Source organism: Tetranychus urticae, chromosome 2 (genome assembly GCF_039701765.1).
Source record: "Tetranychus urticae isolate SD_2017Ah chromosome 2, NJAU_TeUrti_SD_1.0, whole genome shotgun sequence".
In the NCBI taxonomy this organism is placed as follows: Eukaryota; Metazoa; Arthropoda; class Arachnida; order Trombidiformes; family Tetranychidae; genus Tetranychus; species Tetranychus urticae.
Genome location: NC_142959.1, coordinates 3,672,786 through 3,806,151, shown reverse-complemented (window position 1 = coordinate 3,806,151; position 133,366 = coordinate 3,672,786). Strand labels below are relative to the sequence as shown.

The 133,366-nt window shown below is 31.4% G+C and overlaps 27 protein-coding genes, 3 long non-coding RNA genes and 1 pseudogene across 40 annotated transcripts; 16 read left to right on the top strand and 15 right to left on the bottom strand.

The window, feature by feature from the left end:
- Nucleotides 1-3,975: 3,975 nt before the first annotated feature.
- LOC107363814 (uncharacterized) lies at nucleotides 3,976-6,754 on the bottom strand. Its single transcript, XR_001568996.3, has 4 exons — nucleotides 6,619-6,754; nucleotides 6,362-6,526; nucleotides 6,006-6,263; nucleotides 3,976-5,450 (listed from the first exon to the last, which is right to left on the bottom strand). It is a non-coding gene; the product is annotated as an uncharacterized LOC107363814 (long non-coding RNA).
- Nucleotides 6,755-8,601: 1,847 nt separating this feature from the next.
- LOC107363497 (uncharacterized) lies at nucleotides 8,602-9,771 on the top strand. Its single transcript, XM_015930729.3, has 6 exons — nucleotides 8,602-8,815; nucleotides 8,897-8,941; nucleotides 9,005-9,046; nucleotides 9,208-9,228; nucleotides 9,300-9,362; nucleotides 9,483-9,771. Exons 1-6 carry the CDS (start codon nucleotides 8,732-8,734, stop codon nucleotides 9,591-9,593), a joined length of 366 nt encoding a protein of 121 aa, XP_015786215.1. The 5' UTR covers nucleotides 8,602-8,731; the 3' UTR covers nucleotides 9,594-9,771.
- Nucleotides 9,772-12,273: 2,502 nt separating this feature from the next.
- LOC107363810 (acylphosphatase-2) lies at nucleotides 12,274-14,637 on the top strand. Its single transcript, XM_015931078.3, has 4 exons — nucleotides 12,274-12,551; nucleotides 12,748-12,764; nucleotides 13,939-14,048; nucleotides 14,122-14,637. Exons 1-4 carry the CDS (start codon nucleotides 12,431-12,433, stop codon nucleotides 14,234-14,236), a joined length of 363 nt encoding a protein of 120 aa, XP_015786564.1. The 5' UTR covers nucleotides 12,274-12,430; the 3' UTR covers nucleotides 14,237-14,637.
- Nucleotides 14,638-16,521: 1,884 nt separating this feature from the next.
- On the top strand, nucleotides 16,522-17,923 carry LOC107363676 (uncharacterized). The gene is made up of 3 exons (XM_015930942.3): nucleotides 16,522-16,916; nucleotides 17,208-17,239; nucleotides 17,301-17,923. The coding sequence occupies exons 1-3, from the start codon at nucleotides 16,859-16,861 to the stop codon at nucleotides 17,709-17,711; spliced, it is 501 nt and encodes a 166-aa protein (XP_015786428.1). The 5' UTR covers nucleotides 16,522-16,858; the 3' UTR covers nucleotides 17,712-17,923.
- Nucleotides 17,914-26,520, bottom strand: LOC107363672 (myosin light chain kinase, smooth muscle). Of its 3 annotated transcripts, none has more exons than XM_015930935.3 (10): nucleotides 25,877-26,373; nucleotides 24,463-24,829; nucleotides 23,939-24,026; nucleotides 23,517-23,723; nucleotides 22,760-22,901; nucleotides 22,294-22,493; nucleotides 22,010-22,162; nucleotides 21,890-21,935; nucleotides 21,745-21,819; nucleotides 17,914-18,092 (listed from the first exon to the last, which is right to left on the bottom strand). In XM_015930935.3, the coding sequence occupies exons 2-10, from the start codon at nucleotides 24,497-24,499 to the stop codon at nucleotides 18,036-18,038; spliced, it is 1,005 nt and encodes a 334-aa protein (XP_015786421.1). In that variant the 5' UTR covers nucleotides 24,500-24,829; nucleotides 25,877-26,373; the 3' UTR covers nucleotides 17,914-18,035. The 3 variants fall into 3 exon arrangements, with proteins under 3 accessions (XP_015786421.1, XP_089123912.1, XP_015786422.1); XM_089267786.1 differs by lacking the exon at nucleotides 17,914-18,092 and adding an exon at nucleotides 19,941-20,490 and having other exon boundaries at nucleotides 25,877-26,087; XM_015930936.3 differs by lacking the exon at nucleotides 17,914-18,092 and adding an exon at nucleotides 20,552-21,298 and having other exon boundaries at nucleotides 25,877-26,520.
- Nucleotides 26,521-27,018: 498 nt separating this feature from the next.
- Atg5 (autophagy protein 5) lies at nucleotides 27,019-29,105 on the top strand. Its single transcript, XM_015930941.3, has 4 exons — nucleotides 27,019-27,231; nucleotides 27,327-27,460; nucleotides 27,649-27,727; nucleotides 27,797-29,105. Exons 1-4 carry the CDS (start codon nucleotides 27,121-27,123, stop codon nucleotides 28,316-28,318), a joined length of 846 nt encoding a protein of 281 aa, XP_015786427.1. The 5' UTR covers nucleotides 27,019-27,120; the 3' UTR covers nucleotides 28,319-29,105.
- Nucleotides 29,106-29,340: 235 nt separating this feature from the next.
- LOC107363674 (uncharacterized) lies at nucleotides 29,341-32,276 on the bottom strand. 2 transcript variants are annotated; one of them, XM_089267787.1, is made up of 5 exons: nucleotides 32,098-32,276; nucleotides 31,525-31,654; nucleotides 31,322-31,406; nucleotides 30,453-30,954; nucleotides 29,341-30,375 (listed from the first exon to the last, which is right to left on the bottom strand). In XM_089267787.1, exons 4-5 carry the CDS (start codon nucleotides 30,807-30,809, stop codon nucleotides 29,815-29,817), a joined length of 918 nt encoding a protein of 305 aa, XP_089123913.1. In that variant the 5' UTR covers nucleotides 30,810-30,954; nucleotides 31,322-31,406; nucleotides 31,525-31,654; nucleotides 32,098-32,276; the 3' UTR covers nucleotides 29,341-29,814. The 2 variants fall into 2 exon arrangements, with proteins under 2 accessions (XP_089123913.1, XP_015786424.1); XM_015930938.3 differs by lacking the exon at nucleotides 31,525-31,654 and having other exon boundaries at nucleotides 32,098-32,267.
- A 74-nt stretch (nucleotides 32,277-32,350) lies between these two features.
- LOC107363727 (BTB/POZ domain-containing protein inc) lies at nucleotides 32,351-33,602 on the top strand. The gene has a single exon (XM_089267789.1). It carries the CDS (start codon nucleotides 32,643-32,645, stop codon nucleotides 33,285-33,287), a length of 645 nt encoding a protein of 214 aa, XP_089123915.1. The 5' UTR covers nucleotides 32,351-32,642; the 3' UTR covers nucleotides 33,288-33,602.
- A 187-nt stretch (nucleotides 33,603-33,789) lies between these two features.
- mRpL38 (mitochondrial ribosomal protein L38) lies at nucleotides 33,790-35,851 on the bottom strand. The gene is made up of 2 exons (XM_015930997.3): nucleotides 35,280-35,851; nucleotides 33,790-35,216 (listed from the first exon to the last, which is right to left on the bottom strand). The coding sequence occupies exons 1-2, from the start codon at nucleotides 35,771-35,773 to the stop codon at nucleotides 33,905-33,907; spliced, it is 1,806 nt and encodes a 601-aa protein (XP_015786483.2). The 5' UTR covers nucleotides 35,774-35,851; the 3' UTR covers nucleotides 33,790-33,904.
- On the top strand, nucleotides 35,040-37,344 carry Ccm3 (programmed cell death protein 10 Ccm3). 3 transcript variants are annotated; one of them, XM_089267788.1, is made up of 6 exons: nucleotides 35,040-35,181; nucleotides 36,100-36,311; nucleotides 36,387-36,510; nucleotides 36,601-36,727; nucleotides 36,800-36,964; nucleotides 37,037-37,344. In XM_089267788.1, the coding sequence occupies exons 2-6, from the start codon at nucleotides 36,168-36,170 to the stop codon at nucleotides 37,128-37,130; spliced, it is 654 nt and encodes a 217-aa protein (XP_089123914.1). In that variant the 5' UTR covers nucleotides 35,040-35,181; nucleotides 36,100-36,167; the 3' UTR covers nucleotides 37,131-37,344. The 3 variants fall into 3 exon arrangements, with proteins under 3 accessions (XP_089123914.1, XP_025016913.2, XP_015786484.2); XM_025161145.2 differs by lacking the exon at nucleotides 35,040-35,181 and adding an exon at nucleotides 35,919-36,021; XM_015930998.2 differs by lacking the exon at nucleotides 35,040-35,181 and having other exon boundaries at nucleotides 35,919-36,311.
- Nucleotides 37,345-37,691: 347 nt separating this feature from the next.
- Nucleotides 37,692-39,196, top strand: LOC107363780 (LIM domain transcription factor LMO4-B). Its single transcript, XM_015931049.3, has 3 exons — nucleotides 37,692-37,868; nucleotides 38,117-38,290; nucleotides 38,444-39,196. Coding segments are annotated over exons 1-3 (588 nt in total). The 5' UTR covers nucleotides 37,692-37,866; the 3' UTR covers nucleotides 38,856-39,196.
- A 436-nt stretch (nucleotides 39,197-39,632) lies between these two features.
- LOC107363779 (mediator of RNA polymerase II transcription subunit 19) lies at nucleotides 39,633-40,823 on the bottom strand. The gene is made up of 4 exons (XM_015931048.3): nucleotides 40,492-40,823; nucleotides 40,253-40,412; nucleotides 40,079-40,175; nucleotides 39,633-40,001 (listed from the first exon to the last, which is right to left on the bottom strand). The coding sequence occupies exons 1-4, from the start codon at nucleotides 40,682-40,684 to the stop codon at nucleotides 39,747-39,749; spliced, it is 705 nt and encodes a 234-aa protein (XP_015786534.1). The 5' UTR covers nucleotides 40,685-40,823; the 3' UTR covers nucleotides 39,633-39,746.
- Nucleotides 40,824-42,465: 1,642 nt separating this feature from the next.
- Nucleotides 42,466-44,609, top strand: Ppox (protoporphyrinogen oxidase). Its single transcript, XM_015931044.3, has 5 exons — nucleotides 42,466-42,601; nucleotides 42,828-43,092; nucleotides 43,185-44,105; nucleotides 44,185-44,334; nucleotides 44,398-44,609. Exons 2-5 carry the CDS (start codon nucleotides 42,862-42,864, stop codon nucleotides 44,569-44,571), a joined length of 1,476 nt encoding a protein of 491 aa, XP_015786530.2. The 5' UTR covers nucleotides 42,466-42,601; nucleotides 42,828-42,861; the 3' UTR covers nucleotides 44,572-44,609.
- Nucleotides 44,610-45,961: 1,352 nt separating this feature from the next.
- Nucleotides 45,962-46,538, bottom strand: LOC149093719 (uncharacterized). Its single transcript, XR_016198859.1, has 2 exons — nucleotides 46,417-46,538; nucleotides 45,962-46,028 (listed from the first exon to the last, which is right to left on the bottom strand). It is a non-coding gene; the product is annotated as an uncharacterized LOC149093719 (long non-coding RNA).
- A 1,057-nt stretch (nucleotides 46,539-47,595) lies between these two features.
- Nucleotides 47,596-48,187, top strand: LOC149093718 (uncharacterized). Its single transcript, XR_016198858.1, has 2 exons — nucleotides 47,596-47,732; nucleotides 48,121-48,187. It is a non-coding gene; the product is annotated as an uncharacterized LOC149093718 (long non-coding RNA).
- Nucleotides 48,188-49,873: 1,686 nt separating this feature from the next.
- Nucleotides 49,874-55,621, top strand: LOC107363785 (sodium-dependent dopamine transporter-like). Of its 2 annotated transcripts, XM_015931055.3 has the most exons (13): nucleotides 49,874-50,946; nucleotides 51,190-51,426; nucleotides 51,539-51,677; nucleotides 52,953-53,091; nucleotides 53,160-53,238; nucleotides 53,333-53,492; nucleotides 53,586-53,823; nucleotides 54,054-54,182; nucleotides 54,262-54,361; nucleotides 54,420-54,520; nucleotides 54,592-54,766; nucleotides 54,829-54,877; nucleotides 54,944-55,427. In XM_015931055.3, exons 1-12 carry the CDS (start codon nucleotides 50,634-50,636, stop codon nucleotides 54,870-54,872), a joined length of 1,854 nt encoding a protein of 617 aa, XP_015786541.1. In that variant the 5' UTR covers nucleotides 49,874-50,633; the 3' UTR covers nucleotides 54,873-54,877; nucleotides 54,944-55,427. The 2 variants fall into 2 exon arrangements, with proteins under 2 accessions (XP_015786541.1, XP_089123911.1); XM_089267785.1 differs by having other exon boundaries at nucleotides 54,829-55,621.
- A 1,761-nt stretch (nucleotides 55,622-57,382) lies between these two features.
- On the top strand, nucleotides 57,383-60,880 carry IntS4 (integrator complex subunit 4). The gene is made up of 8 exons (XM_015931033.3): nucleotides 57,383-58,013; nucleotides 58,082-58,274; nucleotides 58,366-58,540; nucleotides 58,609-59,380; nucleotides 59,451-59,544; nucleotides 59,621-60,043; nucleotides 60,135-60,317; nucleotides 60,385-60,880. The coding sequence occupies exons 1-8, from the start codon at nucleotides 57,493-57,495 to the stop codon at nucleotides 60,715-60,717; spliced, it is 2,694 nt and encodes an 897-aa protein (XP_015786519.1). The 5' UTR covers nucleotides 57,383-57,492; the 3' UTR covers nucleotides 60,718-60,880.
- Nucleotides 60,881-61,802: 922 nt separating this feature from the next.
- LOC107363542 (transmembrane protease serine 9) lies at nucleotides 61,803-65,857 on the top strand. The gene is made up of 8 exons (XM_015930780.3): nucleotides 61,803-61,961; nucleotides 62,085-62,169; nucleotides 62,238-62,656; nucleotides 62,872-63,201; nucleotides 64,465-64,563; nucleotides 64,702-64,786; nucleotides 64,862-65,277; nucleotides 65,403-65,857. Exons 1-8 carry the CDS (start codon nucleotides 61,808-61,810, stop codon nucleotides 65,729-65,731), a joined length of 1,917 nt encoding a protein of 638 aa, XP_015786266.2. The 5' UTR covers nucleotides 61,803-61,807; the 3' UTR covers nucleotides 65,732-65,857.
- An 862-nt stretch (nucleotides 65,858-66,719) lies between these two features.
- Pdcd4 (Programmed cell death 4) lies at nucleotides 66,720-70,452 on the top strand. The gene is made up of 5 exons (XM_015930776.2): nucleotides 66,720-66,918; nucleotides 67,276-67,718; nucleotides 68,064-68,492; nucleotides 68,731-68,870; nucleotides 68,952-70,452. Exons 1-5 carry the CDS (start codon nucleotides 66,819-66,821, stop codon nucleotides 69,001-69,003), a joined length of 1,164 nt encoding a protein of 387 aa, XP_015786262.1. The 5' UTR covers nucleotides 66,720-66,818; the 3' UTR covers nucleotides 69,004-70,452.
- A 338-nt stretch (nucleotides 70,453-70,790) lies between these two features.
- On the bottom strand, nucleotides 70,791-72,349 carry qm (geranylgeranyl pyrophosphate synthase quemao). Its single transcript, XM_015930779.3, has 5 exons — nucleotides 72,068-72,349; nucleotides 71,943-72,011; nucleotides 71,585-71,876; nucleotides 71,183-71,497; nucleotides 70,791-71,123 (listed from the first exon to the last, which is right to left on the bottom strand). Exons 1-5 carry the CDS (start codon nucleotides 72,119-72,121, stop codon nucleotides 70,897-70,899), a joined length of 957 nt encoding a protein of 318 aa, XP_015786265.1. The 5' UTR covers nucleotides 72,122-72,349; the 3' UTR covers nucleotides 70,791-70,896.
- Nucleotides 72,350-74,334: 1,985 nt separating this feature from the next.
- Nucleotides 74,335-75,983, bottom strand: LOC149093717 (intracellular coagulation inhibitor 2-like). Its single transcript, XM_089267044.1, has 3 exons — nucleotides 75,624-75,983; nucleotides 75,092-75,532; nucleotides 74,335-75,010 (listed from the first exon to the last, which is right to left on the bottom strand). Exons 1-3 carry the CDS (start codon nucleotides 75,849-75,851, stop codon nucleotides 74,501-74,503), a joined length of 1,179 nt encoding a protein of 392 aa, XP_089123170.1. The 5' UTR covers nucleotides 75,852-75,983; the 3' UTR covers nucleotides 74,335-74,500.
- A 1,369-nt stretch (nucleotides 75,984-77,352) lies between these two features.
- LOC107370646 (iripin-8-like) lies at nucleotides 77,353-79,089 on the bottom strand. Its single transcript, XM_025162612.2, has 3 exons — nucleotides 78,648-79,089; nucleotides 78,111-78,554; nucleotides 77,353-78,043 (listed from the first exon to the last, which is right to left on the bottom strand). The coding sequence occupies exons 1-3, from the start codon at nucleotides 78,867-78,869 to the stop codon at nucleotides 77,534-77,536; spliced, it is 1,176 nt and encodes a 391-aa protein (XP_025018380.2). The 5' UTR covers nucleotides 78,870-79,089; the 3' UTR covers nucleotides 77,353-77,533.
- A 452-nt stretch (nucleotides 79,090-79,541) lies between these two features.
- Nucleotides 79,542-81,329, bottom strand: LOC107363537 (intracellular coagulation inhibitor 2-like; annotated as a pseudogene). The gene is made up of 3 exons (XR_016198886.1): nucleotides 80,996-81,329; nucleotides 80,242-80,905; nucleotides 79,542-80,154 (listed from the first exon to the last, which is right to left on the bottom strand). The product of XR_016198886.1 is annotated as an intracellular coagulation inhibitor 2-like (transcript).
- A 507-nt stretch (nucleotides 81,330-81,836) lies between these two features.
- On the bottom strand, nucleotides 81,837-83,375 carry LOC149093716 (intracellular coagulation inhibitor 3-like). Its single transcript, XM_089267862.1, has 3 exons — nucleotides 83,054-83,375; nucleotides 82,521-82,961; nucleotides 81,837-82,434 (listed from the first exon to the last, which is right to left on the bottom strand). Exons 1-3 carry the CDS (start codon nucleotides 83,279-83,281, stop codon nucleotides 81,937-81,939), a joined length of 1,167 nt encoding a protein of 388 aa, XP_089123988.1. The 5' UTR covers nucleotides 83,282-83,375; the 3' UTR covers nucleotides 81,837-81,936.
- A 1,275-nt stretch (nucleotides 83,376-84,650) lies between these two features.
- LOC112539820 (uncharacterized) lies at nucleotides 84,651-87,215 on the top strand. The gene is made up of 5 exons (XM_089267861.1): nucleotides 84,651-84,935; nucleotides 85,698-86,018; nucleotides 86,082-86,412; nucleotides 86,488-86,742; nucleotides 86,799-87,215. Exons 1-5 carry the CDS (start codon nucleotides 84,801-84,803, stop codon nucleotides 87,194-87,196), a joined length of 1,440 nt encoding a protein of 479 aa, XP_089123987.1. The 5' UTR covers nucleotides 84,651-84,800; the 3' UTR covers nucleotides 87,197-87,215.
- A 134-nt stretch (nucleotides 87,216-87,349) lies between these two features.
- On the bottom strand, nucleotides 87,350-88,934 carry LOC107363536 (iripin-8-like). Its single transcript, XM_015930773.3, has 3 exons — nucleotides 88,569-88,934; nucleotides 88,037-88,477; nucleotides 87,350-87,969 (listed from the first exon to the last, which is right to left on the bottom strand). Exons 1-3 carry the CDS (start codon nucleotides 88,788-88,790, stop codon nucleotides 87,457-87,459), a joined length of 1,176 nt encoding a protein of 391 aa, XP_015786259.2. The 5' UTR covers nucleotides 88,791-88,934; the 3' UTR covers nucleotides 87,350-87,456.
- A 516-nt stretch (nucleotides 88,935-89,450) lies between these two features.
- LOC107370645 (intracellular coagulation inhibitor 2-like) lies at nucleotides 89,451-90,994 on the bottom strand. The gene is made up of 3 exons (XM_025162610.2): nucleotides 90,682-90,994; nucleotides 90,149-90,589; nucleotides 89,451-90,061 (listed from the first exon to the last, which is right to left on the bottom strand). Exons 1-3 carry the CDS (start codon nucleotides 90,907-90,909, stop codon nucleotides 89,546-89,548), a joined length of 1,185 nt encoding a protein of 394 aa, XP_025018378.2. The 5' UTR covers nucleotides 90,910-90,994; the 3' UTR covers nucleotides 89,451-89,545.
- Nucleotides 90,995-92,433: 1,439 nt separating this feature from the next.
- On the bottom strand, nucleotides 92,434-97,187 carry LOC107363374 (uncharacterized). Its single transcript, XM_089268498.1, has 6 exons — nucleotides 96,921-97,187; nucleotides 96,376-96,816; nucleotides 95,803-96,310; nucleotides 93,720-93,988; nucleotides 93,103-93,627; nucleotides 92,434-93,015 (listed from the first exon to the last, which is right to left on the bottom strand). Exons 1-6 carry the CDS (start codon nucleotides 97,140-97,142, stop codon nucleotides 92,509-92,511), a joined length of 2,472 nt encoding a protein of 823 aa, XP_089124624.1. The 5' UTR covers nucleotides 97,143-97,187; the 3' UTR covers nucleotides 92,434-92,508.
- A 1,397-nt stretch (nucleotides 97,188-98,584) lies between these two features.
- Rab3GAP1 (RAB3 GTPase activating protein subunit 1) lies at nucleotides 98,585-133,033 on the bottom strand. Its single transcript, XM_015930856.3, has 9 exons — nucleotides 132,332-133,033; nucleotides 132,103-132,268; nucleotides 131,667-131,863; nucleotides 131,369-131,604; nucleotides 130,811-130,989; nucleotides 130,582-130,739; nucleotides 100,671-100,725; nucleotides 100,009-100,174; nucleotides 98,585-99,914 (listed from the first exon to the last, which is right to left on the bottom strand). The coding sequence occupies exons 1-9, from the start codon at nucleotides 132,883-132,885 to the stop codon at nucleotides 98,833-98,835; spliced, it is 2,793 nt and encodes a 930-aa protein (XP_015786342.1). The 5' UTR covers nucleotides 132,886-133,033; the 3' UTR covers nucleotides 98,585-98,832.
- Nucleotides 100,915-105,430, top strand: LOC107363612 (uncharacterized). Of its 2 annotated transcripts, none has more exons than XM_015930861.3 (2): nucleotides 100,915-102,006; nucleotides 104,262-105,430. In XM_015930861.3, the coding sequence occupies exon 2, from the start codon at nucleotides 104,313-104,315 to the stop codon at nucleotides 105,345-105,347; it is 1,035 nt and encodes a 344-aa protein (XP_015786347.2). In that variant the 5' UTR covers nucleotides 100,915-102,006; nucleotides 104,262-104,312; the 3' UTR covers nucleotides 105,348-105,430. The 2 variants fall into 2 exon arrangements, with proteins under 2 accessions (XP_015786347.2, XP_089123986.1); XM_089267860.1 differs by lacking the exon at nucleotides 100,915-102,006 and adding an exon at nucleotides 103,712-103,837.
- haf (leucine-rich repeat and fibronectin type-III domain-containing protein hattifattener) lies at nucleotides 109,867-117,166 on the top strand. 3 transcript variants are annotated; one of them, XM_015930860.3, is made up of 4 exons: nucleotides 109,949-111,408; nucleotides 113,757-113,919; nucleotides 114,789-116,198; nucleotides 116,298-117,166. In XM_015930860.3, exons 1-4 carry the CDS (start codon nucleotides 110,524-110,526, stop codon nucleotides 116,447-116,449), a joined length of 2,610 nt encoding a protein of 869 aa, XP_015786346.1. In that variant the 5' UTR covers nucleotides 109,949-110,523; the 3' UTR covers nucleotides 116,450-117,166. The 3 variants fall into 3 exon arrangements, with proteins under 3 accessions (XP_015786344.1, XP_015786346.1, XP_015786345.1); XM_015930859.3 differs by having other exon boundaries at nucleotides 110,374-111,408; nucleotides 114,789-116,204; XM_015930858.3 differs by having other exon boundaries at nucleotides 109,867-111,408; nucleotides 114,789-117,166.
- Nucleotides 133,034-133,366: the final 333 nt, after the last annotated feature.

The following is a 133,366-nucleotide window of genomic DNA, read 5'->3' as shown; positions in this document are numbered from 1 at the left end:
ACATCGACAACCATCTCGTCAACAATCGACAGCAATCACCATGCATCTCTAAGAGAAATTCTGTCAACATGGTAAGTGTTTACACCATGTTTCGGAATGCAATGACGTTAGAATTATAATTTAACTTTTCATTTTGACCGTAAATAGGAGTAAAGTTAAATAATGTTGAGATGATTTGGTGCTGAAAGTAATTAGGAAATTTCTTCGCAACTTGAGACCAACGAGTCAACACTTGAAGTACGTGTTGAGCTTCTGCTTGAGGACGCTACCTCTTCAGTTTCAATTTGGTTCATGATCGATGTGAATACGGTGATCCAGTTTTGAGCATCTTCCATGTTAAATGTCATAGGCGGCTTGAAATTCAAAACATTTCAGTACTTTCCTTCCGTACTCATTATTATTCGCTCATCTCGGAAATGACGGACAACCCATTCGGCAAGGTGATTTGCTGGTCGTTTGCTTGTTCTTTCACGAACTAATTCGACGCCAATGAAAAGTCCACAGCCACGCACATTACCAATGACTTGATACTTGTCAGCCAACTTTTCTAGTGATTCAATGAGAAAAGAACCAACATCGGCTGCACTTTTGAGAAGATTTTCCTTCTCAATCACATCAAGAACAGCGTTTGTGACAGCCATTGAACAAGGGCTACCTCCATACTACGATAGAATTAATAATTGTCAAAAAACGGCTTGGAACACATTGTAGCGAAAACAAGGTAACAAGGTTCAAATCCTTACTGTATTGAAGTATTCAGCTCTGAGAGCTGCAAAGCTTGCTGTTACTTCTGATGTTTGACGACACAAGCAACCGGATGACCATTACCAATAGGTTTTCCAAGAGTTACAATATCTGGAATAACATCATTATTTGAATGTTGGAAAGTCCACAGTGAGCTTCCGATGCGCCCAAAGCCAGCCTGAACTTCATCGGCTATACAGACGCCACCAGCTTTCGGGACTACAGCTAGTCTGCATTATTGGTTCCAAAACAGGAAAATAACGAATCAATACAATGTAATTTTTCATGTCAAATCAGCCAAAAAATGTCCTAATCAGGTAAATAACTTTTGATTAGGATTTGCTAATTTTCAAATTAAATAACAGTCTATTTCATTTCTTGGTGATACAAATTGTGAGCCATACCGTAATACAGTTTAATTTAATATTTTTGACAATTTGTTTTATGAATTGTTATTTGTAACTTTAGCATACAAGTAAATAGCGAAACAGGTTTTCACAATAATCATCAATAACCTCAGCATCAAGTTTAATCTTGAACTATCTTTTTCTTGAAACCATTCAGTATTTTGTCAATAAGCATCAATGATTAAAAATTTCATCTTCATTTTGTTAATTTGCTACTTTTACCGCCTTACATTGGAAATTAGTTATTACTTGATATAAAAATGAAGTGAACGTTAATCAACACGATAACAAGAAAAGGTTCACAATCGGATCAATGGTTATTCAATTGCTTCTTTAAAGCAATCAACTACTGTAAATCACTTTACTTGAAGCAAGTCCAACGCAATTTACCACTGGTAGACGTTTGTAATTTATTGACATTAATCAATCTCTGATTATCAATCGTCTCTCGTTTACCGTTACAATTATATTTTGTTTTAACTTACTGAATTGAACAGAAGTCAATGAATCTAATTTGAACACGAACCCGAGTGACCGGTATATACCGAGATTCAATGTTAATAGCCTTTAATTAGTAAAAGATGTTTACCTTGAAGCAATTTGATCAATTAAAGAGTCTCAGTTACTCTATTTTAAAGAGACATCACTGGTTATTATTATTGATTCCAAACGAGACACAATTTCATTGGATTCATCATTTACCTGCAACTATTACTCTGACCCAGAGTAATGATAATAACTGCTAATAATTTAAATACAAGTACTAGATTGTACCAAAATAATTATGCAAATTTTATTTCAATTGATTCTAGAGCAACAAGTATCTAACCAGTTACATCAGTCTATGGTCAGATTGTAATGGCCTTTACAACTGTCTAATTATTTTCCCTTAATGCTTCTCTAACTGTAACCATAATTAAACTTGATAGTAATATTTTACTAATAGCCAGCATCATAATATCATTGATAACAAGTTTACATTTTCTGCTCATTTCAATTGTAAACAGAATTTCGATACAAGAAATGCCCAGATTTTGATTTTAAACACATTCGTACCATTCCAGACTTTTCTGGTAAAACTTGAGAAACCTTTGTCCTCGACTTGACCATAAGATGAAATCTTTGCTTCTTTTCAAATCCGATTGTTTTGAAGACTGAAGTTCAATTACAAGATTTGTTTAGTCGGCAATTAGTTAGACTTAAGCCTTTTTCAACTTGAACCAGACCAACTTTGACACTTTGGGTTAGTGGTAACATTGGTCATCACCTTGATGGCAACTTTTTGGGTTATTTGTAAAAACTAGAGTAAAAAATAGATGTTTTGCTTTGGGTTGTTCAAATGGTGAGCAAAATGGATGATGAGGCTGTTTGGGATTGAAAGGAAATGGTAACAAGATGATGAGAGAAACGTTTCTCATCATCAAATTTTCCTCTTCAGTTCTCATCGACTTGTAAAAACATATGAAAGTGATTCCATCATTTGGTTTACAAATAACGACATGTTGATGTCAAGTTAATACTGACCAGAGCCTTTAAAGCCTTCAACATGTTGTAATGAAGCTGATAAAGGGAAAGTAAACAAGCAACAGTTGTGAGCAAGATGATGACGGAGAGGGATGCATGGGATGATTTGAAGATGAGTTGGAAAGCTATAATTTTGTTTCTTTTTTTTATCTGATCAACTGAAGTTACCTTTCAATGGATTCATGATTAGTCTGTATTTTTTGGCTTCATTTTTGCCTATTATTGTAGACTTTTTAATTTTATTTTTTTTTGAACAAAAAAACTCAATTCAAGATGGCAAATATGATGGTTAAGACAGTTTAATGAGATAAACTTAAATTTAAGGCGTAATTTCACTGAGAGTTTATTCAGTGAAAATTGTTCAAGCCTTTACAAGCAAGAAAAGGTTGCTTGCTTTTACTCACTACAATCAGTTAATCATAATCAGAATCAAAAGTGATTCATTTTTCAAGGTTACTTTTACATTCACAGTCTTCTTCATCTCCTCATCAACATCATCATCAGCATCAGTTTAATATTTTTACCCGATTCCTTTAAATAACTGGTAAAATTATTCACTTGGTTAGCCTTTTCATTTTTGTTTTGCCTAAGTCTATTCAATGCTCATTTTGATCAATCAGCAATCATTTTACTCTCGATTGTTTTAATGTTGATTAATCGGTAATCAAGATGAGTTAATAGCAAAGTAAGAGATGCACTTTAATAGTCTGATACTTGTTTTGTGTAGGTTTACGTAAAGTGTATAATTATCAATGTAAAACCTATGCTTTAACCGGTCATACATTTTAGTAACTTCATTATCAATTTATTATAAGTTTTATTAATAATAAGATATTGCTTTTAATAAACAACTTAGCTCATTCAAATTAGTTTGTCAGTTAATCATCTCGCAACAATTGTTTTGATCCGTACATTTGATTGTGACGAGTTGATTTTGTACAAATTTGTTAAACATTATGTTTCAATGGCTGTTTGGTTGAATGGTAAAGCCGGTCAAATTGATTGTCTTTCACCTGAAATGTGATTCTAATCAAGTATTTATACGCTTTTTGGGGATTTATTATTGATCAGTTGAATTAAATTGTTGTTGATTTGTTCAATAGTTAAGCTGTAAAGATTAACTGATTGTGTTGACGGGTTAAGAAGATGAGTATTGTAAGAGGATAAAAATAGTTGTATCGACTGTAAACAGTTAGAAAAATGGAGATAATTTTTGATGACTATGATGATTGTTGTGATGATTGTAATGGTCATAAACAATATTGTTACAGAATGAAAGGAATAAAGTAAGACTGGCATGAAAGGAACCATGAAAATGGATTATTATTATTTAATGATTGTATGAATATACAATTAAATTTGATGGATCATTGTAATTTACAAAATATCAAATGATACAGCAGAGAAGAGGCCTGAAAAAAAAGAGAAACATTCAACATCTATTTGAGAAGCATTAAATTGCATTAAGATTTAGTTCATTTGATTGATCAAATGAGTTGATATCAATGAGAAAAAAAAACAATTACTAAATGCTATAAATGTAAAATATTAGCCATGTAATCATTGACAATTAACCTGAAAATAATGGCTAAAATAGAGGTGAAGTGAGTCAAGTTTCTGGTTAAGATCAATGTGATCCAAGCTAAGATTACTTGAACTTTGTCTTCCTCTTTTTTTAGAGTTGTTTTTCTTTCTCCAATGTAAAATTTAGCCAAATTTTTGTCTTCCCAAACTGTAAACATGGCCCAGAAATAACCTACGACCTTTGGAAAGTCAGGTCATTGAAAGAAGGAAGAGCCAGAAGAAGAAGAAGAAGATCAAGATGAAGAAGAGCTGGAAAGAGAGGAAAGTAAACCTTTTCAAAAGTCAAGACCATTTATCAAGCTAACAGCTAATTCCTGATTTGACATTAAACCAATTTAAATTATTGTAATAAACTAATACATCTAACGGCTTCACGCGATTCCAGGTCATTCCGTCTGATTATTTTGGAAACATTTAACCCCAGGATTAACTATGGTTTGTTAGGTTTGGTATACTAGCTTTGTATCAATATGTTGAAACAGTGAAACATATTTAGCTTTGGGTTTACTTTGCTTTCTGTGTGTGTGTTAAAATGTACGTTATATTATATTTCTTGTTGACTCGACTTGTTGTTGATTTATATTTTAAAAATTCAAATGTACATTCAGACTGGCCTTGACTATAGATTCACAGGAATTTTGATTATTATCATCATCATTCCATGTTTGCTGAATCAACAACGCCAAAAAATCCTATGAACCTGGCTGAGTAAAAAGCTTGTCCACATTATCCCATCAAAAATCACTTAAATCTTTCCTCGATAAGATAGCTTCCAATGGAATTGGCAATTTGACTCAATGGTGTTATACCATAATCTGATGTCGAGATGATACCGGGATGAATGTGATAATCAGAAGTGTAATCCTTATTAAAGCTCCATTAATTGTACATTTATACTGGCTGTGGCAGTGACTAATGAATGCCCACACAAGTCCACGTTTAATGGCTTCAGAAAATTTCTCAATCCAAATGAAAGCAATGAAAGTTTCACATGTTCCGGCGTAATCCAGCTATTAAATCATCAGACTGGAATGTCGTGATTAAAAGTAAAGAGACTGATTTAAATGATAATTTGAGTCATTGTTGCTTATGCCAATCAATGGTTCCATTGCCAAGGTGGATTGATTTGAACGTAACATTGATTGTCCATCAATTATCAACCACAAGTGAAAGCAAGAAATGGGTTTGGTTCTGTAAAATGGAAAGTGAAAAAAGGTTCATTTCAATAAACATGTTAACATGGCGAGAAACTTATAGCTTAAAGAGATAAAGAGGCTCTTATTTAATAATTAGCTGGATTTAACTTTTACAGGCTCATAATAATTAAAATTTACATGTAATACATGTAATATTAATAATGAAACGCTTTAAATATTTGTGTGCTTCCAATGCACAAGACATTACTGTAAATGACTGGGCAGCAACAATAGCGTAAACAAAACAAGAGTAGGAAATTTTCCATGAAAATTGTCCAGTGAACAAAAAAACTATCCAATGATTAATCGCCGAGAAACCAGTTTTAAAAATCTCCAACAACAACCCATTAAGTCTGGTGAACATCAAAATTCAGGCTGTTTGTTTTCTGGTTCAATCCATTTTATAATAGAGTGTTGACTAAATTTCTTGCTCTCTAAATTAACCAGCCATTATTATTTGGTCAACATCTATCTCTCTAAGCCAAAATTCACATTCACCAATAAAGGCATACAACTTACCTTTTTTTCAATCATAATCATGTGTACTCACCTTGTTATCTTGCTTGTTCAATACAATTTGATTTCCACTTTTGTTTGATTCTCCATCGCTGCTTCATCTAAAAGGTACATTGAACCAGTAATTCCAAGCTAATCAAAAGCCTGGCTAGTCTTTAACATGGGTTGGTCTTCTAGGTTTTCATCAGCTTTTTTAGTTTCGCTTTACCCAAAGTAACCAGTTTTGTTTTTTTCGTTGGCTCCTTTCACTTTTCATCTTACATGTAATAACATTAAACCTGTTAACAAAGGGCTAATCAAAAAAGTAAAGGCTTAACTTGGACGACAATAGAAGAGTTGAGCTTTCTAATTTAGCCTCAAGCAGTTATCAAGGTTCTTTTTTTTGCTTACCTTATTATTAAGATTAAAAACCATGCTGGTTAATTTATACTCCGTAAAGTGTAAATGAATTATTTTGTTACTTGGTAATAAAATTGCATCTTATCCTAACTTGCACCTTGCTTTTTTAAGTAAAAAACAGCAATTTGTTTTTTTTGATTAAAATTTTACTCATCCCTATAAATATAAATGAAATAAAAACAATAGAAGATAAAGATTTAATTAAACGCTTAATCACATTGTTAACAAACAAGCTTTAAATTACTCACATTTAGCCGGTAATTTTAACTTCTAGATACACAGCATTGATTTGTATTAATATTGTTGAAAAAAGAGTTAATTAACGAAATAAACTTATTAAAATTAAAGTCACAATAAAAATCCAAAACAATTTTTGGAATGATTGTAGTGCCATCTAGCGCTTTTGCTTCTAACAAAATCTAGTAATCCTGAATTTTTAGTTTTAATTTTTGTTATTTTCAATGATAACTGATAAAACTATTCATAAATTTGTTCATTTTTTTAATCAATATAAAATATATCAATATGTTTATATACAATATTAAGTTAATAACAAGATTTCAAACTGTGGTACATCATTAATCCATCGGATCTAGAAGAAACGATAAATTAGGAAAATCTTTGAGAAAACAGTTCATGAAATCAAACCCTAGACTAAGTTTACACCTGAAATCAGATAACTCAGGTCAATCTCTTTTTAATTGTTCATTCCCGGGTTTGTAATAAAATTTGACAGTTCGGTTTTTTCGTTCACAGTTATGTACACAAAAATATCTAATTGAAGTAAAACGACCAAATCGCTATATCACGAGATCCAAGTCTTGAAAATAGATTTTCGATTTGTTAGTCGATAGAGCTATTCAAGAAATATATCTACACAAAATTTCAGCTCTCTATCATGACCAGGCCACGAGAAAGTATAAAAGAAATTTGACTTTGAAGCGCAATTGTAGCCAAACGCGAAATGCTACATAAGTTTTGGTTTCAATATCCTCTTCCATAAAATTAAGCTAATTTTTAATTCAACGAGGGTCGATTTTTCGTGGCACATACCCTTTCTCTTGGATAGCTATTTGTCTTACATTTATCAGTGGTATTACAATGAAATTTATTCAGAGGAGACATGTAAAGGAATATAACTGTAAGAGAAAATTTAAAAACAAAATCAAAAATTGCACATGAAATATCAATTCATACATCTCTAACATCATTTGAATCTTCCAATGATTTTCTTTTACTTTCGATACCAGTTTTCCTCCGTTCTGGTTCATGACTCTTGACTTTTCTCCATTCGCAATTATTCCTAGAGATTTTTCAGTTCTCTCAGTTCATGTTTATGTTTAGTCTGATGCCACTTTAAGTTCAATGGATTCGTTTGATGAAGTTTTTCAACATTAAACCGGCTTGTTAATTTTCGCACATTTGCTATCCATGACCTGAATGCAAATCAACATTTCCAAAAAAAACATGGTTCCTCTAATTGTTAACGTTTCAATAATTTGTTAAATGACAATTTCAAGGACAATTTAATAGACAATTGACAAATATTATTGGTAAACAATTGGAGCTACAAACTTCAACAATGACTACAAGCTGTCAACTTATCAGGCTAGATGTTGGATTCACGTCAATACAAGTATTAATGGTCATTTAATGTTCCGCAAATTGTTGATGTTATTATTGAGTAATTTAAAAATTACCTTGTAACTGATAATGGTGAGTATAATAAGGTTTTTATTAGCGTTAATAACAAGACGAAACTAACAATATACACAAAAAAAAAACAGAGAAATGGTTGAAACTGTTTTTTATTTCAAGCGGAAATACTGTACCAGTAGCTGAAGTGTCAGTTAAAAGACACGAGCAATGAAAGAAGTTAATTTTCATGGTGATTCAACCAGATAACCTGACATATTCAACATTAATTGTAATTTAAATGACAATCTCATTATCCATTTATAAAGCAAAATAATGAGCCCAACAATTATCATCAGCTTTTGGTATCTTCCAAATTTTCACTACATAACGATCCCATTACGTAAACAACGATTTACATGGGTGACCTTAAATAGATTTCAATTCTTTAGCAGATGGATTTTTTTGTTTAGTGAGACTTAAATTAAATTTCATTCCACCCATTCAATGTCATGTTCAAATACAATTTGTTGACAGCAATCAGAGTCAATCTAATCAGCTCATTATTTCATAACATTTTTCGTTACATTCAGTGACTTGCAGTGTTAGCGGCAACTCCAATCCTTTACCAGTGCTTATTGAGTCTACATTTGATGGACACTCTGTGAATATCCAATCGACCCATTGGAACCGTTTACGCCAACATTGACCATCTTTATCCTGACAATGTCTCAATTGGAATCTAAAAGTACTTTGGTTTCTGTTGTTATTTTTCTGTTGACAACATCTTCAGCTATTTTCCTTGCTCAAGTAAGTAATGTTTCAATGACTATATCAAAGGCATATTGATATTTGATTGAATTTTGATCCTTTATTCCTGTTTATTTTCAGAAATATATTCAATTGTGTGTTAAATCGGATCGACCAAGCATTCAGGTGAATCATAATCGTCAAATAATTATCAAAGTAAACTATTAATGTTTTCCTTTATTCTTTCAGTCCATGTGTGTCCTTTGTGATTACAAGCAGTTTCGGACCATGGTAAGTCTATTCGTTTTGCTCCTATGACGTGTTTCTGCACAATCAAGCACCGGAATTGATTGTGAGGATTTTCACTTTTAAGTCACTTTTGACTATGCGGTGCTTGATTGTGTGGAAACATGGTAACTGGTTCCTCTACTTATATTTTTATTTATTTACAGTCATATGTTTGTACCGGTCAGGTAATTATTGTAACATTTACTTTATGGATTATAACAATTATATTGATAAGTTTTTTCCATGCAAATATTAGTATGCAATACCGATGAATTCAACTCAGGAGCAAGCTTTTTGTTTGATCAGCACTTGTCTAAGAGTAAGTCAATTTTGAGTCAATTATGTATTGACATAAACAATAATTATTTGCAGTTTGATAAAAATTGAGTTTAGTTTTCAATTGCATTTTTAAAGCTGTGTTTATCTTATTTTTCAACAGCAAGTTCCCGGTCAACAAGGAGTCCCGGTTGGACGAAAAAGACGTGAACTTGAAGACGAGAGGAAACCAATTGCAACCTATGATATAATGATTGAAAGTGATGATTATTGATTTATATATAACTCTTAAATTGCTGGCAATTTCTCAGCCTGAGTAAACTCAATCCAGGGAAATGAACGATTGTTTTATCAAATATCGTTTTTTCGTTTATGTTTTTAACGTTATTTTATGTAACTCCTGAAATTAACTATAAATTCAATTTGAAAGTTAAAAATGAAAACATTTTCACAAACTGAATAGGAAAAATTATGCAACCCAGTTCATGGAATTAAACTCGCAAACTTTTTTTTGTAATATCGTCATTTTATGAAATTACCATTGTTCTTTGCATTTTATTCAGCTATTTGTAATTTTGGAAGCGTATTCAAAAACTTTTGAAATTGTAAAATCATTTTAATTAAAATCAAAAAATGTGGAAGGAAACGGAATTTTTGCGAAAACAATGTTTAATGAAATCAAAACTTCGACTAATTATTTCCCATTGAGAAGACAACTAAGGCCAATCTGCTTTAATTTCATTGATATTCCTTTCGAAGTAACATTTGATTGATCGTCCATATCTTTTACAATAATCTTGAACATAATCAGCAGCTCTTTGCGTGACTCCAGAACATTCACTAACACCAAGTAGCACTAAATTAGGTAAAATGTGAACCGATTGCTCGATATGTTCATCTTTAATGCTCTCAGTGTTCCGTAAAGCAAGGTGCTTGAGATTCGGATATTTCATAAGCAGCCTATTTAAATCATTCCAGTTGATTCTTTCAACGTCACAAAATCTATTACTAAATCTTGCAAACATTCGTGTTTTAATGTTTCATCAACAGCAAAGCGATCCACTTGCATAATAGTGGGGGCGCTTGTTAAATTTGGACATAAATGTATGAAATTGAAACCATAAAAAATCTTTGTCTCATCCGCGGAACACAGTCCGAGCTTTTCAAATACTGGAGCTTGTAACAAATTGAATCTGTCATTATTTTCAATAGACGTATTTAGTAATTCAAGATTTGGGAAATAATTTGCAAATATTTCAACATCCATAAGAGAATCCACAGGTTCAACGCACAGTTGTTTTATTTTGACACCATTTCGTACAATGTTTCGATCAATAAGAAAGCAGGATAGCAAGTTCATCACAATATATTTCTATTGGTTCATCAAGTGAATTAATTATTCCTTTCAACGATTTATGCTTTCTGACAAATGAAACAATATTTTCATATTTTACTTTCACACCGAATCGATCAGAAAATTCAGCAATTATTAAATTTGGAAAAATTTGCCTAGACAGGTGCCATCAATCTCATTTTCTTCTCGATAATAAACAAGATCCGATGAAAGATCATGATTTTCATAATCACAATCATACTCCAGCATATATTTAACTTTTTTAGTTCGCACAGGAATTAAATGCTGCATCTAGCACATACTGCAATGAAATTTATATTTAATCAAAATTTAGTGTTCATTCGCTCAATCATTACTCGATTGCCTTCAGATGACTTCAACATGACTCGATATCTGTAAAAATATTCAAATTCTGCGCCTCAACAATTAGATGGTTGTGAGTGATGTTATGATTACAGGATAACAAAAGATGTTGAAACTGTTGGTTAGGATGGTGAATTCAGCAAACTTAGGTTGAATCAAATAAAACAAAACACACGGTCAATATTCAGACCAAACAGACATGAAGTCAAAATATTCAATTTAAATGAGTTTATTCAAAAATTATGAAGAAGCAAAAACAGATTCAACTGAAGGTAAATTAACACCAATGAAGACAATACAAAAAAGATACAAAAACTAGTTTAGTTGTCTAAAACTGTCTCTTCATTGTCAAAAGCAATAAAACTTAAAAGTTCACACATTGGTGTGAAGTTTTTTCAATGTAAAAACTGGTCTTTCATTGTGAATGTTTGGTCTTTTCAATCGAAAATTACTAAATTATTGTTTCATTAGTTATTAATAAATTCAACTGTTGAAGGTTAATCTTAATTTCACTTAATCTTTCTACCAACTCTGACTGGAACTGAATCAATCCCATCTATTTATCTAGAGTACAATTCATTTACCAGATTAACTTACTGTAACTGTTTACACCAGATGGAATCTTATAATTCCAATGAACTCAATTAATGAAGGATTATTAAATGAAATATTGATAATCATTTGAATAATTTCCAACTAAATATCTCAACTTTGACTTTAATCAATGCCAATTTTTAGTTGAGTTTAGTTTTAAGCTCAGCTGTGAACCAGTTTTTTTCAAGACAATTTTTAGGTTGAATATTGACCAATCGTGCTAATCAATGGTTAATATGTGTTATCCAGGTAATAAAGCGCAATATATTTGATCTGAATTGTGTAACCATAAAAATTTGAAACGATTGAGCTTGATTAAATGACTTTTCAAACCTTTGCGCCAATTGCTGTACAAGACAATTGAGAGGTAACGTCTAAATAGACAGAGTTGTTGAAAGACTCTCTCCAGAAGAAACAAAAAAGTGTTGATCTAGTAAATATGAAAATGTGTGCCAATTACAATCTATTTTTAGTTAAATTAAGTAAACTCACTTGTAAGAGAGATGATCCTTCACTAAAAGCTACATTTTAATCATCATCTTCATCATCATGTATATCTAAGCAAAATCCTAATTCCGTTGTAACCTCCTCTTTACAAGATTGAAAAGTGATCAAGAATTTTTTGTTTCTTTTGTTATTCCTTTTTACTTCCTTTATGTTAGCCATTTACCAACAGTCACATATTTCGAGTAACAATCCTTTTGCTATTCAATTGTGACAATTTAACAAAGGTTCAACAGTTAATATCACACAATTACCATCACATACTGACCATAAACCTTTCAACAATCCCAAAGACAATGTATACATCAACAGCCATCTCTTCAGCCAGTACATATCATGTTTCCAGTATCAGTTCATCTTCACCAATCAACAGAGTTCTCGTTCAAATTGATTTTGAAGTTTTCGGAGACTTTTCAGGTAAAATATTATTCAATTGTCACCCGTGAAACACCTCAAAACCATCATCTTTCCATTAGCACCTCAAACTTATCAACAAAAATTTATTTTCTCTTCCTTCCTTTCACCTTCTCCTTAAATTGGGTTCACATGGATTATCGTTACTGGCTTTTTGTTTTAATCCAACATTTTGTCAATCAATCAAATGCATCAATAGGAGTATACTTCACCAAGGTATTTATATGATTAAATTTGATATTTTTTGCCTTTCAATAGCCTTATATTATCATTTCTTCAATCCCAACGATTCCAGTGTTTACACATCAAGCGCAGATATCATATTTAAATAGTGCTAACACATAGTGTTATTACCTGGTTAGCCTTTTTGCTTTCGCCTTTTGTTATTTTATAGTGAACGCTCGATTTATATTGTTGATTGTTGAATTAAACAGCTTCAATGCCCAAAACTGTAATATTAATTACCAAGCAAATGTTTTTGTCCTACTTGGATAAAGTCCATTGTAAATCTAAAAATGCTGCAAAGCAAGTAAAATGGAGCAAGAAGACTTTATTGTTTTGAAATTGTCAGCAGTTGAATAAGATGATCTATCACCTTAATTAACCTTCCATGGTATTTTTTAGTCTTAATGAATCTTTGTTGCTGAAACTTTCCTGAGACTGTTATTGTGCTTTTTCAAGGTGGCCTACTGAAATAAGATTACCAATGTAACAGTTATTACTCGAAGAAGCTTGAAGAACCAATTGGCAATCTGAAATCTTTTTATTTCAAGATCATCCTCATGTTTGATTGCTAGTTTGATTGTTTTGCTTGGCTTTTAAATTAATTGATCCCTCATTGACAGTGATGGTAGAAGTTGATCCAAGAATGAATTGGAATCAATTGAGTGATTTGTTTGTGTCAAAGTTGAACTTTTCATGGATAAACTTGAAGGAATTGTGATAAGTTGCAAATATTGGCTTAATTTTAACGCTTGCAAATCAAATTAATCTAAAAAATTGCTTACTCGTTAATTATTTTCTTGATGTTCCTCATGCTGCTCATGCTATGTTTGCATTCTGAGAAAATGATTACCACTTGTTTTTTTTCTTGTCATGACTCCAGGAAGTGTTTTTACTTGCTCTGTTGAAATAACCTTGTCCTCTAGATTGAGTTTCCCTGTAAATTTCAAGCATTCCATAGTCTTTATTTACACCTTTCAATGTTAGTCAACTAATGTTCACCTAATTTCACTCTGATTGACCATGCATCCCGAAAGAATGAAAAATCAGAGACAAAAAGAAACCGTTGAAATTATATTGAGAGCTGTTGAGCATTGAAATGATACTGCTTGTGATTATGATGTAAATCTTTAAAAATTTTCATTTAATCTATTTTTTTATTCCACAGTATGCCAAGGAAATGAGCGAAAAACTTGGCCTTAAAGGATGGGTCATGTTATCCCGACGAGGAACTGTAATTGGACAAATTCAGGGAGAAAAGGAGAAAATTGATGAAATGTAATTCCAAGTAACCTTATTTTGAAACGCTTATTCAAGTTAAAATTAACTGATTGTTTTGTTTCTGTCTTAGGGCTCTTTGGTTAAGACTTCAAGGAAGTCCAGGATCACGGATTGAACATGCAAATTTCACGAACTGGCAAATAATTGATTCCATTACTTATCGAAATTTCAGTATTCGTTTCTAATGATTTGGATTGAACGAATGATTGGTGGTCATCTGTATCTTCCAATCTCTAAACAATTTAATCCCAATCTTTAAGTTTTGGGAATGTTAATAAAAAAATGATCGCGAGATTCATTTTCAATTTTTAACCCAAAAATTGATGCAGATTCAAAATTGAGATTAAAAGACAATAAGTATATTCATGTTACAGTCGCCTTGAGACTCTACACTCAATTTTGCCAAATGTCTCTATTTAGCCCTGTTGAGTAAGGGTTAATTTTCATTTCAATTTCTTTGATTGTTAACTAGCTTAATCTAATTTCCTTTTGTAAAATATCAGTCAGAAGACTCATGAAATCAGTTTAATGTGAAATGATATTTCAGACTAAACCTTATCAAAATTAAACACGATTCAAATCTGTATGGTGAATGTTTGTTATTGATTGTTTGCTTGATCAATGCGTCAAGTGAAAATCTTCAGAGTTGAGAGTTGAATGCTTCAACATGAAGCTTGGTAGTTTATATGGACATTAATCACAGGCTATTGGGATGATGTAAGGATCGGCGATTATTTAGCTCAACCCTCGGATCGAGAAAAGGAAATCACAAAATGAAGTTCTCAATACATTTACTGTGGATGTAAGGCCTTACATTAGGCCTGAATATGACATTAGATTTCAATGATTTAAGTTTTTCGAGAGAAATAAATAACTGAATAATGTCTGCATTATTAGAACCATAGGCTGTAGCGACCAGGACTGAACTCAAATTTCTTTCCACGTTTAAAGACTCGAATTCCTGGGAAATCGATGAAAAAAAACGTCAATCAGAAAACAAAATACAATCGAAAATTGAACTTAGAGCCTTCGATCAAAGTAATTTTTTATGGTTCCAGCTCCCATCCCCTAAAAGTTCATCAGGTCACAACCCTTCACTCGAAAGTCAAAATTTCGACACTTTTTACTCATCTAACAAAAAAACACTTTTCTACAGTTGACCAGATTCTTTCAAAAAACTCATAACTAGGGACGTCAAAATCGGCGGTTAGATTTAGTTGTTTTCGGGGCCGAAATCGGCGGATAAAATGTACTTATTTCGGCAGTTTTCGGCGGTTAAAATTTTTATTATTTTCAACATAAGATTTATGAAAATTACATTTTTAACGATTGAATTGAATTGTATTATGCATTGTAATCATTTCTTCACCCATATTAGTTCGCAAATCACTAAGAATCTTACGATACAGAGAGAAACTTCTTTCAACATCAACTGAAGTCAAAGGTGCAAATTTTATTTTTCTTTTCATTTCAAATGGTAAACTGTCTGAGGTAAACTTGATCAAATCTGGATTTTTGCTCAATGAACTTTCAATTTTTTTCAAAGCTGATCCATATAATTTTGCCTTTGCTTCATTGACTATTTGAAGCTGTTCCAGCATGGTAAGATTGTGTGACTCAAGTTTTTTTATTGATACATTTAAAAATCGAAAATTTTCAAATTCTAATAATTGAGTTTCTAATAATGGGTTGGTTAACAATTTTTTGGTATTTTTAACAATTTTTGATTCTGAATTTAGATTCAAGATTATTTGTTTAATATCATCGAAATGATTTGTATAAAACTCAGTAGCTTTAAGAAATGTTCCCCATCTAGTTTTAATAACATCAATTGGCAATGAATTGCATTTTTCTCTGATTGATTTTCGGATATCAGATGAATAATTAATAATTCTTTTTGTGTTAGCAACTAATTCGTTGACAAGGTCAAAATCGTCTCTTATTTGTTCACAAACTCGGTGTAGAGAATGAGCTAAACATGATATGTGATTTAGATTTGGAAAAGTAAGTTTCAATGATTTGCAAGTTAAAATCATGTAAGGTGCTTGATCTGAAACGATTAAAAGTACTCGATCAAATTGAACTTGATCAGGCCAAAGTTTAGAACAAGCACGATGAAATGATTGCGCAACATTGCTTGAATTGGGAGCTTTATCTAAAAATTCCTGGTAAATTAATCTTGATTTAAATGGCTCACCATCTAATTTACCGACAAGTATATTAAGAACATTTCTTTTCATTCTGTCAGTTGTTTCGTCAATGATAAAAGCTACTGAGTTTTGTCCAATCTCATTACGAACGTTTTCGATACAATTATCATATAAATGTTTCAAAGGGTTATGAGTCATAACCCTTTACTCAAAAGACAATTTTACTTAAACTCCTAATCCAACAATAAACCTTAATAACCAGAAAAGTTTTTCCCCCAAACACAATGCTGCAGCATACGGATTTTACTTTTTTTCCCCACTCTGTTTAAGCGTGAATTTAGTTACCTGAGTTAGTCTCAGTAACCTGAATTTTGATTAAGCCCTGACTATTTTTCGGACAGGTAATTCAATTTGGGTTTCAGGCTGTGTAAAATTTTTCCTTAGAATCCTTTTAGTTTGGTTCCAATTTTTTAAACAAAGATTTTGACTTTTGTTTATTGTGTTTGTATTTTATTGATAAACGGATTGTCATTATTCATCACTGTCTTGTTAAGATTATTTTTTAAGTGAAATTTCGTTAAAATCGACTGTTTCGACGGGAAAAGTGGTGAAATATTGAAACAGCGAGACAATACCATACATTAGTCGAGATAATACATGATATTGGCCAAAATAATGGCGAAATATCGGAAAATAGACAAACAATTGGCGAATGGTAAATGTCCCTTTAATCTTAAAACCTTAAGGCTTTGAGCAAACTTAAACTGATTAACAGAAGAGTTAGACGCTGAGATGGCAGCTTTTTCGGAGAGTGTGTACAACTTTTAACAAAACTAGATATTTCAGCTCTGTTTTGTTCAGTAAGATATCATCGTATGTCAGAGTTAGGTTTGTGAAGCCTATTTCAAGTTCCACTTTTACAAAACGCAGCTAAAAACTTAGACTCAATTTTCATCATTTCCATTTCTTTTGTTTCTTTTTGCTTTATTTTCAAATCAAATTCCAGCGATGGGCAAATGGACTAGAAATATTAGACAGGTGAGTTTCGATTAGTTTTCGTCTTTTGTATTAGTGATTCTAATTTATCTTTGCTTCACAGATGGAGTATAAAAAAATCAAGTGGCCAGTGGAAGTGATCGCCAGGACAAAAATTGATGGCCAGTGGAAATATAAATTAAGAGCAACATGGTACGATGCTCCAGAGGTGGTTACCGATTGTGAGGATTCCTTGGATTTACCATTTGAAGTGCGAGATGAAACAGTAAAAACTATTGAGGAGCTTCATGAAATGTCCTCGGATGCAAGAATAAGGAAAAGAGGTGGAGTAGTTTACAAATGTCCGCTTTGTGGGAAAACATTCGCACCGGGGAGGAAAGATTGTGCTGAATCGCATTTGAATGGACGTCATAAAGGCGAAAAGCGTAAAGCATCATGTCCGGTGCGAAAAAAGGATCCAAATGATGATTGTAATGGTCCAACCGGATTAGATGTAGTCCCAGTCAATAAGTGAATATTTTTGATAGACAAAGCCATTTTAGTTGGATTCATGTGTTAATTAATGTAACAAAATTTTCTTTATGGACAAATCATGGCGTCTTTTTCAATTCACCACACGATCGTTCCTCAATTTTCAGAATTCTGTGACATGACAATATCTTCCAATATACAACTCTCCTCTTTTTTCAATAACCGAATAAATAAAAGCCATCAAATTTAAGAAAATTAATTTTTACTCAATTAATTTTATAAATATAATCATTATGAATAAATGATCGGAATCAGAATTCAATTTTTCATCCAAAGAGTCTCAACTGGTTAAATCTGATTGAATCCTTTATAATTTAAGTGTTGCTCCCATCCGTTTAAGAGCCAATATGGCATTAACAGCTTTCTGTAAATCAAAATTGAGAAAAGGTTTAATTAGTATTTTTTTCATTAGTTATGAAGACTGAATTTAAATCAAAATTTAGCAAAAATCGTTTAATAGAGTTTTATTAATCTGCTACAAAATTTAGAGCAACATGAAATTCCTAGCTTTTAACTGATAAAAATTGATATCAGCTACAGAATAAGAAAATTGTTTGGATTTTCAGTGAATTTACGAGTGTTGCTTATCATGAGGGTTCAAAATATTTACTTAACAGATTTTCGAAAATTTGGGTTCACTGGAAAATCGGAATAGACTAATCGGAATAGACTAATCGCAATATCACAGTAAATAACAACAAGACATCAAATGAATAATCAATCATTTCATTGGATTTTCATTCGAGAGCAAAAATAACAAACAATTTTGTTTATTTTTGTTCCTACAGATGATGGAAGATGCAATACAGAGGAGGAATCAATTCAATTGTTTTTGATGCAAATTTTTGTCGTCACCTTGCATGATACAATTAAGAGCGAATCAAAAGGCTTATCACAATGAAGACAAAAAATTCATGGTGAAGACAGAAAAATCGTCAAAAAGTCTCAATTTCATTTGGATTGAATCCAAAACCGATTAATTACCTTGTTACATTTCAATGTTTATTGTGACTTTTTTGGTGTTGTATTACAGCCAGTTGACATTGAAAAAATTCAAAGTCAAAATGAAAAATTCATGTCGTCCAGGATCTGCTAAGTTTTGTCAAATTGTATAAAGAACCAAACATTCAAAACATTCACGATTAAAATTCAACTAAAGCTGGATATTTCAATCAAAATAGTCTCAAAATCAGCAACTTTGATTGTGTCGATGAAGAGTTGCCTATTAATCATTGAATCTAACCTTAGAGATGTCATTTTTTCATCGTAATGGAATCACAAATATTGCAATTGGTTTCTGAATTGATTTTGATTGAAACTTTTGATTGAACTGTTAAATACAAACTACATCAAACTCATGTTTATATTTTTTGACAATTTGACGCATCAAAATCACCGTTTCTCTTCGAAAGCAAATCTGATTTTGACTTTAAATTTTCAGCCTTTCATCTTGATTATATTATTATCAGCATTATCATCGTTATAATAAACACTGAATGTGACTAAATATATCAGGATAAAGCATAGTAATTAATCAGCCTTGACTGTGAATTTAGTAAAGAGTGGAAAAGGAGAGTAAAAAAGAGTAGGAAAGAGTTGACTGAATAGAGTAACAAAGATTTCACTTATTACAAGAATCTGAGACATTCTTGAAGTTGATGAGGATGAGATTGTTGATGATCTTGGAGATAATGATAAATTGATGTTAGCAGGGTGGTCAAGGGCACCAGTTTTTGGCTTTTCCCTATCTTCATCTCTAAGTACACTTGGTCACAATTAGAGTTGGCAACGCTTAAAGCTTAATCAGCCTTTTGTTTGAGCTCAACACATTTGTATGTTTGTTTGCCTATTTTCATTGTTTGATTCTTATTTTTACATCAATTCACCAACAATATCAACCAGATATTGACTGCACACTGAAAAGTAAATGTTGAATATAAAAAGTTCAATGTTAAAATTTCCTCAGAGCACAGCTAATAGATGAGCGAAATTATGCATTCATCAGCAAATTGACTTTGATTAATTATTTAATTAACAGTCGATCTTCAGGGTTAATTGGGAAAGCTTGAAAAATTGGTGTTAATGGTAAGGTTGAAAGTAACAAATGAAAGGTTAACAACATCCATTGCTTGAAATTTCTAGTGATCAACTATTTCACACTGAAATATTCAGGGAAACATTCACTTTTAATTCAAGTTTAGACTCTAAAATTAGTGATTTAAAAAAATGAAAGACTATTTTTAATATTATTATGAATATAATTTAGGAGGGCGAAAAGGAGCGTAATTAATGGCAATGTACTAAACAAAAAATGTATTCAAAATAGTTAACGGTTGGCGTAATTTTCAACATAAAATGCTCATAATGTAACACTGAAAATGTCGTTGGCTTGATGTTTAAATGAGTACAATTTGATAATTGGTTGATGAAATAACTTCAAATATTCCCAAATGTTCAACAATGAATTGGCTCATTAGTTAACCGCTTTTCAAGTCCATCGGAGGAAAGATGATATCTCAGGAGTTTGACTCAATTATAACCAGATTGTTGCCTTGTCTAATTGGGTTGAAGGCAATTGGAAATACAATTTGGTGTGTAACGATGAAATAAATTGTTTCACATTGATTTCTGGTTTATTGGGTATGAGTTGTATCAAAATTAATTAACTAACAAATGAGTAGGTTGAAGTAAATTTGTGATTTACTTTGCACATCGTTGGCTCAAACAACCACCAGAAATCAACATGAACATTTGAGGCAACGCTGAAAAAATGAGTAAATAAAAAATAAAAGCAACGAAAAAAAAGACAATTAAAAATTTGGATTAAAGCCAATAACTAAATCTTTATTCGGATCAGTTGGTATTATTTGTATTTTCACTGTTGTTGTTGGTATACAATACAAAGGATAGGAATTAAGATCGTCATTTTGCCTGAGCCTGACTACAGTTATGGTTATTTATAATTTAAATGTAATTTTATAATTTACAATTTAACCTTTAAAATTGAACATAAAATTTCTGTTAATACAATCAATCGGATTAATAATTAACACACAACAATAAATGTACGGATAATGTTTGTTTGATCAAGTTTTCAACAATCAACATGCATACAAACAAACGAGCAAATGACAATGAAAATTGAATTTAAATCATTATCATGGTGATAATAATGATAACAATATATTTAAATAATACAACGAAATTTAACAGAAAACAAAAATAAAATTATACATATGTGAAAGTAACAATTATAATTATGATTCTTTGGATTGCGTTTCTCTTCAATTGCATCGTAATGTAAAAATCTGTGTTGATTTCAATTGTCATGATCATGGGCTGTTTATCTCATTTCATCATCTTCTTTTTGATCACGGGATGTTTTGTTTCCCAAAAAAGAAGATACAAAAAGCGATTTGGATGCTGTCTGGTTTAATTTGAATTTTTCTCGTAAACTTCATCTTCTCCTTGCAAATGTATTTTACAGTTTTGTTTAAAAAATAGCTCCATTTTCAAAACAATTTAATATTAATCGAGAAGATTTGTTCATAGAAATGTGAGTGGCCAAGACTGAAACAAATATATATACAACAAGCATCAGTTTATCAGTTAATAAAAGGCTTCGATGTTAATGTTAACTTGTGTTCGAGTTAGTTGGAAATAAGCAATCAGGAAAACACGAAATCTTCTAGTAATATCTAAATAAAGCCTGAAAATACAAAAACATGTATCTAATGGTATGATAAAGCACGCACAAGAACACTATTTCTTGTAACTACTAATCGGCATACAATGAAGATTCAATGATTGGCATAATATACAAAATTTTATTGTCTTTTCAATAATTGTTTGTATTTCCTAATCATCCTAAACGAACCTCACTAACAGTTTAAACGGCTGAAACTGAGCAATCTGTTATAATTATGATTATGATCGCAAAATATCATGTTTCCCTAAAGTTTTGTTGGCTCTTCAGGGTTTGAGTGGAAAGGTTATCAGGTAATTTCTCAACTCACCTGCCATCTCCTGCGAATGACAAATTTTTTGAGCTTTGATTTATCGAGAACAGCCATTGAACGACGTTTGGTAGACTATAAAATAAGATTATAAGAAAAAAGGAATTAGATCAAAATAATTAAATAGCTTTGTTATATAATTTACCTTTATCCAAGGATGGGTCAAACAATCAGTGGTTGTCATACGTTTCCTGAAGGTAATATTGACAAAGGCAATACGAAGGATTGATTAGTAAGAATTGAACGGTCAGAAAGAAATAATTACCTCATATCAGGTAAAAGAAGTTTACTAATAAAATCTTTGGCCTCCTCTGAAATAGCATCAAATGCTTCGTCATCGAAATCATATTTGGTGCTTGTTACGTTGGCCATAGTTTCAAGATCACTGTCCCCCATGAAAGGAGAAAGTCCTGATAAACTGTACGATTATAAAATAGAAATAAGATTGGAAATTAAAAATTTCTCATGAAAAACAAATCTAGACAAAGGTACTTTGTATCCTTGTTTTTGCACGTTGAGTTGAAATTATTTATTTACTAGTGAACTCACAGAATGTAACAAATTACTCCAACAGCCCATAAATCAGTTCCAAATCCAACTTCTTCATAATTAACGACTTCGGGTGCCACAAATTCAGGCGTTCCAAATAAGATTTGAAGTTTCTCTTTTGGATTATATTTTCGAGCCAAGCCAAAGTCAATCAATTTAATCCTGTTGCCGGTTCTACTTACACAGAGTATGTTTTCTGGCTTCAAAAGATGAAAAAAAGGTAAAAATATGAAATAAGTCAATCATGAACAACTCAATGAATCCTCAATGGTTCGTGAAATAGCAAAATCAGTAAAAAAGCAAGAATGACCGAGAATAAAACTGAATCGAAGCTTCGCTCAATGTTATCTTAATTTGTTGTATCTGTCTGGTAAAACACGTTATTTTTCATATTAATTGATCAAAATCGTAATGACTGATTTCAATATTACAATACTTGGTTAAGGTTACCTAAATGGATACAAACCTTCATGTCCAAATGGAGGATGTTTTTTGAATGAATATATTCCAAGCCCTCACAGATTTGCCGCATGAAAATGGAACAGGCTTTTTCAGTGAGAACAAAATCATCGCAGATAACTCGTTCAAAAAGTTCACCTCCTTCGATACTGTATTTTAAAAATTGTGGAAGAGAAAGAAGCAAAAAATAGAATGTTATTTTTCAAAATATCAATGACTATTTTGAGAAAATAATAAGACTCTTTATGAAGTAAAGCTAATGTTATAATGTAAATTTTCATTGGAAATTGAAATCTCCATGTAAAGATTCATGATCAATCTATTAATACTAGAGGTTCGTGCATTCTTAAATTTGTTTGATAATATTTTTGCTGAGTGATGGTTTGAAGTTAACGATAACTTAATGGGTCTCAACCTAAGAATGAGATCGAAATGGTAGTTATCCTTCACGGTTGAAGGTTGTTGGTTTGGCTTGGGTGAAAATTTGAGTGACAAATGTATTAATTTTTGCCATTCAATAAATCAATTTACAAAAGAAGCAAAAAATTGAAACAAACAAACAATTAACAAAAATACATGAACTTGGTCTTCAAATTATACCATGTTAAGCATAACTTGTATACATTGATGTAACATAAAAAGTAAAACTTTTCTGTTCATCCAATTTTCTATGGCAGTCAAAAATAACTTGAACCTCTGTGTTGAGCAATTAATTAAGCAAATTAATGGTAAATTTGAATACAAAATGAATAATTTAAACTTACAGTTCAAGGATTAAGCACATCTCAGAGGTACCATCATCAAAGGCATCGTACAATTGCAAGATCCTTGGGTGCTGTAATTGTCTCATTAAATCAACTTCTCTTTCAACAGCAAGTCGATCATCTTTACGATCGGTATTGATAAATTTAGCAGCAAATTGTCTTCCCGATTTCTTCTCAACACACTTATAAACAATACCGAATTTTCCCCTGAAAAATAATTGAAATTACGATAACAACAATTAAAAAAAAAACAATGAGAATAACCATAGCATTGGTCAAAACCAATGAGAATTGAGTAAAAAAGCGCAACTTTCTCAAGGCGCTTAAATTGAAATTCATAAAAGACATTCTTTTTTTGTTAATTTTGGATTAAATTCATTCATTAAAAATTTAAATCTATTAAACTAATCAATATAGCTTACCTTCCCAATTCCTCACCAAGTTTATAATCGCTTTTTGGGTCTTTCCGTTTAACGAATACATTTCTTGGTTCAAAAGCTAAATCATAACCTAAAAGATTGACGTGAGGGAAAAATTAAAACAATTGCTATCATATTGTATTTGATTGAAGCAGATATTAACATAATTATTGTAAATTATGTGATAAAATATTATAACAAAAACCAAAATTGATTGAGCTTTCAATCGCAAAGTTGCCATGAAAATGCAATTTCATTGTTGATTGTAACCCAAGTTGCTATGATTTTAACACAATCGAGTATCTAATTTTATTTCTTAACATGATTTTTTCAAATCAAGATATACTGTTATTTAAATATATTGTTTATGTTAACCATGATTTAGTGAAAGAGTCAAATAGAGATCAAATATTTGATAATCATTATATGAAACCATTTGCTTTAACATTCATTTAGCTACATCTAATTTTGGATTTGAAGGATACAATAAAAACTAGCAATCAAGGCTTGATCAAATTGTATCTTACCTTCTTCATCTGGATCGGCTTCACTTACGTATATCATGTTGTCATGAAAAATGGTTGATGAAAAATAATAAAATACAAAGTTAATTCAATTTTGACACGATTGATGCTCAAAACAAGTGGTGAAAAACATCCATTGGCTTGAAGTTGATAACTTTCTTGGCGAGTTTGGTGCTTTTATTGATGTTTATCATCTAACTGGCAATGTAAATTGTACTTGAAATATCAAAATGTTTAATTAAATGTTTCAATTAATCCAAATGGATAAACCAATTTCTGGTTTTCACTTGAAGTTGAGATGATCAACGATGAAAATGGTGACTTTTAATCATTTCACGACAATTTGTCTCAATGGTTGTTGAAATTAATTCTGAACATGGGAAGAGTTGAATTGTAAGTGAATAGATGATCCAAAATGGTTTTGGGTTGTAAGTTAATTTGTAGGTTGGTTTGGAAGTTGATTGTTTTATGGTTTAACAATTGGTGATAATGATTTATTGTGTTGTTGATGAGATGAGAAAATGAAATGATTAAATGAAGAAAGTAAAATAATGGTAAAGGAATAGCAATTTGCAGTTATTGGTGGCACAATATTCAATCATCAATACAAATGGGTGAAAGGAAGGGAAGAAAAGGAGAAAATTTGTAATATTGCTAATAGAGTTAATCAATTTGGGTTAATTATTTGGTCACATAAATCTTATTTTATCTCACTGAAGTACTGATCAAGATAAATTTCTGTGACTACAGTTAATAAATTATCCTTCAATGTTTTGGCAAACAAAAAGCTCGACTTGAAATGAGCCGAGGTAACCTTATTTTGAGAAGCACAAGAAAATATGAATTGTTAAAGCAAACAAAACAAACCATTACCATTCAATCAAAACAGCAGTTAATTAACATGGTTAATGTTATCCAATGGTATTTCAAAGGTTAGTCAATAGACAATCAGATCAATGTTTGGACTGATTGTGAAGAGGACATTATATGACTACTATTGTGACAACGAAACAAGGATTGAAGTCTTGTAGCTAAATCTTAACCCTGCCTCTACTTGCTATTTGGTATGTTTTACACAGAAAATTTGAATCAATTTGACTCAATTTCAATCAATCAGACAAATTAAGTCTTCATAGATGAGATTTTAATTTGGCAAAATAATTTGACACTTTCTGAGTTATCTTGAAATTACCCAAATCGCTTGAATATTTTGTAAAAAATGTTCAACTTTTACATTTTTTTCCCTAAAAACATTAATATTTTCTGTAATAGTCAACTTTTACACATCTGTTATCAACAAGTGTTTGCTAGGCTTGACAATTGAAACTGTCAATGTTGATGATTGATTCAAATTGATTCAAAATTGGTCAGGTTCCATAGGATGAAATAATTACTTGGTATCAATTTAATTACTCACATGGTGTTCAATTATCAACTTTGTAGGAAGGTTGACTTGAAAGGGAAGATATTGATGCCTATGGATAATTTCACTTGGTATAAGTTGTATGGTAATCGATATACAGAAGATTCAAGTTAAATTAAACACACCAAAATAAATAATTAATCCATATTATTGAAAGTGTTAATAGCGTCGATGAACCTAAACTTGTATCAAGAATGCAATGTTTACAAATGGTTAAAAGAAATACAAAAAAATCGCTGCAAAATGAACCAATGAAGATGTTTTTAGCATGCGTGTTTAAAAAGATTGCCCATGATTGCACATGATTATTCCAGTGATTCAATTGCGATGCCAGATTATTCAAGGAACAACTTTTGGTCTATCTTTTGTCACCATTAAGCTTAAGAAGTTCAGTGTAACTCTATTTCGGGATTATCATCCGGTTATAAATACTGTACTCTTCTCTATCACACCGGGAAAACAAACAAAACAACCAACACGGAGGATCAACAGCAACAAGTGGAAAGGCAAATTGCCAGCAACAATATCAACAATTGTGAATAATTATACGTTTATAGTTGATTTTTTAGCATTGTTCAACTTGTAAATCTGTTGTGTAAACTGGCTTGTGAAGAGTAAAATCATTATTTAGCTCAATGCAAATAATATGATCGATTACCGTAAACCAAGTTTCGTTATGCTTTTTAAATTGTTGCTTTGCTTAGCTATTTAACATTTGCATACCATGTCAATCAGTTTGAAAATAAAATTCCAAGTGTAAGCTGATTGTTTAATTTGAGGGTAAAAATTGACTCAAAAATCATCCGATTCAAACATTATGTTTGATAGCATAAAATGATCTGTATGCAAGTAAAGTCGGGAATAAGATTGAAATTATTATTTCCCGAGCCAAAGTTGAATTTTCTGATTGTACTAATTATGCACTCTATATAATAACATTTAGTACCTATTAAATTATTTTAAATTATCCGTAATCATTAATTTACTGAATATACTTTTCAATTTTATCAAAGACCTTCCTCATATTTTTTCTGGTTGAACTCTTTTAGACTTTCAAGGCTGTAACCAGATAATGTGAGCAGAAACGTAATTTATGAAGCTTCCCTAGTATATGGTCTCAACAACAACAAAAACAAAGTTGTGTATTTTGTGTTATGTTATTTTTTTATTCTAATCGCTTATTATTTGTAATTAATTTTTTGCTATTGTAAATTTTGATTTTATTTAACTTGTTCACCATGACAGAGGATAAGGAGCTTTTGCGAGAAATATGGTTTGCAAAGATACCTGTTTGCTTCCATCTTGCTTCTGAAGAAATTGTTAATTTTCAAAAACCTGATCCATATTATGTTCGTTTGTTGTTCTTTTAATCAATTTTATTCTTTATCTGGTCTACCAATTCAATTTACCTTTCATCTGTTCTGTTTCACTTCTTTTATTACAGTTAATGTGTCCAAGAATAACATACTTTCCCCTGGTACTGGATAAGGTTGTCAAATACTTTTCTAGGTTTGTTGACTCTTCAAAACAACAAGGTATAGACATTTGGATTGAATATGAAGGAAATCCAGTTAAATGGTAAATGCTTTATTTTTATAATTATTTCATCAATTCCTTATGCCTTTGTGTTTCTTAGTAACATTTGAACTTTAGGCCAATTGCAATATATAGATAAGAAACATGTACCGGAACACGGGGTTGATTTTTTGTTTACCTTTCTCAAAATTATTTCCATTGCTAACAAGGTTTTCTTTATCTCTAATTAGGCACTATCCAATTGGACTATCTTGGGATCTCATTTGTGATGAAGCTAGTCTGCCTTGGAATCTAATTATTCACTTTGATGTATGTATTTGGTATAGGGCTATTTGGATGCCGAAATAGTAACATTTTTCCTTTTCATTGTACCCACAGAATTTTCCAGATGACGAATTAGTGAGATGTAATAGTCGAGCGTTGGTACAATCAATGTTTATGTCTACAATAAAAGAGGCTGATGCATTAAAGCACAGAAGTCAAATAATTAGTGCGATGCAAAAGAAGGAGCATAATCAGTTATGGCATGGTTTACAGGAGGAAAAATTTGAGCAATTTTGGGCAGTTAATGTGAAACTGATGGAACATACTAATAATGAGCCTTTTCGCTGTATACCATTTCGCTTCTATCAACTTAATCAACCTTATATTCAAAGACTTTTTAAACCATTATCAGAGAATGGCACACCTAACACACTAGGGGATCTAGTGCGACAAGTATTTCCTAGCTCAATTGAGGATGACAATGAAAAACTTACTGTATTAACTCATGGAATTCAACCTCCTTTTGAAACCCCTATTCACTGGATGTCTGAGCATCTGAGTTATCCAGACAATTTTCTTCATCTGTGTGTTTTCCCAAGGAAATCTTGTTCCGGCACTAATCAAAAATCATCATAATTTGCATTATCAATAGTTAATTGATTTGTGCCATTCTTTCAATGACTCTCTTTGCATAATTTCTTCTTACCTCATTTTGAGCAAGACAAAATCGATCCATCAAGACACATGATCTCACCAATTAAGACATTTTTTCACACAAGAACTTACAGAGTAATTACAGGTATCTTAAATATGATTTTGGACAGTTTTTTACGCTCTAAATGTTACAATTTTGTTTTACCATGAAAACATTTAAATAACAAATAATTTTTGTAAAGTATTAAACAAGTTTCACAAGAAAAGGCTAGAAAAGAGTTTCATAAATATTTGCATTGGTCGATTGAATTGGTCGTTGGATCTCTCACTCAACAAGAATACGTGGCGTATCTGGGAACATGAAACATTTCTAAGATTGACCCAAGCTCTCGAATCTTTTACGAAATTTTTAGTACTATGGATAAATACGAGTACAAATGCATAATGTATAACCTCAATATAATCAACATTGGTATCACTTGAACATGGTCATCAAAATTAATCTATGGTAAAATCCATTGTTGGTGGTAAATTTGAATTCTTTAAATCAAATTGTATCATAACATTAAATCGAAGCTGGGAATCTTTACACTTAATATATTTTGCTGAAAGAACGAGAAGTCACTTCATGGAAACATTGGCATAGAAGAGGATCGTCTCTTCCAATATTTTAACTTATCATAACCTTCGCTCAAGTTGTTAATAATCAGATGAAAACAGCGATTTTAACGGATATATAAAACTGATTAAATAATCTTCGGAAACTAAATTATCAAAAATTCTGTCAATTCAGCTTGTGCGATGCGGTAAACCATTTCAGTTTTCAGTTATTTTTTCATTCTATAAAGTCATACAATTAACAAGTTTTTGTTCAACTATCTTTACATTATAATTTAACTCAAAATCTGAATTTGAATAAGTTCTCGGTGTTTGATGATAACAATCGAGGGATAGGTTAGCTATAAGTTTTGTTTAAAATGGATTGATTTATATGTATCAAAGAGAAGAACGTAATCTTTGTCACATTTAAATTTGAAATCTTGTACGCTGTGAAGTACAAAAGTTCAGAGAAAATGATAGGGAAAAGATACATGAGATATATTGAAGAATCAATATTGTTTACACATTAAATATTTAGTGTTAACATAAACTTTTTTGAAGAAAATTTTTAATCTAACATGATATATGACAACGATTAAAATGATGTGGACAGATCATTAAAATTTAAGACTATATAGAATCACATTTTTCAGGATTAAATGGTCTGTTGAGAAACGCCTCGGCGTTTCATGTTATCAATTAGAAATATCGAGTTTTATTAAAGTAGAATCAAATATTTTGAATATCAAATGAACATATTTGTCATGATAATCATTGCACGGGGAAAATTTTTGATTATACTTTCTGGCAGTGAATTATTAAAATGTATTGGCGATTCTTATGGTTTTTTTGGTAAGAGAATCATCAGCAGTTGTAACCTAATCCTTTTCTTTCTTATTGGCAGCTTGTCGATAAGTTTTCTTGGTCGTTTTAGCTTTCTTCTTTGGTTGAAATTCAGTGATAATAACCGTTACATTGTTCACTGTAACAGCTTGAGCCAAAAAGTTGGTTCGATCAATGTTTTTCAACTTCATTTTTGATTCCATTTTGGTAGATTTCACTGAATTCTCACGAGATTTAGTAGTTTTGGTTGAGTTGTTAGGCGAATGGTTTGTTGGTGAGCCATGTTGATGATGATTAGTGGGCGAAGATTGTTGATTATGATTGCTATGATTCGATGAAACATGAGAATGATGATTGTGATTATGTTGGTTAACACTTGGGCCAGCTTCATCTACTCCCTCGTCAGATTTATTACTAGATGATTTATAAGCTCCTTTACCACCCTTAATCCGTGTTTCTCTGGGTTCTTTGCCTTCACCTTTGGACTCTTTACCTTTGGCCTCGATCGTATGATCATCTTGAACTTCTTTTGGTTCCTTGAGTAAACTTTTGTTAGATTCTTTAGATTTTGACTCTCTGGTTTCTCTGCCATCAACCTGAAAATGGATGGGAAAAAACGGATAATAAAAAACGATTACTTATTGAGCTCAATATTTCAGCGGGAAAAATTTACCTTATCAGCATCTTTTGAACTATTGAAAGAATCACTTGAATCTTTCAAATCACAAAATGATTTATTTGATTTTAGAAGCTTTTGGTGGATTTGTATCTGCTGTTTTTTCACTTGTTGAGCAACCAAGTCGTGGTTATATCTTGGTTTCCTTGTACTGGTTCCTTTACAGACATCACACATTAAACATTTAAAAGCTTCCTGTGAATTACGATAAGTACAAACTGAACATTCCCAAGTATTGTCATCCTCAATCAGCATATCACCATCACTGTTACCACTTGAAGGAATGTTACATGCTTTTTTGCTTGGTTTATTTGATTTCTTTCCACGAAGATGGGCTCGTTCATGTTTATCCATAATAAACCGTAGATGAACCAAATGACTACTCTTAACCTCACACTTTCCTCCTTGTTCCTCTTTTCTTTTTCTTTTCTTTCAGCTTATCGGGAAATAAGCTTAACATACAGTCGATCCTTTGGGCTTCAAAAGATCAAAAAACAACCTAGAATGAGAGGAAACAAAGAAAAATTACAGCTCACAGTCATATCAATTATCCTGGTGGGATATTATCGAGATTACTCTGTTTAGTCTATGAAAACTAAGCATCTCGACAGCTAAAACAATTCGTAATCAATTTCATCTTCACTTATATCATTTAAGGTAGTTGAAATCACCAGAAGATTGTTAATTAACTCAATAATAAAATACAACAGTGGAACTATCGCCTATTTCTTCGTTTTACTATGAAATATAAAAAATTAGGGTCATAAAACCTGCGTGAGTAGTGAAAGTGAGGCAAAAAAGAGAAGTTTGAAGATGAAACAGAAAACAGAGAATAAGAGAAACTGAAATATAAAAGCATAACTTACCAAATAAAATTGAGAATCACACAAAATTACAGCCATTTCGAGAGAAGTTTAAGTTAAACATAACGAAAGTCCAGTTGGAACCAGGCTGACAAACATAGAAGATCAATGAACTTTTGTTATGTGATCTATTCCTAAATATCTCATATAACAGAGATTTTTTCTTGTTGCATTTGCGAATGCGTGTAACCGCATAAGTAACTTACTGAAAGCCAACTCGTAATGAACCATAACTTGAAAATCAAATTCACTCCAATCCAGTGAATTTAATACACTAATGAAGTTTATGTTTAACGCAAAAGGCTAAATTGAAACTTATCCTCTTGAACATAAACCCTTTTTAAAATCGATAGACATCGATATACAGTCGAGTCCCTGAAATTGTCCATCAGTTGTTTGAGGTCGAATGAGGCGCGACATTCAAAAGACACCAATAAAAATTACTAATCAAAACACAATTCAATTCATAATTATGGTTTTTTTTATTTATAAGAGATGGTGCTGATATCGAATGGACAGTTTTAGGAACCGACAATTTCAGGGACTCGACTGTATTAGTTAAAAGATATTTTCGATATCTGATGACATTTGATTGAAAAAGTTTGAAATTCTCGCTTCAATAAAATGTTACAATATATTGTTGGTCTATGAGATTTGTGTAATTTAGTGATCAATTAAACTAGAAGCTATAGTGAATCATAATCGTTACATTAATCCGTTCTGGTTGTTCAATGAAGCAAAATGTGCTAACAAATGGAAAGTTACATTTATCTTCTTACCTTTTCTTCAGCCATTTGTTAATCTTGTTTTATGATGATATTCAGCTCACCATTCAACCAGAATTTTCCATTAGCTTCTGATAATAATCACATTGTTTACAAGTTGAAAACTAAAGTAAATAATTAATTAAAACATACGATCATATTAAAAAGTTAAAAGGTGTAAAGTTAGATTCTATTGGCTAGTCAGTATCGGATATGGCAATAGCTGATATGGAATTACCAGTATCTGATATTTTTATTAATATTTTTTTTGTCAACAAACCAAGTTTATTTCTGGCTTTGATTTTTTCTTTATTTAATAAATTAAGGAACATTCAATGGAATTTAGATCAAGATTAAATAGATAATTTTTCAATTTATGTTGTTTCTTGTACTTTAAAAAATATCTTTTTACAGTTCGTTATTTATTGATAACCCACCGGAGAGGATTGCTTTTCGAGTTTTGTTTTCATTGTGTAGTCAAAAATCTTGACTCAAAATTGTTTTTTAAACCTTTGCCTTTTAATAATTTTAAGCTCATTAGATAATTTTTTATAAAAGAAATGTCTTCTGGAGAGGATAAACAAAGTATGATCACTTCTCCTGTCGATCAACAATATTCACTGAACAATAATTCTCTCAATAGCAACAACAAATGGGTTCGATTAAATGTTGGTGGATCTATTTTCATGACCACTCGATCTACTCTCTGTCGTGATCCTAAATCATTTTTATACAGGTTGTGTGATGAAGACCCGTCACTTGGAAGTGATAAGGATGAATCAGGAGCTTATCTCATTGATCGCGATCCTACTTATTTTGGTCCAATTTTAAATTTTCTCCGTCATGGGAAATTAATCATTAATAAGGATTTATCTGAAGAAGGTGTTTTAGAGGAAGCAGAATTTTACAATATAACTGATTTAATCAAAATATGCAAACAACGGATATCTGAGTCAAAGCAAAAAAGTGACCTGGAGAAACATGTCTACAGAGTTATCCAATGTGGAACTGAAGAGCTTACTCAAATGGTTTCAACCATGTCTGATGGTTGGAAATTTGAACAACTTATCCCAATACCTAATGGTTTCAGTTCTGGGGTCGAGTTTTTATGTGTTGTTTCAAGAGCATTTACGAATTCGATCAAAATGTTTGACGAGAACTCTGATCGAGCCAAAATGATTCAACAAAAAGCATCGAGGATGTAAATTTTGTACCTCAATCATCAAATTATTGGTTGAGCTAATTATTATCATCTATTTGTATATACATCTATATATATCTATATATATATGTATAAATTATTACTCAATTTTATATTGAAGTTGATTATCCTGGTTAAAAACTCATGTTTGTAATCAATCGCGATCAATTAGTCGTGATCAGTGCAAGTTTACTATGTGGTGGGTTGATATAAACCTGATAACATGAAAACGAAATTTTTAGCGAAATAAAAATTAACTCAATGACAGAGACTACACTGACAATGAATAAAATTTTAAGAAAGATTCAAAAAAATTTAATTTCACTGCTTATTCATTACTTTCACTCTATCATGACTTTTTACTACAGAATTTTACACTCGTTGTGCATTGAAAATAAAATTTTAGTAATATTAATTCTATATTGTATTGAAAATATCTAACCGAATAAATGTACGAATAGACGAATCAAAATATTAGTAGTCCAAAATGATAAACAACAATGAAGTGGCAATAAACCTTAGTTTTACTAAAGTAATATAAACTGTACTTGTGTTGTGATTGTCTTTGTCACAACTATCATTTTACAGTACATCAAAGTGCTACAAATATATTGAATATATTTACTTTTTACTTTCTACTTTTTCTAGTTCTTTCAAATCTCTTTGTGCTTCCTCTCTTCTCTGAGCTTTGATGTCATCGTCTTGAATACGCAAACTTGGTTGTTCATTTAAGGGAATAACCCATTTGCTTTCTCTGTGAGGTCTGCGGACACCATGACGCCATGGATATCTGCTAGGATATCGTAAAGCGGCTGCAAATGGCCAAATAGGATAATCGAGATCTTCATTGTTATTTAGAGGTCTAATAGCAGATACGTTTCGGAGATGTCTCCATCTTCCAAGTTTGTTACGTTTCTTCCAAATGTTGTTCCATGCCCAACTTGGTACAGCAAATCGCTCATTAGAACCAGGAACTCGAGGATGTATATTAGGGGGCAATTTGGGAGGATGAATAATAGTTTTATAATCAAATGGATCTATTTCTTTCAATCTTTCCAATATTGCTTCCTTATTCATCTCTTTTGGATCTCGATAAGCATCCAAATATATGTTAAAAGCAGCAGAAGATGGATATTTAGCTTGATCTGCGAGTTTTTCTTTAGGTTGGATATATTCATAAGTCGGTTCTCTCATGTTCAAAATATTGTAGAAAATGTCCCGACAAGATTCATCCCATGAAGATTGGAACCACGACAAACCAACGGGGGTTAATCCCTTGTCCAGTAAACTATTAAGATTGATAACCCGTTTTTTCAGTTCAACATCGTTAATCTCGGGTAGCTCTTTTGGTTCTTTTGATTGTAATAACATAAAAACATAACGATGATAACCAAAACCATTGAATGCATAAGGAGGTATGAAAGAGATAACTTCTTTATGTACAGTTGATCCATCAGATTGGTTATGAATGTTAGAAACCATCCAATGACAAACAGGATCGGATTTACCAAATTGAGAATCTAAATTTAATAATGCTAAAGTGTAAAAATTATTACTATCACCGAGCAGATTAATCCCATTTGGTAAGACTTTTTGGAAATCCTCAAATGATAATGTTTTTCCATTTAAAAGACTAGTATCAATGACAACATCTGGTTTAACTTTTGTATAAAAAGGTTTGATGTGATTTCCTCTATAAACTGGCGAGACAGTCAATTCTTCAGATTTACTATCTGTGTCAACAGCGAATTCAATGGTCATCGGTACAACTGGGTGAAAATATTTAACATCCAATAAATTAGGAGGATCCACTTTTCTGGAACCAGGACTGAATTTAACAAGTTCGTCTTCTGTCCAATCTCTTTCCATTTGGGGCCAGTAATCAACTTTTTTGTGAGGTAAAGTTTTATCAGCTATTCGTTCCAAATTGTTACTAACAAAGAAAAAGAAATACATTTAGTAAATTTAAAACAATTCTAAAAATATAGAAACATACCTGAATAAATGTTCATAAATAGCATAATGGTTGGCCAAATCAGTTATAGCACTTATACCTGATTTGCTGCGAAGATAAGCGTAGTTTAGAGCATCATAAGAGTAAGACAATTTGACTTGTTTTGTTTCCAGCATCTTCAAAAGTTCATCTTCAGTCAGATTAGCTTCAGAATCAATAATCGGGTTAGATCTCTGAGCTGCAGCAGCAGTAGCCTCACGCCTTTGCCGTCGAGAAACTGGGGCTAATGCTGGTATATCTAAACCGACGTTTACCATGTTAATACCTTTTTCATATTGATTTTTTTCTCTCAAAATCGATTCCAATGATGGGTAAAACACTTGATGAGACTTGTAGTAATTTGGAGGAAAGGGTAAACCAGGATTTTTGTACCAATAACGTAATCCTCTGGCTTGAAGAGAGAAAAAACAATTATCTTTCAAAATATTTAAAAGTCTGGTAGTTTTGGAACCAGATTCTATTAATCTTGGTAACATTTTTAATTATAAACAATAAACAATGCAAAAGTAAACAAAATTCAAAATGAATTCTAACAATCACATTGTGCTCATTTTTTGAGTCATATTTTTCTTGTGAATAACAGCTGGGCTATTTTCACAGCTTTCAGTTCAAGAGTAAAATTGATAAGATTTGAGATTTTTAATTTCAATCTCACAAAATCTGCTTAAACAAATCTAATCGTGTTTTAGTAATTGCTATTAGTTAAAGATCAAATTTTCTTCCGGTACATTTTAACCCATTTTTTACTATTGAAACTCTTTGGAACAACGACTTTTTGAATTCTTTTTTGTTGCTTAACCAGATTTGTTATTGAAATAAACCTATCAATATATGCCAACCGGTGGTGTAAATATATCCTCCTGATTTAATATGAATTCTGAAAATTCGATGTACCAAGAACGATCTTCCATTGCAGCTCATTTGGTTGTGCCTATCCTGATCAAACCGATACTTCAAAAGTTGGAGCGAGAAAGTGTTGATTGTGCTCATGCCATAAGAAGTGCCTTGATCAGGGTAAACATTTGTGGTCAATCTAATTGGTCATATGATTTAATTAAATCTGCATCTTTTCTTTGTTTTCTCATTCAGGCTGAGAATTCATCTCCTGGAATTCTGCTTGAATTAGTGAATGCTATGGTCAAGAAAGCTGATATCTCGGTAAATATTATTGAGTCCCTGTTAAGGCTTCAAGGGACCATTCCTGAATTTGATGGTTTGTAATCATCTATTTTTGTTTTTGTTTGATTTTTGATAAAACTAAGATAATTATAATGACAATACTTTTCATCATTCAATCTTACAGATTATTTTATTCGCCGTCGTGAAGAACCTTTCCAAGAATTGAATAAAAAATCAGTCATCTTAAGGAAAATTTTGTCTCGCATACCCGATGAAATTAATGACAGGCCAATCTTCCTTGCCACTATAAAGTAAATTCATTTTTTAATGTTAAAAATACAAATGTAATTTAATACCTATTTTTCATATCTCAATCATTATAGAGAAATTGCCAGTGCTATCAAGAAAATTATGGACTGTATCAATGGAATTTCTAGCTATACTTATGACATTTCTGACAAACAAGTATTAGACATTCGTAAACGTGAATTCATCAAATATTCCAAAAGATTTAGTACCACACTTAAAGAATTTTTCAAAGAAGGAGAGTAAGTATCATGTAAAAAAAACTTAAGAATGTTTTGAATTCTTTTAATCCTTATGTAATCCTTTTTTTACAGGTGCACAAGCGTTTACATCAGTGCAGCTCACCTCATTCATCAAACCAATCTTCTTCATATTACGGTCAAAGATAAATGCGATCATCTCCATTAATAATCTATGCAAAAACTGTCCAAAACTTTATTAGTTATTGTTAAAGTAAATACGTTATTTAAAATTTTAATACGAATATTTATATTCTATGCTAAAAAAAATTAAATGATTAGATCACTTTTTGATAAATCATATTTTTGTCGGAAATAATAGCTGAACTATTCTCATGGATTCTGAATGCAGAAATAAACCATTACATATTCAATCAGTTCAACTCTTTTCTCACAAACCTAATTATTCAGTGTATGTTTCAAGTTTCTGTTGATTATAATTTCGTCCACTTATCATCACAAGAAGCAGTAAAATACAATATTACTGTATTTCACGTATAACCCACGAAAATGATTGATCGAAATATAATAAAATCTTGATTTTACTGGCGAATGAAAATCAAAAAAGCGTTTAAGTTTGAAAAGCGATATTTGTATACTTCTTAGGAATAAAACTCATTGCAGCATTTCATTTTTAAACTTCCCTCTGTAACAAAAAATAACCGGTTATAATACCAGAACTGGTTACTGTTTTTCCCCCAACCAGCTAACCGGTTATCAGTAACCAGTCGTTACTGATAAAGTACTGGCCTTTTACTGTCTTAAGTTTTTTCTTTTTGTTCCTATATCTTCGTAATCCTTTCAGTTTCTCATGCTTCAATTTCGTCTATAATTTTCATCCCTCTCTCTTCCTCTTTCTCCGGTTCCCTCGTTTTGTGGTTTCTTTGATTCAGCAATTGATCAAAATGTAAGTTTATACTGTTTATCGTTGATGATATTGAAATATCTGTCATTGATATTTGGAGAACTGTCAACACTGATTACTTGGTTGCATTGTTTTCCCTCTGAAATATTTTGTTTTGTCCTATGCATTCCCATGTTGCCATTTCAGGTGTTATGCTGATTTTATTGTTGATGGTTTTATTTTTGTTTATGTGAAATTTGATGGTTTAATTTTTTTATCATTTTCTCTATTCTCTTTTTCATTTTTCTTAGGAGATTATGTAGCGGTTGCAGTAAACCAATTATTGACAAATACATGTGGCAAATTAAAAACGATGATCGATTTTTTCATTGGAACTGTTTGAAATGTCAATGTTGCCAAACTATTTTAAAAGATCTATGTCATGTTAAGGATGGATCTATTCTTTGCAAAGAGGATTACAATAGGTTATTATACTTCATTTTCTCCCTCTCTTGATTTTGTTATTGCTTCTTGTAGTTTGTATGTCAAAAAGCAACGTGTTTTAATGTTTCATGTCCTGTCAAGCAATCGTAATTCATTCAAATATTTTCAACTGTAATCTTTTTTCTATTCTTTAGACTCTGTGCACCTCGACAGTGCCATGGTTGTCGTAGTCCCATAGACAGTAATAAAGATTGGGTAATCAAGATACCGGCAGCTTCGAATAAACAATATCACAACACACCAACAAGTGGATCCTCATATGTTTTATACCACCTTAGATGCATCAGATGTTGTTATTGTTCTAAAGATCTCAACCCTGGGGATCGTTATATACTTAACAAGGCTAATCAAACGTTGGTCTGTACTTCATCAGCCTGTTTAAACCATCATAACTCAACAGTTTATTCTTCAGCCGTTTCATCTCCCTATGCATCATCCATGCCCCCTTCACCACTTCAACCTGCTCCTCCGCAACATCCTAAAATGTCTGTGCCAAGTGGAAGAGGAAGACGAGGTCGTGGTGGAGGAATGTACAAGAAGCAGTGATTTAGAAATGACGAAAAGAGAAACGTTTTTACTATTTTAAACTTAAAAGAGCGGAATCAAGACTTGACCCTTTGACATTACAATGCATGTTCAAGAGATTTATCATGTAAATAGCAACAGAGAATCAAATCTATCAATGGATTTACAACATTTTAATGCACTTAATTTTACAAAGAATCCCCGTTGAATTCTTTGAGTTTACTTATTACCATCAATTCAAAACTATTATTCAACATTTTTACACTTATTGTATTGAGAATTCATTTTTTCAGCTCAACATCGTTAATCTCGGGTAGCTCTTTTTGCTCTTTTGATTGTAATAAAAAAACATGACAATGCAATGCATGCATTATAAGTTAAAAAACTAATTTCTTCATGTACAGTTGATCAGCAAGACTGATTGTCAATTTTAGAAACCATCCAATTATAGTCAGAATCAGATAACAAGACAACAAAGTCAAACTTTAGTTAAAACTGAATTTACAACAAATCATTAAAATTAATGATTAATCTCACTTTTTGGAAATCTTCTAAACAGTTATGTCTTAGTTTGTATCAATTACTCTTATTTATGCATCATCGGACATCGAGGATTGGAACATGTTTTTTGCATCGTGGAGTACATCAGCAACGATTTTAATAGGTCGGATTCAATGTTCAATCAATATTGAGAATATTTTAGTATTGAATGAAATCATATCAATTTATTAAAAGTTTAATTTCCTCTGAGAATCGACAGAAATGCCTTTGATCAGTTTTATAAATGAGATTTAATCATGGAAGGAAAATATATTTCTTTTATTATATTATCGATGTGAAATGGAAATGATGAATGATCAATTTATTCGGACTTTAATCGTTTAATGGTCGCAAATAGCAGTGAAAATATTATCATGCATTAACAGATTCAGGTGAGTGTTTTGCTTTCTTCTTTTTCTTGTCCTTCTTTTTCTTTTTCCTTTCTTTATCGTCTTCGTGTTTCCTTTTATTTTTATGCTTCTTTTCATGCCCTCCAGTAGCAGAAGTTTCCGCTATTTCAATTTGAGACTCGTGGTTCGAGGTTTCCTCCGATTTATTTTTACTTTTCTTTGATTTGTGTTTCTTTTTTATAATTGGCTGATGCATAAGTCTAAATTGTTCAGGTAGCTATAACAAAAAGAAGAATAAGTTAATAACCAGAATGAATCAGTGAGGCATGTGCAAAATATGAGAAATACGCTTACAGGACCAGGATGAAGCCTAAACCCAGATAGTTGATTTTGAGCAAGAGGTATAATTTCTTTTCCTCCGATTGGTGGTTTTTCCATAAGACTCCTTAAACTATGAATGCGGAAAACGAAGATTAAATTAATATCAAAATGAGGCCAAAATTTCCAACCAAACATTGATAATATTACCTATCATTTGGAGTAGCAGGAACATCAATATTTCCGGGTAAATTTGGTAAAAATGCACTTAATTGGTCCTTGATTTTACGTCCACAACAGAATTTATTGTAAGAGTGTTCAAGATTATAATGTTTAATTAGATTTGTAGCACCAGTTAATTCACTTTCACCTGAATTTAAAGATAGAAATAAAATCATATAATAACTATATTTTTAACGGATTTTAAAGCTTTAAGAAAGCGTACTTACCTCCTGGCTCTTTCATCAAATAGAATGGCCCACTGTGCACAATTGTAGGTGTTTTTCCTAGTGAAATGGTTGTTTTTAAGGTACCCGTTGTGTCCTGTCTGCTATTAGTAACCAGCGGTGATCGACTACCTCTCGGACTTGATTTAGGAGAGTATTGTTCACCATTGGTCCTCCGAACAACCTCAGTAATCATTTTAAGTTGCGTAAATGATAAATATCTGTTGAAAATCAATCAACTGAGATAATAAAATTTACATAGATCTTAAATAACTTATTTTCTAATTTACAATTCAAATATAAATAAACAAAAACAAAATGATTTAGCTAGGTTAGTCACTTCTTTAAAGAATCATATGATGAACACTTAATCTTTTCATCAGACTTTAAAAAATTTAGGGACCGATCACTAAGCTCTTATCGTTCTTCCTTTTTAAAAAGCTTGACAGTTGACATTTGATAATTTATCGAGCAAAGCTACTCAAGTAATACACAGATACAAGGATGTATTAATGAATGTTTAAGCTATAATTAACTCTGATTTTTTAATAATTTTCCAGTAAAAAATTCTTTCAAGTTATCATAACTGAATACAATAATACCTGGACTTTTGCAAAAAAAGATTGACAGAGAAATAACGTTAAAGAATAATGTTAATGTTGCTTGAATGCTATACGGTAGAAAGTTATTTTAATATGTAATTTGATGAATTTTTAGTGTTATTCATTTTCTCTAACAAGAAGAATTAACTAAAATTACTTTTGTTCAAACAATTTGAATCTTTTTATTCAGCAACCAGATTTGTTGTGAATAGCAACTGGGCTATTTTCACAGCTTCTGGGTTTCCGAAAAGGACAAGTCTTGCGTATTGAATTTTTTTCAGTTCAAAATTTTCTCAACAAACCTAACTCTTTTAGTTTGTTTTTAATTTTAAAATTCATTTATCATCATTTGTTCAGTATTCATTTTAAGAAATAGTGATTTTGTGTTTTAATTCACGAGAATGACGATTGATCATTATAGCAGCCAGTCTACTAAGGACTATTTATTGGATCGCTTTTTAAGTTATGGCTTAGGAATTGGTGCTATTTTCCAATTTGTTTGTATTCTTGCTGTCATATTTTTAAGTTCTGGTGATTCGAAAGGTAAATCCAATTTAGAATACAGTTCAGAGGATGATATGAATAATGGATCACATCATCATAATGGCTCCAATCATCATTGCCAAGCAGGATCGAAGCACAACCATGGGCATGGACGAAGGAATCGCCATGAGAAGAAAAAGAGGAAATAGTTGACTAATCAAATTGTAATTTCTATTTTCCACGGTATTTCTGTAAATAAGGACTATTTAAGTCCTCCATGTGTAGTGCTTGGCCCTTTAAATGGATTTCGCCCCAATATGGCAGAATGGCAAATTTTTATGCTTTTTCACTAACATTTAATGAACTTGAATGCTGAGGGTTTGTGACAATTACAATGTTCTGATAGTACATATTTACATGTATTAAACACCAATCTGATTCATTATGATGACAGAAATAATGATTCTGCAATCTAGTCAATCCACAGTTCACCAGTTTCATCATGCACTAACTAATATGCTTAGTTAAGCCCTGTTACAACATTGAGGCATTCAAGAACTCAGATTATGATGTGAAACTCTTAATGTAATCTCTTTAAATTTACTCAAGTTATCTCGAATTACCTTTTTTGTAAATATAAACGATCACCTTAACATCTTGTAAGTTCATGTGAATTTTTTATACTCAATAAATGAATAACTTAAATTTACCCTGATTTTTGTTTTGAAATGAATATTTACCATAGTTTCCATAGATTCATGAACTATAAATTTAATTGTATTAAACATTTGATGAATATTAGTTAATATTACGGAGAGATTAAGGTTAATCAGATTACTATAATCTATTGGAAAAACATCCGTCAATCGCCTCAACTCAGCTGTTAAATTTCTTTGGAAGTTTAGACGTTTTCTTTATTTTCACAGCTAAAAACAGTATCGTTGTATGATTTTTATTTATAAATTTCGTTTTTATTTGAATTTTCGCGATCACTGGTGCCGTTCAAATCAATAATAAATCACTAAATCGTAAGTAATGTTTTCTTTCTAACCTTTAAGCATTTTATTTTGTCTTCAAGAGTAAAAATGTCTGATGAAATAATAGTCTTACAAATAGGCAGCATGTCTTGTCAGATGATTCCCAAAATATTATTATCAATCTTTTAATCGTAATCAAATTAACTTATGTTCGTTATTACAATTCATAACCTATAACTTTTAATTTCCCCAATTCAATATTCATCTCTTTTTCTAGGGTTTTCTTGTTTCCACGTGTCCATTCTGGTAAAATGAAGAAGATAGCCATTTTAGGTGGTGGAGTCTCTGGATTATCCTGTGCCCATTACCTTACAAAATTGGGAAAGAAATTGGGTCGATCTGATCGTATTATTCTTATAGAAGCATCAAGTGCTGTCGGTGGATGGTTAAAATCACATCAATTTGATGATGGGGTTGTTCACGAATTAGGGCCCAAAAGCATTCGCGCTTCAGGATTACCAGCTCATAACACACTTCTCATGGTTAGTTTCTGTTGAAAATAATAACAAATTAAATTGGTGCTGTGACAAAACTAAAATGTTTACTAGCTAATAAATCTATCATCTCTAATTAGGCTGAAGAATTAAACCTTGCACCGGAAATAATCAATGTGAAACACAGCGATGCTGCAGCGCGAAAGCGTTTGATTTGTATAGATGACCAACTACACACTTTACCTAATAGCTTAAAAAGTTTAATTTTCCGAACGCCGCCATTTTCGAAGCCACTGATCACAGCGCTTTATCAAGATTTTACGACTAAAAGACTACCAATCGGAGACGATGAAGATATAAGTGTTCATGATTTCATGTCATTAAGATTTGGTGAAGAAGTGGCAAAATATTTGGCAGGTCCGATGTGTCGAGGTATAGCTGCTGGTGATAGTAAAAAATTAAGCATTAAATCAATGTTTCCACCAATTTATCAAGCCGAACGTGAAAAAGGATCTGTGATTAAAGGAATGTTCAGTCCGAAAGCAATTCCTGCCTCAATAAGTGATGAGATTTCGAAAAGCTCGCTTTTATCTAAAGTAAAGTCAGAAAAATGGAGTATCTGGTCATTGAAGAATGGACTTCAGCAGTTGCCACAAAGACTTTATTCAAATTTAATTAAAGAGTCAAACATGGACATTCAGTTAGGTCATAAAGTTGATCATATTATGTTTAAAGATGATGGAAGTGCCGTCTTACATGTTTCCAATTCTACTTCAATCAAACCAATTTCAGTTGATTACATTTTCTCGGCCCTTCCAGCAGCCAACCTCGCAAAATGTATTTCAGCCAAAGCTTATCCAATTATCCACAAAACTCTAGGATCGGTCAAGTCCGTCAGTGTAGCAGTTGTTAATCTTGAATATTCAGGAACAGTTATCCCCAGAGACATGGGATTTGGATTTTTAACTCCTTCATATACTAATTCAGTCATATTAGGCATTGTTTTTGATTCATGTTGCTTTAAAGATCATGATGCTGCTAGAGATATAACACGATTAACGGTATGTACTTAAAAATTTTTTAGCTTTTGTCTCCTTCATATTTCTATAATCAAAGAAATGCTTTTGTTAAAATTTACAGGTAATGATGGGTGGCGAATGGTTTGAAGACCACTTTGGAGATCCTGTCAATGTTGACCAACAACTGATATTGAATGTAGCTAAAGATGCAGTCAAAAGACATTTAAAAGTTGATGCAGAACCAATTAGAACCTTAGCTAATATTCACAAGGTACGTTTATTGTTGAAAAGTTGAACAGTTTTAAAATTTATTTTCCATTCTCTCCATTTCCAGGAATGTATACCGCAGTACTATTTAGGACATGGATCTAAATTGGAAACGATAAAAAAAGAAATTGACTCGACAAGATTAAATCTAGAATTATTAGGAAATTCATTCGCTGGTTTAGGTGTGAATGACAGTATTTATGATGCTAGGAAAAAAGTTGAAAATTTCATTGATAAATAGAACTCATTATTTTTACAAAATAAAGCTTGTGTTATGCATATTGTGTTGTATTTTATTAAAATTAAAATAAAAATTTCAAGAAAGCGATTATCAATTTGATGAAAAGAATTTATAAAAATTTTAATCAAAGGAAATTAATGACATAAGACTAAAACTCAACATAACATAGCAAATTCAAATTTAGAATCGTTTTTGCGCTGTTTTTTGCTATGACTGTTTTTCTGTTTCTTATAACCTCTCACTCTCTTTCTTTTCCCCTTCCTTTTCTCTCCATCTCTCTTTTACTTGAGCCTTTGTAAAGGGTGTTAAGGTTTATTTGTTCCAAAATGGAAAAGAGAAAAAACAAACTTACCTTAAGATAAAGATGAAAAGCACCAATGTAATTGAATCTCTATCATCTAATTCATTATCATTGTCATGTTATCATCATTTTCATCTTTATCTTAAGGTAAGCTTGTTTTTTCTCCTTTCCATTTTGGAACAAATAAACCTTAACACCCTTTATTTACCAAGGGTTAGGAAAAAGATGATTCCGATTTGACTGATCTTTCGAACTAATCATCATTTTTTCAATTATTCAATATTATGTCCTTTACTATAACAAATCTCACGACAATATCGTGGACAAGATCACAAGCACTATCAATAAATGATTGAAGCACTTAAAGCCAGGCCAATCGAATCCGTTTTCAACGCACGTGAAAACTGAGAGCTTCTTTAACCAATTTTCGATGGCAAATTTGATCTTTCTTCAATCTCTTTACTGCAGATACTAAATTAGCACTTGTATGTAAATTTGATTTTATTATTTCCTTAATTATCATACTTCGCAAGTAAGAAAGCATAAAATATGAGTAATTCTTGCTCTCAAGTGATCAGAAGCTTATTTACCTGTAATCTTCACACTTTAAAAATTAACAATAAATTTATTGCATTTTTTTCATCAGTTTGATACCGAACAGACGTAAGATCAACTAGACAGTCTGGTACTATGGGTGGGTGCAAATGGTTGAATGATGCCTTGCAAACCCTTGGTACAGCTACAAATGTTTCCTTTTCATTCCTGTTTTCCTTCCTTTATTTTCTTAATACTTTTGCAAGCAAAACAAAGCTAACTAACAACAATTTGCAGCTTAAAAATTTCAAAAACTAATCTTATGTATTAATTTTTTTAACGCAGGTTATCGCATTTTATCAAAATCATCAAAGCTGGCTGTGATATGGATTTGCTTACAATGAACATTTCACAACCCCTTTGACGACTCGGAGGAATGCTCAAGTAAACAAAATTAACCAATTTAACATGAAATACAAACCAATATTTCATCATAATTTGAAAAAAAGGAAAAGTTGTAAGTTGAAAAAGAGTCCCGCCATCATGATGTTCCCATTATATTCAAGGTGTCTTTTTTCTCTTTTTTGTTTCCCACAATAATCATCACAGTAAAGTACAGTATCTTTAAGTTAACATGAGAGCACAAAACAAATGGACATAAACCAATTTCCAGTCATTGAAAGTTGATTGATTATAAAAAAAATAACAAAGTTATAAAATATAGCAAATAAGAGGCAAAAATAACGTTTGAATGTGTGTTTGTGTTGTTTGAATGATATTATATATAGAGAGTGAGAGAAAGAGAGGGAGGGAGAGTAAAAGAAAGAGAAAAAGATAGAGATAGAGAAATGTAAAAAAGAGAAGAAAGAGAAATACAGTGATAGTGTGATAGATAGAGAGGGAAGAAAAGACCAGAATTACAGAAAAAAAGGAAAGAAAAGGTTTTTGGATGAAATAATTAGGAAAGGATGTCCTGGATGGATCCAAGATATAAATTTAGTCTCTCTTACCTTTACATCATAAGATGACCGTTGACATGAATTTTAAAATCATTGATATAGACACTATTATTCAATACAATTTACCTTTAAATTAACCAAAATAACCAGCACAATCAACAGCATGATGAGTCATGTTTGAATTAGCGCCAAAGACAAAGTAGTGAGATGTTAGTTAAATTAATTACAATTTGTTACATCTCACTACCCATGTCTTTCACACCAAAAAATCAAACGATAATGTTTATAATACAAGTTGAAATCTACAATTGATATAAATAAACTATCACAATATAAATAATAAGACTAGATATAATTTCTAATAACAATTGAATAATATAAAAAAATTAGTGAAAAGTACACCAGAAAAAAAGAGAAAGATTAACAGTAAAACTGAATGAAAGAGAAATGTTCAAAAGATAAAGATTGAAGACAGGAAAAGACAGGAGAAAAGACAGAAACAGCAGACTGTAACTCTGAGCAATATTACCAAAACCAAAATGGAGGAGAGACTCAACTTTGCGCAGAGAGAAACTTTCTCGTTTCTCTTCCCATTTCTTTTTGCTTATTTCAAGCTTAGAGTAGAGTTTGCTCCATGATGAAAATGATGAAAAAGATGCTGATGATGATGATGATGATGAAAAGAAAGAAAATTTATCGGTAAAAGACAAAAGAGAGGCTCAGAGTCTCTTCAAAGATGGAGTAATTCAAAATGATGAGGAATACAAAAAGGGCGCAACTTTTTTTACTTACTATACTAAAGGCAGGATGGATAAACTTTTAACTGCGAGTTGAAAGCCACTGCGCACTTCTCCTCCATTTTGGTTTTGGGTAATATTGCTCAGATAACCAGCTTGAAGATAGATTTATCATCCAACATTGGATGATAAATCCGCTTCTTTCTACTTTTTCTGTCTTTTTCCAATCTTATGCCATTTCTCTTTCAGTTTTACTGTTAATCTTTCTCTTTTTCCTGGTGTACTTTTTCGCATATTTTTTTATATTATTCAATTGTTATTAGAAATTATATCTAGTCTTATTATTTATATTGTGATAGTTTATTTATATCAATTGTAGATTTCAACTTGTATTATAAACATTATCGTTTGATTTTTTGGTGTGAAAGACATGGGTAGTGAGATGTAACAAATTGTAATTAATTTAACTAACATCTCACTACTTTGTCTTTGGCGCTAATTCAAACATGACTCATCATGCTGTTGATTGTGCTGGTTATTTTGGTTAATTTAAAGGTAAATTGTATTGAATAATAGTGTCTATATCAATGATTTTAAAATTCATGTCAACGGTCATCTTATGATGTAAAGGTAAGAGAGACTAAATTTATATCTTGGATCCATCCAGGACATCCTTTCCTAATTATTTCATCCAAAAACCTTTTCTTTCCTTTTTTTCTGTAATTCTGGTCTTTTCTTCCCTCTCTATCTATCACACTATCACTGTATTTCTCTTTCTTCTCTTTTTTACATTTCTCTATCTCTATCTTTTTCTCTTTCTTTTACTCTCCCTCCCTCTCTTTCTCTCACTCTCTATATATAATATCATTCAAACAACACAAACACACATTCAAACGTTATTTTTGCCTCTTATTTGCTATATTTTATAACTTTGTTATTTTTTTTATAATCAATCAACTTTCAATGACTGGAAATTGGTTTATGTCCATTTGTTTTGTGCTCTCATGTTAACTTAAAGATACTGTACTTTACTGTGATGATTATTGTGGGAAACAAAAAAGAGAAAAAAGACACCTTGAATATAATGGGAACATCATGATGGCGGGACTCTTTTTCAACTTACAACTTTTCCTTTTTTTCAAATTATGATGAAATATTGGTTTGTATTTCATGTTAAATTGGTTAATTTTGTTTACTTGAGCATTCCTCCGAGTCGTCAAAGGGGTTGTGAAATGTTCATTGTAAGCAAATCCATATCACAGCCAGCTTTGATGATTTTGATAAAATGCGATAACCTGCGTTAAAAAAAATTAATACATAAGAATGGTTTTCTAAATGTCCAAACCCAAAAATTGATGCACGAGGTTTTACTATGAGGCTTGTAAGAAGCGATATTTGAAGCTGCGTATAGTCGAGAGCTTTACTTTTTGTAGCAAAAGTAAGAAGGGAAAGAAGGGAAGGAAAAGAGAAGATGAAAGATAGAAGAGAAAGAGAAAAACGAAAGGAAAAAAGAAAGAGAGGGAAAGGTTAAAAGAAACAGAAAAAGTCAGTTATAGCAAAAAACTAGCGAAATAACGTAATTATAAATCTGCTGTGTTATGATATGTTGAGTTTCACCTACGAAAATTATTATCACTTATTCCCTGAATCATTCTTATAATTTTTTCTTTGACAGTCCAAACACACAAACAAGCTTCCCATCTATACTGCACCGTATAATTTTGCTGTACTGTGTTAATCCTCTTGACATTTATTTGCGCAAATTTTTTTCATCTTTTGACAGATTCCGGTCTTGTAACACATTTCTTATCATTTTCAGCGTAAAATATAATTGCGATGTTTAGTTGGTTGTCTTTCACTTAATTTCAAGCATAAAATATGACCAATTGCCGCAGACTTACCTTATGTAATTGGCTTTTCGTCTAATTGACTCTGGTTACCACAACAGTTTTTACAAGAATCTGGGATTATTTTGGGTTCAATGTTCTCCGGTCTGGTCAAAGCACTCTCCGCATTGCATTGCTCACTTATTAGCATAACTTTTACTGGACTTTTGGGACTTAAGAAACAATTTAAATGAAACAAAATGAAGGCGAAAAGCTGGACATTTACTGAAGATTAACAAAAGGATGGATCCACCAAGTCTACCTCGAGATTTAGGGATGTCCTTCCAAAGGCGATGTTTGCAAACACATTAAAAGAAGAGATTAACTCGAAAGTGGAACCATTTTATTTTTACCAGCTAATACTGATGTTAACGGGATGAGCTGGAAAAAGAAGGAGGATTCATTTGGAGAAAGGGTCAAAAAGGAAAGAGAAAAGATGCAAGAAAAGATGAGCAAAGATGAGGATAGATGATAAATAAATGTTGAAGATATCGTTAATAATGGTGATATTTTTTGCTGTGTATTTGTGACTCTATTGTGAATTAACAAAGGATTGCAAAGCTGAATTGAGGAGCAAATGAGTTTATATTGGACAAATTTTTGGGATACCTTAACTGGTAAATTGAATAAAAAGAGTTCAAGTTGAAAGATGAAGATAAAGATGATGATGATGAAGTAGAATATGATTAAAGGCGAAAAAAATGGCAAGACTTGAAATAATGGATTGAAGGTAAAGAATTTCAATTCAAGTCTTATCTAATATAGTGTTTGGGATTGACTATTGGGTGACAAAACGCAATAATGCTAAGCATATGCTCATGTTCACTTTATGATTATCTAATGCAATGAATATATCTGGCAAATGAAAAAAGTGCCACTCTCATTTCAGCTCAATTTTTCCATTCAAAAAGTCAAACAACAAGAAAAGTAAAAAAAACTAAAAAAATGTTAGTGACAATCATATTGTAATGTGTTCAAGTCAACAGGCAAACTTCATTTCATGATTAAAATGGTTCATTGTAACCAACTTTAACTTACATTTCCTTGTTAACCACATTTTTGCAAACCATTGGACAACGATTCAAGCTAATAATCAACTAACAGTCAAGTTTTATCCACCAATTGTTAATTACTTGGAAAGGGAAGAAAGATAAACATATTTGTTACAAATTGTGTGATCAATGATAATTATTTGTTAATCTAATTGTAACTTGTTATATTGGAATGTGATCTTAATATAATTTACAATTACAAGACGATAGTTTGATTTGTTTATTTGCCTTGCAATTAAAGAGTGAAGAATCGTCAAAAATGATATTATGTTTTAATTGTTAATCAACAATCGCGTTTCTACTAACAATGCAATTAAATTATTCCAATAGAAGATATTATTGCTGTCATTTCTTCTCAATCAACTGTAAAATTATGTGAAAAGATAAAAAACAAAATAATCGTTAAAGCGATTGGATTCAAGAAAGTAAAATGTTCAACAGTTATTCAAATTAACAAGTCAAGTTGTGTTTGAATTTTAGATACTTTAAACTAACTGGGAAAACTGTTTGTCTCTCAAAGAGCATCGACATCAACCTGTTGAAACAAATTGGATGAAGTTTAAAAGTGTGAAAAATGAGAAGCTGATCAAGCCATGGATGATGATAACAGCTCAATTCAACCCAAATTAACTGTGAGTTTAAAGAAGGCGACCAAAAAATTGTTTAGTGTCTCAAAGCTTTCCTCAAACACAGTCAGGTCACAGTGTTTTCACCGTGATGATGATCAAGAGATTGACTGTGATACAAGGCACAGTGGAAAACTTGCTTCCCTCAGAATCGACCCGGTCGAGAATAAACGAGAAGAGTGGGACAAAAAGATTGATTTCCTATTCTCGATCATTGGCTTCGCAGTTGATCTAGCAAATGTTTGGCGTTTTCCCTATTTATGCTATAAAAATGGTGGTGGTGAGTAAAAAACTGAACAAACCAGCTTTTCCCATTAACCCAACAACCCAACAACCCAAAACCAACACCTAGATTAACTTAATGAACAGTAAAACACGTAATCTGGCAAATTTGATATTAGCTTTTAATAGATCCTAATCCATCCTAGCCTTTATCAATCCTTAATGGTTTTATTCAGTGATCATCCCATAAGTTGGATCTAATAGAAAGAGATGAGAATCAATGAAATTATTTTATTTTCAGGAGTATTTTTGATTCCATATACCTTGATGCTACTTTTTGGAGCTTTACCACTTTTTTTCTTGGAGTTATCATTGGGACAATTTGCTAAATCAGGTCCAATAAATGTATGGGATAAAATGTATCCAGCTGCAAAGGGTGTCGGCTATTGTGCCGTCCTTATCTCGTGGTATGTTTCATTTTATTATAATGTAATCATTGGTTGGACTATATATTACATTATAGTAACATTGACTTCAGGTTTGTCTCAAACGCCATTACCTTAAGGATTGTGCCCATCAGCTCTTTATTAATCCTAATTTTGTCTTATTTTGCCTTTACTCGAAAAATTTGGACAACCATTTGTAAACAGGAGATTTGCTTCCCTGGCAGCATTGTGATAACGAGTGGAATACGAAGGGTTGTTTCGCTGTGAATAATTTAATAAATTGTAAAAATTGCACCAACATAACGTCACAAAATTTATCAACTTCAGCACAAGAATTCTTTGAGTAAGATTTTTCATTCAATTGACAAACTTATTGTAAACCGATTCAAGAAGAGCCAAACAATTGACTTTTGTTTTCCATCTTAAATTGAGGTACACTCTTGATTCTTGATAGGCCTGAATCATTTTCCTAGAATAATTAACTTACTATTGATTTTTTTAATAATGGTTATGGGAAGATATTTTACCTTAATAATAAACAGATAAATTGGTTTACTGAGATACCATCCATCATCATTTGGTGTTAACAGAGAGTTAAAATATATTGCTTGGGTCGCAAGAAAAATAATTTGTAATTACCTTTCAGTCAAAAGATCAGCATTTATCAAGATAATCAAGCATATGATTGAAATAACATTGAATATTAATCCATCACAGAATAAATGAAGTAAACATGAGTTTATTAAAAAAAAGTCCAACAAAACAAATTGCTCTCTAATCAAATTAATTTGCTAATAACACTTTCAGAGATCATTCACTTTCATACGCTTCCATTTTGATAGGTTTTATTTTCACTTGCCTTTCAAAAGATTGAAGATACCGATGATTCAAAAACGGAAAATACTCAATATGAAGATTAAATCCGAACAGCAGTTACACTCGTTGTGTACTGCGGTTACGGCATGATCGACCGTATACAAAATAGCCAGAGTTTACTTACGAAAATTGAATTACAGGTTACAGAGCAATAAGAATAATTTTTGGAAATTGGTTTCGATTTGTGATATTAAGCTGGATTTGTGAGCATTCAATTAAACACTTTGCTTCTTCCTTTGAAATTATTTTGGTTCATTTTGTGTTTACTGTTTTTGAAGTTGTTCAGATTTTGTTTTTAAATGTTTCCAAATCTCATTCTTCGTTCCATTTGGCTATTCTCTTAGTGTTTAGATAAAATTATTCAGAGTCTTTTGTTTTTGAGTTGTTTTTACTTGGATTTAGTTGAATTTATAATACTTCTTTGTCCAGTTTTGATCTTTCAGTTTTGAATTTAAAATTTTGTCTGGAAACTTTTTCACAAAATAACTAAACTTACCTTAGATGTTTAAGAAACAGATAAATTAAACTATTAATATTTGATGAAATAATTACAAGTTGAACAAAGTATTGAAATGTGAATTAAAACATTAAGAAATGAGAATCAACTTGATTTCACGAAAAATCAGTCAATTGTTTGGGCTTGAAGATGAAACTAATAGATGGCGTAATTTGTTTCTACGCCAACTATTGTAGGCAATTAATGAATAACGAAAACTGTTTTATTTTTGTTTTGTTTTTTTAGGCACAAATTATTACAAATTGATGCATCTAGCGGTTTTAGTGACCTCGGTGCTTTAAGACCTGAACTGGTCGGTTGTGTTTTTCTCACTTTTATTTTACTCTATTTTTCCCTGTTTAAAGGAGTTAAATCTTCCGGCAAAGTAAGTAGATTTCTTGTCAATATCTAAAGTTCAATTGATCTATTTTGATTTTAATCGTTTCTTTTCAGGTCGTATGGGTCACTGCCACAGCACCCTATGTCATACTTACAATCTTGTTAATAAGAGGAGTATTCCTACCTGGAGCAGGTTTGTAAGCTTATTGAAATATCTTATCCGTTGGAGTTGAATTGTTTCTGTGCATCTAATATTGAAATATGCTTTTTTGATAATTTACTATCAGGGATGGGAATCTCCTACTATTTAAGTCCAAGACTTGAAAAACTTCAACATCCTGGAGTTTGGACTGATGCTGCTGTTCAAGTCTTTTACTCAATTGGTGTTGGTTTTGGAGTTCATCTTACCTATGCATCATTCAATAAGTTTAACAACAATTGTTACCGGTGAGAAAAATTTTACCGTTGCTCAAACATTCAATAATCCTTCCTTTGATTGTATCTTAGCCTATCTTAATCTTTCTAAACTTGACTTTTCAGAGATGCTCTTCTAACGGCCTGTATAAATTCCTGCACATCATTTTACTCTGGTTTCGTCATTTTTATTTACCTTGGTTATATGGCTCAAGGTTTACAAGCTGATATTTCAACTGTTGCTAAAGAGGGTTATGGTTTGGTCTTTCAAGTTTATCCTGAAGCAATTTCAACCTTACCTTTGGCTAAATTCTGGTCCATCCTTTTTTTTGTAATGCTAGTTACTCTTGGTCTTGATTCAGCGGTAAGCTACCGTTTTGGCTCTCGTATAATCCAACCTTTTACTGTCTTGTCATTGTAAAAGCGTCCATTCAATTGTTTTTACAAAGACAATTATTGACAATTATTAATTTGTATTTAAAGCCTTGTCTATTCCTTTGTGGTAGCTTTAAGTTAGGCTTAAACTAAGCGATTTATGTAATTCTCAACTAATCTGGAACTTATCTCTTTCCTCTCTTTCTCTCTAATCTACAGATGGGGGGCTTAGAAGCTGTAATTACTGGGATTATCGATGAATGGAAGATTAAAAGCATAAGCCGAGAAGTATTAACAGCGCTTGTTTTAACCAGCTCATTCTTGGTTTCTCTAATCAATTGTACTCAAGTGAGAAAACAAATTGAAGCTTTATTTTAAATAATAATGAATAACATTTTGATTCTTATTTGATAATCAAATTTCAAAGGGAGCAGGATACACAATGGTATGGTTTGACAGTTATGCAGCAGCAGTCTCCTTATTATGTTCAGCCTTATTTGAAGCTTTGGCGCTAGTTTATGGATATGGTGAGTGGTTGACCTTTTTGTTGCACCATTTAATGATCTTCAATGATTTTCATTTCAGGTATTGATCGTTTCATGCTCGATATCGAGTCAATGCTTGGCTTTAGACCATCAGCTTTTTGGCTAATTTGCTGGAAATACATTTCGCCATTATTTCTTGTTGTAAGTGATTACACTGTTAACGATTAATTATTCCAGTTCAACTCTAATTCATTTTGATATTTTTTTCATAGACTATCATTATACTTTCGGTTACAAAACCTGAGCCCATTACATTCTTGAACTATACGTTTCCTTACGAGGCTAATGTTCTTGGATGGATATTTGGACTCTCCTCTGTATTTCCGATTCCACTTTTTGGCCTTTTTTATCTTCTTAAAAATTGTTTATTCAAACGCAATGAGATAGGTAAGTTCAATCTAATTACATTATCAAGGGAAATTTTTCTAATCAACATTTTTCCATTGCAGGAAGCAGAGAGGTTAGCGATCGAGAAGTGATTGCTTGTGTCTAGATTAGGTGAATAGCGAGAAAAATTCAGAATAAAATACATTAGTTATTTATATGGCTGATTATGATTTCCAGAATGTGGTAAAAGTACGTAACAAAGGTTAACATAAAACATAAACACACCGTTAATCGCTAGCAGCATCATGATCTTTAAAGCAACATGAATCAAAAACAATGCCTAATATGACTGAATTAGTATATGAAGGAGTTAAAAATCCAAATCCCATGTCTCTGGGGATAACTGTTCCTGAATATTCAAGATTAACAACTGCTACACTGACGGACTTGACCGATCCTAGAGTTTTGTGGATGATTGGATAAGCTTTGGCAGAAATACATTTTGCCAAATTGGCTGCTGGAAGGGCCGAGAAAATGTAATCAACTGAAATTGGTTTGATTGAAGTAGAATTGGAAACATGTAAGACGGCACTTCCATCATCTTTAAACATAATATGATCAACTTTATGACCTAACTGAATGTCCATGTTTGACTCTTTAATTAAATTTGAATAAAGTCTTTAAGGTAACAAAAAATATTAAAGACAATTCTTTAAACTGACCATTTATACACCATTATTTGGAAACCATAATTTTGTGATAATTTACAAAATGTAACTCTGATTTGCCTTTTCAATTTGAAACTGACTTCTTTTTCAGCTCCATTTTGCTTTGTGAAACAAAATCAACCTTTAACGTTTTGATTATTGTCAATATAAGTAAAATTGGCCCATTAAAAAGACAAGCATGTTTTTATCGATTTGTGTTTCCTTCAAGTTCCAATATTGTGAGACATTTTTGCCAAAGTAAGATAAGTTTTAAAGCTATACTCAACAATTTGACTGACTAATAGCATGTTCAACTAAATAGCCTAACTTCAAATTAACATTCATGCCATTTTTGCAACAAGCCATAAAGCTCAGCAGTCTATTTTTTTGTCAATTTTTAGTCCTTTTTTTCGTGTTTATGTATGTAATTACCGGTTTTGCTCAGTTGGTTAAGCTTTCAAGCTGACCAGAAAATATTTAACTTTTGAAAAGCAAAAGATCAGCAAAGTTAACCAACGGACTTTAGTTGATACATAAATGTCTGTAGATCATTATGAACTTGACTAAATTGTGTAGCGGACTTTTTTGTGCTGTAAGTTGCAATTGAATACTTTTTACATAAATCTGTGTTGGCAAAACGTCCAGCAAAGTAACCCTGCGATCTAATGAACTTATGGCTTGTAATGTATTCATCTTTACCATATCTAATTGTATTACTTGTGCTATAAAACTGCTTAATTCAATCCAGTTAATTGGAAATTTGAAGTCGACTTTCACTTTAACTGAAACTCATTTTTACCAGTTGGTTTGCTCTGAAGTGACATTATCAGGTTGCTTGAAGATTGAACGATATTTAACCAAATTATACGTGGCTCGAGATGTAAGATTTGCCAATAAACATGAAATCAATGAACAGAATTATATTAATGAACATTAATTTGAAAGCTGAATTTTGATGTATTAGCCTTTGAGATTAGCTTGACTTAAAACATCAAAACATTAAATTAGCTAACAACTGATCGATTTTTATCAAGACTTTTTATTGTGTTGATATCAAACTCAATGACTTTTAATATATTTCAAAGGTTTATATCAATAGTTGTATGAAAAATTGAAAGTAAATTGTTGGGTAATTTTCACACAAATGATATCTTTATGATGATTGTTAATACATTAAATTGCGGAACCAATTGAACAACTTGAAATTTCAGGCTTTATAATGCAGATGCAGTGACAATAGGATAGGTGCAAGTTTAAGAGTCCAAGAGTTGAGGAAATATGAGTAAAGATGAGGATAGATGATAAATAAATGTTGAAGATATCGTTAATAATGGTGATATTTTTTGCTATGTATTTGTGACTCTATTGTGAATTAACAAAGGATTGCAAAGCTGAATTGAGGAGCAAATGAGTTTATATTGGACAAATTTTTGGGATACCTTAACTGGTAAATTGAATAAAAAGAGTTCAAGTTGAAAGATGAAGATAAAGATGATGATAATAATAATAATGATATTGATGATGACAATGATGAAGTAGAATATCATTAAAGAAAAAAGACAAGACTTGAAATAATAGATTGAAGGTAAAGAATTTCAATTCAACTCTGATCGCTTGCATTAAGGCAAAGTCTTCAGCTATTTAGCACACAAAAAAATCAATAGTTAGCCACAAAACACATTGTTGTTTAGTCTAAAATAGACTTTAGTTTCACCTAATTTTCTGATTGAACTACTTATTAGATAAAAACTAGGAAAAGGGGAGTTTGAAAATATATCAATTATCTAAGTGACAAAATTAATAACATTAAAAATTATTTTTTAAAGGTACAGGTATAATAACAAAGCTTACAAAGGATTAGATGCAAAGGGACTAGAATATTTAATTTTAGCGCTTAGTGTTGGACTTCTTGTAACCAGGCAACCAGTTCTTATTAAGTTTTTTTTTGCTTTGGTTTTCTGATTACTTCTGTATTTGTTTGTAATTGTGTTTACTTTTGTTTATCTTACCTTTGCTTCGGCCTTTTGTTACCTGTGCTTTTGGAAGGAATTTAATTTTTCTATGTGTTCGGGTTAAATCATGGATGACAATAAACTTGCTGCTATTGTTGAGGAATATCTACCTCTTCTTGGAAGTACTAAGGAGAAACTTGTAATCGGTGAAATATTAACATCTCTGCTTAAACTAATTACATCCCATCCGTATGCTGGAAATTGGGAATTGTTTCTCAAATTAATCAATGCTAGTAAACATCTTCTACTTACTCATAGTAGTAATTTGATTAAGCGTCATGCTTTGGTTTTATTGGCTCATCTCGCACCAGTTGCCAGTGATTCTGATATGAATGAGAGTGGTTTGACGAGTGAAATGCAAAGCGAATTCTCTGTGATTGTTAAAATTTTACGTGAATTTAGTCATTATTTTGATCCAAGGGTTAGATCGGCTGCCCTTAACTCTATTTACAGCCTACACCAAAGAGGGGCCAAGCTTGACATAAGTTTGTATTGTGAATTTTGTGAAGGTTTAACTGATGATTATGAAGATTGTAGAATGGCATCCATAAAGTTGATGGAAGTATTGAGCCACAATTATGCCGATTGGTAAGTTTTTATTGTTCTCTTATCTTGAATTCTGATTTCGATATTAATTCATTTATTTCACTCTACAGTCTTGTCTGTGTTGGAAAAGGAGATGAACAAATTCGTCTAGTTGATGATGCTTTTGCAAAGATTTGCTCAATGATGAATGATTTGTCCATCAGAGTCCGGGTTCAAGCTGCCTCTATTCTTGGTAATTTTACCGATGTCGCGCCAGACTTTTTAGAACAAACTTTGGATAAGAAACTTATGTCTAATTTAAGGGTAATTCAAGAGCAATTATTGCATTTTCTTTTCTATTTAAAACTTTAAAACAGTCTAACAACTCATATTATACTTTTAACTCTTCAAACAGAAAAAAAGGTCAGCGCATGAACGGAGTCGTGAAAACTTTAAGTCTGGTGAATGGTCAAGTGGTAAGAAATGGGCTGATGATGCTCCCCTCGAAGAGTTGGATCCCGAGGCTATAAATCTGATGGATATCGGTGCTTGTGGTGCTTTTATCCACGGATTAGAAGACGAATTCCTTGGTGAGTTAAAACCTCTTGTGAGCATCATAAATCATTTGCTAATACCCATCTTTTTGTTGTCCTCTCAGAGGTTCGCATGGCTTCTCTTGAGTCTCTCTGTAAATTGGCTATATCGTTTCCTGCATTTGCTCAACAGTCGTTAGATTTTCTAGTTGATATGTTTAACGACGAGATTGAAGATATCCGTTTAAAAGCAATTCAATGCTTAAGCCGGATTGGACAGCAGAATATTACCCTCCGTGATGACCAAATAGACATAATTTTAGGCGTTTTAGAAGACATGTCAATCGATATAAGAGAAGCACTACACGATATGCTTGGTAACTGCAAACTTTCGTCTAAACAATCTCTTAAAGCCTGTATTGAGAAGTTATTATACAACTTACGACGTTATCCTGAAGACAAGCACTCTCTGTGGAAATGTTTCCAAAAACTTGGCACTAATCATCCTAATTTAGTTGATCTCATTGTCCATGAACTCCTCATGATTCATCCTTTTCTAGACCTTCCAGAACCATCTTTGGAAGATGATGCTTATATTTCAGTACTAATTTTGGTCTTTAATGCAGCAGCACTTTGTCCATCTATAACGAAGGTTTTTCTACCCCATACTTTCAAACACTATTCCTATCTACAATACTCTTATCCTCAAGAAGTACCACATATTCCTGATATTGATAGTGGTCTTGAAAGGAAAAGAGAACAGTCACAGCATTGTGAAGGAGTTTCAGAATCTGCTATGAGTTTTCTTTCATCGATATTTGAACGAATTAGAAATATAATGTCGTCACCATCTGTTTCACTAGAAACTCAAGCTGCTGTGATAGAACTTTCGATTGGGTGAGTGTAAATTGTCACAACACAGAGGTTAAAACTTGAATTTACAATTTTTATTTTTATCTCATTTCAGTGATTTGGAGAAATTCGGTGAAATTGAATCTTCTATGTCTCATGCTTCGGATTTCTTAAAACAATATTTAAAATGTCAAATGTCCCTGCGAAAGGTATAACTTATACTCATTAGTTTCTTCTAAAATTTTTACCAAATTAATTATTAATTATCTAATTTTCTTCTATCAGATATTATCAAATAATAATTGGATCAATACATTTCTTCTTTCACCTCTACAATCTAATTCATTTCGATCATCTCTTCAGCAAATTTTGCAAACAACATTTTGTCTAATTCATCAATTCCATGGTCTTCATCCCTTTCATCTTTCACTAATTTTACAAACTCGAGTCAAAGCTTTAGCTCTTCAATTAATTGCTGTCATTCATGGTAGTAACCAATCTGCATTAACGTTGTGTGATGCCTTCTTGGAAGAAGTGAAAACACTGCAAACGCACCTTAAATTAAACGGTATGGATCCTGATCCTCTAACTAAAGAAATGATTCAAGAAGTTAATAAATTGAGTTCACCTAAACCTGGATCCGTTGCCAGAGCTCTCCAGCCATTATTCTTATCTTCGCCTAAGCTTATAAGTCAAGCCGTTGACCTGGTAAGGATATACCTATTCTAATTTTAATTTGATAATAGACAAAGTTAATGAGTTGTATTAATTAATATTCATGTTTATAATTTCATTTCAGACGCAGCTAGTCTCTAGTAACACGATAGAATACTTGGAGCATCTGAGGAAATCTAGTGCCTGTATTAATGAACCAAATGGAAGATCGGACAATCCGTTAAAATTTACAGCTGGACTTATTCTGACTGTTCGATTGGATGCGATGATTTACAATATAAAAGATATTAAAACAATTCGTTTAATGGTAAGCTTAATTTCTAACACTAATCTTGATATTCGGCTAATATATTAACTTTGATTATCCATTTCAGATTCATTCACCTGACCAAACAAATAATTTCATTTTACCTAAATTAAGCGATTTTCGACTAATGGACAATAACTCTCGTGAAAGTGATAGTCGCAATTATCGTTTATTAACAAACATCTATTTATCCCATACTGTATGGACAGAGCCATGCCATGTTAGCATTAGTATTGTTTCAGATTTCCGAGAAACAGCATCTTCATTTGGAATCTCTCAAACCTGGGCATCAAAAACCGGATCAGGAATACGAGCAAGACCCGAAGAAAGTTTAATTATTGAACTCTGTAAGCCAATCAAACTGTTGATTGCACCAAAGCAACATAAAAAAGGTTTCTAATTATCTAAAAGGTGCAATATCTAAAATCTTACTTATTAAATCAAGTAAAAAATCTGTTGGGCTTTAATTTCACCATCAATGAAGTCAACTTAAGTTTATGATAAATCAAAATTGTAAAATAACCAGTCAATATTAAAAATAATTTATACATCCTTTCAAACAACTGATAAAAATTATTGGGTCTGCCGAGTAAAATATCAGCTTAGTAAATTAAATGTCAGTAAATTATTTGCCAGCTTGTTAAAGCTAATGATATAAGCTTTTATTAGGTAAACCCGAAAGTCTTTGACACATTTAATTATTGAAAATCACTATTGAATCTATACGCCATAAAATTTGGCGAGGAGTAAACTCATGCAATTGCTACTGTGACATAAAGTAACTAAAGGGTGTAATGCAAAATATACTAGGTTTTGTGTAATTGAATTATTTTTTGAAATTTCCAAGTTTCAAATTGAATTACCATTACATTGAATTTAATTTTTTCGTTTGATTTCTGACGGAATTATCCTTTTTGACAGTTTTCTATGAGATTTTACAATGGGATTTCTTATGAAAATACCGAAAAATAGAAAACTGTGAAAATACCATTTCTATGTCGATGCAATGTTAACTGAAATTTCAATACTACGTTCCTATCCGAATTCATCTAATTTTCATGCGGTTTGGGTATTTTGCGTTCCTTTATTCTCGAATTCCTTTGTTTTTTTCGTGAATATTTTTCAAACGGTTACTTCAACAAATGAATTTAATCAGTGTAAATTGATGTAAATCGTCGATCAAAAAGCAATGTGCGGAAAGATCAATCAAATCAATCGATTGGCAGATCATCACATGAAATAATAATGTCGATCTTTTGTATTGTCAATTACGTTGATGAAAAGATGTTTCTGTTTTTCAGTTTAAGGTTTAATCAATGTAGTTCATATTGCAGAAGTCCTTTGCTTCTAGTTGATAACCATTGATTATAAAACTATTAAATGGTGACATTTAGTTAATAAGCCAAGTCTAAACCTTATGGGCAGAAGCTTTCAAAACGTCATCATTTTTGTTCGAAACAATTGAATGATCTACAATTAAATTGGATTCAATGCGAATTGAATATAAATACGATGAAAGAATAACTTATGAACCAATTACTAGTAAAAGTGGCCAAGTTATAATCAAAAGTATAGTCAGTATGAAGATTATATTTTTAATAGTTAATTTTGCAATTTATGTGACCTGTGTCCAATCATTTTGTGGTAAGTAATGATTTAATGTGACTATTAAACATATTTAACTGGATCAAGATGTATTATCGATTAATCGAATGATTAGTTAAAAAAGTTAACTTCTGACTCACTTTGTTTTTGCTAATTTTATAGATTGTGGTCTTGAAGGTATAAGATCAAGAATTTACAAAGGAAAGGTTACTCAGACACACAAGTTTCCTTGGATTGCTCATATAAAGTAAGTTATTTACAAACAATTATTAGTGATTATAATTTAAATTTTGATTGCTCGTTTTTTTATTATAGATTTCACACATCACTTGAAAGTAAAATCAATATATCATGCGCTGGGACTTTGGTTGACAATTATCATATTGTTACTGCAGCTCATTGCTTATTTGGTCCAAATGCAAACTTTTATCAACCTGAGAATGTCCAAGTTTATCTAGGAATCTTGGACAAATATCGAGATGTCAAGAAATATTTGGCTGTTGAGCGATACATTTATGATGGTCGTTATGTACCTTCTTCACCAATGGACTATGATATTGCTATTTTACGCTTAAAGACACCCGTTCAATTTTCTGACACCGTTTATCCAATTTGCATTCCATCTTCGGACGATCAAATTTATCGACGATTAACTGTTGCTGGTTGGGGTTATTTTGATTTTTCTAGAACTCTAAGTGCAGTTTTAAGAGAAGTTGATGTTGATTTTATTCCAAGTAAGTATCAATTTATTTCCGAATCATTCGCTAGGGTTGACATTGTCTTACTAACGACTTCCATTTCTATCGACTAGTAGTTGTTTTGCATTAATTGATTAGATAAACCAGGTTTACTTAAGAGAACCCCTTTCAATATGTTAACTATCTGGCTTCAAGATTCACCAAAGGCATATTACAAAGTCTAATTTTATTTTTTGTTTTTTTTGCCACAGAATCAACTTGTAATCAAATGAAATATGCCTACTATGCTAAATATGCCATCAGGAAGAGCAATTTACCATCATATTACGGATATAATGTGCCCCCTGTCCATGAGAATCACATTTGTGCTCTTGATACATCAACCGATGGTGGTACATGTCGAGGTGATTCGGGTGGACCACTAATGTTCAAAAATCCACAAAATGGTCGATGGTATCTGATTGGTGTTGTTTCTGGTGGTTGGATTCAGTGTGGAGAAGAATCGGGTGTTCCTGATCTATACACATCTATTGCATCCTATCGATCAATGATTTTACAAACAGCTTATGGTGTTTGTGTAAGACCCTATTAATTGTTGAGAAATGAAAACAATTCAAATGCTTGTTTATCCAATCAAAGTGTGACATCATTTTCAAAATGCATTAAAATATAAATCTTATGAAAAAATATTTTCAACATACAAACACACACATGTAGGTACTGTCATCTCACCTGTGGGGATAAAGTTACGGACAAATTACTAATCTTAGTAATCTTAGATTTTCACAGAACTGAGTTGAGCAAAGGATTAGAATTTCAACAGAATTTTAGCTAGTAATTGAAGAATTTAGTAATACAAAATTTCAGTACAAAGTTTTGCGTTCATAAATATTCATTTAACAGATAATGGCAGTAGATTAATCAATCACTACTAAAACTTTTCATTTTTTTATATTTCAATCGATATTCTGTATCTCCGGTTTTCTCAGTAAATTAAATGTCAGTAAATTATTTGCCAGCTTGTTAAAGCTAATGATATAAGCTTTTAATTGATGTGATATCATAACAATCGGCAACTCGAATAATGTATTCCATTAATCAAAAACAGTTGAACGTCGATTAATAAAACCAAAGGTTTAAAGGTTTAATCAATATACATTACAAAACTGCTTGTAATTCAAGTTGATGACCATTGATTATTAACCTATTGGATGTTGACACTTAATTAATAATTAAGTCAACATTTTGGTTCAACATTCTTGTCAAATATATTCAATGTTTAGCAACCAAAATCATTGGGACTTAATCAATAAACAAACAAATATGATGAAGCAAAAGATGTTCAAGATTTTTGTATGAACCGTTATTCCTCGTGTTAATCATGTTTATGATTAATCATATCAACCTTGATTTATTTCAACCAATTGTTTTGTTTACACCCTTTCCTTTTTTAACAATTTATTGATTACTCTGCTTCTTTCAACGTGAAGCTTCAAAATCAAGATCACAATAATTTCAATATCTTTCACTTTTTCATAAATTTTTGACAGATTTGCTTATTAGTATTGTTATTATAATTTTTCAACTCTTTTCTTCATCTAATACAATTTTTCTTCCAATTGTTTACCAAATTAATTCTGATTTTAGTTTCTATTTACTACTGTATGTGTGATGAACAATAAATTAATAAGTAAAGACTAACCTTATGGGAGGAGAAAGCTTTCAAAACGTCATAATTTTGTTCGAGACAATTGAATGATCTACAATTAATATACTAAATTGCATTCAATTGCGAACTGACTATTAATACGATTGATACAATAACTTTTGAACCAATTACTAGTAAAAGTGGCCAAGTTATAATCAAAGTATAGTCAGTATGAAGATATTATTTTTGATAGTTAATTTTACAATTTATGTGACCTGTGTGCAATCATTTTGTGGTAAGTAATGATCTAATGTGACTATTAAACATCTTTAACTGAATCAAAGGCTAAAAAAGATATAATATCGATTAATCGATTGATTAGTTGATTAAAAGGTTAACATTTTGACTCACTTTGTTTTGGATAATTTTATAGATTGTGGTCTTGAAGGTATAAGATCAAGAATTTACAATGGAAAGGTTACTCAGACACACAAGTTTCCTTGGATTGCTCATATAAGGTAAGTTATTTATAAACAATTATTAGTGATTTTAATTTAAAGTTAAATTTTGATTTGTCTTTTTACCGATAATAGATTCACACGACCAAAAAGCACATCTTATTCACAATGCGGCGGGACTTTGGTTGACAACCAACATATTGTTACTGCAGCTCATTGCTTATTTGATTCAAATGGAAACCTAAACCAACCTGCTAACGTCCAAGTTTATCTAGGAATTTTGGACAAGAATCGAGATTACAAGACAGCTTTGGGTGTTGAGGAATACATTTATGATGTTCGTTATGCATCTTCTTCACCAATGGACTATGATATTGCCATTTTACGCTTAAAAGAACCAGTTCAATTTTCTGAAACCGTTTATCCAATTTGCATTCCATCTTCGGACGATCAAATTTATCGAAGATTAACTGTTGCTGGTTGGGGTAATGTTGATTCATCTGGAACTGGAAGTGCAGTTTTAAGAGAAGTTGATGTTGATTTTATTCAAAGTAAGTATCAATTCATTTCCGAATCATTCGCCAGGATTAAGAATATCCTTTTTAATATCTTAACTATCTAGCTTGAAGTTTCAACCAAAGGAAAAGTCTAATTTCATTTTTTGCTTTTGTCACAGAATCAACTTGTAATGAAATGAAATATAACTATGTGATCAAGAAGAACAATTTACCATCATATTTCCGATTTAATGTGCAGCCTGTCCATGAGAATCACATTTGTGCTCTTAATACACTAACCGGTGGTGATGCTTGTTCAGGTGATTCGGGTGGACCATTAATGTTCAAAGATCCACAAAATGGTCGATGGTATCTGATTGGTGTTGTTTCTGGTGCTTGGGATCTTTGTGGAGTTGATTTGGGTGTTCCTGGTCTATACACATCTATTTCACCCTATCGATCAACTATTGTACAATCAGCTAATGGAGTTTGTGTAAGACCCTATTAGTTGTTAAGAAATGAAAACAATTACCTTCAAATGATTGTTTATCCAATCAAATTGTGATCATCATTTTTAAAATGCATTAAAATATCTATCCGTTTGTTAAAAGTATTTTCAACATACAAACACAAACATGTATTAGTATTATTTATTATTTACTTAATATGTTTTTAATCTTTCGATCAAACAGTTGTTTCTCTTGCTCACTAATCTTAATTGTTTCATTTTTTTTGTTGAATGTAAATTAAAATCACAAAAATGTAGACGCTACTTGTTTCTAAATCAAATAATTGATACTGAAGGCGGAAAGTTATCAAAACTACACAATGGTTTAGCTGAATAGAATTTACGTCAACATGATTTGCTTTATCATGAAAACTGCCTACCTTAACATTGACCACAACTAATGAAATCGACGAGTTCTCAATCACTATTACAGCAAACATATAATTTAAACTTGTCTACTCAACATCTTTTGAATGAAATCGTCAAAAATTGTTTACATATTTCAATAAGTTAATGCTATTCTGTCTTGATTCAATCAATTTTAATTCTCATATTTTGATTCCTAACCATCCACCAATATTAACATATCCAACAATGCTTCTTTAAAATTCAATATGTTTTCAATTCACCGTTGGTCCACATTGTTACCAGGCACAATCACCTGTTTCAACAATTTGCGTCTTATTTTCAACAGCAATACAATCTAACAAACAAAATAAGAGCATGTGATAAGATTATGAGAATTGATCTCTTCATATATTTTGTTTCGCTTAGAGTGATCTTCAAAAATTATATTTTTTCGTCTGATGATATAATTATAATTACTGACTTTAACAATTGTAAGTCAATTTTTATCAAAAAACAAACTTTTTTGTAACCATAGAATCTACTAGATGGAGATTAAGTACATTGTATCGATACCATCGTTGAAGGTATCGAGTACTGGAAAGTTGTATCACAGTCTTACAGTTTTATTACATGAATAGTCAGTTACCGTACAAAAAGCTTACTTTCTCTTTCTTGTTTATTTTGTTTTCATTCAATCTCTCTAATCTTATTATCGACTAATTAATTGATATAAATCATTATGGCTACATCTAATACTGCTGTTTTGAACGAACTCAAGCTTAAGTCCAAAAACAGTCGACGGTCAAGAGGCAGATATGGACGAGGTTTGCCTAAAAAAGGTAAAAGTCTAGTATTTTCTTTCATTTTCTTTCTTTCCCTTGTTTTTCTTTCTTTCCCTTTCTTTTTATCTGTCTCTCTTTTCTTTCTTTTTGTGGATCCTGTCTGTCTAATTTTCTCAATTCAGTCTGTATTTTTGCACAATGTATTATTGAAATAGCTTTCTCCTGGTTTCGATTGATCGGTTGTTTGTTTCTTTTCAAGGTCACTGAATATTTCTTTTACCATACTCTTAATTTCTTTCACTCTTGCTCTGTCGCCATATGTGACTGCTTCTCAATATATCACATGATGTTTAGCAAAATGAATCCTTCCATATCCATTCTGCTTGCTAATCTTTAAATTATTTTCTAATTAAGGTGGTGCAGGTGGAAAGGGTACCTGGGGAAGGCTTGGATCGGAGCTTGTTGGCGTTGAACGAGGATTAGACGATCCTCATGATCCCAATTATGACTCTGAGTCTGAGGAGAACTGTAAATTGGATGTCATCACTCCACCATTGGAGGAAAATGAAATTGAGAAATATGTTGCACCCATAATTCACGAATACTTCGAACATGGAGACACTGAAGAAGTTGCAATATCTCTTGAAGAAATAAATTTGGGTGAACATTTCCACCAAGTCCTTGTCATCATTGTTTCCGTTGCAATGGAAAGAAAGGCATCTCATAGGGAAATGGCTTCAGTTCTCATATCTGACCTCTATGGACGCTTCCTCCTTGAAGAAGATTACGAACGTGGATTTGAAGTTCTCCTCCAAAGTCTCCCAGACCTGATTCTTGATACACCCCAGGCAGCAACGGTTAGTATCTTATCTTTCCGTTGTAGACTTTATACTTCACCAAATCTCACTGATACGAAGATCCTCTATCATTGACCGACAACTCTTGTTTGTTTTACCTTAGGCTATATCGAATGCTAGGCGTAATTTTTCATATGCATGAATTTTTATATGTTTTACTCAAGGCTATAAGTTTACTGTTATGAACTAAATTAACTTTTTCTTTCACTTTTTATTCGTTTATTACCTTCAATGTTTATAACTTTTTTTGAGCTCAAAATTTTCCATCTCATTTAGTAATGAGTAATATTTTGTTTACCTTGATTATTGGTTCTTTAAATCTAACTCTTTATCTTATATATTTAGGTTCTTGGTAACTTTATTGCCAGAGCAGTTGCAGATGACTGTATTCCTCCAAAATTTGTTCAAAGCCATGTCCAAATGAGCGATGAAAATGCTCGACAAGCTATGGAACATGCCAGTGCTCTGCTTAATATGAAACATGGTCTGGTCAAACTGGATAGTGTGTGGGGAGTCAGCGGAGGTATGAGGCCAGTTAAATATCTTATCCGTAAGATTCAACTTCTTCTCAGAGAATACATTTCATCACAAGATATTGATGAAGCCACCCGCTGTCTTCAGGAACTTGAAGTTCCACATTTTTATCATGAATTTGTTTATGAAGCCATCACAATGGCTATCGAGGATATGAGTGACCATGTCATCGAATTAATTCTTAAGCTACTCAAATCTCTCACTGATGCAGTTGTTGTAACCGTTGACCAGCTCAAAAATGTAAGTAGTTCTCTAATCAAACGTGATAAGCCTGTTTTTTGCATTTTTCAAATTGGGAAACTGTTGTATTCCTTGTAATGTTTCTGTGGTCTGGAATTTTAAGTGTTAAAAAATTTATTTTTCCATTTTTTATAATGCACACTACAAAACAAGCGAATCTAATTTCCAATTTCATACATTCAAAAGTTTAAGTATGATGACGCACTATTAACCATATTATTCATTACTACTTTCTTAGGGATTCAATCGAGTGTATGAGGAAATGCCTGACATATGCATCGATGTACCACTTGCTTATCAGATTTTGGAGAAATTTATTAACAAAGCCACTGCATTGGGATTCTTACCAACTGACACCGTTAAGAATATGCCTACAAGGTAAGAACAATTATTCATCATAATATTTCGTAATTATTTTTCAACCATTTAATCATAATTTTGCTTGCTAATTTACCACAGGGGCCGAAAACGATTTGTTTCCGAAGGAGATGGAGGCAAACTTAAAGTATAAAATATAAGACGCCATCAAATCAAAAAGACGAAATATTTCCCCATAACGAAAATTTATCTCCAGCTTTTTTTCTTTACGATATCTTCCACTGGTTGTTTTGGGGACCCTTATGATCCATGCGGTCTCATTTTCTCAGCGCTTTATAGTTTTCTTTGGGAATTAGTTGAAACTAAAACATGACCATATTTTCCAACAAAAATACTTTAAAAAAAATATATCAAACTCAGAGACTCAGTAAGAGAACCAGCTCTTGCAAAGTATGCTTTATTATGACAAATGGAATCAGGATCAAAGAAAAGCTGTCACCGTCATTTTGAATTTCAAAATTTTTTGGCACCCACTTGACTTGTAAACTTTGAACCCTCAACTTTTTTCATCTGTTCAACTTATTAATTTCATCACAAGTGACTAGGAATGTCTATTGCAGTTATTTGGAACTTTTGGATACTCTTGTCCCATTCTTTTTTGTGAATCGCTCGCTCTTTTGGCTACACGATGATTAGCTCTTTGGAAATCGTTTCTTTTTTGGTATCTGATTGATAAATCTCTCACCCTTTCCCCCCTTTTCGTATCTTTTTTTCGTAATCTCTGTTAATTTAGCAGATCTGTGGTTTAATGGTGGGATTGAGAAAATAGACTGTATTCAAACTTCAGCGATCACTTCATTTTAAAAGAGAAAAAATCCTTCTGGGTTTCTAAGTCAGATTCAGGGCATGAAATAAACCATTTCTGTTAACATTTATCATTTTACGAGGGAAATTGCTCATCAAATTTAAACCCCTTTCCTCATTGGTGATAATGTTTTTCAAGGTAGAAATTCAAACGATCAAGAAAAAAATTAAGCATAACTTTGAGTGTAAACTTCCAAACAAGTAAACAAAATCCTATATTTGAAACCATATTTTTGATCTTTTGATGTTTCATCAAACTTAAAATTAAAAACTGACAATTTAAATTGCAAAACATTATACCCTTTAGGCCTGTTTAATCATAAACCAACTCAACATTTTCCATCCATTTCCCACTTTCCCTAGACCTGATATTAAGGTAGTTAGTTGAAACAGAGATGTAATCCTGTTGACTTAAAAATTTTTAGCTCTCAAAAAAATATCATCTCAAAAGCAAAAAACTTGAACCAAATGCTATTTCTATTTCTTTTTTCTCATTTCTCTGATAAAAAAATATTTGGTTTAGCTTAACACTTGAAGCATTTCAACTTTCTTGAAAGTCCTGATTATCAACTCATCATTTCAGGTTGCCTGATGTTACACCTGATTGATTAACTCAATCTTGCCCTTTCTATCTTTATTTTTCTCTTTATATCATCTTTATTCTCTGGGATAACTACTATTGGCGACAAACAAAAAACAAAAATTGTCTGTACAAACAAAAAAACTGCATATAATTAAAAAACACAAAAACAAATATCATTTTACTGCAAATAACTAACAGCTTTGATGTCTCACCCATTACTCTTTGAATAGGTGTCAATGTTATTGTGATATCATAATAAAATGTATACACAAATGGAAGCAAAGGGAAAACAATTTACCGCACATTCAACCAACTCGACAATTCACATACTGAAATATTGTCAACCATGAAATATTAATTTTCATTGAATAAAAATAAATATTTCAAAATTTCAAACCATCATTTTATTCGTATTTTTCCCAATATTTTGGATGAATTTAAATTTCTATGTCTTAATATTTTTTCTTTAGCTTTCACCTGAAAATCAACTCATTGGTTTGGATTTGGATAAATAAAGACAAGGCAATGAATTCACAATCTTCTCAAGTTTATTCCTTTGAATTGAAAAATGGAATGATCAGTATTTCCTAGTTTTCTTCATCACTTGATAGTTTAAAAATACAGAATTTAAGTCTAACTTTATGACTTTGACGAAGATGCAGCTTCTTTAACGTCTTTATCAATTCTCAGTGATTCCAGTAATTTGGAGATGTATTCATTACCACCGAGTTTAGTACATTCCTCCTTAGCTTGCTCATGGTATTTTGTAAGAACCTCTTTGGTATATTTAAATGATCCAAGTTCCTCTAGTACACTAACGGCTAATTTTTTAATCTCGATATCATTTGTACGCTTCCTGATGATGTCTGTAAGGCGAAAAATGGGTTAGATTGGTGATAAAAAATTTGGTTACAGTGAAACATACTCATTATTGTAGATTTATCTGGGTAACTTTTAATTGCATGGACAACTGGAAATGAAAATTTTCCTTCTGATAGATCTTCACAAAAGCTTTTGTTTTCTTTATATTCATCTGACTTCAAATTGTTGTAATCATCACGGATTTGAAAAATTACTCCTAAAAGAAATACCATTTGAGATAAATCTTGCTTGTTTTTACTGAATAACTGCAATAAATTGACACCAAGCCCAAAAAGTCCACCTGTTTTCATGCTTATCATTTCAGTGTATTCCTTTTCAGTGGGACAAACAAAACTGTCTCTCCAGTAGATTTCCAGACCTATTGATAAATGATAGATTTGGATGAGAGTTGAGTATTTTGAGGAAGAGAGTCAGTCACGTACTCTCAATCATATTTTTAACACACCTTGTCCTCTATGTAACTCTAACATTTGTTGAGTGTATATTTTAACAGCTTCTGTTACTTTATCTTCTGGTAATTCAGTGATAATCTTGTGAAGTGCTAGAAAATAAATATAATTGGCACAGTTGATTGTGGTAGCAAGTCCAAAAACATTGTGAGCAACTGGAATGCCTCGTCTTAAAGTAGAGTTATCCTCAATATCATCCACCAATAGACTTGAATTGTGTAACATTTCAACAATTGATTCAATCTTAGCACATGTATCTTCAGGTACATTGAGCCAAAAATTAAAAGCCTTAAATAAAAATGCCACATTAATTAAATTGATCCAATAAAGAAAGTTTTAACACCAATAATATACCTTCATCAGCTTGGTCCGTATCTGTTTACCAGTTCTTTGAGTAATGTACTCATAGGGTTCTAGAATCAGCTGTAATGAAATAAAATAGATATAGACATAGTCTCATGTTTTTATAAGTTATTTACCTTCTTTTCCGAATACCAATTAGGTGATGGTTCGACATTAACATGTAAGGCCATGGTATTGACAGAGCAACTGTGAATTGTTCAAATTGACAACAAACTGAACCAAACAGAATGACAGACTGTTCGCAAGATGAACCGGTAAAAGTTTGATAACCCTGTAAGGAAGGATATAACTGTTGATGAAATCACGTGAAAATTGTAATGAACTGGTGTATCTTATGTTGCACTTAATTATTTAACTAATCAAATTTGAAGTCACTGATGTAGTTGGACCTGGCTGGAGATGGAAATGAAGGCAATCTTATTTCACACCGTAAATATATGTATTCATAAAAACGGGTTAAGCAATAGGGTTTTACAATTGGTTGGTTAACATTGAAATGTAGACTATTTCAAGTTAAAATTTAAAAAATAAAATTAATTGCAGTAACATCACTAGAAAGCAAGATTACATAATCAAAAACAGAATTAAGGGAACAAAATGATTTACCTAAAACAATAGGCGAATAAGATCAGCTGATGATGCACTCAGGCAATTGTTTAAAATTTTTATACCTTTTTTGTGAAAAATTACACAATTAGCTTACAATTGTTAGTAAAACTACCATTTATCTGGATTCATTTATATTAGATTGAAAATTACATACATAAATTGATCAAGTCAATGTAATTAAAAATCGACAGTCAGACTAATCCAAAGCCGAGTTAGCAAAGATTAACTTACTGTTTGATCAAAGAAATTGTTTTTCTTATAAAAGATAAAAAATATTCTGAATATTGATCTTACCGTAATGTGATAAATTAACAGTGTCAGTTAATAATTAACCAGTCAATGTACTTGATCAGGATAAACAACTTGAAAATTGATTGCTATAATAAATGTCTGGTTTGTATCAAAACAGATATATCAGGTTAAAGTATTGAAAGATCTAAGCCAACCCAGACTTTACCGATTTCTGAAACGAACCCTTTGATATTCCTAGTAATTTATAAATTATTAAAATGTATCATAAATGGTAAGTGTCAGTAGGTGTGGTTAATTTTAAATGTCGAGTATTAATTTGATTATGAATAAAGTTACATAGAAATTTCTAGGTACATAATAATGTGTATAATGAGACAACATTCGAGTCTTTCATGGTTCAATTAGCTGATTGAGCTATTAATTTGATGCTGAGATTAGATTGTTACATTGTAAGATTGTAAGATGTATCGATAAATTAGCGATTAATTGGAAATTTTGTCATCAATAACAAGTTTGCCGATAAAAATAGCATTTAGCTATCTCAAAATTAAACTTGGTCTGGGATTCTGGGGATTCTCAATCAACAAGACAAGGCGAAATGAAACAGTTGCAATCAACTTTACATAAGCTTAAGGTTACAAAGTAAATATTGTGGGTTCAAATACAAATATTGATAATTTAAGATTAATAATAAGTGATACATAAGTTGTTTATATTTCTGTGCATGGAATGAAATTTACAGCTATTAAGATCTCAACAAACATTTATAATTTTAACTAAATCTAGAAAGCAGAAGTCAATTTTATTCTTAAATGATTTTCTTTTACCTATTTAGATAATTATATTGCTGCAAAAAACTAACATTTCGCGACGCATTAGCAGGAGTTTCCAGACGATCGTCCATTACTTACTCAGTTGTCATCTGATTCTGTAATGAAATTTCTTAGTGAATGCATGAACAAAATCTTCGCATAATGAACTTACACTTACTGTTAGACTTACTTGAAGTCTGCTTTAACAAACTTACACATCAGATATTGATTGAGCTTTTAAAGCTGTTCCGGCACACAAAGTTAAATTGATCTATCACGAAATATACATAACAATATGTATGGTTAGAGTCATTGTGAGGCCCAAACAATGAAAATGATTTGTAATTTAACAAATAAATACTGAGACACTCTAGTGCTAAATAATTGTTAACAGTTCAATTTCAAAACTATTATCATAATCTTGAATCAATTTGATCGAGAAGAGTGTATTTTGATCATATTTTCCATTCAGCCTACTCTGTAGATACAACAATGAGAAGCACAGAGATCGCGTTCGTTTTTCACATTACAAAATTTTGTGGGCATTATTTTTCTTTAATCTCATAAATGATTACAAAATTGGCGTGCTTAACCAATAAAGTGAAAATTTCCGAAAATACTTTTTCGAAGTTTTTTTAAACGTTTTGTGAAAACTCAATGTAAATGCGACATCAGTGATGAATGAAATGAATGAATCAAGTTTTCAAATATATAATCGAATTACTCTGTATTTAACCAATGAGATTTGTTGATTTTCATATAAACTAAGCAGAAAGTATTAACAAAAATATACATGTTATTTTCTTTGATTAATAAAATTCTGAAGATTCTGAATTCATTTGGAGCAATGAAATCAATTTATTGAATATGTTGAATTTAAATGATTTGCTGAGAAGTTATATTATTCAATTGACCCATGAATAGATTGACTTTTGTTAGATTATCACGAATGAAGAAAAGAAATGGACGATCCGCTATAAAATTGACCACTTTACGCTGCCCCGAGAAAGAGACGCATGTCGTCATGGGTCCTAAATAAGTTGCCGCAGTTGCTACGGTACCAGTCTCAGTGACTTCAATCAAAGCTTTTTGTATTGATTTTGATATGTATAATGGTAAAGATCCTTCAGTAATTCTTGGAAATTCAGCATTCATTTGGAATGGTCGAGTCATTCCCATTCTTGGTAAAATGTTGTGTAGTTGATGATTATCTTCCAGTTTGAATTTCGGTATAGTTAAAGTATCTAAACATGTTCTTGACATGGAGTCCATCAAACTGGAAAGCTCAGTTGAGTCCAAATTATCAATCACCTTTTTTAAATTGTTTTCCTGAGTTGGAAGGATCAATATTATGCTGATATTTCCAATATATGGAATCTCGACAATCTGTGCGTGGAAAAGGCACGGAAATGTTGAGAAAAAGTTAATATCTTATTCATAATTTTATTTATGAGGCCTATTGCTTACCTTTAATTGTTTATCATGTCGGTCAACATAGTTGAAGCATCCATCTGACAGGGTCATCATCTTGGTCTTGACTGTCGTTCCATCCGAATTGTGGAATATATCATCTTTTGTAAGCTTTTGAGAGAAAGGCTTCAACCATTTTCCTTCGAAATAGATTGTGTTCACTAGCAACAGAACATCAAGTGGACTTGGAGGCTTATCGAGAATAGAAGTGATCTTATTTTTTGTATTTTTAGAAACCCACAAATTCACTTTTTCCACTATTTTTCGGCCATCAGTAAAATCCTCATTAAATGCATCAGCGAAATAATTGGTCTTCAGCATTTGAACATAAGCTTTCTGAAACTTGTAATCTTTATTGGCCATGAGTAAATTACCAAACTTTAGAATGGATTCTTGTTTCGATCGATCAGTTGCAGGTATCTGATAGCTTTCAATAACCTGTGAAGAAAAAAAGCCAAAAATTAATGAAAAAAGTCATTCGAGTGAGATTTTATATTAAAATGCAAACAAAAAATCAGTTATTCATTACCTGTTTGATTAATTGAGAAATATCTTCAGATTGGTCATTTATTTTATCCAAGTTGAGAACCTTTTTGATCTGTTGCTCTGTTTCACCAGCGGCTCCATCCAATGCCATACAATAGCCAGTAATAACACTTAACGGCGATAAAAGTACATTTTTTGAATCACATTGAGAACTAATTTGTTTTAAGAAATTCAATCCGAAATCAATACTAGACTGACTTAATTTGGACATGGTTAAAACAAATGAGAAAGTTTGCAATTAAAGATGAGACTAATGAGAGAATGAAGGGTTTAAGAGAATAAGCTATAAAGCAAAATATTCTATTAAATATTCTAAATTCTAAATTTTGACTAAAGTTCAACTTCGTATTTTGATTTTCAAAGTGCTGACATCTATCAACTAAAATTAATTTAACTGTTTAACTGTTAGTCCACTCTAATGACTCTCCCTGAAGTGAAGGGTAAAAAGGCTAAAGAAGACCAAAATAAACTGTACTGTCAAACCTCCAATATTGTGACGCTCTTAAAATGTCACAGATTCATGGTAATAAAATAAACAATTTAGATTTTCAATTAAATAAATTCTACGATGACTTCAATAATGTTTCCATTTGTGTGATTTAAAAGTTTCCCTGATCGTTAGTTTTTCGAGAAAATAGATTTCGAGTTGAAACTCACAATTACTGTTAGATCGCTTTTTGTACGATTATGGAAGCTGATTCTTTCATGAAACTCATTTTACTGATGCATCTTTTGATGACAAATGTATTATTTGTAATATTCATTTTGAGAAATTCAATGTACCCGTAAGATTCAGATTGTCGATTGAATACTTTTATCAGTTTAACAACAGTTCTCTTGATTTTGCCCATTGGCCTTAAAACTTTGAACATCAATATTCGGGAATGTTATCACCCACAATCATTATTCTTTGACAAATTCATCAATTTAATTGATAAATCAAACTGTCCATCGGATGAATTATTTGATAGTACCAATGAATTTCATGTCGCTACAAATGCAACAAGTCTAAACTCATGGAATGAAATTCACAGCTATTAAGATCTAAACAAATATTTATAATTTTAACTGAATCTAGAAAGCAGAAGTCAATTTTATTCTTAAATGATTTTTTAACCTATTTAGATAATTATATTGCCGTAAAAACCTAACCTTTCGCGACGCAGGAGTTTCCAGACGATTGTCCATTACTTACTCAGTTGTCATCTGATTCTGTGAATGCAAAGAACAAAATCTTTGGATGATGAACCTAGACTTACCTGAAGTCTTCTTTACGCATCAGATATTGGTTGAGCTTTTAAAGCTGTTCCGGCACTTGATGTAATCAATTGAGATGAAAATGAGATGAAAACAACAAGTTAGCAAGTTGAAAGTTAAATTGAGTTATCACGAAATATACATAGCATTCTGTATGATTAGAGTCATTTTCAGGTCCAATCGAAACAATGAAAATATTTTTAAATTTAAAAAATAAAAATACCGATAAACTCTAATGCTAAATAATTGTTAACAGTTCAATATCCAAAACCATTATCATAATCTTGAATCAATTTAATCGAGAAGAGTGTGTTTCGATCATATTTTCCATCCAGAATGACTCGGAAAGATCGACGACTTCTTCGGAGCTCTTTGAAACTTTTGTGGCAACTCAATGTACATCAATGATGAATGATTTGAAGATGTGTAAAGATAGGAGTGAAAATAATCAAGTGTTCAAATTAATAAATTACTCTTTATTTAACCAATGAGCTTTGTTGATTTTCATATTAATTATATAAACTTCAGGCAGAAAGTATAAACAAAAATATACATGTAATTTAATTGATCATTAAATATTCTGAAGATTCTATATTCATTTGGAGCAATCAAATCAATTTATTAATTACTTTGAATTTAAATGATTTGCTGAGAAGTTATATTATTCAATTGACCCATGAATAGATTGACTTTTGTTAGATTATCACGAATGAAGAAAAGAAATGGACGATCCGCTATAAAATTTAAGACTTTTTGCTGCTGAAAGGGAGGTGCACATGTGGCTACGAATCCGATTACAGTTGCCGCAGTTGCTACGGTACCAGCCTCAGTGACTTCAATCAAAGCTTTTTGTATTGATTTTGATATGTATAATGGTAAAGACCCTTCAGTAATTCTTGGAAATTCAGCATTCATTTGGAATGGTCGAGTCATTCCCATTCTTGGTAAAATTTTGTGTAGTTGATGATTATCTTCCAGTTTGAATTTCGGTATAGCTAAAGTACGCAAACGTTTTCTTGACATGGAGTCTATCAAACTGAAAAGCTCCGTTGAGTCCAAATTATCAATCATCTTTTTTAAATTGTTGTCACCAGTTGGAAGGATCAATACCATGCTAATATTTCCAAAATATGGAATCTCGACAATCTGTCAATGAAAAACGATAAATGAAACGTTAGATAAAAATTAAATTATGTTTGAACAATGGTTTTACCTTTAATTTTTTTTCTAGACATTCTGCAAAATTAAAGGTATCATCTGAAAGAGTCATCATCTTAATCTTAGTTGTTGATCCATCTGAATTGGTGAATATCTTCTCTTCCGTAGAATCTTCATAAAAAGGTTTTAACCAATTAGCTTGGAAATAAATTGTATTCACTAGCAAACACACAGCGTCAGGTTGTGGTGGTTTGTCGAGAATCGTTGAAATTTTATTTCTTGTAGCTTCAGAAACCCAAGAGTTGACTTTTTCTAGAATATTTTGGCCATCAGTAAAATCCTCATTGAATGCATTGGCAGAATAGTTAGTTTGTAAGTTTTGAACAAAAGTCTTTTGAAGCCTGAAATCCTTATTAGCCATAAGTAAATTGCCAAACTCTAATAGGCATTTTTTCTCTTCAGAAGTAGAGTTCTTATTCTTCAGATATTTTTCCATGTGCTTCCAAAAAAAGAAAAATAGCGATTATTGGATGTCAGTGACGGTTATTGATGACACCCCAAACAATTGATATGTAAATACATTCATAATTACCTGTTTGATTATTTTTGAAACATCTCCTTGTTGGCTATCAACTTTATCCAGATTCAAAACTGTTCTGATTTGTTTTGCAGTTTCACCAGCGGCTCCTTCGAGTGCCATTCCATAGGCCATGATAACACTTAATGGTGACAAAAGTAAATTGGTTGAATCAGAACCAACTTTTTTCAAGAAGTTCAAACCAAGATCAATACTGGGCTTGCTTAATTGTGACATTTTCAATTACAGAGAATATTTAAATCACTTAAATTACGGATCATAAGAAAAATATTTAAATTAACATGTAAAGCACATACTAATGTAAGTATAAAAGAAACTAATGTTTTGATTAAAAATTCAGTTCATTAAAAACTCGGTTGATAAGGGTTTTTACAGCAAAATGATCAAAATATCGGATCTTAGATCAAGAATTCAATCCTTCAATATTTTATTATAATTAATATGCATAGATGGTGCTACAACTCGGTTAAATGTGAAATTAAAATGAAACTTTCAATAAAATGTGCCTGAGGACTCTCAATGAAAATTAAATATTTTAAGCGTATACGCCATGCAAGCATCAATTTAATTTTCAATATGTCTCGAAATGAATCAAGGTGATTCTTTTCAAAACCATCACTCTGCCAATATAATTTATGATTGCGATTCAAACTCATTAGAAAGTATTTTCATCGACAATTTGCTGAGATTGTGATGGATCAAAGACCCAGAGCATTCTTGGTTTTATAAATCTAAATTTTTATGGATCAACATTAATTCCCTAATTTTCTATCAAGAGTCGAAAAAATGTATTAACAAAGAAATTGATTTAACCGAATCACTAACATTTAAAAAATTGTCTTGTTGCAATCAGCTAATAGAAGAAACAATTATTTTTCAGAAAACTGGTTAAACTTTGTAAATTTTATGTTGAGTTTATTCTTATGAAATTGTTTACAATTTACAATAAGTTTCGCACTTGTGCGGTATCAAAGTACAGTAAATTTCAAAGAAACTGTTGGTGGGTCATGTTATTCAATTGACCCATGAATAGATTGACTCCACTTTTGTTATCACGAATAAAGAACATAAAAGGTCGATCAGCTATAAATGTGATTCTTTCGCGTGAAACACCTCCTGTACAAGCTAGCATAAAGAGTCTTTCAACTACAGTTGCCGCTGACGCTATGGTACCTTCTTCGCACACTTCAATCACAGCCTTTTGTATTGATTTTGATATGTATAATGGTGAAGAAGTATCTTCAGTAATTTTTGGAAATTCAGCATTGATTTCGAATGGTCGAGTCATTCCCATTCTTGGTAAAATGTTGTGTAGTTGATGAATATCTTCCAGTTTGAATTTCGGTATAATTAAAGTATCCAAATGCGTATCTCTCATGGACTCCATCAAACTGGAAAGCTCAGTTGAGTCCAAATTATCAATCAAATTTTTTATATTGTTGTCACCAGTTGGAAGAATCAATATTATGCTAATATTTCCAACATATGGAAGCTCGACAATCTATTTGTGGGAAAGGCATGGAAATGTTTAAAAACTGTTAATATCTTATTCATAATTTTATTTATAAGGCTCATGCACATTTCTTACCTTTAATTGTTTATCATGTCGGTCAACATAGTTGAAGCTTTCTCCTAAAAGGGCCATCGTCTTGGTCTTGACTGTCGTTCCATCTGAATTGTGGAATATATCATCTTTTGTACAATCTTTAGAGAAAGGCCGCAACCATTTTCCTTCGAAATAGATTGTGTTCACTAGGTACAGAACATCAAGAGGACTTGGAGGCTCATTGAAAATAGAAGTGATCTTATTTTTTGTGTTATTAGACATGTCGGTCAACATAGTTGAAGCATCCATCTGACAGGGTCATCATCTTGGTCTTGACTGTCGTTCCATCCGAATTGTGGAATATATCATCTTTTGTAAGCTTTTGAGAGAAAGGCTTCAACCATTTTCCTTCGAAATAGATTGTGTTCACTAGCAACAGAACATCAAGTGGACTTGGAGGCTTATCGAGAATAGAAGTGATCTTATTTTTTGTATTTTTAGAAACCCACGAATTGACTTTTTCCACTATTTGTTGGCCATCAGTAAAATCCTCATTAAATGCGTCAGCGAAATAATTAATCTTCAGACTTTGAACATAAGCTTCCTGAAACTTGTAATCTTTATTGGCCATGAGTAAATTACCAAACTCTAGAATGAATTCTTGTTTCGATCGATCAGTTGCAGGTAGCCGATAGCTTTCAATAACCTGTGAAGAAAAAAGCCAAAAATTAATGAAAAAAGTCATTGGAGTGGGATTTTATATTAAAATGCAAACAAAAAATCAGTTATTCATTACCTGTTTGATTAATCCAGAAATATCTTCAGATTGGTCATTTATTTTATCCAAGTTGAGAACCTCTTTGATCTGTTGCTCTGTTTCACCAGCGGCTCCATCCAATGCCATACAATAGGCAATGATAACACTTAAAGGCGATAAAATTACATTTGTTGAATCACATTGAGAACTAATTTGTTTCAAGAAATTCAAACCAAAATCAATACTAGGTTTACTTAGTTGGGACATGGTTAAAACAAATGATCAAGTTTACAATTAAAGATGAGATTTATTTGAGAGAATGAAGGGTTTAAGAGAATAAGCTATTATATAAAACAAAATATTCTATCAAATATTCCAAATTCTAAATTTTGACTAAAGTTCAACTTCGTATTTTCATTTTAAAGTGCTGACATCTATCAACTAAAATTAATTTTACAGTTTAACTGTTAGTCCACTCTAATGACTCGCCTGAAGTGAAGGGTAAAAAGGCTAAAGAAGATCAGAATATGGGAAATAAACTGTACTGTCAAACCTCCAATATTGTGACGCTCTTAAAATGTCACAGATTCATGGTAACAAAATAAACAATTTAGATTTCCAATTAGTAAATTCTGCGATGACTTCGAATAATGGTTCCATTTGTGTGATTTAAAAGTTTCCCTGATCGTTAGTTTTTCGAGAAAATAGATTTTAAGTTGAAACTTACAATTACTGTTAGATATACATCAAACATTAATCTCTTGATTTTGCAAATCGCAAAAAACATTAGCGAAGACAGCGATTCAAACAGAATTGCTAACATTTAAAATATTGTTGGGCTACAATTGGCAAATGAAAAAATGATTTTTCAGAGACCTGGTCAAACTTTTTAAATTTTATGTTGAGTTTATTCTTATAAAATAGTTTACAACAATTCACAATGAGTTTCGTACTTGTACAATATCAAAATAAAGCAAATTTCAAAGAAACTGTTCACGGGTAATGTTACTCAATTGACCCATGAATAGATTGACTCCACTTTTGTTATCACGGATAAAGAACATAAAAGGTCGATCAGCTATAAATGTGATTCTTTTGGGTGAAACACCTCCTGTACTGCGTCTAAGTGCAGTTGAGACTGACGCTATAGTACCTTCTTCAAATACTTCAATCACAGCTTTTTGTATTGATTGTGATATGTATGATGGTAAAGATCCTTCAGTAATTTTTGGAAATTCAGCATTCATTTGGAACGGTCTAGTCATTCCCATGCTTGGCAAAATTTTATGTAATTCATGATCATCTTCCAGTTTGAATTTCGGTATAGTTAAGTTATTCAAACGCGTCTTTTTCATAGAATCCATCAAACTGGAAAGCTCAGTTGAGTGCAAATTATCAATCAAATTTTTTAAATTGTTGTCTTCAGTTGGAAGGATCAATATCATGCTAATATTTCCAACATATGGAAGCTCGACAATCTATTTGTGGAAAAGGCATGGAAATGTTTACAACTGTTAATATCTTATTCATAATTTTATTTATAAGGCTCAAGCACATTTCTTACCTTTAATTGCTTATCAAGTCGGTCAACATAGTTAAGTCTTTCATCTATAAGGGTCATCATCTTGGTCTTGACTGTCGTTCCATCTGAATTGTTGAATATTTTATTTCTTGTACGCTTTTTAGAGAAAGACTTCAACCATTCCCCTTCGAAATAGATTGTGTTCACTAGAAACAGACCATCAAGTGAATCTGGAGCCTCATTTAGAATAGAAGTGATCTTTTTTTCTGTATTATTAGAAACCCAGGAATTCACTTTTTCCACTATTTTTCGGCCATCGGTAAAATCCTCATTAAATGCGTCAGCAAAATAATTTGTCTTCAGACTTTGAACATAAGCTTCCTGAAACTTTTCATCTTTATTGGCCATAAGTAAATTACCAAAGTTTAGAATGAATTTTTGTCTCGATCCAGCAGTTGCAGGTATCCGATAGCTTTCAATAACCTGTCAAGAAAAAAAAGCCAAAAATTAATGAAAAAAGTCATTGGAGTGAGATTTTATATTAAAATCCAAACAAAAAAGCAGTTATTCATTACCTGTTTGATTAATTGAGAAATATCTTCCGATTGGTCATTTATTTTATCCAAATTGAGAACCTTTTTGATCTGTTGCTCTGTTTTACCAGCGGCTCCATCCAATACCATACAATAGGCAGTAATAACACTTAACGGCGATAAAAGTACATTTTTTGAATCACATTGAGAACTAATTCGTTTTAAGAAATTCAATCCGAAATCAATACTAGACTGACTTAATTGGGACATGGTTAAAACAAATGATGAAAATGATATTTATTTGCGAGAATGAAGGGTTTTTATGATTTATAAGCTAAAGGTGTTTCAAGCAAGTTGTCACAAATGCGCAAAGCTTAATGAGCTTTATTGGACAAAGATGAGTAAGGTTTAGATAACAAAAAACATTTAACAACACCATCTATGACCATTGAAATTTTGAACTGTGGTCATTTAAGTTAAATCACAACTAAGGTTCATAGATGGTGTTGTTTAATTATACTTGTTATAAAGCAAATTTTCTATTAAATCATTTAATTTAAAAGTTCCAAATGCTAAATTTTGACTTGAGTTGCGATTTTTTGGAGGGTTGACATCTATGTGAACTACAGGGGGAAACTACTGATTTTTCTTTTACCTATTTAGATAATTATATTGCTGCAAAACCTAACCTTTCGCGACCTTTCAGGAGCTTCCAGACGATTGTCCATTACTTACTCAGTTGTCATCTGACTCTGTAATGCAATTTCTTAGTGGATGCAAAGAACAAAATCTTCGAATGATGAACCTAGACTTACCTGGAGTCTGCTTTAACCAGCTTACACATCAGATATTGATTGAGTCTTTAAAGCTGTTCCGGCACTTGATGTAATCAATTGAGCTGCTATTTCAACTTGTTCAACCATCATGTCTTCACTCACACGAGCAGCAGCTTCTCGTTTCCTCTTAAAATGATTTAACATCTATGTATGAAAAAATGAAAATGAGATGAAAACAAAAATAAAAACATAAAATCAACAACAGTTTAGAAAATGAAAGTTAAATTGAGTTATCACGAAATATACATAACAATTTGTATGATTAGAGTCATTTTCAGGTCCAATCGAAACAATGAAAATAGTTTAAAATTTAACAAATAAAAATACTGAGACACTCTAGTGCTAAATAATTGTTAAAAGTTCAATTTCCAATCTATTATCTTGATTTTGAATGAATTCAATCGAGAAGAGTGTCTATGAATTTCATAGAAAATCTCCATAAATATCTTTGATCATATTATATTTCCCATCCAGCCTTGTTTTAGATTCAACAATGATAATTACAGAAGTCTCTTTCGGTTTTTAAAATTTCAAAATTTTGTGGTCATTATTTTTTTATACTCATAAATGAATACAAAATTTCCATGCTCGACCAATAAAGTGAGATTATCTGGAAAGACATCGGAACACTTTTAAACTTATTGTGGAAACCCAATGTAAATGAGACATCAGTTATTGTTTTGAAGAAATGTAACAAGCTAAAGATATTTGAGAGCAAATGTTGGGGCCAACATACCCGTATTTGCTCGCTAGATGGCAATGTTTAAGATTTTTTTAAAAATAAATGGCAGCAATTTGTATCGGAAAGGCAGCCTATCATATTCAAAATTTCATGTTTAATATCATCTTTTTGTCAAATATATTCGTATTTCTGTTATATTTAATATTGTTAACTATTATAATTATAATTATAATAGTGGAATATAGTGGAAAATATTTATAAATAACAGAAAATGATTAAATTTTTATATTCATCTAAAATCTTTCCTTTTCTTTGGACACAAAAAGCATTTGGAACAATTGATTTGATTTATTGGTGCAACTGGACAACAAGAGTTTTGAACAACAAGGATCTAGGAACTCACAAAGTAAGTTATTTAAATTTTTTACCATAGAAATATGGTCAAAGATGTGCAGAAATTGAATGCTTTTTCGTTGTTTTCTTGTAACATATTTATAGCTAGTTCGAATCGTCGATTTGACATGTTACTAAGCTAACTTGTTCGATTTTCCTGTGAGTCAAATCGGTCTTCAATTCGAGTGGTTGAAGAAATCCAAGCTTGGATTGTTGACCTTTTGACAATTTGGATTAGTTATAAGATGACTAGAAAACGCATTGAATTTAACAATCATTTCTCGCCATATCTCAATCTCATTCCATTATTTCAAAAATGAGTAAAAACATTTTTACTATCAGGTGAACGACAAACTATTTTTTATGATTAGTGTCTATCTTTTTTAAATAATATTATTGTTCATTAGAGGGATTATTAGATTATAGATCATTATTAAATGAACTTCTTCAATATAAAACCTTATTATTTTTCAGTCCATAATAATCTAAGAATGATGTTTGTAGGTACTGCATAGTTCAATCAATACCTAAAATCTGTAATTTTTTATTTAATTTAAGATCAGAAATCCAAAATCTTTTTGTACAAAATATACACTGACCATAATATCATTCAGATTAGAAATTTTCATCAATATCATCGATTTCTTTGTTGCAGTTAGTAATTTGTGAATAATCGAGTCACTATTTATATGATTGATTGCATTGTAAGCAAAGTATCTCATAGTAAATCATAGTAGTTTACGCTCTCTAATTTCTAAACTATTCTTTTTTTCAGATGACTGGAATTGATGAAATGAGTGATGCAGATTACATGGCTTTGAAAGATGAGGTATTTGAATGCACACACAAAGAGCCAGTTACGCATTTGTTAAATACTGTTGTAGGCAAAAGCCGTGGAGGGCTGCGAATTCATCAAGAAAAAAGCGAGAAACGGACTTCATCATTTAAACACAAGCTTTTCGCATATCAATTCACGCTTTTCAACGTTGAGAAGCAAAAAGAGATTTCGTGTCGAGCAGTAGACACTTCATACCAAAAAGCAAAGCAAAAAGCTGCAATTAAATTACTGAATCAATTAGAAGACACAACGCAAATGGTAAGTAAAATTGTGAGTGTGTAAAAAAAGTACAATACATAAGTTTTATTTCCTTGCACTTAGCCAAAAAATCTCATTGGGTTTCCAAATTATAGAGGACATGATTTTTTCATTCCCGTTTTTCTGCCATTATTCTGGGATAAATTTTTTGTTGAAAGTTTGGAAAGAGCAACAGAGATTGCATCAACAAATAAGTCTAAGTTCAAACTTTTTTATGGAATTAAAGGCTTATTTGAGGAATATCGAAAAGCTAGTTTCGATCAAAATTTTTCAATGGTTAACAATCCTGGTCCTAGCACACAACCTGGAAGAAAACCTGATCTCAAAATAGATCAATTTATTATCAAAATTCTATTACTACTTAGAGTTGAACAAAAAGATTACGCTACACCAGGTATGTCCTTTATGCGTTAACAAATTAGTTTTAACTTATTTTTTAATGTTTGCTTTTATTTATTTTTGAGTCTAGGAGGAGATGACACAACTTTGTATAAAGATATTATGAGAAAGCTGTATGAGGAATTTAAAACTTCAAATCCATTCGAGGATGTCCTCAATTTCAACTTCAAAATTGAGTTTGAATGTTCAACGTGCAATCAAATAGATAAATATATTATCAATCAACCATACCTGATCTTGAGAAGAAGCTACTTTGGCGTTTTTAACTCTTTGAATGACGCCATGGATACTGAAAAATCGTTTTTGACACTCAGAAATGTGAATTGTAAGTATGCGTTAGTTCATAGAAATTACAATTAACTAACAAATCTTTGTCTTCAGGTAACAGCTGTCAAGGAAGTGATTTCACAGTGAAGAAGAAAATGATATCTCTGCCATCGATCCTAGTTTTCATGATTGAAGAAAAGGTAGAAGACGATCTTTCTAATGAAATAAAAATAGGGCTGCCAGACAATTTGAATGTTTTTGGTACTGCATACGAAAAATATGCTTATTCAGTCAACTTAAATACATGTAAAGTTGGACAATCTGACATCGAAAAACCATTGCGACACCATAGTGGCCAATCGGGAGATAAAATATCTGGTGCAAATGTTATTCTCCACATAAAACATGGGGAAAGTTGGAAAGAAGTAAACAATGATCAAGTTTTACAACCATTAAGAGATTACCCTTACGGGAGTGAAAAAATGTTAATTTTCTATCGTAACATTCAGTAAAATAATTCATTCATACATATTTTTTTCTTCCAAACTCATCCGTGTTACTAAGCTAACTTGTGCGGCTTTCCTGTGAGTCAAATCGATCTTAAACTTGAACGATTGGATTAATCCATAGTTTGGATTTTTAATATTAATCATATAAACTTCAGGTAGAGAGTATAAACAAAAATATAAATGTAATTTAATTGTGATGTAAAAATTTTGCAGATTCTGAGTTAATTTGGAGTAATCAAACCAATTTATAAATTATGTTGAATTCAAATAATCTGCTTGGAAGTTATACTATTCAATTGGCCCATGAATAGATTGACTTTTGTTAGATTATCACGAATGGAGAAAAGAAATGGCCGATCTGCTATAAAATTAAACACTTTTTGCGGCTGTGGTGAGTAAAGTGAACATCCCAACATGAATTCAACTTGAGTTGCCGCAGTTGCTACGGTACCAGCCTCAGTGACTTCAATCAAGGCTTTTTGTATTGATTTTGAAATGTATAATGGTAAAGAACCTTCAGTGATTCTTGGAAATTCAGCATTCATTTGGAATGGTCGAGTCATTCCCATGCTTGGTAAAATTTTGTGTAGTTGATGAATATCTTCCAGTTTGAATTTCGGTATAGTTAAAGTACCCAAACGTGTTCTTGACATGGAGTCTATCAAACTGGAAAGCTCAGTTGAGTCCAAATTTTCAAGCATCTTTTTTAGGTTGTTGTCACCAGTTGGAAGGATCAATACCATGCTAATATTTGCAAAATATGGAATCTCGACAATCTGTCAATGAAAAACGATAAATGAATCGTTAGGTAAAAATTACATTATGTTTGAACAATGGTTTTACCTTTAATTTTTTTTCAGGACATTCTGCAAAGTTAAAGGTATCATCTGAAAGAGTCATCATCTTAACCTTAGTTGTTGATCCATCTGAATTGGTGAATATCTTCTCTTCTGTAGAATCTTCATCAAAAGGTTTTAGCCAATTAGCTTCGAAATAAATTGTATTTACTAGCAAACACACAGCGTCAGGTTCTGGTGGTTCGTTGAGAATCGTTGAAATTTTATTTCTTGTAGCTTCAGAAACCCAAGAGTTGACTTTTTCTAGAATATTTTGGCCATCAGTAAAATCCTCATTGAATGCATTGGCAGAATAGTTAGTTTGTAAGTTTTGAACAAAAGTCTTTTGAAGCCTGAAATCTTTTTTAGCCATAAGTAAATTGCCAAACTCTAATAAGCATTTTTTCTCAGAAGCAGAGTCCTTATTCTTCAGATATTTTTCCATAAGCTTCCAAAAAAGAAAAAAGCGATTATTGGATGCAAGTGACAGTTATTGTTGACACCCCAAACAATTGATATGTAAATACATTCATAATTACCTGTTTGATTATTTTTGAAACATCTACTTGTTGGCTATCAACTTTATCCACATTCAGGCCTGTTCTGATTTGTTTTTCAGTTTCACCAGCGGCTCCTTCGAGTGCCATTCCATAGGCCATGATAATACTTAATGGTGACAAAAGTAAATTGGTTGAATCAGAACCAACTTTTTTCAAGAAGTCCAAACCAAGATCAATACTGGGCTTGCTTAATTGTGACATTTTCAATTATGAAGAATATTTTAAATCACTTAAACTACAGATGATAAGAAAAATATTTAAATTTACATGCAAACACACATATAAAAGAAACTAATGTTTTGATTAAAAATTCAGTTCATTCAAAACTCAGTTGATAAGGTTTTTACAGCAAAATGATCAAAATATCGGATCTTAGATCAAGAATTAAATCCTTCAATATTTAATTATAATTAATATGCATAGATGGTGCTACAATTTGGTTAAATGTGTAATCAAAATGAAACTTTCAATAAAATGTGCCTGAAGACTATTAATGAAAATTGAATATTTTAAGCGTATACGCCTTGCAAGCGTCAATTTAATTTTGAACATTGCTCGAAATAAATCAAGGTGATTCTTTTCAAAACCATCACTCTGCCAATATAATTTATGAATGTGATTCGAAGTTTAAAGTATTTTCATCGACAATTGACTGAGATTGTGATGAATCACAAGAATGCAGAGCATTTCTGGTTTTAAATCTAAATTTTTACGGAACAACGTTAATTCGTTAATTTTTCTGTCAAACGCCGCAAAAAATGTATTAGCAAAGAAAAAATTAAAAACCTAATCACTAACATTTAGAACATTGTTTGGCTGCAATCGGCTAATAGAAGATACAATGATTTTTCAAAGAACTGGTTAAACTTTGTAAATTTTATGTTGAGTTTATTCTTATGAAATTGTTTACAACAATTTACAATAAGTTTCGTCCTTGTACAATATCAAAATAATTTTCAAAGAAACTGTTGGCGTGTCATTTTACTCAATTGACCCATGAATAGATTGACTCCACTTTTGTTATCACGAATAAAGAACATAAAAGGTCGATCAGCTATAAATGTGATGAGTGGCATTCTGAATGAAGAACAAGTTTTACCCTTTAGTTTTATGTTAACTACAGTTGCCGCTGTCGCTATAGTGCCTTTTTCAAATACTTCAATTACAGCTTTTTGTATTGATTGTGATATGTATAATGGTAAAGACTCTTCAGTAATTCTTGGAAATTCAGCATCAGCTTTTTTAAATGGTCGCGTCATTCCCATGTTTGGTAAAATTTTGTGTAGTTGATGGATATCTTCCAGTTTGAATTTCGGTATTGTTAAAGTATCCAAACGCGTCTTTTTCATAGACTCCATCAAACTGGAAAGCTCAGTTGAGTCCAAACTATCAATCATCTTTTTTAAATTGTTGTCCTGAGTTGGGAGAATCAATATCATGCTGATATTTCCAACATATGGAAGCTCGACAATCTGTTTGTGGAAAAGACAAGGAAATGTTTACAAACTGTTAATATCTTATTCATAATTTTATTTATAAGACCAATGCATATTGCTTACCTTTAATTGTTTATCAAGTCGTTCAACATAGTTAAAGAATTCTCCTGACATGGTCATCATCTTGGTCTTAATTGTCGTTCCATCTGAATTGTTGAATATATCATCTTTCGTACGATCTTTAGAGAAAGACTTCAACCACTCCCCTTCGAAATAGATTGTGTTCACTAGAAACAGAACATCAAGTGGACTTGGAGGCTCATTGAGAATAGAAGTGATCTTATTTTTTGTATTATTAGAAACCCAAGAATTCACTTTTTCCACTATTTTTCGGCCAAAAGTAAAATCCTCATTAAATGCTTCAGCAAAATAATTTGTCTTCAGACTTTGAACATAAGCTTTCTGAAATTTGTCATCTTTATTGGCCATAAGTAAATTACCAAACTTTAGAATGGATTCTTGCCTCGATCCAGCAGTTGCAGGTTTCAGATAGCTTTCAATAACCTGTCAAGAAAAAAAAAGCCAAAAATTAATGAAAAAGTCACTCAAGTGAGATTTTATATCAAAATGCAAACAAAAAATCAGTTATTCATTACCTGTTTGATTAAACCAGAAATATCTTCCGATTGGTCATTTATTTTATCCAAGTTGAGAACCTTTTTGATCTGTTGCTCTGTTTCACCAGCGGCTCCATCCAATACCATACAATAACCAGTAATAACACTTAAAGGCGATAAAAGTATATTTTTTGAATCACATTGAGAACTAATTTGTTTTAAGAAATTCAAACCGAAATCAATACTAGACTGACTTAATTGGGACATGGTTAAAACAAATGAGAAAGTTTGCAATTAAAGATGAGATTTATTTGCGAGAATGAAGGGTGTGAAAGAATAAGCTATAAAGCAAAATATTCTATTAAATATTCTAAATTCTAAATTTTGACTAAAGTTCAACTTCGTATTTTGATTTTTAAAGTGCTGACATCTATGTGAACTAAAATTAATTTTACAGTTAGCCCACACAAATGAAGCGCCTGAAGTGAAGGGCTTAAGAAGATCAAAATATACGGAATCAAACTGTACTGTCAAACCTCTGATATTGTTACGCTCTCGAAATACCACAGAGTCATGGTAATAAAATAAACGATTTAGATTTTTAATTAAATATCTTCAATAATGATTTAATTAGGTATATTATACGAATCACCCAATTAAACATCAAAAGTCGCTCAATTAAATTACAATCAATTTTTTCAAATAAAATTCAAAAAAGCTATTTCACCGAATAATTGTGTAAAAATAACCAAAACGATAATCCCACGAAGTGACATTATTAGTAAGTTGACAGCAACAGCGAACCAGAAACACACTTTAAAACCAATATTTTTGTTTACTATCAAAGTTATGTGCATAACCTGAACATGATGAAATAGTGAATATGGATTTCTTGCGCATTTGAACTCTGTTGATGTGTAGAGACATAAGCACTGAAGTCCATTTGTGCGATTCAAAACGTTCTCTGATCATTGGTTTTTCGAGAAAATCGATTTTAAAGTTGAAACTTTTATACCTTTTGCCTTTGAAGTCTTTTGTACAATTTTGGAAGCTTTTTTCATGAAAGTCATTTTACTGATGTAACTTTTGTCGACAAGTGTATTATTTGTAATATTCATTTTGAGAAATGCAATTTTCTTTTCCTGTAATCAGTTCGATTTTCACTCAAAGCAGCCAAATTATTGTATGTGATGCCATTCTCGAAATATTGAGCCTCAAAGTTTTAAGGCCAATTGCCAAAATCAAGAAACTGGTTTTAGATTGATGCAAGTTTACAATTCAATGTGAAGCAACAGTTTTTACATTTTTCAAACAACAAATGAGAAACAAATAATAAGTTTCAGCTCTTTAACCCGCACGGTCACAGAATGCGATTGGTTTATCGGAGAATCGAACTAATCTGTTTGCAGAAAAAGAAAAGTTCTATTTCTCAAAATAAATCTGATTGTTCATCAAAATTAAATTCAGTAAAATGACTTTCATGAAAAAATCTTCTTCCATAATTGTAAAAAAGGTGATCGAAATTTCCACTTGTTTTTTAAACAAATTGAAACAAATGTGCATAAATGTGATAATAGTGTCTTTTCAGTAACAACCCAGAGAAGCTGTTTTGCATACATGTTTTTCAATCAACCAATGAATAGAGTGATTAATTTGGGGTTATCACGAATTAAGTACAGAAAAAGTCAATTAGTAATGTTAAGTTATTTCTCGATTCTAGCTCAATCCAATATTTAATATGCCATTTTAATATGATAGAAAACTGGAGAAGACAAACTTTGTAAATTTTAAGTTCAGTTTATTCTTATGAAATTGTTTACAACAATTTCTAATAAGTTTCGTACTTGTGCAATATCAAAAGAATTTTCAAAGAAACTGTTGGCGTGTCATGTTATTCAATTGACCCATGAATAGATTGACTCCACTTTTGTTATCACGAATAAAGAACATAAAAGGCCGATCGGCTATAAATTCGATGAGTGGTCTTTGGGGCGCAGAAGCCATCGTTCGCATGGGTCCAACCACAGTTGCCGCTGACGCTATAGTGCCTTTTTCAAATACTTCAATTACAGCTTTTTGTATTGATTTTGTTATGTATAATGGTCGAGGCTCCTCAATAATTCTTGGAAATTCAGCATTCATTTCGAATGGTCGAGTCATTCCCATTCTTGGTAAAATGTTGTGTAGTTCATGCTTATCTTCCAGTTTGAATTTCGGTATTGTTAAAGTATCCAAATTCGTCATACTCATAGACTCCATCAAACTGGAAAGCTCAGTTGAGTCCAAATTATCAATCACCTTTTTTAAATTGTTGTCCTCAGTTGGAAGGATCAATATCATGCTAATATTTCCAACATATGGAAGCTCGACAATCTGTTTGTGGAAAAGGCATGGAAATGTTTAAAAACTGTTAATATCTTATTTATAATTTTATTTATAAGGCTCAAGCACATTTCTTACCTTTAATTGTTTATCAAGTCGGTCAACATAGTTGAAGTCTTGGAATTTGAGGGTCATCATCTTGGTCTTGATTTTCGTTCCATCTGAATTGTTGAATATATCATCTCTTGTACGATGTTGAGGGAAAGGCTCCAACCATTTTCCTTCGAAATAGATTGTGTTCACTAGAAACAGAACATCAACTGGACTTGGAGGCTCATCGAGAATAGAAGTGATCTTATTTTTTGTATTTTTAGAAACCCACAAATTCACTTTTTCTACTATTTTTTGGCCCTCTTTGTAATCCTCATTAAAAGCGTCAGCGAAATAATTGGTCTTAAGACTTTGGACATAAGCTTCCTGAAATTTGTAATCTTTATTGGCCATAAGTAAATTACCAAACTTAAGAATGGGTTCTTGGCTCGATCTAGAAGTTGCAGGTATCCGATAGCTACCAAAATCCGTTAGAGAAAAACCTGGTCTAGAATCTCGAATGGATTCTTGTCTCGGTCTATAAGTAGCAGGTTTCCGATAGTTTTCAATAAGCTGTAAAGAAAACAGGCCAAAAATCAATGAAAAAATCACTGGAGTGAGATTTTTATGTTAAATAGCAAACGAAAAAATCTGTTATTCATTACCTGTTTGATTAATCCAGAAATATCTTCCGATTGGCCATTTATTTTATCCAAGTTGAAAACCTTTTTGATCTGTTGCTCTGTTTCACCAGCGGCTCCATCCAATGCCATACAATAGGCAATGATAACACTTAACGGCGATAAAATTACATTTGTTGAATCACATTGCGAACTAGAATTTTGTTTCAAGAAATTCAAACCGAAATCAATACTAGACTGACTTAATTTAGACATGGTTAAATAAAAGATCAAGTTTGCAACTAAAGATGAGATTTATTTGCGAGTATGAAGGGTGTAAGAGAATAAAGGTATAAAGCAAAATATTCTATTAAATATTTCAAATTCCTAATTTTGACTAACAAATTGTAAGTTCAAAGAGTAATAGCAAGACAAAGAGAGAGAGAGAGGGCACGGCAATGAGAGCTATATGGATAAAAGAGATAAGAAGTTAAAAGGAGCAGGAAAAGACAAAGAGTAATAATGAACATTGCGAGCTACCTCTTTTTATACCCTTTCCTAAAGTTTAACTTCGTATTTTGATTTTTGGAGTGCTGACATCTATGTGAACTATTAATGAACTAATAAAATTAATTTAACAGTTAGTCCACTCTAATGACTCTCCCTGAAGTGAAGGGTAGAAAGGCTAAAGAAGATCAAAATAAACTGAATTGTCAAACCTCCGATAATTTCACTCTCTCAAAATGTCACAGAGTTATGTTAACAAATTATTTGTAGAGACATGAAAACTGAGTCCATTTGTTGATACAAAAAGTTTCCCTGATCGTTAGTTTTTCGAGGAAATAGATTTTAAGTTGAAACTTACAATTACTGTTAGATCGCTTTTTGTATAATTATGGAAGCAGTTTAATGAAACTCACTTTACTGATGCATCTTCTGATGACAAATGTATTATTTGTAATATTCATTTTGAGAAATGCAATTTTTCTTTTCCTGTAAAACAAATCAGTTCGATTTTCATGCAAAGCAGCCGCATTCTGTATCCGTACGAGTCAGATCATCGATTGAATACTTTTAAAAGTTTAACAACAGTTCTCTTGATTTTGCCCATTGTCCTTAAAACTTTGAACATCAATATTCATTATTATTATAATATCATTATTATATGAATATTATACTTTTTTCATTACATTTACAAGCTTAACCAGAAAATTGGTTTACAGCATTTCTCGGTGAGTTTCATCGAGTTTTCACTACCTTTAGTCGCGTTTTCATTGGATTTAGTCAAACCGGTAGAGGACCAGTTTACTAAAGTTTTTTTGTTATTAGCTTCAGTCTGTTGTCTTAAGCTTTAGTCAAGTTTTCAAAGGATTTAGTCAAAGACCTTTTTCTTATTGGATGGTCAGTTAAGAAAAATAAAACACTAGAAAAACAGTAGCAATTCTCGAAGCTCAGTAAGTTTGACTCTTTAAATATTTTCCCATGAAGCTAACCGAAGTATTTCATGTTTCTTAATTGACCATCCAATAAGAAAAAGGTCTTTGACTAAATCCTTTGAAAACTTGACGAAACTCGCCGAGAAATTATGTATTTAGATGAGTTTGGTTTGTTGAATAAGTTTTTGCTCGTTCATTTACAACCAAATGCGCTAATGGAGAATTGAATTGAATTATTAATCAGTAAAGAGTTAAATTGGTGAAATAATAATGATTGTATGTGATTCGATTCTCGAAATATTGAGCCTCAAAGTTTTAAGGCCAATTGCCAAAATCAAGAAAACTGCTTTTAAATTGATGTAAGTTTACAATTCAATGTGAAGCTACAGTTTTTACATTTTTCAAACAAATGAGAAACAAATAATAAGTTTCAGCTCTCTAACTCGCCCGGTCACAGAATGCGATTGGTTTATCGGACAGAAAATTTAAAGTGTAAGTACAGAAAAAGTCAATCAGCAATGTTAAGTTATTTCTCAATAATTCTAGCTCAATGCAATATGTCATTTTAATACATATGATAGAAAACTGGAGAAGGAAAACTTTGTAAATTTTATGTTGCGTTTATTCTTATAAAATTATATACAAAAATTTCCAATAAATTTCGCACTTGTGCGATATCGAAATATATTTTCACAGAGACTGTTGGTGAGTCATGTTACTCAATTGACCCATGAATAGATTGACTCCACTTTCGTTATCACGAATAAAGAACATAAAAGGTCGATCAGCTATAAATGTGATGATTTTTTTGAGTGAAGGAAGAGTGAAACTTTTTAGCTTGAATCCAACTACAGTTGCCGATGACGCTGTGGTACCTTTTTCAAACACTTCAATTACAGCCTTTTGAATAGATTGGGAAATGAAGATTGGTAAAGATCCTTCAATAATTTTTGGAAACTCAGAATTCATATGGAATGGAAAAGTCATTCCCATGCTTGGTAAAATGTTGTGTAGTTCATGATCATCTTCCAGTTTGAATTTCGGTATCGTTAAAGTATCCAAACGCGTCTTTTTCATAGACTCCATCAAACTGGAAAGCTCAGTTGAGTCCAAATTATCAATCACCTTTTTTAAATTGTTGTCCTCAGTTGGAAGGATCAATATCATGCTAATATTTCCAACATATGGAATCTCGACAATCTGTTTATCATATTAGAAACTGTTAATATCTTATTTATAATTTTGTTTTACGATATTCACATTACCTTCAATTTTTTATCAAGTCGGTCAACATAGTTGAAGCTTTTCCCTGAAAAGGTCATCATCTTAGTCTTGACTGTCGTTCCATCTGAATTGTTGAATATTTTATCATCTGTACGATCTTGAGAGAAAGGTTTCAACCATTTTCCTTCAAAATAGATTGTGTTCAAAAGCAACAGAATAGCATTTGGATCTGGAGACTCATTGAGAATCGTTGAAATTTTATTTCTTGTAGCTTCAGAAACCCAAGAGTTGACTTTTTCCAGAATATTTTGGCCATCATTAAAATCCTCATTGAATGCATTGGCAGAATAGTTAGTTTGCAAATTTTGAACATAAGCTTCCTGAAACTTGTAATCTTTATTGGTCATAAGTAAATTACCGAACTCTAGAATGCATTTTTGTTCAGATCCATCAGTTGCAGATATCCGATAGCTTTCAATAACCTGTGGAGGGACAAGTGAATAAATTAAATGAATGCAAAAAGTTGCAAGTTATTTGAGTTAGATTTTAAATTAAATAGCAAACAATGGATCCAGTTATTTATTACCTGTTTGATTATTTCAGAAATATCTTGACTATCAATTGTATCCAAGTTGAGAACCTCTTTGATCTGTTGCTCTGTTTCACCAGCAGCTCCATCCAATGCCATACAGTAGGCAATAATAACACTTAAAGGTGATAAAAGTACATTTTTTGAGTCACATTGAGAACTAATTTGTTTTAAGAAATTCAAACCAAAATCAATACTAGGCTTACTTAGCTGGGACATGATTAAACCGAATGATCAAGTTTGCAATTAAAAATGAGATTCATTTGCGAGAATGAAGGGTGTTTATGATTTATAAGCTATAAATCAAAATATTCCATTAAATTATCTAATCACTATTTCATGAATTTTGAATGCAGGTTAATACCAAATTTTGACAACTAGCGAACCAGAAACACCCTTTAAAAGCAATATTTTTGTCTACTAATCAAATTATCTACATAACCTGATGTATTTGATTGAATGATAATATTATGACCATTTTAGGAAGAAATGAATAATAAAAATCTCTAAATACTTCCTAATTATTACATGACTCCAATGAAACTGTCTACCAATCATAGCAAATTGGTCAAATTCAGAATAGGTTAACTTTACCAAAATTAAACTTTCGTGGTTGATGATAACGTTTGTCCAAGAGTTAAGTAATGGTAATAACTTGCAATTGATTTTAGTACAATTAAACTTTAGAGTTGGTATAGTTGGTAACTAACATAAATAAGAGTTTAAATTACATAAACATAGATTTAAAGGAAATGAACTTGTTACTTTGAATCAATTAAAACAGTAACTTTGAAAACAAAATATGTACAATGAACTTTGATGTTAACTTGTTATCGATTCAAATTTCCATCCTTTAGCTGCTCAAATAGGTTTAGGTTTCATTTAAAATCATCATTTTAACGGTTGAATGTTGCCTGTAAGTCTAGTCTAGCTGTCGCAATTCAATTTTGAAAAATTAGTCAAAAACATTAGGAGTCATACTTTAATCATTAGTAATGAGCCTTCATTTCCAAGAATTTTATTGTTTCATTTAAATGGCTCCATAAGACTTATCAGCAAACAAATGATTCAAATTTCAAGCAGAAACAATTATCCAAAACTTTGTGTACATTTAGCTACTATTTTCACTTGTTCATTGATTTCTGCTTTCATAATTGCCTTCAAAGTTCCAAAGGTTAAATCATAAAACGTTGGGTTGGAGTTTGATTGCATGATCAGGAATTTTCAGTAAAACCAGGGTTGACACCGCCGTAACGTCGCTAAGGTAAAAGCAAGAGACGGAAGTGTCGTTAGGGTGGTGTGAACCCTGGTTTTTATATACTACTTTCATATAATTTAATCAATTTAATCGAGAAGAGTGTCTAGAAAGTTGCCAGAAAATTTAAAATATATTTTCCATCCAACGGTTCCTGTAGATTTAACTACGAGAATTACAGAAATCTCGTTCGTTCTTTTACATTTCAAAATTTTGTGGTCATTATTTTTATTTATCCTCATTAATGAATACAAAATTTGCGTGCTCAACCAATAAAGTTGAAATTTCCGAAGCACTTTTAAACTTTTCGAGAAAACCCAATGTGAATGAGACATCAGTCGAAACCAATGATATGAAGACGATTAAAGAAATGATTGAAAATTTTGAAAATAATCAAACAATGAAATTGAACAAAATACTCTTTATTTAACCAATGAGATTTGTTGATTTTAATATCAAACATGTAATCCTCAGGCAGAAAGTATAAACAAAAGATACATGTAATTTGATTGATTAATAAAAAATTGCAATAACTCCCAACTGCTTGCAAGACTTGATCAATGGTAAATAGTAATAAAATATGTTATGGACAAAGATTAAGACACAGATTAATGACTAAAATACCAATAAAAGTAATCAAATAAGTGAGATAATTTATCTAAATAGAGTATCTTGTGAAAAAGCTCCGGAGACTCTGAATTCATTTGGAGTAATCAATGCAAACATCCGCTGAGGTAAAGGTTTAGATGTGATTGAAGGCCTTGGACATGTACTTCGAAGTATATACTCTTTAGCAATTGGTTTAGGAAGAGCCGATTTATCATAAGCCTGTGAATATCTTTCCCCAACTGTGGTCTTTTCCTCATACAAGGCTTGAGAAGATTCAGTAAATAAAGTAATCATTAATCGACCCAAATAACCCTTGGATCCACCAGAAATTTCCATTTCTTTTTCTTGGATAAGACCCAAAATGAAAGGATTTAACGTATTCCAATTGGGTGTTTCTTCGGAGGCATCGTAGAAATTATGAGCAACCGTAAACAATCGTTTCAATGATTCAGCTTTGATTATACGAGTCTCCAGATTTGCCAAAATATTTAAACATTTGTCAAAATCTTCAGTTGAACAGTAGCCGGTTAAATCGTTAATGTTGAAACCAAATGTAGCCTCTGAATAGCCAATAGTCTGTAGACGTTTACACAATTGACTTGTTGCACAGTGAATTAGACAAGGAGCTAAATATTTGACTAAACCGGCTAAAGTTAATGATTCAAATGAATGCAAGATTTTTTCAGCTTCCTTGGTATAATCAAATAAAAGCTTCTGACGAACAACAGCAACTGGTTTAGCTGATTCCCAAACCTCTCGCCACATATTTCCAGGAGTTTGCATACGAGCCGACAATTGTCCTTTGCTTTCTCCACCTTCATCCGATTCTGTAATGAAATCTCTTGGTGAATGCCAACGAACAAAATCTTCCAACACTGCGCCAGGATTGGCTGCTTTAAAGGCTTCCATGTCAGATATTAATTGAGCTGATTGCATTCGAGCTCTTAAAGCTGCTCCTTCACTTGATGTGCCCAGTTGAGCCAAGATTTCAACTTGTTCAACCATCATGTCCTCAGTCATGGGAGCAGGATCTTGAGTGATTGGGACAAATAATGGCTCATCACTGTTAACCAAAGTTAGATCATTTAATTGATGAGATCGCCCCTCAAAAGTAGTCACTTGTTTTCCTGTAGATACAAAAAATTATTGTTAATATTGATATATAAACTATAATTATATGCAAATAAAAATAGTATTATAATCAGTGGAAATAAATTTTACCTTCAAACTCATTTTCATCTTCCACTGCATCGAAAAATTCATCTTCTGAATCTTTTTCTTCTCCATCATTATCATCACCAGTTCTCTTAATATTCTTTTTTCCCGTATCAAGTGCAGCTTTGATGGCTTCTCGTTTCCTCTTTTGTTGGATACAACAATTTAACATCTATGTATGAAAAAATGAAAATGAGATGAAAACAAAAATAAAACATAAAATCAACAACAGGTTAGAAAATGAAAGTTAAATTGAGTTATCACGAAGTACACATAAACATAACAATTTGCATGATTAGAGTCATTTTCAGGCTCAATCAAAACCATATAAAATGGTTTGCAATTTAACAAATAGATATACTGAACTCTAGGGCTAAATAATTGTACAAAATTTTATTTCCATTTCAAGACAGCAATCAATTCAAATAAGAAATATAATATAAGCAGACATTGTTATTCTAATTGATCAATATCACAATAGGTAGGCACAAGTTTGCCAATTGAATAAAACATACCTTACAAGTCTTTCAACAAGTCAAAATAACTAAGCAAGCCTAAGCTATTAACTAACACATAATTATTTGATTAAGAGCTCAAAACGCTAAAAAAATAGTGAGGCTGAAACTCCGTTGAAAACATCAACAAGCCGTAGATAATTAAAGACATACCTGAAGTTTTTGGTTCAAAAGACATGTTCCAAGATTGGGCGAGTCAGGCTCTAGACTGAAATTCAAATATCACAAAATTAATAAAATATTTAATAAAAGTCATAACCATTAACGGTAACAAATAAATCAACTCAAACAGTAAACTCTTTACTTTCAACTCACTTGTCAGACGCATTTTGAGGGGAGGAATAATAATTTACATTGAAATTGCAATACTTCTGCTAATCTAAAAGGCGATGTTTATGCATTTCTGTGGTTTCTAATCATCGTTTATTTGCAAATTGTGTTGAATTAAATTGAGGTCAACTAGTGATACTTAAACCCAAAATTTGAGTGAGTCTATGAAGGCTCAGCAAAATTACCAACAGCTTATTAACTAGATATTGAGATTGAAAGGTAAAATTATTTCTAGCTGTTGGTTTATTTTCATTTTAAACTTTTGTTCCTCTAATTGCCTTTTGTCAATTGAATGTGAAAAAAGTTTAAACTCACAGACACAGATGATAATTGATTGTTAAGAGCCTCTCATTATATGTTAAATTACAAGTTAAGTTCATCATCAGGTAGGGAAAAGGTATGTTGATGAGCGTTAAAATCCTTGAGATGGGTAACTTGAAATAAACTAGTGTTACCTCAAAAGTGATGACCTCGTAAAGTTTGAACATGAAAGTGAAATCGATCTTAAAAAATATAAAAATATAATAATAATGGTAATAGTGAGAGTTAAGTAGATCCTACATAATGAAGGTTAACAATTGGTTTTGTTTGTCTTGAAAGAGGCAGATATAATTGTGCTAACATGGTGGTGGTTATCAGGATGGTTACTTTGTTGCACTCATTCATTGGTCACCATTGAATTATAAATACCAACAACACATCTTGTTCAATGTTGATTACCTTGAGACTGGATAGTCTATCGTTAAAATGCAATTGCAATGGTACGTGAAAACAAAGCGAAAAAATGTGAAACATAATTATTATGTGCGTTAAGAGAGTTATCGGATTATCACCATTGAACAAGATATTTAACAAAAGACGTAATTTTAATTGAACTATTTTGTGTCAGTCAAATTTTAAATGGATATCAATCAATACAAATTGTCATTTTGAACTGTGAAATTCAAGTAAACAAAATACAAACAAAAGTAAAAAGTGAATCTCAATCAAAATTCTTACCTTTAAGCGGACACATACAAGAAATTATATCGTTTGTTGAACAATTGTCCCTCCAATAACCAAATTCAATAGTCATTATTGGTAATTCAGTGATTTATGCAAAACATATCTATAATAACACAAATGTACCAATACAAAGCCAACTTTGGATCACGTAATGGTAAGAAACTCATCTTTTTAAGGTTTACCGTTTATTTAAAACACTAATTTAACCAAAATCTATTACCAACGTTCAATATAATGTCATTAAGATCAAAAACTAGATTTAAAACAAAACAAAGGTTGAAATTTGAAAAGATTACGGAAAATCTCAAACAAAAACAAAAGGATTAAGTGAAAATAAATGTAAACCCAATCAAGAGATGGCGCATAAATCGCTTAACCAGACTTTGGTTTTTTTGTGAAAATGAAAATGAAAACAAAACCAGAAAAAGTAATTGGTAAATTAAGATAAATTATTAAGGTGTAATTATTTCAATTGTAATTATTTTTATTTGCCGATAATGCAGTTTAAATGTAATTTCCCAACAAAATGTTTTCATCTTGTTTGATTAAGTAATTTAAATTAAAGTGTTCACTGTGGTTAACATGAAATCTTACATTAGGATCGGGATGTAACATAACTCGTTGAGACTGTTATTGCTTTAAACAGCAATGAATCAAGTAATAATTCACATAATTGTGAATAGTTTAATTGTTTTTTACATTCATTAATTGATTATTAATGACTCAACTTGAAAATTTGAAAGGGAAAGTTAATGTAATCACATTTAAACAGCAAAATGTGAAACAAGTTACGAGTTGAGTTGAAAAACTGAATACCAAAATTATCATTTCTTGTTTCAAATCATTTTTCACTTTTCACTGTTAATTGTTTAAACCATGATAATCATAGTAATCACAACTGATTCATGAAATATATTAAACTCAATCCTTTCTCTGTACATTAATAATTCAAATTTCATAATAAAGTCATTGATACTTTGGCTGTGACTGAAAAATCACGAAATTTTCTCAGAGTTCATGATTGAATAATAATCCTTGTTATCATTTGTTAACATTGAGATTAACATAATTAACCATATTTAACATTCAATTTGGGTTTGAAAAGGTTTGTAAACTGTCAGCAAACCGACTTGTCAACCCGAAAGTGATTAAATTGGTTCATTAAAGCATACTAATGATGTGATAAATCAGTTTCATCTTCAATCCTTCATGATCTGACAGATCATGAAATGATCTTTGGACAAACAATTCAACAGATTATGTTAATTGTTACAAAATATTTACATTGATTAACCTTAACCATTAGAAGCAAATGAACCAGAAATAAGCTTTTCAATATCAAAGGCTTGAAATGACCAGAAAAGACCAGAAATGATAAATATATTAATGATTGGGAATTAAAATGGTTAAACCCTTTCAACTTACAATCAAATTTGCCATTCAAATGTTCAATAACCTTGATTAACATGAAATACTATAGATTAATTGAGATATTAATGATTAAAAGTTACATTATAACCACTAATAAGACATAAATCATACGATTCCCAGTATGAAGTATTTGAATCAAGTTTACCAGAAAATAGTAAATGGAAAAATGTAAACTTCAAAATATTGAATAACAATTTAATTAGGAAAAGTAACAGCCAATTAAATGGTGACAATCAATTGTTGCAAGTGATTGTTGATTAAAACTGTTAAATTGATTGTTGATAAACATTTGCAAGTTAAATTGGTGAAAGTGAATGAAGTAACTTGAAATAATATTATTAGTTGATGGAAGCTCAGACAACATGCTGATACTTTGTTGCTACTTTATTTGATTTCATGTTGATTGATTGATTGCTATTATTAACAATCAGTCAATTGTTAATCATCTGAATGAACCTGAACTTAAACTTCCGCTTCCATAAAACTGGTAAAATCAACAATTGTAACTTTAATAATTTAAAGGTTAAACCATCAAACCTGATGACAAGTAAAAGGTAATGTTAATCAGTCAATTAGGTAAACAATTCAATGGTTCAAATAAATAATTTATATCAATGGTAACAAAATCAACAATTTAAATCAACTATTCAACGTTTCATCCATTTTGACTTTCTCATTGTTTTGTATTGTTGAACTTGTTGATGGTTTATGTTGTGACAATTAACACGCAAAATTGTAATGTAAATGGTGTTTTGAAGATGTTACAATTAAATTGATGACAAGGTTGACCTCAATTGTTAACAAATTAATGTCCAATTTCCTTAGACGATTGCAATTTCATCTAAAATAGATTGTAACATTTAAAGTTAACCATAATTATAAGTGACACTTTAAATAACTGTGATTAATTTGTACATTAAAATGTCCACTAATCAAATAATTGTAATTTATTCTCTTCTTTTGTTTGCTCCAAATTAGATTTAAAAATGGATTGTAAATGATTTGTTGTCACCAGAGTTGACCATTGAAATGAACAAGCTACTGTTGACATTTGGGTTAACACTTTACCTAAACTGTTTACCAATGGATTGTGTTAAATTGTCTGGTAAAATAAAGCGACAATCAAATGAAGCTGGAAATAATTTTGATTGGAAAAAGTATGGATTCTCAAGTAATCAGGTTAAATTGGTGACAATTGCTAAAGCACTTGAAATTGGTGAGACAACAATCAATGTTAAATGGAGGTTGCAGTTGGCTGATTATTCAAATGGGAGTAAAGATGGTCAACCCAAAGGGAAACATTATTTACCCACAGAATGGACTTTAAGAGTTCGTCAATTTGCAACTCTTTATGTTAAACTGCGTTTCATTTCTCAATTAATTGATACTCAAGAGTTGATTTCAACTGGATTTAAGGATATTAATTTTCTGGTAACTTCATTAAATGAAGGAACAGCTTATGAATTGTGTTTACAGTCCAAAGAGTTTGCTGTTATTGATCAAATGGATAATATTTTGAAGAGAATCACAATTTCATCGCAATCGGATTCAATTGATTCTAAAATGGTTTGTAAAGAGATTGTTACACTTAAAGGTAAATGTCAACAATTAACTGCCGGTAAAATTGCAACTGTAACAGTTGTCTCATCAGCATCGACAATTATCATTGTTGCCATTGTGGGTTGCTGTTGGTGTCCAAGTTCAAAGAGAGGATCGAGTAAGGTTGAAGATGGTGATGATAATGGTCATGAAGATGATCAAGATGACCAGAGTGAGGAAAGGTGTGAAAGGATAAGTTGGTTCAAGTGGTTTAAGTCTAATAAATTAGCAAATGATTCTTCGTTAAACAACAATCAAATCAATGGTTTAGTTTATCCTGAAGGTAAAGTGAAGAAATGGTTAACTTATTGGAAAGGATCAAAGACAAGAGAATCAAGATTAATTTGGTTTTCAAAGAAAAACTCAAAAGTTGATTTAATGGTTAAATCGACCATTTATCGACCTAAAAGTTGGCCTCAAGATGAATGGACAATCAAAGGACTAACTGATCCAATTGACGAATAAATTGTAACTCAAATTGTAAAGTGTACTTTAAATGTACAAATGTATTTAAAATTAACACTTCATTGATTCATTTTCAGACAAAATTTGATACTCATTTAAATTGAAACGCTAATCAAAACGCTAAAGTTAACCAGTTTTTTGATGAAAATTGATGTTAATTTGAGGAATTGAATTGTTTGAATTAAGTTTGAAATCTTTTGACTTTGAAACCCTTTTTAAGGTTGCTAATTAGCTCATCCATTAATCCATATTAGACAGCCATTTGAACAATTTAATGAAATGCAAAATTAAATCTAATTTGCCCTTGATCAAAATTCAATCTAAACGTGAGTCTAAGAATAGGTTAAACAGTTAAATAGGTGTAAGTTTCATGTATTTTCATGATTTGTTGATGAAATGTTTTCTGTAACCAGGAATGAAGGAAATGGTTAAAGTGATCTTAATCAAATTAATCACCAGATTGATGATAGATTGTTAATGTGAAGAAACAAATGGTCAACAGTAAAACCAACAAAGTAAAGGAGAGCAAAAACGTGTTGAAAGTTAATCAAATGTTTGGGTTAGAAGTTATTCAATAGATAATTAACATGATCGTGGTTTGTTGATTTATCAAGACAAAAATCCGGAAATATAGTTGAGACTTTTTCAAGGCTATTGGGTGGTTTATTTCAGGACTGAACTCAGGAATAGAGTTGAGAAAATAGATTAACCTGAAACTGGTAAAGTTGAAGACAAAACTAAACATTGAAAGTTTAAAGTTGAACTTTTGTCTAAACGATTGCTGAGGTAAACTGGTGAGCATTTGAGTCAAACAATCACACCTAGCATATGTGATGACCAGAGGACAATTAAATTGGGCAATAAATAACAATTAACAACAATGTGAAGAACCAATGAACCGATGGAGGAAACGTTGTTGCAATTATTTTTGGCACAAGTTCATCACAACACCAGAAACCATTGTAATCATGGTTAACAGATGGAAATCAGATCATTGATAATATGGATGAAGAGCAAAATGAAGTGAAAAATGTCAATTGATATTGGATGGTAAAGCATGGCCAAGAATGGAGTAAAAAAGTGAACCTTTAAATTTAAGGATTGTTTAACATGACAGCCAGTTTATCATGAGTTTCCTGATGATTATCATTTCAAATGATGATTATCCGTTATCCGGTTCATTGTTCATCTTTACACGGAAATTTTTAGCGATAAAACGGTAAAAATGAGATGAAAAAGGCACATCTTTGTCCATTTTTTTCGCCTCCTGGCTTTTGATTGTCACTTTTTTTTGTTTCCAAGTTTTTAGTCTTGATTAGTTGACTCATTGTTAATCTTGTTTCAACAGGTAACAACTGATTGATGATGCTCTTTGGAGCAAATAATTTTACTTTTAAGAAGAGAGTTTGCTTAAAGGTAGACAAAAGTGAAAACAATGACATTGGTTTAAATGTTGACAGTCTGTTAGGCAGGTAAATATCAACATTTGGACTTTACCGATGGGATCAAGATTGATGGATTAAATCTGTTGCTTTAAAGTGTATTAACAATTTAAACGCTTCATATTTAAGGTTATTTTTATGAAACATTTTAATATGAATTGATAGGCAAAGGATCAATTGAAGGCACTATTTCATTGGCATGTAAATGTAAGCATGTTAATGAAAGTAATTTTAGTATTGAAATGCATGTTAAAATGAATCAGATTAACATGTTATTGGTTGTTTGGATGGTAAAACTATCAAGCTATATTACATTTCCAAGGTTATCAATTGTTTCAAGTGTTGACCTGAATAATAATCAGTAGGCTTTAGAGTAACAATTTAATCTAATCCGATATGATTAAGTTAAAAATTGAAAGTCAAAGACATGCTGAGTTTTACAAAATTGAAAGTACCTTGAAAGGTAAGATGATTTTTTTGATAAAAGTGAAACAATAAAAAATGAAAATAACAGTCAAAATGGGTTTAAAAACAATAGACAAAAAATGAGACAAAACAAATCAAAGGATAAAGACAGAAACTGCCTAAAAAATAGAATTTCCTCAAAGTCTCGTTTTTGATGTAAAATTTCATGCCAATTCCAAAAATTGATTCCATTTTTCGATATGATGTATAGTTTTCGAGTTATCAGGTCAAAAATGTTAAAATGTTGAAAATGGCCTGAACCAGTTTTGAGTGACAAAGTATTTTGAACATTTTGTACATAATCAACTGCCCTCTATTCAAAAAATGTATCAGTATATTTCTATCATCGGGGCGTCTATGACTTTTTTGATAACGCTTGATATTTTTTTTTCAGTTTTCAGCCTTTTGATCTCTTAGATGATTTGAGTGACAAAGTATTTCGAATATTTATCATACATTGGACCAGTCTCTACCCAAAAAATGTATCGGTATATTTCTATCGTCGGGGCGTCTATGACTTTTTTGATAACGCAAGTCACTTGTTGCGGTTTTTAGTCATTTGGCCACTTAGGTCATTTTAGTGACAAAGGATTTCGTATGTTTACTATACATTGGACCATTTTCTCTCCAAAAAATCTATCAGTGTATCTGTATCATCGGGAGGTATATACTATTTTCAAGATAGCAAAAATTCAAAAAATAATAGTTTTCTTGAAAAACAGCGTTTACGCCCCGATGATATCAATATCCTGATACATTTTTTGGATAGAAGATGTTCCAATGTATGATAGATGTTCAAAATACTTTGTCACTCAAAGCATCTTATGGGCCAAAAGGCTGAAAACCGCAAAAAATATCAAGGGTTATCAAAAAAGTCATAGACGCCCCGATGATAGAAATATACTGATACATTTTTTGAATAGAAGGCAGTTGATTATGTACAAAATGTTCAAAATACTTTGTCACTCAAAGCATCTAAGGGGCCAAGAGGCTAAAACCCGAAACAGATATCAAGGGTTATCAAAAAATTAATAGACGCCCCGATGTTAGGAGTATGACGATACATTTTTTGGATAGAAGATTGTCGAATGTATGATAGATGCTCAAAATACTTTGTCACTCAAAGCATCTTAGGGGCAAAAAGGCTGAAAACCGCAAAAAATACTAAGGGTTATCAAAAAAGTCATAGACGCCCCGATGATAGAAATATGACGATATATTTTTTGGATAGCGGACAGTCAATAATGTACTAAATATTGAAAATACTTTGTCACTCAAAACTGGTCCAGTTCATTTTCAGCATATTGACATTATTGACATTCTTTACCTGATAACTCAGAAACTATACATTATTTTGAAAAATCGAATCGATTTTTGGAATTAACATGGCATTTTACATCTTATACTAGACTTTGAAAAAATTCTATTTCTAGGCACTTTTCCCTATTCTTTTTGTCCTCATCCTTGTATACCAATTTGGTTTAACATATGATTTAACAGTTGAGGTAGTCAACTTAATGAGCATTTGAAAATTGTAAACAATTTTTCAAATCCAATGATAATTGTTGGTCAATTATTGTAATTGGGATGAGAATAGCAAAGGAAGGATTGATTCAAGATCATGTTTAAAAAATATTGGTTGAATCTTTTTTTCAGTTCAGGGATAGAAAGTGAAAGGTGATAGTTTAGATAATTGTAAAGGTAAAATGAACAAAGCGTCAATAATTTGTCCGACGATAATAATGATTAGTGGTCTCGTAACTGACCACTCCTCAAGATAATTAAAAAGGAAGAAAGAGGAAGACGAAGATTGTAAAAGGTAAGAAAAGGTGGAAAAACAGTGAAACTAAACCAAGGGAAATGGTTAAGGTTAACAGGCACAACAACATCGTAGCAAACAAAGATTAGCAAGTTAACGAGAGGAACCACGAAAATTATATTACAATTTAGCAAGCAATATCCATTTAAGCCAAAAGCAGATGAAAGTTGCCTCCAAAGATAAAGTAAAAGCGTTAATTTGGATTGCTCTTAAAAGTACAAGTTACTTTTATTGAACCACCAAGTATAATGTAATCAAAATGTAGTCAAGTAAAGCCAACGTATTCTTAGTGGCTTGTAAATGCCCAAACCAAACCAAAAAAAAGTTACACAGATAAAACATAAAAAAAAGGTTGAAAAGTCCAAGAAAATAAAGGTAAATTCAGAGGTGTTTTCTCATAAAAAAGAGTAAGAATTAGAAAGGGAATAAAAAAAGTGAAAGAAGCGTTGGATTTGAACAATAATGATGATCCTTTATAAGGGTTGAGAGATAAAATGTTTTAAGATATTCTCATAGTTATCCATTGATTCTTTGATCACATTCCAGAGACATTTTAACTGGTCAGGTATTCGGTGTTTATGGTATAAATGGCAATTGATTGTTCACAAATAATGGGAGCAAAAATGTACATTAAAACACGCACATAAACGTTATGAAAAACATGCATAATCACGACCCGAAGAAAAAACAACAATGGCGACATGGAAAGAAAAGGAGGGAAAAACGTTTCTTTTCAAATGTATTGTTACATTATACATTTTTAGACTCTGAGTCTAGGCCTTATTTAATTTTATATTTCTTAACATTGGTTAAGATTGGCTTTTTTTCAACCTCTTATGACTGTTAAGGTGGAAAGTTATTCACATATTCAACATAATATTGTGAGAAAAGGCAGAGAAAAAAATTGCAAAGGAAAAAATGACGCCGAAAGAAACCTGTTTACCAAAAGAGAGGAAAGATCCGAGTGAGTAATAAGACGGTTGTTGAGAGAGAGAAGAAGAGAAGGTAAGAGGAAGACAAGGGAAAGATTTACCTTTCATTTTCTTCTCAGTTGATCTTTAGCCGTAGTTCCAGCTATATCTCAACCTTTTTTTTGCTTGAGATAAAAATTTGTTGATGTTGGATAGCTTTTTTTGTTAACTTGATGACTCGCAGGACATCAACAGCTAAACTCAAGTTCAACTCTTTATTCACACCAAACTTTCAACTTTAACACTCTTGGATCATCATTCATCTTAACTGTTCACCTATTTATTTTATTTACTATTTACATCAGTTATATTTAACTTTGTTCAACAATTTTTCTCTATTTCTTTGGTGTTTCGTGTTTTTTTTTGTCTGTTATGACTTTGTCTTGTTGGATTACTTTTCAATACCTGCTGTTTTTATATGTGAATAGTTAACACCGATATTGTCATCTTTAAACTCGTCTTCTATTGATTCATTGAAAATGCTGCCATCATATTTAACTCAAATCTACCTCATAGTTGTCATAATTTCAACGGTCATCGTTTCAAATTCAATCGCACAGTGTCCGTGGTCTAATGCTAATTATACCGATCTTCATTCTGATTGTGTTTGTAGTTATTCAAATGTTGGAAAGTTATCAATCCAGTGTAGTCCAGTTAATTTTACCCGTTTACTGGAGGCTCTTCATTTGACAATCAATAAATCAACTCCAATTGATGTTTTGTACATCAACAATGCAACAATCGGTACTTTAACCAAAGCTACCTTCACTGGACTAGACATTGCCAATCTTCACATATCGAGAAGTCGATTGACCACAATTGAACCCGATGCCTTTTCAGGCCTTGAAGATAAACTGGTTAAATTGAGTTTACCGGATAACTTGCTATCAGAGGTACCAATTAAATCTTTATCATCACTGTTGGCCTTGCGAACACTGGATTTATCAGTTAACAATATAACATCGTTATCGGCCTCAGCATTTGCCTCCAATCAATTGGCAACTTTAAAATTGGCTGACAATCGTTTGGTATCAATTGACGAGTACGCATTTCAAGGATTGGAACCACACTTGAAACATTTAAACCTCAAAGGAACCAGTTTAACCGTTATTCCTAATGCTATTGCTAACCTGACCGCTTTAGCTTTCCTTGATTTAGCTCAAAATCGTCTAGAATCACTTGGACCCAAGCAATTTGAAAATCTTCAAACACTAACAGCTTTAAGCTTGGAACGTAATAAGATAACTTCAATTGATGAGGAAGCCTTTTTAGGAGTTAATGATTCGCTAAGTTCACTCAGTTTACTTAACAATCTGATAAAAAGTTTTCCTTCTCAAGCCATTTCATCTCTCACCGAGCTCAGAGTAAGTTTTTTTATCCTCATCTCCTGATACGGTCAAACAATCCGTTTGTCCGTTCTTCACACACACAAAAATAACCAATTCAGGTTCAACCTACGAAATCATTTTCATACCTTTTTCCTCCCTCAACAATTCTTAATGTCTTTTACCTCAAACTAGAATCAAAAAATGTTGCTCAAAAAGAGACTAAACTGAGGTTGAAATGAAAATGAAAGTGTTTTCTGGAGTAGATGATAAACTTATCATCACAATAAATCAACCATCATCATCATCATCATCATAATGATTATAATTTTTCAATAACTGTAGTTATCCCTTTTGTTTGTCCACTTGTTTTCAATCATCTTTAATCATGTTAACATCCACTTTTTTTCACACAAAATCATAGTTTCTCAACAACAATCACAATACAATCAGTTCAGGTTAACACTAATAACACTTTAACCATTGATAATAAATAATAAAACTTGGTTTCTTGTGATTCAATTTTTAGCTCAACCAAAGGTTACCTTTAACCCTGAGAAATTTCATTCATAGTTCAATAATGTTGCAGACGGATAACAATAAAAAGAATCACAAAAACCTTCAAAAGTCCATTATTTTTGGTAAACACTTGAAGCAAGGTCAAAGGTTTTTCCCTTAACCTTTCAAGCTTCTCATCTTACCTAACTTGTTTTGTTGACAGGTATGACACAAAGTTTACAGTCAGGTAAAGGTCAAGACACTATTGACCATTGACTTATCATTAAACAAGTTCAACAGTTGAAAGTGAAAAGAAAACATTTGTTTACCTTTCATCTTTTACCTCATCATTTATCAACATCAATATCGATAGCAAATCCAAGCGTAAATCAATCAGTTTCTAGTTTTCTTGTTTTCTCAACATTTTCATGTTTAGTAGTATAAAAATACGATGTTCTTACCAGACAATCAGTCAACTTGAATCTTGTTATTTACCTTGATTGATAAACATTAAATTATAAGGGTTTACCTTAATATTGATTATTAATTCAACAATTTTACTTTCCAATGTAATTTTGGAAATAAAACAATTTAATTTCCTCGTTCCTTATCATTTTTAGTGTCAAATCAATCACAATTGAAAGTGTTAGTCTATTAGCTTTGAAAATGTTTACCATTGCCAGTGAAAACAAAAATAACTTGAAAAGCATACATGGGATCAGGTAAAAAAAGCATTTGGAAAGCAGTTCATTGAACAATGACAAATGATACAATTGTATTTATACATGAATGAACAACAATTGGAATTAATCTGAAACTTGTAAAATTGACGTAAAAACAATCGTAAATGCATGTCCATTAACCATGATTAAGTTTAGGTGTGAGCTAATTGAGTGGCATTTTGTGTGTGTTTTTTTATTAGTTATCAGTTGATGCATTATGAATGTAAATGATATTATTGGATGGAAAGAGAATCACATAAATTAAAATAAATTGGGTGTTGGTAATTATACAGTTTTATTCATCACTCATATGAATAATCAGCTGTATAAGGAAACCCAGTAATCACAGTTTCAAATTAGCTCACCGGCATTTGTAGGAAGATCATTTTTTCACTGTTACTCTTGCTTTTTGTTTTTGCTTATGATAATGAATACAAAAGTCAAAATTGTAGTTCCTGACGCTGGGTTAGGTAAAACATCATCATTCATGATGGTTCATGATTGAGAAAAGTAAAATATTGAAATTTTTGCAGAAGATTATTTTCAAAACATTGGTTTAACATTAAAAGGTTAACCTTTATGAGCAATCAAAGAAACTGAATTGAAAAATCAGATTGGTTAAAAGGTAAAGTTGAATGTTTACCAGATTCGTGCAAAAATAGATTCAACATTAGTCCAGAATTTAATTAAAATTGTTGTTGAGAGGGAGAAAGTGTATGAAAGGAAAGATGATGAAGACGATCAAGATGATGAAGATGGTTAGATTTACAGATGAAGATGAAAAGTCAAGGTTTTTCAAGGTTTAAAGTTTAACACGAACCTTTTTTGCGCTCAAAAAAAGGTAATTAAAGTGAGGCCAACATTGCTATTTGTTTTCTTGAATCCCTTCTTTTTTCACCATTGCAAATGAGAAAGTTGAATTTCTTTGCAATTTCAATTTCAACCTCAATTGTAATGATAATTGTAATTGTAAACTTGCAACATAATAAAGTTAAAAGAGACAGAAACTGGTATTGCAATGATTTCTTGAAAAGTTAACAAAAAATACTGACAATTCAACCTTTTGCTTAGCCTTTTTTTGGGTTCCTCTTGTATGTTTTGTTGATCTCTCTTCTAATTTCGTCTTTTTTCTTCATTTCTATCTCATTGTTATCATCATTGTCATAGGTTTTGGACCTTGGATTCAACATAATTGAATCTATTCCGGAAGATGGTTTCCACAAAAACACGCTTTTAACGCTTCTTGCACTTGATGGCAATCCAATGTCAACATTGCCTTTTCAACCCTTTAAACATCTTAACTCAACCTTGCGTGGACTCAGTCTTGGAGGTAAGCTTTTGATATTGCATTCAATCTAATTGTTAAAATTGAAAGTGTAGAAAGTTATTTCATTATTAACCTAATTGATGGTAATTGTGTTAAGCCAGATGAACAATTACTTGATTCCTCGTTTTCAAATGATTTCAATCTAATTGATGCACTTCGCTAACATAAGCTTATTGACTTTATTTACATTTTATATCTGATAAAAGGTAATTTATATCATTAGTTAATTTTAGCCATCGTTAATCGTGATTATTCAGCTATTAAATCTGATTTAACATCTAAATCTTTTGTTGTTTAGTTAAATTGAATTCAATGGGAATTGTTATTTTTGTTTTGTTTTCACGTTAAAACATCAAAGGAAAGGTTTTTGTTGAAATTACTTTTCCAAGGCAAATAAACTTGTGAAACAATCAATGGTAATAAATGTAAGGTAAAAAATGATAATAACGATACTAATAACAGTTAGTAGCTATAAAAAAATGATATAATAATCAAAGTTAATAGTTTTAATAACAGAGAAGGAGAAAGTTTCCAGCCTCAGGGTTTAGTTTCCTATGATAGGTAGAGACAACTGAAATGTTATTCAACTTTGATTAGGTCAATAAACAAAGATGAATTAGCAAATGATAAATAACAACAATTATCATTTGATTTAATGAGATGAAGAGAAGAGTAAAGAATTATTGGCTTGATTAACATACAATTTGATCACTTCAAGATTGCCATTCAATATTGTCAAATAATGAAACCATTAAGTGTACCGATAATTTTTAGGGAATCAATTTTGTCCAATTATTTTCATTATTTTATCAATTCAAATTTTGACCATTTTAAATCCAAATTTTAACCCATTTTTGTTGACCATTTTACAGGCAAAAGTTTAGTTTGTGATTGTCGACTTCGTTGGATTTTGCAATGGATTCGCAGTTATGATCTTCAAGTTACATCTAGGGAGCGACATCCACAATTTTGCGGTGAACCTGGTAAATTAAGGAATCGTAATTTCCTTCAATTGACTGATTCAGATTTAAATTGTGTAAATGAACCGACTGAGCTTCCTTCAGTCTCATCTTCCACTTCAGAAGTGTCAACAGTGAATGTACCATCATCTTCATCTTCACCATCATCGCCATCATCATCAACCATAACCACTACAACTACAACCTCAAGTGGTAATATCCTTACATCAACACCTTTGGCTCATATAAATTCAGGCTTATCTAAATCATCTCGACGTTTACCTGCAGATTGGCCTGATAATGAAAATGATGAAAATGGTGGTAATTATTTACCTTCAGGAGTAGATTTAAACACTCCGATAAACAGCAACAGTTTGTTAACTCTATCAAGTGCCTCATCACAGACAACATCAATTGCATCCAATTCACTTTCAGTGAAACCTTTATCATCTTCACATTTACATCCAAATGAAACGGAAACACCGGACATTAAACTTTTGGCCGCATACCGAAGAGAATCATCTATAATCCTTGAATGGGACACTTTATTGGAAGATGGTTATTCCAGTGGTTTTCAAATTCTTTACCGCTTTTTTGGTTCAAAAGAGTACAAGAAAGGAGCCAAATTGGGTAAAACGGCTCGTCGCTATGTTTTACCTCATGTACCTTCTGGTGAATGTATAATTGTTTGCATTGTTCCCGTTGAAATGTATCGATCCCAGGGAATCCATGATATTCCATCAACTCTGTGCCAAGAGATTCGCCGTGATCGAACCAAAATGGCTGATCTAGACAAACTAGTGATTGGTGCCACTGCAGCTATTTGTGCCTTTGTTGTACTCGCAGTCATCCTTTTTACCTGCTGCTATGGTAAAGACAAGAAAAAATCTTTACCTTCCCTTCCACCTCCACTTGCTGGACCCATGAAACCCGATAATGAATGGGAAACTGTCTCCATGTATTCAGCTCGTTCAATCCCTCGGGCTCGCATGTACCATCTCGATGGTTCATCAGCTGTGCATCATCATCCATTGAATGGTTCACTCCATAATATACCACTTCATGATGACAATAGATCACACATTTCAAACTATTCATTGGTTCCAAATGGTTATTCAATGAATGGTGCCCATAAAGGCAACGGAGGTGCTCCTCGACCAACCGCTGACGGACAATCTCACCGATCATATTCAACATCGTCTGCTGTTGGACGCTTTGGCAATGCCACTTTACCTCATACAGATTTATCTAAATCATCATTAGCTGTCCATCCAGGAACCACTGCGGTCGCCTATCACAATGGGACTGGTGGTGATGCTAGAGGTAATGGTAATGCCCATCATCATTTATCTTCGTCCAGTAAAAAGAAAAGTAAAAGCTGTAATCGACTTAATTCAACTTCTTCAATTCACTCTTTAACAGAATATGATTCTGATCAATGGGCAAATGGACCAATGATGGGAAAATTAGCAAATGGTCATCATGGTACCAATGGATGGAAAGATAATCAAGTTGATGTTTATGTTGGTAAAAATCAATTGCTGGCCAATCCTCTTAATGGCAAATATAGATGAACAATAAATCTTGAACGGCTCAAAAGGATTGACTTTTTTAAACAAATTTCTGTATACTTTATAAAATACTGTAACAAAATGGACAGTAATCACAATCAACCAAGAATCATCAAAATCACCATCATCAGTCTTTCATCAACTCATTTTCATCAATTTTTTGGTCTACAAGTTTGGTCAATGACATAGTAAACTTGCCGGTAACAAAATCCTCAAAGTCATGATCATCTTCAAGGTTCCAGGTCGACCTTCCTCATCCTCTGTCATTTGTCATCTTTCCTCTCCTTTCAATCAACATCAATCATAACTCATTTGATTGTAATCCATTGATTGTATACTTTTGTTCATCAAAAGGTATACAAAAGAAACGCAAAATATACTTACAAAGATCATTTCCAACAATCGTAATTATTTAAAATTGTTTTCATTATTCAATGTCACTCTCGTAATTAATCAAAGGATGCAATTTAACTAAACCTTGTATAAAATACAAAACAAACAAAAATGTAATCATTGAACAAATTAAGATGAAGAAAATTCAACAATTAAAACAATTTAGATAATATTTTGTTGCAAATTTTGTTCAATTGTATTTCATTGAATTGGCATCATTTTCAAAATACGATTGAAACAAAAGTAAACTTGTAAATTGAAGATTTTTTTGTAACCACAAAAAAAGACAACAAATGTATTAAACTTGATTTTTATTATCAATAACAATAATTTAAATAATAAAATATGTACATCATTATCATTCTTTGTTGAATAATTATAGATTTACCTTGGCGAGTTTCAGTTTTTTCATGGAAAGTTGATTCAAGTGATAATTTTTTCCTCATCACATTAATGGAAACATTGACCTTAAAGATGAAGATAAGATGGTTAAATCCATAGTCATGATAATGGAATGAATATTGAATAGAATATTGAAGAGAATATTGAAAAAAGAATAAAATATTTCAGGGAAGAAACGATAATCTGAGAAATCTAATTGAAAAATATTGACATGCATTTAACCCTTTATACTTGCAAATGCATTTCAAGCTTTATCTGATTTACAAACCCATCAGTTGAAATAACAACATTTAAGTCAACAATGAACAAAACTTGTTGAAAATTTTGATGAAAGTCCATTGATTTTTTGTTCATTTCTCAATAAATAATGAATACCTTTTGTTAAATACATTGAAATGTTGATTATCATGATAAACATGAATTAAATTGTTAACTGAGCGAAACATACTTTTATCAAAAAACAGATTGTTAAACAGTCAAAAGAAAAGGTTGTTCATTTAAAATTTGTATTACGATTGTGATATTTTCTGGCTTCTTTATTGTTCGCGTTAAATGATTATATTTAAATCAACGGCTGCAAGTGATGATCAAACGTGACTAATCAACAGTTAATTCAATTGTAATTGAAGGTTAATTTAATAAGCCTTTCAAGCTAAACATTGAGAAACAAAAGGATTCATGATCAACTTGTTAATGAGTGTCTTTAAACAACATTAATGCTTGTGATAATATTGGCTAATTGAATATGCTTTTAATTTTTCATGAAATATCAATTGCAAGGATTGGAGATAACACTGATTAGATGAACTTTGTCATCCATGGAACTGGCTGTAAAAACTGGACAAGATGAAGACTGGTTCTCACAAAAAACGAACCGAAAATGTCATTGGACCAAATTATTTCTGAGATGCTTCTGTGTTATTCAATGAATTTTTCAGGTTTTTTTAGTTCGAGTAAATCATGCATATCGATGGTGGAGAAGAAGTTCAGAAAAAAAATAATGAAAGTTGTGTCAAAAGGTGACCAGAAGAAGCTGGCCATTGTGAAACTAAATCAACTTAAAATTGAAACTCAATGTTGAATCTGTTGGTTAAGTTGAAGGAATGAAAATGAGGAATTATGTTTATGAATTTGACTGTTTATCAATCATTTTCAATGTAATATTTGCGGTCATTTTCCTTCTAAATGATTCTGTTTCATGATGAAAATAGATTAGGACCGGATGTAGAGGTCAACCTTGATTACGATTTTTTGGTTAACACAAAATATGATGGAAAAAAGCTGTTGATTCTGAACAAAATTTTGCCTTTTTTTCATTTTATTTCCATCTTTACGTTAACATGTTTTAAGACCGGTTTCATGAAAAATGATGAGAGTGATGATGATGATGGTAAAGGAGAGCTTATCATCATTAAGAAGCAAAAAGGAGCCAAATAAATGAGATGAAGCTCTGAATTTGAAACGATAATCAGATTGATAGTGAAATCAGTTTAATCTCAATTTGTTTTCCATTTAACCAGTTTATGTTTAACTTTCCCACGAATTTTTCATTCCTCTATTATTATTTAATTTTTCAACTAATATCAACAAAAATCAATAATTTGCTTATACGGGCAAATTAAAGGTAATCAAAGACAATTGACATTTAGCTAATTTCCCTGACAATTAAGAGATGAAGCTCAAAAATTCAATGTTTCAAGTAAACATGAATTATCTTGAAAACCTTTAAAATTGTAAACATTAAGATCATTAATCAAGTAAACTGTTGATTTGATTGTTAGTTTTCCTTGTCAACAGTAAATATCAATTTGTTGTGATTGACAATTATTGGTAAATGTTTCAACAAGTTCCAACTCTTTAATGGCTTTTGCTCATTCTTTAATGATGAATGTTGCCTGATAAAGCACGTTATTTTTGCATGGAAATGTGGACAACTGAGATTTTCATGAATTTCATTTTCAATTTATAATGCTGATGACCTTTCATTGGTTATTCCTGGGTCAATGTTGATGATAACGACTGATGGTGACCGTGACTAACAAGTGACGGTGAAAGTATCCAGAAAACAGGTTCATGTTATCTGCTGATTGCCTTAGGAATAAATGATAATACAACAAATGAACAAAGAATTGAAAATTGAAAACAACTTACATTTTTTTTTCATTCATCATCAAAGGGTTTTTTCATCTTGAGGCAAAAAAGGTTAAAAATTGGTCAAAGAAATGAGAAAAAAGTTGACTTTGGAAACATTGACAATTTTAAAGCAACTTTAAACTTGAAATCCTCTGAAATTGGAAATCATCTTTACCATGATTTCAATCATGAAGTACAACTTGAAAATCACGGAAGCATCAACAATGAACCTAATAATAGCGTAAATTGTTCAACAGTAAAAATCATTTTAATATTTGATTGTCGATCAAATGTCTGAAGCTTTGGTTGACCTCAACAGTTAAGGCTTTTCTTGTCCTATTATTGTCCACATTTGTTTAATATCAAGGTTTTGGACATTAATGATTATTGTAATTGTTAACAAAAAGGTAAACAAAAGTGGCTCATCATTGTGTTATTAATGGACAAGCTTTTCAATTTGTTTCATTGTTCAAATGATTAATTTAATTTTAATTCAACCTTGAATCTTTTCTTGATCATTGACCATTTGGGCAATAATTAAGCATCAAATGTCCATTGAACAAGTTGAACATAAACGTTATTTAAGGTTCAATATTTCAATGTTTTGTTGCTTCTTCATTCAAAAGCTATTAATAACATACTAACGATGAAACGTTTATGCCATGAATTATAATCATTTTTAAAGTAATAAAAATCTCAAGTAATTAGAGTTTAATTAACTTAGTTTTACAATTAAATCAAGCTGACAATAAATCAACAAAAACTAGATGACAAGAGTTGCAGGTTAAACCAGAAGTAATGAATGAGACTGAATTTTCATATTTTTTTAGATACAATTTTTAACCGCAAAGTTGACAAAAGTGCTCTTTGATAAGCGTTTTGTCATTTATTTAGGAAAAACAATTGAACGAAATATTGGAAATTTTCATTACTCAGATTATTCAGTTTTTGCTTCATGTTGATGTCACGATTGAATCGATTGTTGGTAATGATTGTGATGCCAAAGGAGTCGGATCAATAACCTAACATAGACCTGGCTGGGAATTAAAATTTTGCGTTTAGATTGGAAAGAGTCACAAGAAAAATCAATCTCATGTTCGAGGTTGTTGTTACCTGGATAATGATGAAAATATTGAAAGGTGAAGATAAGATAGTTCATCTCAACTTTAATCATCATTTAACACTTTTTTTTATTTCTTTCATCATGGAAATGAAATGTTAATATTTGCTGAATATGATGATAACCCTTCAACATTGAATCAATTTTTATATCGCGTTTCAAGCATTGCATTCAATCTGCTAATAGCAATTGGATTAACAATTAAAGCAATTTGCATTTAGAGATTTCGATGAATTTAAATTTTATTGAAGTTATCCTAAATGATCGGAAATCTACTTCACAGAATAAAAATTCTTGAAATTTTGCTAGTTTATAGTTTGGCTGGCATGAACTTTTATTTGAATTCAAATGAGCAGCATTTTTGTATCATTCTATCAAGATGATTTGCCATTGATAATGAAAGTGTCAATCAAGGTTCAGTGGTTGATTAGTTGATAATAATGATCGTTTAAAGGATAGTTTAAGTTGATTTCAATTAAAGCATAAAAAATCTCATCCATCAGAGTTTTAAAATGATTTGTTGAGATTTAAAAGCTATTTAATTAATTTAAATCTTTACTTTATCGATTAGCCTTTTCTTTATGTTACAGGATTAAACCTTTTTTAATGTTCATGGCAAGTTTAAATTGTAATTAAAGGGTAATAATCACTGGGAATGTCAACATTGAATGAAACAGACACAATTTTAAAGTTGAGCAAAAATAAAATCAAGGCAATAACAAGGGATTAAAGGTCTAATTGAGGTTTATCATTAGATTAATCAAAAGATTAATCTGATGAGTCTTATTACAATCCTGAAACATAAGGTATTAACAGCATTATCGGTAAAAAATTGGATAAAATAAAACAAACAGAAACTGAGTTTAAATGAAAAGGTGAAAGTTTCAAATGAGAGTGAAAATGATTTCAAGTCAATAAGAGAGTGAAAATGAAAGCTAAAAAAATGTTATAACTTGATTATTGGGAGTGAATAATTTAACAGATTCATAGGTAAATGACGATAATATGTGAATTAAAAGAGGCTCAATGAGGGTATAAAAAGGAGCGACTTAAAACATTTCAATTCCTGATCATCATTCTCATCATCTCATCATTATAGTCATCTTCAACAACCAGAGAGATCAAGATGTTGGGTGAAGGTTTGAATCGATGAATACGGGTTCAACCCAAAGGTAAATTTAGGTATTTACCAATGACAAGGATAATCAGCATGAGATGATGAGGATTAAGGTAAAGAGAAGACACAATTTCAAGGTTATTTTTTGTTCCTCTTTCATAGGTGTGATAACTAATCACCATCATCATGAAACATTGTAGTAGCGAGTGGAAACATCATTGATATTACATGGGATCAGGTTAACATACAATAATAACAAGACTAGAAATGCCGAATTGCCGGTTTTAAGGTTGTTTATCTCGCTGCCTTTGTTTTCATCTCTACAAAGGTAAAAAGGTAAAATGTTGATCAACTATTATTATTACATATAATGTGAAAATGTTGCGTGAATTGAGAGAGAGAGAGATGAAAAAAAGGAAGAGTCATCATCATCAACAATCATGATAAACGAGACAAGATTTACCTTGTCTAATCAAACAACCCAAAACATCATGAAATAAGTAACATTTATCTTTGATTGAAACACACAAAGGTAACCAAGGTCAATGTTTATTACTATTGACCTTCAACTTGTCAATGGACATCGGTTCATCAAAGAAGCAGCAAACATGGAAACTTGAAATATTGACATTTCCAAAGAAAAGACCAGAACCAATATCTTTTCCCATAAGACAAGGTTGTCGGTCAAATTGTCTGGTTAAATAGGTGTTAATTGCATTTAATTTGCAGATTAACTCAGTGTGAGTTGATCATTGAAAGTGAATATTGGAAATGACCAAAATATCAAACTTGAAGTCTGAGAAAATTTCAATTTACGAAACCTCAACAATTTTAAGATTTACATGATAAATAGGTAAACATTTTTTTTCCCTTTTTTCACTTTTTTTCATCATTCTTTAAATCTTCTCTTACCTGTGATATTTTATCCTCTATTATGTATCTATGTAAAAAATGATGAAGCAAATTGTTATTACTTTTTACCTGAAATCTTGGGTGGTCTTAAGGTATAACTATTTCACTTGTGAGTGTTTCATTAACAATTCAAAATTATTGTAAAGGTATAAACCTGATCATATGCATCATCATTATCATGATTATGGCAAGGTAATACATTAGCTTCAAATGCATTAGTTCATTGTGAATAAGCTTATTGTGTTCATCTACAGTGGTAATGGTCAATGTTAATGATAAAAATATTTGTAAAGTCCATCATGAAAATTAATCTTTCAATTGAGAATGAAAAGTGAAAAAGTTTCAATATTAGATTTGAACAGATGGAGTGAAAAATAGTTTGTTTTGACAATTTTCATGTCTGTTCAATCATCCAATGGTTAAGGTGTGATTATCATGTTAATTGTTGATAAACGTTAAAGTTGAAACTGGATAATCTCATGGTGAGTTGATGCCTGTTATTCAATTGTTTCAAGACAAATGGTAATTTTCACTTCTCGGAAGTTCAGTAACAGTCAAGTTATCATCTTCCTCATCAACATCTTCCTTGAGAAGTAATCTATTCTTGATTATTTGTTTTACTCGTTTCTTTAGCTTTTGTTTTGTCTCGCATTTCTTTGTTTTCCTCATCGTCTTCCTTTCAGTCTTCATCTTCAGGTAGGAGGTAACTCACAGGTAATAGTAATTAAAACTGAATATGAGTCTTTCAATGGTAGAATGGGAAGGAACCTTGAAAAGTTTGGTGTTTGTGAAAATGTTTACAGAAAAAGACTTTTGGTGAAGTCAGGAGAAAACAAATTTTTGTTTCAATAACTTTTGTTAAGGTAAAGGTCAGAAGCCTTCTGAATGTCCAGACAAATGGTCACACTAGGAATCAGTGAGAATCGCAATGAAAAAAATGATTCAAATATAAGTAAACTTTTGTTTCCATTTTTTGCAAAACCTGAATAGAAATGAATCAATTATCATTAAAACTGAATAATTTTCATCAAGAGATTATCTTTTGAAATATCAGCTTAAAATGTTTCAGTTTCTTGGATAATCTCAATGTTCATTGTAAGTGTTGGCTTTAATGTTTTCAAGCTGAAAAGATGAACTGAAGATACTAATAAACAAGATAATTATATCAATCCATCATTTAGTGAATCAAATGATAAAAAATGGAAAGTTGAATCAAGTTTAAAGGATGATTCAATTGGCAATCAAATTACAAATTATCAATGTACTGGACTAATCAATACAATGTATCAATTCAAGTTTATATCCTTTTTTGGTTTCAGCCATCATGATCAATGATCATGTACAGTAAAAAATGTCATTGTTGAGTTGATCTTGATCAAAGTGAAACAATGAATGAATGACAAACCTTTGGTTATCATGATAACAGGAAATGTTTGATGAAAGTCTAAAGGGTTTCAGCTTGTTGATTGCTGGTTAAGATTGATGCAATTGTGAAGGTTAATTTGTTTTGATAATACATTAGGTAATGGAAGAGGCTGATGATGATGATTAGAGGATGTAAGAAAAGGTGAGAAAAGGTGAGGTTAGAAGGAAAAATATTTCAGTTGAAGGTAAACTTGTAAAGGTAATTTTCAAGGTAACAAATGAAAGGTTACCTGAAAACGCAAATAATAGATTTTTTTTCATCTTCTTCTTTCATGTAATTCGCATTTATTGTAAAGCAAAATGTTTTTCCTCTTTTTTTTGTTCATCATCAAACAGGTAAACAGTAAGCAATGGGAGATTTGAAGAGTAAATAATAAATGATGAGTTTTAAAGCAAATGCAGCTCAACTGATTTAACCCTTTATCTGTTGTTAGGTAAACTTGAACCTCAACAGGTAGCCACATGTTGAGCTTCCGATAACGTTCATCAACATGATAACTGATGAATTACAATTTTTAATGGTCAAAGTTGGTAGTCAACTTGTTGTAACCAGAAACATTGGAAAACAAACAGAATTTTTCTTAAAAATAATTCAGTTAGAATCATGAAATATTCTGATAACGGCTAAACCATGTTGCAACTGTTTAACATTTATCTTCTTGCTCATGAATCATGATAATCAGTTGTCTAATTTATTGAGAGTTAATGTTCATCTTTTTCTGGTTATTTTTTGCTCATTATTTTGATGCTTTTTTCATTCCTGTTCATGTTGTTGGAGTTACTATTATCATTATAATCATTATTATTTATATGAGATTGATTCATCCGATTGCCTGAAGCATATTGAACATTTTTTCATCTCATTAAATGGAGGAACAGTTAAGATGAAAAAAAGAGATGAAAATTGGACGAGCAAATCTTGACAAGGTTAATCATGAAAAGGAAGATGAATTTTGTTTTTGCCTATTCAAATGATTAATGATAACTTTCAGTTTTTTTTACCTTTTTTCAGTTAACTTTTTTCTAAAATTAATTAATACTTTTTTCTGAACATTTTTCAACTTTTCAAGTGTTTATTAAAGGTAAGTTAGGTTGAGCATCTGTTGGCACACTGCAGGGATTGAAGTTTCAATTAATTGCCACAACCAGAGTCAAGTTTATAACCATATAAATGATGTAATGAATAAAAATTCAATGTAATTCAGCTACTTATTTGCACAAAAATATCGCTAATAATGGTTATTATTTCAATTTATGATACAAAAAGTTGACATTTTTTTCTGATATAAACTTGCAAAAGTGACAGTAAAATATGGTTAATAACATCAAGTCAATCATAACCATTAAAACTGGTCTAAATCAACAAAATTGTGATAAATATCAATATATCATAAAATCTCAATCTGTTTTTCAAAGAGATGCTCAATAGAGTTGAAAAATATCAAGACAATTGTTTCAAGTTTAATCAACTTTCTTGGCAAAGTAGTGATCTGATAATTTTGGAACCGAAGAAGCAAATGATTGTGATTTTGATCTAATTAGTGATTGAGATGATAATTGATTAAATTACTTGGCTTCAAAATTGATGTAAAATAAGGATGAAAATTCGGGTCAAAAACTTGAAATAAAATGAGATGTCAACTTAAGTCACAACTGAACATTTCTTGTCACAATAATAATGCAAAATAACAAGGTAATACTGATTAATCTTGGTGAGTTAATTGCTAATCAAGGATTAAAATGTAAGAATCTTTGGTTAAATGGATGATCAAAAGGTTGCTTTCATTTGGTTAAAGGTAAAAGCTCATTTTTATCGTTGTTTGGACTTGAAATTTGTTGTGGTCATAATAAACCGATGAACATAGTTAATGTATTTTTACTCACTTTTTACATTCAACTCAACCCTTCACATAATTACATTAAAAGTAATGATGATTGGGTTGACTCTTGAGTAACTGACTAGGAAAGTTAATCTACCTTTGACCATTTTTAACGGTTATTTTGGGTGAAAATTTTTCCAAGATTGTCCAGTTTCTCAATTTTTTTACCTTCGCTAATCATTATCCTTGTTTGAGTGTATCATTAACTCTCGGGTTAATGAAAAAAATGTAAAGTATAACAAGAAAAGTAAATGAATTGAATCAGTGAAAAGGTAAGGAAGAGAAAGATGAGATGAAAAAAGAGATTGAAGATAAATTGAAGCTACTTTTATGAGAATTGGTGAAATGTTGAAAGATTGAAATAGCCTATTGTGATGATCATCATTATCATCATTAACATCATCATTCAGTCATCTGATGGTTTAATTTTGTACACACAAGGAAATGACCTTAAAGATGAAGAAAAATTATGAAGACAAAAAAAGGTAATCATCAGATGATATTATTAAATGTTTGTTGTTTTGCTTGTTCAATTATTGTTAGGCCTGATGATGACGATCATGATTGTGAGAGAAGAATGAGTCAAATTTGAGTTTATTCAATGTCAATCATTTGGAATGATAGAGTTATGATATTTCCTGATGAAAAAAAGGTAAATCTTTTGATTGGTAAAATAAGAAAGTTTCATAATTCACTGAATCGTTTCAAAACTTATTAACATGTTAAAGATATCAATTGAACAATTGAAATAAAGATTCAATTTCGTTCTCATCAATGAAATGGTAAACCATGAAATGAGTCAAGTAATTCAATATTTTACAGCCATTATCAACTATCATTCACTTGATAACTGTAACTGTTTTTCACTTGATTAACTCCTGATTGATACAAATTATTATTCAACAATTAGCAGCAATTGATCAGACAATTGATGCTCTTTACATGTTTGATTACAATTGGATGTAAAATGGAAACAATTTGAAGCTCTTTGGTTTACTTGTTAAACTCAACTTGTGAGGTATTGAAAACGATGAAAGTTTAGTTAATTTATGGTCCAAACTCAAATAGTTTAAATGTAAATGTGATTTTAAAGTATGATTTTGGTGATAAACTGTGAATGGTGATTAACAGATGCGACCAAAGGTTAATCAGAATATCCATTGGATTATCAGATGAATTTGCAGTTAAATGTGTTTACTGAGGCAACTTTTTTCTTCCTAACATTTGATTGATTTGATTTGATTTCAAAGAATTCAGGGAAAATTGAAAATCAAAGTGACAAGATGAAGATTAATTTGTGGCGTAAAATTGATATCAAAATGAGATCAAAACGAAATGAAATTGGATCAAATTCAAGTCAAATTAATATGATAATAAAGACACTAAATGGTCAAATAAAATTGATAAACTATCAAGTAAATTAGACAAATTATCTAAATAGCAATTGATTAGATCGATGAACTTCAAAACGAGGGGAAAATGTTCAACTCTTGAAATGAAAAAAAGCCATAATTTGATGGAAAGTCATTTCAATAATCAAGCGGAATGTTGGGTGAAAAAAAAGAAACAAGAAACAGTCTTCACTTTCATCATCTTCATCTATTGACATGATAGTTTACAAGATGGTTAATAGCATCAAGGAGGGTGATAAGGATAGGTTAGTTCATTTGATACTTTCCATGGACATGATAACAGGTACAATTGTGCCAGGCAAGGAGTGGGCCTTTGTATGGCCTTTGTGCAACAACTGGTAAACAGGTAGAAGTGAAGATGGCGAAGATGAAAGGCAAGAAAAAAAGATTAATGGTTTACAGGAATCAAATGAGTTTCAAGATGAAAAAATGATTCAAGATTAAAGTAGGCAAGTCTAGTATTAAAGATGGAAACAAACAAAAAATGTAAAAATGTTGATAAACAGGTGGATAAACAAAGGGATAATGAGCCTGAAGAGTAAATCTTTTTGAATCACAAATTGCTGTTAATCAGAGTAAATTTGACTTCAATAGACTTCCATGGAAATGAAACAATAATTGGTTCCGTTTTCATGTTAAAGGTTTGCTTTAGTTTTCATTTTTCAACTATTTTGAGGGAAAATTCAACTTGAACAATTTTGGCCTTTTTTCGTGCTTTTTCAATCTTGTTGATCAGTTTAAATCAACTTTATCAAAACTAGATTTGCTTTTGATTCACTTTCATTTACCGGCAACAAGACATGTTCAGTTATGGATTAACTTTTAACACCATAATCTTAATCTTGAAAGGTAAATAGTCACGAAATGTTCATGTCCATTAATTGACTGATTTAATATCAACATTTAGGAATTAGATTTAATGTATTTTCAGTTGAGAGGGATAACTGATGGTGATGATACTCACGTCTAACAATTGTAAATGAAACCGATTGTATTTGCCTTAATTTTTAAGGTAATCATCATTACTATCATTATAATTGTCAATGTTGATGATGTTTACAAAAATTGTTAAACTCTTAATCGTATTTTTAACAAAATATTTTTACTCATTTATAATGTACAGTAAACCCTCTCAAATTGTCACCCTCTCTAATTGTCCCAGAGTCATGGTAACCGAGTAAACAATTGCTTTTAATTCAGTTTTTTTAATTAGGAAAATTTTGAGAGGACTCTTAATTACTATTTAATACTGTTCAATACAGGAATTATCAAATTAGAAATCAAAAACACCTAAATTGAATTAATAATTAAATTTTAAAATTTAATCAAATTCGTAAAAGGGCTATTTTGCCTAATTATTATAGGAAAATAGCCAAGATGCTAATCCCACGACGTGACAATTTGAGAGGGTTTACTGTAATTTGCTATTCAAATGGTTTTTTCAAATCTAAATATCAGACAAATCCATTTCTAGAGTAAGTTGGTTATGAAGAGAAATTGGTTTTTCATTTGAAACTCAATTGTAAATGAATTTTGTGAAATGATTGAAAGTAAAATCATTGACCAATGGTAATCAAAATGCGGAATTCAATGAATCTCAAAAGCTCATTATCATGAATACTTGAGCAACAACTAGCTTCAAGAGTTACTTAAATGTAAAACATATTTATAAATGTATGGATGAATTCAGGTGTTGTGAGGATAATTATCAAAAACAGGTAAAAGTTGTAACTAGAATAATTTAAATTGTAATAACATTAAAAGTTGTTTACAAAGGTCAAGCTATTATATTTATGAACATTAAATTTTGTCATTAAGCATGAGAAGATTCAGATGAAGATTTAAAGACTAATGAGTAAATCAATAGTGAATTGTTCAATGGAGCTATCATTATTGGAATAAGGTTTAGATGGAAATTTAAGTTTGATATTTGATTGTAATGATTTGCTCTAACGTTTCATTTGATTGAAAGTATTTCTTGTCAGTTCTTGATGTGATTCATCAAATTGTGATTATAACTCTAGGCTATAGTCAAGTTAATGGCAATTGATTTTGTCTTAAAAGGTAAAAACACAATTTAATTTAAAACCTATTTCCGTCATTATTTGGTTAACTTTTCATTTTTTGTTTTTCCTCAAATTAATTACTCAATCAAATAAAGTGTTTAATATGATTAAGTTTGTAGGAAGGGTTAATTGAACATTTGAAAGGCCATTGACTGTAATTACAGAATAATTATTAACAGTTGTTTCATAATGAAAGCTTTGAGTATATTTTTGGCTTCAAAATTTATGCATAAAGGATGAATTTTGAGGTAAAATTTGGGTTGATTTTGATGGATTAATGAATAATTTGGTATAAAATCAACACACAGTTTGTCACTTTCAATGAAACAGTTAGGGACTTTCAGTTAATTGGTTAGCTAATTTAGTTGCTTGCTTTTTTTGCTTTCATTCAAGAAATATATCTTTTCATGTTTCTCACATTTTCATTGATGTTGATGAAGATGAAAAAGATGATGATATGCTTTCAAGCTGATCGGCTGTAAACACCTATGAAAAACACGGGTCCAACTGTGAAGATGAAATTGTAATTTGAGCAGCAACTTAATTAAATTTACACACAATTAGTTTGGAGACGGAAGATACAAGGTTAACCAAGGGAAAAGACCAAAAGAGTTAAAAATGGCGAGTTTCATCTACAATGGACACTAACAATGATAATGATAATAATAGTAATAAGTTGACAGTAACTATGAGTATTTGAATTTTTTTTGCCTCTTCAAAGTAACATCTTATTTTGCTGTTGTTGATGGACAGAGAATGTTACCAAATTGATAACGGGATTTGAATTGTTGTTGCTGTTGTTGGATCATTTAATTTATGTGAGAATAGTGATTAGAGAATATTAAGGAATATTTTCTGGGGAAAATTCCCAGAACATTTCTTCCTAACTCTCACAGAATTTTTCTTTTGACTCAGTATAATTTTTAAAAGCTTGGTTAGTCATTAACACTGACTATTTAAGTGGACAGATTCTGGTATGACCAGAAACGGTGAAACTGAATGATAAAGATGGGAAGATAATTAGTTTACCGTAAAAACTATGGATTAGTTTGACCTTTTGTTTTTTTTCTGCGCTCTTCATCATGTTCGACGTAATTTAACATAACATTAAAAAATATGCTCAATGGGAATCAATTAATTTGAATGTTAATCAAAGGGGTATTAACCTTGATTATGTCGGACCTTGTCATCTTTTGGATGAAGAAAGTTAAATTTCACTTTCAAATGAGATTTACGTTTGAGTTGATGTTAAACTTGTTCAAGTAAATATCCTACCTTGGCAGGTCAGTCATACTCTCCCAATGGTCTCTTAATTTTTTCACTATTTCGATCCAAAGGTATGCTATCGTGTTTAAATCTTTAAATTGGTGAAATATGATTGATAGGCGCCAAGTTAAATTGTTGTATGGACACGATTTGAATCCTCGATAATCCTTTAAGGAAAAAAATAGAAAAATGAAAATGTATTAGGCCTGGAATATTTGTGTAATGTTGTCATATTTACTTTGAGTAAGCTATTTATTGGTTCATTAGCTTGAGATGGTTCAGTGAAAATGTAGTCAACAATTTGACATTTAAGATGTTCAGATAAACTCCAGGTTGAAAAATTTCGGAATTGCGGTAATGTTAAGGTTGGAGGTCCGACACCGGCAAGTTTATCAAGGGCTGCTTTAGCTTCAATCTCTGAATTAAAAAGATGAAATTAGAAACTCGTTTGTCTATAGTGTTGTTGAAAATTCTGTATTGTCTTTCAATTAGCTAAATCACTCTAGTGATACTAATGGAATAATTTAGCTGGTAGATAAATATTAGTATCAATCACAACCTACCAAATTAAGCAAATTAACCCTTATGTTTGTAGTGTTTCTTGTTCAACGGTAATTGATACTTATTTCAATTGCCACTTGACTGAGCATACATATGTACTTTATACATACATTTATATTCGCGTGCTATTGATCCAAGAAATTAATCAGTTTTACTTGGATAATATTCTGAGAATATAATTGTAGGCTGATAAAAGTGCATATTTCCTGCTAAATATATGGTGTTTCGTTTTTACCTTTCTCTTCCTGAAGTCCTGTAAATTTACCCAATGGTTGATCTGCATATTTGGTTGATTTTTCCAGAATAAACAAGCTACTTATGGAATGTATCAAGTTAGGAGTAAATCTGTCTCGGAATAAAACACGCGCTGACCAATATTGTGCATCCATTGAATTTAAATTGCTGTGATTTGGCGAGTCATTGATGAACTCTTCAGATAATTTAGGCCAAGTGGTTGAAAGGTGTAATTCCCTACGAAAAATAAAGAATACATTTAGTATATTGTTCATCTTATTTCAATTAAGTCATCTTACTCGATAGGAGCTGAAGGAGATGAATATTCTATGAGAGGCATCGGAAGTTTATCAAGAGAGTACAATCTTTCCTCCAAGTCGGTTGATTCTTCGGTTGCTTCTGGCTCAGGTAATAACCATTCTTGAGGCCATTCTCTGATTATATGAGTGAATCGAACTGATAGTTCAATTGAAACCTTTTCCCTCAGTGGAGATGCCTAATCAAGCAAAAAAAATGAATGTTGCATAAGGATAACAAAAGAGTAACATATGACAAACACACGCATTGATTTTGTAGAAACAAAGGAAACAAAAATGACATATGAGAACAAATAAATTCATATCTAATCTAATCTTATAATCTGATGATAAGGATTGGAAATTTAAAGTGAACAAGCTTAATAAAAAATATTGAAGAGGTTTCTACAAAATCTGAATCAGAAAACTGTAGACTCACAATTTTTTCACGGAAAATTTTGGTCAACTCTGAAAGATACCGATAATTTTCCGGAATATCTCTAAAATGAATCATGTCAAACATTATTCGTGATGTTGATCCTTCCAATATGCCATGAAAGAATTTCCTCTGGGGATGATGAATCTGAACAAAGACAGGAATATACCTAGAGAAACAGAAAAAATAGGATTAACCCAATGAATAAATGTCTCTGGTGTTTCTTACTCACACATTGATATTTCTCATTGCAATTGCAGCCGAGCTAAGAAGCAATTTAGCTCGATCTTCACTCGTTATAAGATTATCTTCCATAGGAGAGATGACGGCAAATTTTTTAACACCAAACCATCTATAAATACAATGGGCCTTGTTTGGGAAATTGTAGCGAAAATCCATTAAATCTTGGAATACTTTTATATTCTCATCAGTATCCTCCAGATCACTTTCAGTATCCCTTCCAGTATACAGTCTTTCCTTTTTGTTGTCGACATCTGGCCCTTGGTAACAGTAAACGCTAACTATAAGCACGAACTTGGCAAATTTAAGTTTAACAGTTTCATTATAATACAAATGATCTCCAATCGGTCCTAGACCATAGATTACTCCTTTCGGTTTGGAAGCATCTTGGGCATCAGGCGGCTGAATTGTGTCCCAGTTACGAAGAACCTCTTCGAAATCAGCAATAAAACGTTCCCAATCGGTGGCAGTGGTAAAGTCTGTAATCTCGAAAACTTGATCACTATCATCAGGTGATTGATAATCTGAGCTTCTTGAATCCTCCATAGCTCAAAATAGTCTCTCTTGTATCAATGAAAAGTCACAATGTCAAATGTCAAATTAACACCAATGACGATAGTAAAAAAGACTTGAAAAAGCAAGCCCAATAGGAAAAAGTTTGTAAAAAAAATTCACGACCAATGTAAACAAACCAAAAAAGGGAGAGTCTATTAATTACAAACTGTATTTGATTTAACAAATTTTCATTAAATTAAACGATTTAAATTGCCAATTTTACGTGCAGCTTGCCAAAATTGCAAGAATAGTGTAAATTGTCATGAATTGTGATTGTACTTATCATTTATCTAATTTTTCTTCTCTTGTTCTTATGCTAAATTTAGTTTATTTTAAATATCGGTCCAAAGTCATTCTCTCAATTGAGAATTGAATATTCATCCAATTAATATCTTGGTGTTTAATGTGTCTAACCATGAAGTCAATCAAGCCATTAAGTCATTAAGTCATACAGGAATTCAGGATGTACTGA

Excerpts from the sequence above, each read along its gene's own strand:
- LOC112539820 (XM_089267861.1), top strand. The coding sequence starts at position 84,801 with ATGATTAAATTTTTATATTCATCTAAAATCTTTCCTTTTCTTTGGACA. Across the intron at positions 86,413-86,487 it reads AAAAGATTACGCTACACCAG|GAGGAGATGACACAACTTTG; the intron begins GTATGTCCTTTA and ends TTTTGAGTCTAG. Across the intron at positions 86,743-86,798 it reads GACACTCAGAAATGTGAATT|GTAACAGCTGTCAAGGAAGT; the intron begins GTAAGTATGCGT and ends CTTTGTCTTCAG.
- Rab3GAP1 (XM_015930856.3), bottom strand. The coding sequence starts at position 132,885 with ATGGAGGATTCAAGAAGCTCAGATTATCAATCACCTGATGATAGTGAT. Across the intron at positions 131,605-131,666 it reads TCTCCTTCAGCTCCTATCGA|GGAATTACACCTTTCAACCA; the intron begins GTAAGATGACTT and ends TATTTTTCGTAG. Across the intron at positions 130,990-131,368 it reads AGGACTTCAGGAAGAGAAAG|AGATTGAAGCTAAAGCAGCC; the intron begins GTAAAAACGAAA and ends TTTTTAATTCAG.
- LOC107370646 (XM_025162612.2), bottom strand. The coding sequence starts at position 78,869 with ATGTCACAATTAAGCAAGCCCAGTATTGATCTTGGTTTGAACTTCTTG. Across the intron at positions 78,555-78,647 it reads TTTCAAAAATAATCAAACAG|CACATGGAAAAATATCTGAA; the intron begins GTAATTATGAAT and ends TTTTTTTGGAAG. Across the intron at positions 78,044-78,110 it reads GTCTAGAAAAAAAATTAAAG|ATTGTCGAGATTCCATATTT; the intron begins GTAAAACCATTG and ends TTTCATTGACAG.
- IntS4 (XM_015931033.3), top strand. The coding sequence starts at position 57,493 with ATGGATGACAATAAACTTGCTGCTATTGTTGAGGAATATCTACCTCTT. Across the intron at positions 59,545-59,620 it reads GTCAAATGTCCCTGCGAAAG|ATATTATCAAATAATAATTG; the intron begins GTATAACTTATA and ends TTCTTCTATCAG. Across the intron at positions 60,318-60,384 it reads TTAAAACAATTCGTTTAATG|ATTCATTCACCTGACCAAAC; the intron begins GTAAGCTTAATT and ends TATCCATTTCAG.
- LOC107363542 (XM_015930780.3), top strand. The coding sequence starts at position 61,808 with ATGCGAATTGAATATAAATACGATGAAAGAATAACTTATGAACCAATT. Across the intron at positions 64,564-64,701 it reads CTGTGTGCAATCATTTTGTG|ATTGTGGTCTTGAAGGTATA; the intron begins GTAAGTAATGAT and ends ATAATTTTATAG. Across the intron at positions 65,278-65,402 it reads TGATGTTGATTTTATTCAAA|AATCAACTTGTAATGAAATG; the intron begins GTAAGTATCAAT and ends CTTTTGTCACAG.
- Ppox (XM_015931044.3), top strand. The coding sequence starts at position 42,862 with ATGAAGAAGATAGCCATTTTAGGTGGTGGAGTCTCTGGATTATCCTGT. Across the intron at positions 43,093-43,184 it reads CTCATAACACACTTCTCATG|GCTGAAGAATTAAACCTTGC; the intron begins GTTAGTTTCTGT and ends ATCTCTAATTAG. Across the intron at positions 44,335-44,397 it reads CCTTAGCTAATATTCACAAG|GAATGTATACCGCAGTACTA; the intron begins GTACGTTTATTG and ends CTCCATTTCCAG.
- haf (XM_015930858.3), top strand. The coding sequence starts at position 110,524 with ATGCTGCCATCATATTTAACTCAAATCTACCTCATAGTTGTCATAATT. Across the intron at positions 111,409-113,756 it reads CATCTCTCACCGAGCTCAGA|GTTTTGGACCTTGGATTCAA; the intron begins GTAAGTTTTTTT and ends TCATTGTCATAG. Across the intron at positions 113,920-114,788 it reads GCGTGGACTCAGTCTTGGAG|GCAAAAGTTTAGTTTGTGAT; the intron begins GTAAGCTTTTGA and ends ACCATTTTACAG.
- LOC149093716 (XM_089267862.1), bottom strand. The coding sequence starts at position 83,281 with ATGTCCCAATTAAGTCAGTCTAGTATTGATTTCGGATTGAATTTCTTA. Across the intron at positions 82,962-83,053 it reads TTTCTCAATTAATCAAACAG|GTTATTGAAAGCTATCGGAT; the intron begins GTAATGAATAAC and ends TTTTCTTGACAG. Across the intron at positions 82,435-82,520 it reads GACTTGATAAGCAATTAAAG|ATTGTCGAGCTTCCATATGT; the intron begins GTAAGAAATGTG and ends TTCCACAAATAG.
- LOC107363676 (XM_015930942.3), top strand. The coding sequence starts at position 16,859 with ATGATATTGGCCAAAATAATGGCGAAATATCGGAAAATAGACAAACAA. Across the intron at positions 16,917-17,207 it reads AGACAAACAATTGGCGAATG|CGATGGGCAAATGGACTAGA; the intron begins GTAAATGTCCCT and ends ATCAAATTCCAG. Across the intron at positions 17,240-17,300 it reads GGACTAGAAATATTAGACAG|ATGGAGTATAAAAAAATCAA; the intron begins GTGAGTTTCGAT and ends TTTGCTTCACAG.
- LOC107363536 (XM_015930773.3), bottom strand. The coding sequence starts at position 88,790 with ATGTCACAATTAAGCAAGCCCAGTATTGATCTTGGTTTGGACTTCTTG. Across the intron at positions 88,478-88,568 it reads TTTCAAAAATAATCAAACAG|CTTATGGAAAAATATCTGAA; the intron begins GTAATTATGAAT and ends CTTTTTTGGAAG. Across the intron at positions 87,970-88,036 it reads GTCCTGAAAAAAAATTAAAG|ATTGTCGAGATTCCATATTT; the intron begins GTAAAACCATTG and ends TTTCATTGACAG.
- LOC107363780 (XM_015931049.3), top strand. Across the intron at positions 38,291-38,443 it reads TGCAAAGAGGATTACAATAG|ACTCTGTGCACCTCGACAGT; the intron begins GTTATTATACTT and ends TCTATTCTTTAG.
- Atg5 (XM_015930941.3), top strand. The coding sequence starts at position 27,121 with ATGACAGAGGATAAGGAGCTTTTGCGAGAAATATGGTTTGCAAAGATA. Across the intron at positions 27,461-27,648 it reads GAAGGAAATCCAGTTAAATG|GCACTATCCAATTGGACTAT; the intron begins GTAAATGCTTTA and ends ATCTCTAATTAG. Across the intron at positions 27,728-27,796 it reads ATCTAATTATTCACTTTGAT|AATTTTCCAGATGACGAATT; the intron begins GTATGTATTTGG and ends TTGTACCCACAG.
- Ccm3 (XM_089267788.1), top strand. The coding sequence starts at position 36,168 with ATGAATTCTGAAAATTCGATGTACCAAGAACGATCTTCCATTGCAGCT. Across the intron at positions 36,728-36,799 it reads ATCTTCCTTGCCACTATAAA|AGAAATTGCCAGTGCTATCA; the intron begins GTAAATTCATTT and ends CAATCATTATAG. Across the intron at positions 36,965-37,036 it reads GAATTTTTCAAAGAAGGAGA|GTGCACAAGCGTTTACATCA; the intron begins GTAAGTATCATG and ends CTTTTTTTACAG.
- LOC107363674 (XM_089267787.1), bottom strand. The coding sequence starts at position 30,809 with ATGGATAAACATGAACGAGCCCATCTTCGTGGAAAGAAATCAAATAAA. Across the intron at positions 30,376-30,452 it reads GTTCAAAAGATGCTGATAAG|GTTGATGGCAGAGAAACCAG; the intron begins GTAAATTTTTCC and ends ATCCATTTTCAG.
- LOC107370645 (XM_025162610.2), bottom strand. The coding sequence starts at position 90,909 with ATGTCCCAATTAAGTCAGTCTAGTATTGATTTCGGTTTGAATTTCTTA. Across the intron at positions 90,590-90,681 it reads TTTCTGGTTTAATCAAACAG|GTTATTGAAAGCTATCTGAA; the intron begins GTAATGAATAAC and ends TTTTCTTGACAG. Across the intron at positions 90,062-90,148 it reads GACTTGATAAACAATTAAAG|ATTGTCGAGCTTCCATATGT; the intron begins GTAAGCAATATG and ends TTCCACAAACAG.
- Pdcd4 (XM_015930776.2), top strand. The coding sequence starts at position 66,819 with ATGGCTACATCTAATACTGCTGTTTTGAACGAACTCAAGCTTAAGTCC. Across the intron at positions 66,919-67,275 it reads ACGAGGTTTGCCTAAAAAAG|GTGGTGCAGGTGGAAAGGGT; the intron begins GTAAAAGTCTAG and ends TTTCTAATTAAG. Across the intron at positions 67,719-68,063 it reads ATACACCCCAGGCAGCAACG|GTTCTTGGTAACTTTATTGC; the intron begins GTTAGTATCTTA and ends TTATATATTTAG.
- LOC107363612 (XM_015930861.3), top strand. The coding sequence starts at position 104,313 with ATGAACAAGCTACTGTTGACATTTGGGTTAACACTTTACCTAAACTGT.
- LOC107363810 (XM_015931078.3), top strand. The coding sequence starts at position 12,431 with ATGTATACATCAACAGCCATCTCTTCAGCCAGTACATATCATGTTTCC. Across the intron at positions 14,049-14,121 it reads AAGGAGAAAATTGATGAAAT|GGCTCTTTGGTTAAGACTTC; the intron begins GTAATTCCAAGT and ends TTTCTGTCTTAG.
- LOC107363779 (XM_015931048.3), bottom strand. The coding sequence starts at position 40,684 with ATGATTACTGAGGTTGTTCGGAGGACCAATGGTGAACAATACTCTCCT. Across the intron at positions 40,413-40,491 it reads TTTGATGAAAGAGCCAGGAG|GTGAAAGTGAATTAACTGGT; the intron begins GTAAGTACGCTT and ends CTTTAAATTCAG. Across the intron at positions 40,002-40,078 it reads TTAGGCTTCATCCTGGTCCT|CTACCTGAACAATTTAGACT; the intron begins GTAAGCGTATTT and ends TTTTTGTTATAG.
- LOC149093717 (XM_089267044.1), bottom strand. The coding sequence starts at position 75,851 with ATGTCCAAATTAAGTCAGTCTAGTATTGATTTCGGATTGAATTTCTTA. Across the intron at positions 75,533-75,623 it reads TTTCTCAATTAATCAAACAG|GTTATTGAAAGCTATCAGAT; the intron begins GTAATGAATAAC and ends TTTTCTTCACAG. Across the intron at positions 75,011-75,091 it reads GACATGATAAACAATTAAAG|ATTGTCGAGATTCCATATAT; the intron begins GTAAGCAATAGG and ends TTCCACGCACAG.
- LOC107363727 (XM_089267789.1), top strand. The coding sequence starts at position 32,643 with ATGTCTTCTGGAGAGGATAAACAAAGTATGATCACTTCTCCTGTCGAT.
- qm (XM_015930779.3), bottom strand. The coding sequence starts at position 72,121 with ATGGCCTTACATGTTAATGTCGAACCATCACCTAATTGGTATTCGGAA. Across the intron at positions 71,498-71,584 it reads AGAGTTACATAGAGGACAAG|GTCTGGAAATCTACTGGAGA; the intron begins GTGTGTTAAAAA and ends ATTTATCAATAG. Across the intron at positions 71,124-71,182 it reads AGATAAATCTACAATAATGA|ACATCATCAGGAAGCGTACA; the intron begins GTATGTTTCACT and ends TTCGCCTTACAG.
- LOC107363374 (XM_089268498.1), bottom strand. The coding sequence starts at position 97,142 with ATGTCCCAGCTAAGTAAGCCTAGTATTGATTTTGGTTTGAATTTCTTA. Across the intron at positions 96,817-96,920 it reads TTTCTGAAATAATCAAACAG|GTTATTGAAAGCTATCGGAT; the intron begins GTAATAAATAAC and ends GTCCCTCCACAG. Across the intron at positions 93,989-95,802 it reads GACTCACCAACAGTCTCTGT|TCTCATCTTTAGTTGCAAAC; the intron begins GAAAATATATTT and ends CTCGCAAATAAA.
- mRpL38 (XM_015930997.3), bottom strand. The coding sequence starts at position 35,773 with ATGTTACCAAGATTAATAGAATCTGGTTCCAAAACTACCAGACTTTTA. Across the intron at positions 35,217-35,279 it reads ATTTATGAACATTTATTCAG|TAACAATTTGGAACGAATAG; the intron begins GTATGTTTCTAT and ends TTTCTTTGTTAG.
- LOC107363785 (XM_089267785.1), top strand. The coding sequence starts at position 50,634 with ATGGATGATGATAACAGCTCAATTCAACCCAAATTAACTGTGAGTTTA. Across the intron at positions 53,239-53,332 it reads AGTATTCCTACCTGGAGCAG|GGATGGGAATCTCCTACTAT; the intron begins GTTTGTAAGCTT and ends ATTTACTATCAG. Across the intron at positions 54,521-54,591 it reads TTTCGCCATTATTTCTTGTT|ACTATCATTATACTTTCGGT; the intron begins GTAAGTGATTAC and ends TTTTTTTCATAG.
- LOC107363672 (XM_015930935.3), bottom strand. The coding sequence starts at position 24,499 with ATGATATACGTAAGTGAAGCCGATCCAGATGAAGAAG. Across the intron at positions 22,163-22,293 it reads GGAGTAATTTGTTACATTCT|TTTATCAGGACTTTCTCCTT; the intron begins GTGAGTTCACTA and ends ATAATCGTACAG. Across the intron at positions 21,820-21,889 it reads TGACCCATCCTTGGATAAAG|TCTACCAAACGTCGTTCAAT; the intron begins GTAAATTATATA and ends CTTATTTTATAG.
- LOC107363497 (XM_015930729.3), top strand. The coding sequence starts at position 8,732 with ATGTCTCAATTGGAATCTAAAAGTACTTTGGTTTCTGTTGTTATTTTT. Across the intron at positions 8,942-9,004 it reads CGGATCGACCAAGCATTCAG|TCCATGTGTGTCCTTTGTGA; the intron begins GTGAATCATAAT and ends TTATTCTTTCAG. Across the intron at positions 9,363-9,482 it reads TGATCAGCACTTGTCTAAGA|CAAGTTCCCGGTCAACAAGG; the intron begins GTAAGTCAATTT and ends ATTTTTCAACAG.